At 40.3% G+C, this 105966-nt stretch overlaps 3 protein-coding genes and 1 non-coding gene across 5 annotated transcripts; 2 read left to right on the forward strand and 2 right to left on the reverse strand.

Moving 5' to 3' along the window:
* The first annotated feature begins 12814 nt into the window (after window positions 1–12814).
* ABCE1 (ATP binding cassette subfamily E member 1) lies at window positions 12815–31875 on the forward strand. Its single transcript, XM_029910677.1, has 17 exons — window positions 12815–12969; window positions 13359–13444; window positions 15897–15994; window positions 16886–17003; window positions 18040–18177; window positions 18349–18418; window positions 20100–20196; window positions 21672–21761; window positions 22296–22417; window positions 24914–25135; window positions 26198–26257; window positions 26343–26401; window positions 26613–26723; window positions 26816–26958; window positions 27057–27179; window positions 30924–31035; window positions 31323–31875. Exons 1-17 carry the CDS (start codon window positions 12867–12869, stop codon window positions 31368–31370), a joined length of 1800 nt encoding a protein of 599 aa, XP_029766537.1. The 5' UTR covers window positions 12815–12866; the 3' UTR covers window positions 31371–31875.
* Window positions 14154–14235, forward strand: TRNAA-AGC. Its single transcript has one exon. It is a non-coding gene; the product is annotated as a tRNA-Ala (tRNA).
* A 7143-nt stretch (window positions 31876–39018) lies between the features above and the next one.
* Window positions 39019–49642, reverse strand: LOC115271142 (OTU domain-containing protein 4-like; the record flags this gene model as incomplete). The annotated part of the gene is made up of 6 exons (XM_029910676.1): window positions 39019–41721; window positions 46043–46083; window positions 47009–47272; window positions 47857–47992; window positions 48893–48976; window positions 49550–49642. Coding segments are annotated over 6 exons (1872 nt in total), but the record flags the coding sequence as incomplete, so codon positions are not given.
* OTUD4 (OTU deubiquitinase 4) lies at window positions 49569–79046 on the reverse strand. 2 transcript variants are annotated; one of them, XM_029910675.1, is made up of 16 exons: window positions 78963–79039; window positions 76592–77102; window positions 75593–75676; window positions 73475–73525; window positions 68335–68381; window positions 65093–65165; window positions 64377–64458; window positions 63250–63385; window positions 61633–61690; window positions 61148–61262; window positions 60802–60866; window positions 58627–58727; window positions 55241–55365; window positions 54982–55150; window positions 52735–52897; window positions 49569–51099 (listed from the first exon to the last, which is right to left on the reverse strand). In XM_029910675.1, the coding sequence occupies exons 2-16, from the start codon at window positions 76754–76756 to the stop codon at window positions 50941–50943; spliced, it is 1593 nt and encodes a 530-aa protein (XP_029766535.1). In that variant the 5' UTR covers window positions 76757–77102; window positions 78963–79039; the 3' UTR covers window positions 49569–50940. The 2 variants fall into 2 exon arrangements, with proteins under 2 accessions (XP_029766535.1, XP_024063343.1); XM_024207575.3 differs by lacking the exons at window positions 49569–51099; window positions 52735–52897; window positions 54982–55150; ... (3 more) ...; window positions 61148–61262; window positions 61633–61690 and having other exon boundaries at window positions 63246–63385; window positions 78963–79046.
* Between the last annotated feature and the right edge of the window lie 26920 nt (window positions 79047–105966).

Here is a 105966-nt window from a genome sequence, read left to right on the forward strand (position 1 = left end):
CGGCGAGAGGCGCCGCGTCTACGACAGAGCAGGAACAACCCCCGAGCGGGGTCCGGCAGCCGCCTGGCTCTCCCCGGGGTGGGGGGAGGGCTCGTGTTTACGCGATACCTCCCTCGCCGGGTGCTGTTAGTAGAGCTCCTCCCTTAGCCCGGGAGGGGTGCGAGGTCCCGGCCCCCTCCTAGGGTGACCAGATGTCCCGATTTTATAGGGACAGTCCCGATTTTGGGGTCTTTTTCTTATATGGGCTCCTATTGCCCCCCACCCCCTGTCCCGATTTTTCACACTTGCTGTCTGGTCACCCTCCCTCTGCTGTTTAGAGCCCCCACCCAGTTGCTGCGGTATTGGGGCCTAGATCCCCCCCCTTCGGTACTGAATGTGTATGGGGGCACCAAACACGCAGCTCCATTGGCTTGTCAGACCATAGCCTCCCCAGTGGCAACAGTGGGGATCCCCCACACACACTCTTGTTGGGTGATAGACCCCCCCCACCTACTCTGCCACGGGGAGAGGCCCCGATGCCCCAGTTTGCATCTGATGGTGCCTTTGGCAAGGTGAGTCAATCTCTGTGTGCTCTAGTTTCCCCATCTGTAGAATGGACACTAATAGTCACATCAGGCTTTTGTGGTGAGAATAAGTTGATGTTTGTAAAGTTTACTTGGATGGTAAGTGGACTGCAGTGAAGTGCAAAGGATTATTTTTACTGTTGCCTGGCTATCATAAGGGCAATATTCACATAGGAAACTGGTTTGTCTTTTTCCACATGCTGTATCATTTGTGCCAGACCTCTCTATTAGGGGAGGTTGTCCCTATATTTTACAAGTAAATTTTTAGAGCCCTAGCTAAATGTCTAGTAGGAAGCTTTCCTTGCTGGGATGGTGTTTACCTGCAGAGCTATCAATTTTTGCAGAATGTGCATTTTTATTTTATTTTAAATTCTAGAACTTGTGGTTGTGAAGATAACTTTTTGATGTGACAGGTTTCAGAGTAGCAGCCATGTTAGTTTGTATCCGCAAAAAGAACAGGAGTACTTGTGGCGACTTAGAGACTGTTCTTTTTTTGATGTGAACTGATATTGTGCTGTCTGCCCACAGCCCTGGCTCATCATAGCTTTGCCATGCACCAGCAGCAGAATGAAATTGACAGCTATGTCAATTTCATTCTGCTGCTGTTGAAATGAGCAATAAAGGTAGATTCTGCAGGAACTCCATCTTAAAGGAGAGACTATCATATGTTCTTTTTCCTGTAAAAGCCACGAATCTCTAAAATGAGGAAAAGGGAGAGAAATCCTCTTTATGGGTGCATACACTCAAGGAGGAAAGATGTATTAACTAACAGAAGGTAAGACCATAGCATAAAATCCAAGCGAACAAAAGGCATTTGTAGTTTTCAGTGTTAATATTAGTGGGGAGATTAGTGTTTACCTCTACATGCTAACGTGTTAATACTACAACTCCCTTTTTTCCCCGCTATAATTTTATGTTGTGGTGTCTAACACAAGGTAAGAACACACCCTTTTCCCCAGTGAAGACAAGGCCTGGCAGTAGTAAAGGGTGGGGGCTTCAAATTTATACAGTACCTTATAGCCAGAGATTGTTATGAAAGATGGAGATCTGGCAAGCATGGTCCAGCACCCTAAGTAAGAAAGAGAGCAGTGAGATTCTTACCAACAATAGGGAAAGGCTTTGCTTCAGGACCTTTTAAAAGTGCTGTCTTATGCATCTTTAGCATATTTAGTCCTCTGATGTGTAGTTGTCTGGTAAGTCTTTTGATTCTGACATTACATTCATCACTCTTTTAATTCAAACTCTTAGTCCAAAGGAGTTAAAATGTGTCTCTCTTTTCTCCCCAAATGTATCTCTTTATAGCTTTCCTGTGCTAGCAGATATCACAATATATATATTCATCTCCTTTCCCATTCTAAGGAAATATTTGAGGATGAGGCTTCTTACATTGTATATTTTGTTGGTATATGAATGAGTCACAATTCCTATTGTTCAACACTGTCAAATAACATTGAAATAGAAATATGGATGGACATGTTTAATAATGTGATGCTACTGTCCAGTAAACAGAAAGTTGTTAACCCTTAGCCTTGAGTTCTTTGCTTCCATATGCAGAACGTGCTTCATGAGCAGTCTGTTAAGATTAAACTTAGGGCATGTCTACACTGGCAGTTTTATCGCACCGGGAGTTACAGCGCTGCTCAGAAAGCACTGAAGGGAAACAGCTGTTCTGTGTTGATACTGTCAGCTGCCTGCGCAACAGCGTGTTCACACTTGTGGCATTTGCAGCAGTATTCGGAGTGGTGCACTCTGGGCAGCTATCCCCCAAACCACCTTTTTCTCTTCTGCTGCTAAGACTTGTGGGAAAGCGAAGGGGGTTGCGGGGCATCCCAGCAATCCCTGTGCTTCCGTCTGCCTTTGACGCCGTATTTCAACTGTTTGTGTACTGTGCGCCCTGCCTCTTCGGGCTGCAGGAATGGATCCCAAACTGTTGACCAGTATGCTGCTTGCTCTGACCAACACGTCACTAGTGGCAGTGGAGTTATTCCTTAAACTACAAAAGCAAGAGGAGTGTGACATAGATCTCGCCATGCGTAGTAGCTACGGCATGAGATTGCTTGTGGCATTCACAGAGGTGCTGACCACAGTGGAACGCTGCTTTTGGGCTCGGGAAACAAGCACTGAGTGGTGGGATCACATTGTGATGTACGTCTGGGATGACGAGCAGTGGCTGCAGAATTTTCAGATGAGGAAAGCCACATTCATGAGACTGTGTAATGAGCTCTCCCCTCCCTGCAGCGCAAGGACACGGGAACAAGAGGTGCCCTGCCATTGGAGAAGTGCATGGTGATTGCACTGTGGAAGCTAGCTACTCCAGACAACTACCGATTGGTCGCTAATCAGTTCGGAGTGGGAAAGTTTACCGTTGGACTCGTGTTGACAGAAGTGTGCAGGGCCATTAATCCCATCCAGCTCCGAAAGACCGTGACGCTGGGCAACGTGCGTGACATTGTAGATGCCATTGTACAAATGGGTTTCCCTAACTGCGGAGGGGTGATGGATGTCACACACATTCCTTTTCTGGCACCAGACTACCTAGCCACAGAGTACATTAATCGCAAGGGGTATTTCTCAATGGTTCTCCAGGCACTTGTGGATAACTGTGGGCGATTCACAGACATTAACACAGGCTAGTCCAGAAAGGTGCATGACACACGCATCTTTTGGAACACTGGCCTCTTCAGGAAGCTGCAAGCAGGGACTTTCTTTCCGGACTAGATCACCATAGGGGTTCTCAAAATGGGGGTCAGGACCCCTCAGGGGGTCTCGAGGTTATTACGTGGGGGGTCGCGAGCTGTCAGCTTCCACCACAAACCCCGCTTTGCCTCCAGCATTTATAATGGCGTTAAATATATAAAAAGGTGTTTTTAATTTATTAAGGGGGTCGTACTCAGAGGCTTGCTATGTGAAAGGGGTCACCAGTACAAAAGTTTGAGAACCACTGCCAAAGGGAAGTTGAAATGCCCATTGTGATCCTGGGAGACCCCGCCTACCCCTTAATGCTGTGGCTTATGAAGCCATACACGGGGCAACTTGACAGCAGCAAGGAGCGGTTCAACAACAGGCTGACCAAGTGCAGAATGACTGTTGAGTGTGCTTTTGGCCATTTAAAAGCCTGCTGGTGCTGCCTCTGTGGGAAGCTGGACCTGGCTGATGACAATATTCCTATGCTTATAGCCGCGTGCTGTACGCCGTATAATATTTGTGAAGGGAAGGGTGAGAGCTTCACTCAGGGATGGATCGCAGAGGCTCAGCGCCTGGAGGCTGAGTTTGAACGGCCAGAGACCAGGGCTATTAGAGGGGCATAGTGCGGGGTCATAAGGATCAGGGATGCCTTGAGGCAGCAATCTGAAGCTGAAAGACACTAATATTTGTTGCTATGCTCGGGAGTGCAGTGCTTGTAATGCCAGGAGATGATTGGTGCACGTGATGCAATATGTGGGTTTAACATAATTGTATGTTGCTTTGCAGTGCTCTTTTTGCTTTCAATTAATAGAATAAAGATTGCTTTCAAACCTACTCAATTCTTGTATTAAAAGACAACTGTCAAACAAAAAAAACCGGCAGCAGTGAGGGGGATGGGGGAAGGTCCGAGGAGGAGGAGGGGTCTCGGGATAGCTTGCAATGCAGTGGGTACTGTACTTCAGCAGGACCAAACTGCAGAGGGATGGGTGTTGAGTGTAGTGATTAGTGGGAGTCTGCAGTGCTGGACTGTGAGGGGGGAACAGTGGAATGCCATGCGTACAGACTGGAGCCAGGAGGTTGATAAGTGTCTTGGTGGTGTCTGGGGGGCGCATGGGAAAGAGTTTTGCGACCGCGGCTGCAGGGGAGGGTGGGCACGGAGCTGCTCGGTTTGAAGAGCTAGTGTCGCCTGCAGCGTGTCCCCTTTGCACTCCATAACCTTTAAGAGCCGCTCCGTGGCTTCATTCTGGCGTGCCGCGTTCTCCTTTCGGTCGCTCTTCTTGCTGTCCCGCCACTCCTTCTATTCCTGTTTCTCGGCAGTGGAGTGCATCATAACATCACGCAGAAAGTCCTTCTTAGTTCTTCTTGGCCGCTTTCTAATTCTGCACAGCCGTTCAGCCGGCAATAATAAAGAGGGAGGCTGGGCTCCCAAGGTTCTCTGTGAAGTTTAAACGCAACATTTTACGGAAGCAGTATTGTTTGCAACACAGGGAATGCTGATTCAGTGATTTAAAACACAGCCAGTACTCACATACCTGTCACTAACTGGCTCACCCCAGGCAAGCAACAAGAGCCACAAGACCCCCAAAATAGTGAGTAGCCGCAGGGGCAAGATAAATTGCTCTTCTTGGACCCTGCTGTACACTGGCCATGTGGCTCTTGGGGAGAGCCAGCACTGTAGGGGTGGGGTGGGGGGCTGATAATCATTCCTGTCCCACACTTTCCACAGGATGCGATCATTATGGAAGATATCTTGCTGCTGAGGGTGAGCAGGGAATCAAGGGAGGGTCTTCTCCAAGAATTCGGCTTCTGCCCTGTCCCCTATGCGGCTCACCTGTGTGCAGCAATGGTTCTTCCCCCATCCATCCCCCCCCTCCCCCTCCAATGGCACAGTGGTGCGGGAAATTTACTGTTAATGGGGCAAGAAACAAAGCAGTTCTGCCAAAGAATCTGTGGCAGTGGATTGCCCAGTCCATGAAAGTTTCGTGGAGATCTCTGTGAGATTCCCATAAAGTGAGGGAGTCAATCAACAGCCTGTTCCGCCTCTCAGACTAGGCATGCGGTGGGAGACAAGTCTGCTTTCTGCAACCCTCCTGCCCCAAACAACTTTCTTCAGTGATTCCCAAAATCAGATCTAGGTACCAGGGGCCTCCTCTCCTGTTTGCACTTTGCCAATCTCTGACAGCTATGACTGGCTAGCCTCCTCCAGGGTAGAAAAGAGCTCCTGGCTGCATGCATCTCTGATCTCCGAGTCATCCTCTGTCTCTGGGAATCCCTCTCAGACACATCCTCGTCCAAGATTTCCTTCTCCTGGCTCTGTCCACTTTCGACTGGCACACGAGCCACCAAAGTATCCACAGTGGTCTTCGCAGTGGAGGTGGGGTCGCCGCCGAGTATCATGTCCAGCTCTTTGTAGAACCGGCAGCTTGTGGGCGCAGCACCGGAGCGGCAGTTTGCCTCCCGCGCTTTGTGGTAGGCGTTCTGCAGTTCCTTCACTTTGACCCTGCACTGCAATGTGTCCCGGTTATGGCCCCTTTCTGTCATGCATCGTGAAATCTGTCCATAGGTATAATTCCTATGTCTGGAGCGCAGCTGGGACTGGACAGCCTCCTCTCCCCAAATGCTGATGAGGTCCAACAGCTCGGCATTTATGGGGTGTGGATGACAGTTGGTCACCTGAGGGCAGGGTAGTAGAGTTTAAACCAATGACCAGAGAGGTGAGAACAGGCATTGTGGGACACCTCCCGGCGGCTAATCACAGCGCTGTAATCGACCACAATGTCTACACTGGCACCGCAACACTGTAGCCCCAGCACAGAAAGCTGTACGTCTCTCGTTGGGGTGTGTTGTGTTTTTCTTGTTTTTTGTTTTTTGTTTTGTTTGTTTGTTTGTTTGTTTTTTTTGAAGCGTTACAACTGCGCAGTTTCTGCCACTAAGTGGCTTGGCAGTGTGTACACGTCAGGAGTCCCAGCGCAGAAAGCTGCTTTACTGCGCAGAAACTTGCCAGTGTAGATAGGGCCTAAGAAACAGAACTTTGGGCTTGTCTAAACACAGTTTTTTGTATTGCTTTAACTATAATAATGGTTTAGAAACCAATATAGTTAAAGCAGTACAAAAACTGTGTGTAGACCAGCCCTTAATATACATTCCTTTCATACACTTTTGGATTTTTAGTACATACCGATACTTCTGGCTTTTGTAAATATAATGTTCATTCACATATTGACAACTGGTTCTATATGTATTTTACTATTTTATAAATTATTTTTGTCAGGTATTCTAATTTTAAAATTGTCTTGATGGTCTTATCAATATATGTGGGGTTATCAGGTTTGGTTCATTAGTTTTATTATTGAAACATGTTTCTTGAACATTATTTGTTTTCTAAAAGTAAATACTACTTAGTCTTTTTACTAGTTAGTGCTTTTAAAATATGATTTGTTGAACACGTCATCTGCTTTTTGCAAAGTAAATGTTTTTAATACGTGGTGAGTTCTGAATACAGATGTTTACTTTTTAATATAATTGTATTGTCCTGTCTTCATTCCATTTTCTGTCTTAACTAACAGTTGCATATTCCTCTACATATTTATAGTAAATTGCACTTTACATAGTAATTCAGCATGCTGTTGCACCTTTTTTCCTCTTTGCAGTTGATTGTATTAAGTCTTTTATGGTAATTTGCTCATATCTAGATCCAGCACATGTAAAAATTATGGATGATCCAAATTCTAGTAAACTAAGGGTTTTTTGTTTGGTTATTTTTGCTTTTTAAGTATTACAGTATAATGGAGTTATTGTTTTTTTTTTTTCATAAATTCTTGCAGGATAGTGTTTTGCTTATATTTTGAGAAGAAAATGGTTTTTTGTTTGGTCAAAGATTCCAAAAGGAGTTGGAGCTAAGAGCCTTATGAGAGTTGCTCAAATATGCCTAGATATGCACTTTGTTACTGCTAGCATTTTGTGTGCTTTACAATTTTTAGACACACACTTTAGAAATCATGTTAGACAATTTTGACTTGAAATGAATATGGTTTGCCAAGATCTTAAATGCTTTGTCAGCCATAGTCATGTTCTCTTTAGCAGTATAGTTTGATTCACCTCTCATCATCGTAATCTTCTGGTAAACATTCTTGAGGTTGTCTTTCAAATGGAATTTACTAATCCAAATAATTTTAATTATTCTGTGGTTAGTAAAACTTGAATTGGTAGAGTACTTTTCTGTTTTCTGAGCCACCTAAACAAATTGAAAGAAGCAATATTGACTATAAATTAGATGCTTCTAAATGCTGGTTGTTTCCACAGTATTTATTAATTATACTTAACATTTTCATGTAACAAATTATGCTGTTGAGTAGGCTTGAGAGCTCCAAAATTTCAGCCTTGAGCCCAAATGACCTTTCTCAAGATGTATAGGACTTTCCAGTTAAATCCAACCAAAATAAGTGTAACTGTACATAAAAATTCTTGGCTCAGTTTGTTGTATGAAGATGTTACTTAGGGTGTCCAGAGCTGTGACTCACAAGTAAAAGTTGAATGTGTCGCTGCTCAGTCCTCATGGCTGATGTCATTATGGCTGGGAGGAGTGGGGGATGCTACTGTGAGTCAACAAAGGGAGCACACAATGTCGTTGTGTTTTCTCTACTGGGATTGATTGATTAAGTCTATAGGGGGGCTGAATAAACACTGGCATATCCATTATGATGCACAGTGGAAACACTTCTCTCTGGGGTCCCTACAGAGAGTATGTGAATTGGTAAATAAGTTTGTTCGGTAGTGTTATAGTAAAGATTAAATTTGATGTTGACACTTAACCTTCTCCCAAAAATCATTTACTGGGGGAAAAAATGGAGAGGAGGAAAGTATAAAGTTAATCAAATCTTTAGATTTTTTTTCTTTATTTGTACCATAACATTATAAAACAAGCTTATTTACCAATTCAATGCAAAGGCATGAGTAACGCCAGTGAACTCTGCAGACTTGTCAATAAAGTAGTGCCTACTTTACTAAGGGACTAATTCAAAACTCATCAAGGGGAATCTTACTTATTTCAATGGGTTTTGAATCGGGTCCTGCAATGAGTACCAAGCCAACGAACTCCTGCAGCAACACAGTTCTCATTGCAAAATAGTATACACTAGTAAGTAAAAATGCCAGCTAGTGATTTGTGAGTTTTGTATTGCTTATCTGGTGGGAAAAGCCCTTTAGCTACTAAGCATCAAATTTAAAAAAAAAAAAAAAAGGCAGTCATTGACCCCACTGTTTACGAAGGACTTTATTGGGGGAAGGTAATATTAAGGATATATTCGTGAATCCAGAACACACATACTTTCAGAAAAACCTTTTCGCATGTCGTAGGAGGAAAGTCATTTTAAAAAATGGCAAGGTCTGGAAACTCCACACACACATTAATTTTGTCTCCAGTGAGGACTAATACTTTTTAGTATATTTTAGATGATTTAATGATTTTTTTTTTTTTTTTTTTAGTTATTCATTATAAAAAGGCCAGAGGGTCCTTGACTGAGACTTCAAATCTACAGGTGTGAGATGAGAGCTTCTACACAGCTGAGTGTTTAAGTTCCATAGATACTAAGCTTCTGAGGAGTCTCTCTTATGTTCTCTAGGCCAGGCATTCATTATTGTGTATTGGGCTCCCCAGCCTGGACACTTTCTACCCTTGTCCTGTAACTGGACTCATGTGGAGGTGGACCCCTGCCTCCAGGCAGAAAACCGCTAACATCAGTGGGCTCTACGCTGTCACAGGGGGTTTGCCTGGATAGATCCAATTGCCGGCTTGGGGCCTTAGTCTATACATTCACTGATTATTTTTAAATTATTTTAACACCTGTATTATATGTAAATACACAAGATTTTCATTCAAAAATTTCTAACAACTTATTCAAGAAAATTATTTTAAAATTATATTACGAAGAGAAATAAAACTTCAGAATTGTCTGGGGTTTTTTTTTTTTTTTTTTTAAGTAGAAAATTCCCTCAGACTTCCCTTATATAGGTAGCTGCTGTAAATACCTATTAAATGTGAATTTTTTTAAAAAAATGCTATGGTTAAATACATTTGGAAATTGAGAAATAGTATATTTTATTTAAAAGAAATATCAGGAAGTCTAGAAATACTCAGGTTTCAGAGTGGTAGCTGTGTTAGTCTGTATCAGCAAAAAGAACGAGGAGTACTTGTGGCACCTTAGACTAACAAATTTATTTGGGCATAAGCTTTCATGGGCTAAAACCCACTTCATCAGATGCATGCAGTGGAAAATACAGTAGGAAAATATATATACACAGAGAACATGGAAAAAATGGGGGTTGCCATACCAACTCTAACTAGACTAATCAATTAAGGTGGGCTATTATCAGCAGGAGTTAAAAAAAACTTTTGTAGTGATAATCAGGATGGCCCATTTCAAACAGTTGACAAGAAGGTGTGAGTAACAGTAGGGGAAAAATTAGCATACGGAAATAGTCTTTAGTTTGTGTAATGACCCATCCACTCCCAGTCTTTATTCAAGCCTAATTTAATGGTGTCCAGTTTGCAAATTAATTCCAGTTCTGCAGTTTCTCGTTGGAATCTGTTTTTGAAGTTTTTTTTGTTGAAGATTGCGATTTTTTTAGGTTTGTAATTGAGTGTCCAGGGAGGCTGAAGTGTTCTCCAACTGGTTTTTGAATGTTATAATTCTTGATGTCTGATTTGTGTCCATTATTCTTTTGCGTAGAGACTGTCCAGTTTGGCCAACGTACGTGGCAGAGGGGCATTGCTGGCACATGATGGCATATATCACATTGGTAGATGTGCACGTGAACGAGCCCCTGATGGTGTGGCTGATGTGGTTAGGTTCTATGATGGTATCCCTTGAATAGATATGTGGACAGAGTTGGCAACGGGCTTTGTCGCAAGGATAGGTTCCTGGGTTAGTGTTTTTGTTGTGTGGTGTATGGTTGCTGGTGAATGGTTGCTGGTGAGTATTTGCTTCTGGTTGGGGGGCTGTCTGTAAGCGAGGACTGGCCTGTCTCCCAAGATCTATGAGAGTGAGGGATCGTCCATCAAGGATCATCCAGAAGATGTGCTGGAGAGGTTTTAGTTGGGGGCTGAAATACTCAGTTTACGCTTCCAGCACTAAGCTTATTTTTGCTCTTTACTACCAGTTAACGGCTGAAAGTTAGTCCCTTCCCGACCTTCAGTGTATGGGGCACAAACTTAAAATATTGCATATAATATCCTTCATGTATGATGCGCACACAAGACCCTGTCCCTTCCCTATCTGCTTATGAATTCGATATGCATCACACACCTATTATTCTTCCATGTTTCAGTAGATCAGATTTTTTCCTTTTCTTTTCTGCATATAATTGTCATAGGCAGTAAGCAATCTGTAAACTCCCAAAAGATGTTGTTTGAGAACTCCCTATACTTATCATAGGTTAGACGAGAAAGTGTAGCATATCTTCAAATAACATTTCATATGTGCAATAGGAAAGACTTTATTTCTTTAATGTGAAGTAGTGGAATTCTTCCATCAGTGAGGGGACTGTTTAGATTGTTGGAACTTTGAGTATTTCAAGACCTCCTGATATTAGTACATTACAACTTCTCTGTTCATAACGTCAAATTTATGTCAGAGTTTTATCTTGGAATATAAATATTGGCATGCTGGATACTACACTACGCTTGGTTTGAATTGTAACTTCTCTGCATGGCCACAACCCATAGTACCTAGCAATGTTAAACTGTAACTGAAAATGCTTTGTACTTCAGTTGCCAGAGAGGCTACCCACAATGTAGGCCCAATATTATACTTACCTTAAATCATTTAAGGTGATGAGTCTTTCATCAGTAACCAAGGTTAAACCCTTTCTCAAGCACTGATCACCACCTAGAAGAGTTGTATTCATGCCATTGAACCCCAACAAGCAGTCGTGACCAGAGGCTTCAAGAGGTGGTACACCGCAGCGAGGATTCCTAAGCCTTGTCATTAGACTATTCGGTCTCTCTCCAAACCGTAACATCTTGTGAAATGCTGGTGACTTCATAACTCAACCTTACTCTATTTTAGATTGAAGTGAATAAGGGAGGTCCATAAAGGTGGAATGAAGTGCTTTTTATAAAGAGAAGATCAATGGCTATTTTAAATATCACATTATCAGAATATTTTGGACAAAAAATTACAAACACTCTTTAAAATAAAATGTTTAAAATCCATTAACTGTCAGGACCTAAATTTAGCATTCTGTTTCCTCTGCCATAGTTGATGACCTCGTAAACACCTAATACAATATAACATTTGCACCTCTTGCCCTACTTTAGCTATTTGTGAGGCTAACAACTACTGTAGGGAAAAACAGAACTCTACACTTAGGCTTTCAGTCTTTTATTTCATCTCTTAACATACATTTATTTGTAACTTCAAGGACATTTAATAATTAATCCAAGATCCTAGAAATTTTTAAAATATTTTTTACAATTATTCAGTTAACCTCCAGTTGTTTTCCTTTTATTTGGTTTCTTGAAATCTTTAAGCCCTTGTCAGAGGGGCACCAATTGCTTGGAGAATACAATATGTCAGTGTAGTTGCTATAACTTAAACTCTCAAAATCAAATAATCAGTTTGGCCTCTGTGTGTGTGTGTGTGTGTGTCTATAATAGACACACACACACAATTTCATATTTTCATAGCAATGGTCACAGCTGTTTATGGTTTTTACTTTAATAGCAAGGATGCCGCTCTAACAAGTTCACCTCGTAGCAGGTGGCATAAATCTGTGAATGAATCACCATGTAGAACTGAAATTTACTCTGTCAGCAATAAATATGCCCACCCTCTGCCTTAATACTTTCTAATATGACGTATTTTTCTTGTAAGTAGAGTTGCATTAAAAGAGTATGCATTGACTTATGAGGAGAGGCTGGGGGCACTGGGCTTATTTAGTCTGCAGAAGGGAAGAGTGAGGAGGGATTTGATAGCAGCCTTCAACTATCTGAAGGTGGGTTCCGAAGAGGTGTAGCTAGGCTGTTCTCAGTGGTGGCAGATGACAGAACAAGGAGCAATGGTCTCAAGTTGCAGTGGGGGAGGTCTAGGTTGGATATTAGGAAAATCTATTTCACTAGGAGGGTGGTGAAGGACTGGAATGAGTTACCCAGGGAAGTGGTGGAATCTCCATCCTTAGAGGTTTTTAAGGCCCAGCTTGACAAAGCCCTGGCTGGGATGATTTAGTTGGGGTTGGTCCTGCTTTGAGCAGGGAGTTGGACTAGATGACTTCCTGAGGTCTCTTCCAATACTAATCTTCTATGATTTGCAGTTGTCATGTTGGCTTCATTTTAGAGTTGGAAAATAGTAATGAAATTGAAAGTTTGTGCTAAAGTCATTCTGCAATTACCATATTAAAACTGCCAACATTTAATTGTCTTTCTGAATTTGTTCAATGGACTGTAAGAACAATACACATTTTATTTGGGTACATGAACTTCTATTAGTAATTTCAACTAGATATAGCTTTGCCGTGTTATTGGTGATGATTATGATCCAGTTCTTTTTGTTTGTTTGTTTTTAGACCCTGAAGTCTTGGAATCTCTAATTGGTGTGTATATATAAACCTAAATTGCACAATATGGCCGACAAGTTAACAAGAATTGCTATTGTCAACCATGACAAATGTAAGCCAAAGAAATGCCGTCAGGAGTGCAAAAAGAGCTGTCCGGTGGTTCGAATGGGTGAGAAATGCAGTGAAACATATTTAAACAATGCAAGAGACTTTAAATAACGTGCCTAGTTTGTTTGCTGTCCGCCTCAGTAGAATTTACTAGTAGAAACTCAGTGAGAGCTTTCTGAATCATACTATGAATACATTTGTGTAATATATAAGGAGCTTGGGTGAGGTCAAATATGATTAAAAACTGTCTGCAAATTGTGCACAGCAATAATGCTAAGAAATATTAACCAACCATTAACTACTCAGTTTCAGGGCTTCTTTTGAATCCTTTTTCGCTGGAGAAATTTAAGGCAACTACAGGATTTCTATGTGGCGTTTACAGATCATGCTGATAACAAACCTGATTCATCAGCATTGTGTCTTGTGTTAACATGCATTCTTTTTCACCAGGAAAACTATGCATAGAAGTCACACCACAGAGCAAAATAGCATGGATTTCTGAAACACTCTGTATTGGTTGCGGTATTTGCATTAAGGTAAAAGATATTTTTATATATATAAACTTTTAAAAAATACAATTTCAATTTCTTTAAAAGTATATACTTCTCATAAGAAACAGTGTATCTTCAGAATTGGATAGAAAAACTGTAATATAACTTCAAATACTTTATCTCCTATGCACCTTTTTATATTTAGGCTTGACAGAATTTTATTTTTTTATTTAGTTTTGACAGCTATTGATTTATTTTTAAGTATTTTTTATTTGAATTTTGACAATTGTGAGAAATTATGGAAGGGTCGGACAATAAGGGGTGGGGTCAGACAATTATTTAATGACAGTAGACATTGAGATTCAAAAAGTTGTTCTATAACCTTTAAAACAGAAATTGCCACCATCATGTCAAAATGTACCTAGTAATCTTATATCAAATTAAGTTCTCAAGCAGCATTTTTCTTACTTTGTCTATTTGTATATTTTGATTATTATCAATGGAAATATTTTTTCATTGGTTTGTACGTGTGCAGTGAAATTGATGTTTACAGACATTTACCAGTAAAAGTCTAATCCTTCCAATTCTATTTATATTATAGAGTCATTATTTAAATTGCCATATTTAGCTTTGAAAAAGTGAGCATAGGATTCATCTTGAAAATGTTGTCTGTTTCTCTGTTAAGCACAGAAAGTGATGTAATTTGACCCATCAATGTTATCTATAGGAGAGCTTAGTCTAGCAACAACCAGTTGCGGTTGTGGCCAAGTGGTTAAGGTGATGGACTAGCAATCCATTAGGGTCTACCTGCGCAGGTTTGAATCCTGCCAATTACGGAAGTGTTAGTGATCTCATTGTTGCAGTTTTAGCGGGGAGGGATAGCTCAATGGTTTGAGCATTGGCCTGCTAAACCTAGGGTTGTGAGTTCAATCTTTGAGGGGTGCCACTTAGGGATCTGGGGCAAAATCAGTATTTGATCCTACTAGTGAAGGCAGGGGGCTGGACTCGACGACCTTTCAGGGTCCCTTCCAGCTCTATGAGATAGGTATAGAACATTGATCGCATCTCTCGTTAGTTTCTGTGGTCAAAAATCTAAATCCGTTAGCATTTGGAGGGATTTTTTTTTAAACATATTAGCAACTTAATACATTTAAGAATACAGTAACTCCTCACTTAAAGTCATCCTGGTTAATGTTGTTTCGTTGTTACATTGCTGATCAATTTGGGAACATGCTCATTTAAAGTTGTGCAATGCTCCCTTCTAATGTCGTTTGGCAGCCGCCTGCTTTGTCCACTGCTTGCAGGAAGAGCAGCCCCTTGCAGCTAGCTGGTGGGGGCTTGGAACCAGGGTGGATGGGCAGCTCCCCTTATCAGCTCCCCTAAGTTCCCTGTGCAGCAGCTGTGCAGCAGCTGCCCAGCAGGTTAGCAGTTGCAGCTGTCCCTCCCCCCACTGCCCTGTGCTGCTCCTGCCCTCTGCCTTGGAGCTGCTCCCCAAGACTCCCGCTTGCTGTGCGGGGGGGGGGGGGGAGGGGAGGAAGAAGGGAGCTGTCAGGGTGTCCCCCTCCCCCTGCACCCCACTTACCCCATCTTCCATAGAGCAGGGGGGACACACGACAGGCCTCAGGACAGAGGGAGTTTGCTGGCAGCAGCAGCAGCTGTGGTCTCAGCAAGCTGATCTAATTAACAAGGCAGTGTACTTAAAGGGGAAATGCGCATATCTCTCTCTCTCACACTGTGTGTGTCTCTGTCTGCAATGCTCTCTCCCCTCCCTCCATTCCTGCTGCCTTGTAGACTGTGAGAGTTAACCCTTGAGGGCTCAGCCAATTGCTAGTTCATCATTTAACAGTAAGGCATGCCCTGGAAAATATCCCTCCCGCTGACTCTTCCACCTCAACCAAGCTTCACAATTATCATCACTGTGTACCAGTATTAAATTGTTTGTTTAAAACTTATACTCTGTGTGTGTGTGTGTGTGTGTGTGTATATAATATAATATACACACACACCTCTACCTCGATATAACGCTGTCCTCGGGAGCCAAAAAATCTTACCGCGTTATAGGTGAAACCGCGTTAAATTGAACTTGCTTTGATCCGCCGGCGCGCACAGCCCTGCCCCCCCCGGAGCGCTGCTTTACCGCGTTGTATCCGAATTCGTGTTATATCGGGTTGCGTTATATCGGGGTAGAGGTGTATATAATATAGTCTTTTGTCTGGTGAAAAAAAATTCCCTGGAACCTACCCCCCTCAATTACATTAATTCTTATGGGGAAATTGGATTCACTTAACATCGTTTCGCTTAAAGTCGCATTTTTCAGGAACATAACTACAACATTAATTGAGGAGTTACTTTATGTATAAATATTTAGTACTGACCTGCTTAAAGGTAAGAAGTGTGGCACTCACGATTGTAAACAACATGCTCGGGGTGACTTGTTCTGCATTGAATTGTTACAGTGTGCATTAGTAAGTAGTAAATTTGTTTGTTTAAATTATAGAAATGTCCTTTTGGAGCCTTGTCAATTGTTAACTTACCTAGCAACCTGGAGAAAGAAACAACACACAGATATTGTGCCAATGCCTTCAAACTTCACAGGTATCTTTTATTTTTCCTCAAGCCAACTTTATTTTACCCTATCCAATTTTAAATTAATGTAAAATGTATATAATATTCTGGACTCCTAATTTCCAATGTTATTGGAGATGTGACACAGGATGAATCTATCTGGGTTTTTATATACATAATTTTTTTGGCTTAGTTTAACAATCTCCTTGAACTTCTGTTATAATAAACTGAATCAAAAATCTGTAACTTTAAAATTCTTGAGACAAATGACTACTGGTCTATCATCTCAAAGGGCAGGACGAATGACAAAAACATAATAAATAAAACAGGTCTGGTGCTCATAAAGCAGCCTTTCTAGAATTGGAGCATTTTATTTGTTTATGCAGTTCTATGGTATTCCTCACTTTAGTGTGTCAGCTTCTTGCAGACCTCGATTTATCTTCACAGCACCTGAATTTTATAGATAGTGAAACGTAGGTAGAATGTTGGGTTACTAGCTCAGTCACACAAGAAGTCTGTGGCAGACCCTAGATCCGTGTTCCAAGTCCTGTGCCTTTACCTCAAGAACTTTCTCTCCCAAAATGTTTTCTTACTCTCTCTGTTAACAAGCATTATAAAGAAGTTGGAGTACAAGTGTGTCACTTCAAAGTGATTCTCTTTGAAAGAAAATGGAGATAGATAAACTTGGAATTAGTAGTGTCTGGTTATGGTCTAACAATAGTTTTAAATGTTTTTCCCTTCATTTTTGCTTTTTTATATATATAATTTCAGGTAATATTGAGGTAGAGACACTGAAATGGGTTGAATCACTCAGCAAGTGTTGTTTTTTTTTTTTTTTTTTTTTTTAAAAGTGCCCTAGTATTTTGCATTTAATTGTGGTGGAAATTTTGGATTATACTGAATATATGACTTTATATACAGGTTGCCTATTCCTCGTCCAGGTGAAGTACTGGGATTGGTTGGAACCAACGGTATTGGAAAATCAACTGCCTTGAAAATTCTAGCTGGAAAGCAGAAGCCAAACCTTGGAAAATATGATGTATGTATAAAATAGAGCTTGTGAAATAGGTGATGATGGTTTGATGATGATGATGTGCTCAGTCTGTCCTTGTAACTTTTTCCTGCAACTGTCACATTGATATCAGTGCTTCACATGGCTCGAACTTTGGGGAAGTGTTGGTGAGCTAGATACTGGTGTAGGTGCAGTAAAGTGGTGCTAAAGGTCTCTGCACTGTTCTGCTAATCCATTTTAACTATGATTTGTTTGCCTTTTCCAGCTCTGCTTCTCCTGGAGAATGCTTAGCATTATTCCCAAAATGAAACCAATCTCTTGACCTCCATCTCCACTCCAGTGTACCATGAGAGCCCAGTCAGACTTCCCAAGATAACCAGGAGTTGCAGTTCCCTTTTAACAAGTTTTTTGCCCACGTTAAATTTGCTCTGTGTCATGTTCTCTTACTTTCATCTCTTGGGAATGTCTGCTGGGAAGTAGGAGATACATTTTTCTTGAATCTTTTTCTGTAAAGTGAAACTTTATCAGGCTAACCTTTGTCATTTAGCCCAGGCAACCATAAGACTAATGTACACATTTCAGATTGTGAAAGAATTGAGTAATAGAGTGACCCATACTCATCGTTCCATATGAAGTGGTTTGACTTCTGACACTGGCTTATTAAAACAAATTCATAGTACACTACTTACACTCCTTTAAATTTGTTTCTTGAAGATACTGTGTGTTTCTGCTGCCAAGACCTATTTAGGGTGCTTTCTCTTGCAAGAGTAAGTGACATCACACACCTGAAAGAGTACAAGGACCTGCACTCCTTATACAGCTTAAGGTGTTTCATGTCATTAACTATTTAAGTGGAAGCATAGAAAGTAAGTGAAGTAGTGACTGACCTTCTTTTTTTGGGCTGTTCTGTTTTTATTGCATGTATCTTTGATGTCTACTCGCATATTGTGTTTTGGAATCTTTAAAATTAAAACATTTCAGTTTATGTTTAGATCTACAAATAGCTTAAATTAATTTGCATATTTAAAATGCTCATAAGTCCTAATACCTAATTTCTCTGTAGGATCCACCTGATTGGCAAGAAATCTTGACTTACTTTCGAGGATCTGAGTTGCAAAACTACTTCACCAAGATCCTGGAAGATGACCTCAAGGCTATCATCAAACCTCAGTATGTGGACCAGATCCCTAAAGCTGCAAAGGTAAGAAATTTTACCAGTTAGAAAGAACATGAGATTTCTTTCCATTAACACATGAAAAGCATAACATTTTTACATAGTGTTTTTTGTCTTTAAAGGTTCATATTGGGTTATTTGCAATATCTGAATGCTTAAATATTAGAAAAGGTTTGATTCTTACTTTTATCATGGCAGGGGACAGTGGGGTCTATTTTGGACAGAAAGGATGAAACTGACACACAGACTATTGTATGTAAGCAGCTTGGTAAGCAATGTTCCCTCCTATTTATTTATTTATTTATTTATTTATCTTTTTAACTGACCAGGCTACAAACTCCATTGAGCGCTGCATTTTTGTCCTTGTTTTATACCATGGAAATGTGGGCAAGATTTCATGTTTTTTAAGTGAGGAGTGTTTACAGGAAGGATTGTGTGTGCATATGGGGGCTGCCCTAGGGTGGCTCCTGCCCAGTATCACACATTAGTCCCCTCCCCGCCATTCATGGGGTCCCAAAGGGAAGCTATTAACTCCGCAGCAGCAGCCTGAGGAGCCCAGCCAGGAGTCTGTACAGGGCTGTGTGTGTCAGGTTGCACCTCTCCCCCAGGCTGGAGGTTTCGGGACCCCACCCTGCCAGGTGCTCCCAAGAAGGGGCCTAGGTCCATACTTCCCTCCACCGCCACCTTTTGGCAGCAGCAACCACCTTGTCCATAGAAACCGACCCCTGGGTGGGTAGGGGTGCTTTGGCCCAGTCAGGCTGCAGCTCTGGAGCCTCCGCTGACCTGGGCTGGTGCCCCCGAACCCAGCTGGGCACCTCACCTGATCTCGTGCGCAAGATGTATCACAGCCAACCAGGCCTGAGCATGTTCCTAAAATGGTGAGATGCTTCCACTTCCCCTGCAGGGTGGAGGTGAGATCATATACACCTTGGGGGGCACACCATGTCCCTGTTGGAACTGCACAGAGGAGATATGAGAGGCATGGTTTTTGACCTATGCCATACATACAAGATTGCTGCGCTTCCACACAGTTTACAGAGAACATTGTTGGCAAGTTACTTTGCTCTATAAATAAATTGGTAAGACCATGGTTCATAAAGTCACTTTAAAGAGTTTTTTGAGTAATTCACATTCAATTAAAATTATCACTATCTAACATAATGGAAAACTTAAATTATGTCTAGTTCAAGGATTGAAATTTACATTGGTCTGAACTTGGCCAGGACTGGATATATTCATTTCTGGACCAATGCCAAAAAATAACTGCTAGTGACACTCTTGATATCTAGTATCTTGCAAATCTGGATTAGAAACTAATAAATCACATCATTGTGGAACGGAGGTCCTTAGCATTCCCTGGTATAAAACATTTACTTTTAAAGTCTGGAAAATTTTGGATTAATTTTAACTTGCATGTGTTACCCTCACTCAATCAATTCTGACAAGATTTTAGCACCTTGTCTCTTGAGAACCATTGAAGCTAGAAAATGCTATCCCAAAGATGAATCCTCAGCTTTCAAATGAGACTTAATGCTTTATACAGTCTTAGCGGTTTTTGAAATATTGGTTGGTAATTGGAATAATACGATTTTTAAGGTCTACTGTCTTGGATTTGCCTGCATTAGGAACTTTTTAAAACCAGTACTGTTGATTTTTTTTTTTAAGGCCAATAAACTTCTTCAAGCACAAGTCCAAGAACAGCAACCAAAAGTGGAAATTTGATCCCTATGCATGAAGAAAAGCAGCAGTACAAATTTGCCACTTGATGTTGCTGACAGTTTTATGTCTTGCTATGGCTTTTGCAACCATTATTGTGATCCCTATATACTAAATACATTATCTATGAGCAGGCTCTAGCATAAACTTTGTCTAATTTGTTTCAAAGTATGATATTTATCATCTTATTTAATTTACATATGCTGGACATAACAAATAATCTTTGTCACCAGATTTAACTCATCTGAAAGAACGAAACATTGAAGACCTTTCAGGAGGAGAACTTCAGAGATTTGCTTGTGCTGTCGTTTGCATTCAGAGGGCCGATATGTATGCTCCATTTACTTCTATTGTACCTTCAATCCCAAAAGGCTGTTTCAGGATTTGTTCTTAAATTTAGTGCTTAATATTAGAGTGCAGTAATTTTTATTTGTAGGGAGTGGATGGCAGCACATAGAGGTGATCTTCTTTGGATTAAATGAAAAAAGTTCCTGCATTTAACAACCATATATTTTACCAGTTCCCCACAACTGGTGTCTGGGATTCTTTTATAGGAATTCTCATCGTTCCTTGCTCTTTCATCCACTCACACGTAGCAGAGACCTCTGGGGTTTAGGGTCTATCCAGGCCAAGGTTTAGTATTGCTACTTGATAATATTCCTTCCTTGCAACCAGGAAATTACTGTTATGTCCAATAGCAGCCAAACAAGCTACTGCTGCCTCTGCTAATCTATCACAACTAAGATTCCCTTCCCTTCACTTAGTCCCTTCTGAGTGGTTCCTGACTTCTTGCTTTCCTGCTCTCAAGACCAGCTGATCAGAAGACTGGTGGTTTTCTGATTTGGAAGAAGTCCTTATTCCACTCTCCCAAAATGGGTATTTTTGCACTTTGCAGTGCATGTCACAAGGCTGCTTAAATTTAAACTGAATTAGAAGTCATGGGATTGCTAAAATAGTTGATTTTCTATCTGTATAGTTTGGTCAGAATTTTTGGCATGGGAATAGCTAATTTGGACTGTTTAACAACCTTATATGGTAGTTGGCAGAAGAATCAGGGAAGGTGTTGAAGCACACTAGAAAAATGATTTTTTTTTTTATTACTAGGAGGGTAAATTTAGATGGTTTACAGCAGGGGTCTAAAACTCAGTTTATCTTAGGGCCAGGGCCAGTCCTCAGATCCTCCCAGCGGGCCAATAATGTCACTGAAGATGGTGTTCAGAAAAGAAAACGTTTATATTGTATTTTTTATTTAGAATTTCTTAGAAATAATAAAACTGTCATACAACTTTATACAATTCTTGGCCTGCCAGAGAGTTTTTAGTGTTTGCCAGACAGCTGGCAACGCTTCAGTTCTGTCAGTTTGTTGTTGTTTGTCCTCAGTGACTGAGCAGTTGAAACCTTCAGGTTTGCAGCAAGGTTTGAGTCCGATAGTTGTGTTCGGTATTTTGACTTGTTTATATTCATTGTGGGGGGGGGGAAGTGATGTTGCCTCCATGGCTGACTCTCCCCAGCAACTAATTATGCTGCCTCTATGGCTGACTCTGCCCGGCAACTAATGATGGTATCTCTGTCCCTCTCCCACAGCCAATGGGAGATGTGGGGGGCAGCACCTGCAGCAGACATTGCCAGCAGCGTGTCTGCATGCGTCTCTCGTCCGCGGGCCGCAGTGGGGAGGTTCTCGGGCTGCAGATGGCCCGCGGACCGGGACTTTGAGACCCCTGGTTTACAGGTTAGATTTTAAGATGTTATAGAAATGAAGATTCAAAATATATCTTCATTGATATTTTCCCCTCTCTTTGGGATAGCTTCATGTTTGATGAACCTTCTAGCTACCTAGATGTTAAGCAGCGTCTGAAGGCTGCCATCACTATTCGATCTCTAATAAACCCAGACAGGTAAGTATAAATTTAACATTTTCTTAGATTTTAATGACATTAGATTGTAGTTTATAGACTGACTGAGTGACTCTTCAATCTCCTTGCTAATGCAGATTTTCTTATAGTATATTTTCTAATATGTTATGTCTCTACTTTTGAAGACCGTACAACAGATCGCATTGTCAGGATTCCTTAGTCATCCTAAATTTTCCTTTTCTTAATTTCCCCCCCAACACTATTTATAATTACACACCCTCTCTCTCTCTCCCTCCCTCCTCCCCCCCCCCCCCCCCCCCCCCGGATTTACATCCTTCAAATATTTGTGGTTTTAGCTTAAAACTAAGAATCCACACCAAAAGCAGCATTGTATTGTTAATTTAACAAAATATTGATGATGTCTTGGTATGTGAGACTAGAAGCAAAATCTCAAGTGTACTTATTTCATTTTATATCAGACTATTTTTTCCATTGACAGAAACAAAAACAAACATACACAAATCTCATTCTTTCTTTTGTAGAAGTTTAACAAATAATTTTGGTTTTATTTTTCAGATATATCATTGTTGTAGAGCATGATCTGAGTGTGTTAGATTATCTCTCTGACTTTATCTGCTGCCTGTATGGTGTGCCAAGTGCTTATGGTGTCGTCACTATGCCTTTCAGTGTAAGAGAAGGTAACTCCTGACCCCTGGGTCTCTCCACCCCCCATTCCTCTTGCCCTCCCAAAAAACCAAATGAGCAAGCACACACAGTGTGATAGACATTGTCATTTTAAGTAAATATATCTTTTAAAATGCAGAATTTTAAAGCCTCTTTTTTCTAAATATAATGTGCTATGCATGTCAACATTAACTATTTAATTGCTGATCACTTTTATGGCTGGAATAAATAAAGGGGTGGGAGTGAAGCCTATGGGGTGGGTAGAGGTTGGAACTGGGAGCTGCTGCAGGGCAGGGAAGAAGACTTGGGGTATGTTTACACTGAAATTAAACACCCGCGGCTGGCCGATGTCAGTTGACTTGGGCTCACAGGGTTCAGGCTATGCTTAGGGCACTACCAAATTTACGGTCCATTTTGGTCAATTTCACAGCCATAGGATTTTTAAAATGGTAAATTTCATGATTTCAGCTATTTACATTTAAATTTTCACGGTGTTGTAATTGTAGGGGCCCTGACCCAAAAAGGAGTTGTGGGAGGGCAACAAGGTTATTGTGGGGGGGGTTCCAGTACTGCTGCCCTTACTTCTGGGCTGCTGCTGGCGGCAGCACTGCCTTTAGAGCTGGGCAGCTGGACAGCGACATCTGCTCGGGAACCCAGCTCTGAAGGCAGAGCCACCACCAGCAACAGCACAGATGTAAGGATGGCATGGTATGGTATTGCCACCCTTACTTCGGTGCTGCTGCTGGTGGGGCACTGCCTTCAGAGCTGGGTTACTGGCCAACAGCCGCTGCTCTCCAAAGTCAGCGCAATACCATGATACCATTCCCCACCCCCAAAATAACCTTGTAACACCCCACCCCTGCAACTCCCTTTTGGGTCAGGACCCCCAATTTGATAAACGCTGGTCTCCCCCATGAAATCTGTATGGTATAGGGTTAAAACACACAAAAGACCAGATTTCACGGGGGAAGACCAGAGTTCACGTCCATGATGTGTTTTTCATGGCTGTGAATTTGGTAGGGCCCTAGCTATGGGGCTCTAAAATTGCAGTGTAGATGTCGGAGCCCAAGCATCTACACCACAGTTTTACAGCCCGTGAGCCTGAGTCAGCTGATGTGGGCCAGCCACAGATGTTTCATTGCAGTGTAGACATACCCTCAAAGGCCCCTGTGAGGGGAGAAACAAGGAGCAGAAATATTGGTGGTCCTAAGGTGAGCATATCTTCCTATTGAGGTATGCTGAATGTAATAAGGTAATTATTAACTGAAAGTTGAATTATGACAAAGGTCATATTCTAACATTGCTTTTGGTGCATCGCTTTCATTGACATCAGTTGGGGAGTTCTAGTATGTACCAACAGTTGTATATAGTCCTAAACTTGTACTCCAACCCACAAGCCATAATTAAAAATGCAGTTTGGCTTTCTCTCCATAGAATGAGTTTGATACCATGGATTGTTTGTAAGCTAGGGATTTAGACAAAGGGGGGGCACCCTCCCTGCCTCCAAAAAACAATAGACAGGACACAAGTCAAGATATGAGTTCAGTTGAGCTGGCTATGCTCTGGAAACATTCAGTCTTGCATCTAGAGTCAAAGAAAAGTGACACATTTTATGACTATAACAGATGTAACTCCATTGACTACTACAATCAGAAAGCTGTGGAACATTTGTCAGACTATACTGACTTAGCCACTGTTGACCTGGGCTGAATTCAAGGCAGTGAAGAATTGGAAACAACTAAAGGAAGATCTTTAGAGATTCAGGGCAGCAAAGATGAAAATTACCTAACTCCACTGAATAGGGGAAGAGGGGCCATCTGGGGGAGCAAGGAGCAAACTTGCTTAGGAGCATAGCATCATTCCTGCAGTGCTTAGGAGGAGCAGTACAATAGGGGAAGGCACAAACTCCTTTCTTGTCATTTCACTACTACTATGGGGGTGAGGGGAGCAGTGAAACTGACAAGAATTGTCAGTTTCAGTCAGCAGCTGCTAGGGTTGTGGAGAGCCTATTTTGTTTTAGAAACACCATGGGATGGAGTTTTCAGGCCAGTTTTTTTATTTTTTTAATTTCTGGTTCATGTGAAACGTCAAAAAATAAAGTTTGTTTTTTTGTTTGTTTGTTTGTTTTTCTGAGACAGAACACAACCAGTTTCCAAAATGTTGAAATTCCCTGCGAACTGGGTTTTCTGAGTGGTTTGGTTTGTTTTGTTTTTCCCCCTAGCTCTTGAGTCTTACTGCTGTGTAAATAAAATGCATTGTTTATGTATTTGAGATTTTACAGTTATTCTAATAGAGGTTGTAGAAAGTTTCATTTAACTTTGCTACATAATTTCCAATTTCTTGCTAATAAATTATTCAACAAGGTCTTAAGTCTAACATGCCACACAGGACTTTAGTCATTATCAATCCCTGGTCCATCTGATATTTACAACCATGGACATTTAGTCCTTGAAGTTTTAGGGGGTTTTTAACACATGATTTTACTAATGTAGCTCACTTTTCTCTTATAGGCATAAACATTTTCTTGGATGGTTACGTTCCAACAGAAAATTTAAGATTTCGAGATGCATCTCTGGTTTTTAAAGTGGCTGAGACCGCTAATGAAGAAGAAGTTAAGAAGATGTGTATGTATAAATATCCGGGAATGAAAAAAAAGATGGGAGAATTCGAACTAGCCATAGTAGCTGGAGAATTTACTGACTCTGAAATCATGGTGATGCTAGGGGAAAATGGTGAGTATTCTCCTATGTAGAAATTAGTGTATCTAATGTGGTGTGCTAAACACTATTAAAAAATAAGTCTGTGTGGTATTGAGGTCTGGATCCAGGAAAATAAAAACAGTATCTTTGAACAGTTCTGACATTGTGCACGCAACGTAAGAGCAGATCTTCCTTACTAAATTTAATGAAGTTTCTAGTTGTAAAAGTACCCTATTTAAACACATTAATGGGAGTACTCCTGTCAGTAATAGTACCTCACTCTTATGTAGCACTTTTCATAAGTAGATCACAAAGTGCTTTACAAAGGAGGTAAGCCTCATTATACCCATTTTACATATAAGGAAACTGAGGCACCGAGCAGTGAATTGAGTAGCCCAAGGTTGCCGAGCAGGGAATAGAACTGAGGTCTCCTGAGTCCCAGTCCAGTGCTATCCACTAGATCACTGCCTGTATTACAGGTAGTGAGTGTATACCCTGCTTCTCAACTCCAACACAAGCTAATACACTGTCTCTAATACAGACCTGTTAGCCAGTCCTACAAGGAAAGTTGAACTTTTAAAAGAATTCAATAAAAAATTGAATTATTACCACCGCATAAAACTGTGTACAGGAAAAATAGCAGTTTTTGGGTGAAGGGTTATCGCCCTGAGTTCCTTCTAAAATGTTTATTATTAGATTCTTTCCATGTGGTGGTCTATATGTAATACAGAGATTGTCCTATGGACCAACATTACTGTTTATGATCCTGTGCTGTTCCTACGTCCGTAGGAACTACATCAGTGACTTGCATGGGAAAGTTTTAAGAAGTTTTTGTGATGCAGTTTAACAACTGGAAATAAGAATGAGCCCCAGCATCGTGTGACTGGCCAGCTCTTTAAGAGCTGCAGCAGGTATTCACTGAACAGAATACAGAGTGCTTTGAGAATTCCCATTTTTATAAACATGTGTCTATATAAAGTTGCTCTTATTTAAACATGATGCTATTAAAGAAAGCTCCAGAGATTAGGTAATAGACTGCTGCAATGACTGCCTAAAGTAACTTCCTATATATAACATGAAACTTTTGTTTGTTAGGAACTGGCAAAACTACATTTATCAGAATGCTCGCAGGAAGACTTGCACCTGATGAAGGAGGTATTGTTTAATGTATCAATTTGAAGCATATTTTGACAATTTTATTTTGGTGGCCATTGTTTTGACTACATAATTATATTTGTAGGTGAGGTACCAGTTCTAAATGTCAGTTACAAGCCACAGAAGATCAGTCCTAAGTCCACAGTAAGTTTAGGTTCTTTGCGTCACTTACACTTACGTTGGGGGGGGGGGGGGGGAGTTTACACATTTCCAACATAAAACACATTATAGAGATGGAGAGAGAATCCTGTCTGCTTTGAATTTAAAAAACACTATTTAAATATTTTAATCTTTCTCTTTTTACCTTTCCATGGTGCAGTGAAGCAAACTAAGTAGTCACTTTGTCTTTTAATAGGGAAGTGTCCGTCAGCTGCTCCATGAGAAGATCCGAGATGCCTATACACATCCACAGTTTGTGACTGATGTAATGAAGCCTCTTCAGATAGAAAACATCATTGATCAAGAGGTATTAACCCACTGAGACATTTTAACATCTTATTTTTTATGATTCTTTAATGTCCACAACTAAATATTGTTAAATGTTATTACTCCTAACAGGTGCAAACATTGTCTGGTGGTGAGTTGCAGCGTGTTGCACTAGCTCTTTGTCTTGGTAAGCCTGCTGATGTCTACCTAATTGATGAACCTTCAGCATATTTGGACTCTGAACAGCGTCTAATGGCTGCTAGAGTTGTCAAACGGTAAAGTGTGCGCATAGAAGGACAGGGAAAGCTTTCATTAACTTTTGTTGTTAAAGGTTTATTTCCAAATATCTCACAAATATTTTGTTCTATTTCAGTTTCATTCTCCATGCTAAAAAAACAGCCTTTGTGGTAGAGCATGACTTTATCATGGCGACCTATCTAGCAGATCGTGTCATTGTCTTTGATGGTATTCCATCCAAGAACACACTTGCAAACAGGTAACAGGATAATGTTAACTTTGACCTTCTCTGAGATAACCAAGGACAATGTACAGAACTAAACTAATGGTAAAAATATTGACAACAATTTGTATAGTACCCCACAAGCAACTAGGTTCACTGCACAGCAATCAAAATAAATTGCTATCTAGAAAACAGGAATATACAAAAATCTGAACACATAAATAGCATCAGTGTAAAAAAAAAAAATGTAAGAAGGTACTATAGAGGAGCTAACATACCTCTGGAAGAATTATTTTCAGATTTTTTTTACAGGTAGGAAGGAATGAGCTGAGGGATCTTTTTCTAGGCAGGTGAGCAATAAGGTGTGTGAAATACAAGCCAAATGATAAAATACTGCATACCTAGGCAAGCTTCTGAAGTGTAACACCGTAATTGGAAAGCTCTTAAAATGTGGCATGCTGATAAAGTTGTTACTTAGTTCCTATAAATAACTTCTGGTGCATTTTGATATCATCAATATGCTTTGAATTAAGACTGTCGATTAATGGCAGTTAACTCACTTGATTAACTCAAAAAATAATCACATTTTTAATAGCACTCTTAAACAATAGAATACCAATTGACATTTATTAACTATTTTGGATGTCTTTCTAATTTTCGAATATATTTATTTTAATTACAACGCAATAGAAAGTGTACAGTACTCACTTTATATTTGTGATTACAAATACTTGCACTGTAAAAATGATAAAGAAATAGTATTTTTCAATTTACCTCATACAAGTACTGTAGTGCAATCTCTTTATCGTGAAAGTGCAACTTACAAAGGTAGATTGTTTTAAGCACGGTTATGTAACAAAACAATGTATAACTTTATTGCCTATGAGTCCACTCAGTCCTACTTCTTCTTCAGCCAATCGCTAAAATAAACAAGTTTACTTACATTTTGCGGGAGATAATGCTGACTGCTTCTTATTTACAATGTCGCCTGAAAGTGAGAACAGGCGTTCGCATGGCACTTTTGTAGCCGGCGTTGCAAGGTATTTATATGCCAGATATGCTAAACATGCGTATGCCCCTTCATGCTTTGGCCACCATTCCAGAGGACATGCTTCCATGCTGATGACACTTGTTTTTAAGAAAAAATGCATTGATTAAATTTGTGACTGAACTCTTTGGGGAAGAATTTTATGTACCCTGCTCTGTTTTACCTGCATTCTGCCATATATTTCATGTTATAGCAGTCCCAGATGATGACCCAGCACATGTTCATTTTTAAGAACACTTTCACTGCAGATTTGACAAAATGCAAAGAAGGCACCAATGTGAGATTTCTAAAAATAGCTACAGCACTCAACCCAAGGTTTAAGACTCTGAAGTGCCTTCCAGAATCTGAGAGGGACAAGGTGTGGAGCATGCTTTCAGAAGTCTTAAAAGAGCAACACTCCGATGCGGAACCCGAACCACCAAAAAAGAAAATCAACCTTCTGCCGGTGGCATCAGACTCAGATGCATGTCCTCAGGAATGGTGGTTGAAGCATGAAGGGACATATGAATCTTTAGCACATCTGGCATAAAAATATCTTGCGACGCCAGCTATAACTGTGCTCTGCGAACATCTGGTCTCATTTTCAGGTGACATTGTAAACAAGAAGCAGGCAGCCTTATCTCCTGCACATGTAAACAAACTTGTTTGTCTGAGTGATTGGTTGAACGAGAAGTAGGACTGAGTGTACTTGTAGGCTAAATTTTTTATTTTTGAATGCAATTTTTTTTGTACATAATTCTACATTAAAAGTTCAACTTTCATGATAAAGAAATTGCACTACAGCAGTGGTCACCAACCCGTAGATCACGATCGACTGGTCAATCCTGGAGACTCTCCCAGTCAATCGTGATCTCCAGTTGCTAAAAGTCCAGTGGGGCAGCAGGGCTGCTGCTAAGGCAGGCTCCCTGCCTGCCTTGGCCCCATACTGTTCCCAAAAGTGGCCAGCATGCCCCTGCAGCCTGGGGGGGGCCTCTGCGCTGCCCCTCTTTGCAGGCACTGACTCCACAACTCCCATTGGCTGCAGTTCCACATTCCCAGCCAATGGGAGCTGCAGGGGCAGTGTGTGGAGCCACATACACCCCTCCTCCCCCCCACATCCTGGGGGCTGTGCTGGCTGCTTCCTCTGGGAGCAGCGCGGGTCCGGGTCAGGCAGGGAGCCTGCCTTAGCCCCACTATGCCGCCGACTGGGAGCTGCCTGGGGTAAGTGCTGCCTGGCAGGAGCCTGCACTCCAACTCCTAGCCCTGAACCCCCTCCCAGAGCCAGCACCCTGTACTTCCTCCTGCACCCCAACCCAGAGCCCCCTCCTGCACCCAAACCCCCTCCCAGAGCCAGCACCCTCACCCCCTCCTGCACCCCAACCCCCTGCCCCAGTCTCAGCCCAGAGCTTCCTTCCCTCAGCCCCAGCCTCAGAGCCTGCACCCCCTCCCGAACCCCAACCCCCTACCCCACCCCAGTGAAAGTGAGTAAGGGTGGATGGAGTGACCAGGGTGAGGCTTTGGGGAATGGGTGGGGCCTCGGGGAAGGGACAGGGTAGATCCTGGGTTGCACTTAAATTCAAAAAGTGATCTTGTGCATAAAAAGGTTGGAGACCACTACAATACTTGTGTGAGGTGAATTGAAAAATACTATTTCTTTTGTTTTTTACCGTGCATACTTGTAATCAAAAATATATATGAAGTGAGCACTGTAGACTTTGTATTCTGTTTTTATAATTTAAATCAATATATTTGAAAATGTAGGAAACATCCAAAAATAGTTAAATGGTATTCTATTATTAACAGTATGATTAATCACAATTACATTTATTTGCTATTAATTTTTTAATTGCTTGACAGTCCTACTTTGAATGACAGTGAATTTATTCAGAGAAGGTATTAGGAGCAGCCATACTGAAAATCTACCTTTTTTAAACTTGCACAATTATGTATAGTATTTAAAATGTATAATATTGAGCCAAAACAATCAGTGGTGCCACTGTACAATGAAGATCTTAATAGAGCACTCATGGATGATGATATGCTGGGGCATCCAGCATATAATTCTAAATTGACTGGACTTTGTTTTCATTATTTTTTTCTGGTTATATTTAAACATAGCTTTTGATGGGTGGGCAATAAATATACTCTCACACTTTACCCTTGTGTTGTCTCACTCAAATTTTTTTTTTTAGTTAACTTGATACAAAAGATGAGTGAGTGGTATGTTCCTGTGTTCAAGTGTTTATAACAGAGCCAGAATCCCACTGAAATTCCATCTATTGTTATGACTGTCTTACTTACAAAACAAGATAATTTGTCCATCCCTATGCTCCACAGTTACTTTTTACATTGTCAATGTGGACTGCACTAGCAAGAATAATAGGAGGGGTGGACTGTTGACAATAATTGAAGTCTTTATCCTTGTATTAATTTCCTTAAGACTAAGAGGACAAATACTACAATTTTCAGATTTAAGAACCTTAAGGGTGGGCCTGTAAAACCAGAGTTAGGAATCCAAGTGGCCTGACTTTCGGAGATGCTGAACACTTGTAGTTCTTCTTAAATTTCTAATAAGAATTGAAGGTGCTTGGACCCTCTGTAAACCAGGCAATTTATTTAGCTGCCTAACCTCTAAAAAGCTTGGTTGAAGCTTTAACTTGAAACCTGAGTAGACTTAATCATGTGAGGTGTATGAACCCATATTTGTGCACCTCTTAATCCCACTCTCCCTTTTTTCTTTTTTTATTAAATAGTCCTCAGACTCTTTTGGCTGGTATGAATAAATTTTTGTCTCAGCTTGAAATTACTTTCAGAAGAGACCCCAACAATTTCAGACCAAGAATAAACAAACTCAATTCAATCAAGGTAAGAAACTGCCTTAGAGCAGGTTAAACACAATTTTTATCTAATGAAAGTAAGAGCCTGAAATAAAAGTAATGAAGTGAAAAATAACTGGGTACCTTCTTTGTACTTTGCTGCATAGCAAGCAAAATGGAATTGAGAGGCAAAGTCACGGTTGCTGGTCTTAATTATTTTTACCCTCCAAATTGTAGTACTTGAATTTATACTTTATTTCAGCACATCAAATTTAGTTTGTCTGTGAGTCTTCTAAATGGGGAAAGTATGCTGACTTGTGGTTTTGTTTTTTAAAGGATGTGGAACAAAAGAAGAGTGGAAACTACTTTTTCTTGGATGACTAACAGGAATCTGACAATCTCCATAATCAGTTTATAAAAATGCAAATAAGAATCTGAACACTTGTTTATATAAAAACACTTAATCAGGTTTTAAAACACCCCTCATTCTGGAGCTTAAAATGTTATTGCTATGTGTAACATCAGAAGCCAGTAGAAGTGTAAATTTTAGTCTGAGCAACAGAAACTGCCACTCTTTCTGTATTTTGGTGATACGATCATATTTTCCATGTAACTTTCCAAACCAGATACCTCTCAAATTGTTATATGAATAAACCTCCAGATGTTTCAAAATTTAGGGTAGGTTTTCAATCTAAATGTAACTTATTCACATACCAAATGCTGACCAGTGTTTTTCAATTTTAAAAATCTTTGAAAGCTGTTTTCTGTACAAGATGAAGGTTTCAAAGAATGTCAAGATATAGAAATTGCTCTGATTGATTTTAAAAGCAAGTTTGACACTCTCTCTGGCTGAGGGTTTCATAAATAAATATCCATCTAAAATATGGTTCTTGTCTTTGATCACCCTAGGGTACTGCTTGATCATTTTTGGATCATTATTTTCTAAGTAATATACACATCCTTTGCTGTTTTATAGAAAAAATTACTTGTTAAGTACCTACACAGTGAGTTTTCAGATACTTTCAGTTCTGTTATATCTTTCAAGAGATCATCTTAACTGAAATGTTTATTGATCAGTCTTAATGGAGTCATTAAGTCTTACTCCCTTCTAAACATCATCTGTAACTGACACACTACATGTTAAATACAGATAGAGGATATGGCATTAGGCTGATAGTCACTGCTTTGATTTCTGGTTCCAGCTGCTTGTGGTACAAGCAGGTGTTAAAGTACAGGAGGTAGGGTTATGTTGCTCAATAAGACTCCCTCTACTTCACAAAAGGAATGAGAACTGGTCTTCCTCACTGGCATCTTATCTAAAGATAAGAGTATAAACTTGTAAAGGATGAGGTGTGTTTTTTGCTGTCAGAGCAGATGTAAGAAAAACAGAAGTACCAAACTGCATATAATGTATTGTCGGAGGAAGCTTAAATCTCCCATGTTGAAGGACTCTGTAATTTTTCAAACCTTCTAGCTGCTTGTATGGCTCTTTAGCGGCATAACTTTTCTTTATGTAGCTTTTCTGAAGTAGATTGTAGTTAAGTATATTTATTATAGAAAATGGTGGGATCTGTCCAGGAGGCACAGCCGGTTGAACTGTTGGCTTCTACTTTTTGCAAGCTTTACTGAGTGGTGGTGGTGGTGTCTTTTTGTTTTTGTTTTTTTATAGAATGCAGTATTGAAGAGGTGTGTCTTTTCTCGTTCTGAAGCATCAAGGGCAAGATTCTTTTGATTTGTGGAGGGCATTCCAGTTTCAGAGCTTACTCTTATGCTGTTCCAAATTTGTGTCTTGACTCTGTCATAGGCCTGGTCTGCACTTAAAATTTAGGTTAACAATGGCATTCCAGGCTGTGAAAAATCCACATCCTTGCCCACTATAGCTATGCTGCCTAAAGAGCCCTGCCCCCTTCACAGTATAGATGCTGGTAGGTTGACAGAATGCTTCTACGAACCTAGCTGCCTTTGCTCAGGTACATAGTGTTCCTACGGTGATCAAAAAAATCCTTCTAGCACTGTAGGCTTTGCCTACACTAGGGGCTTGTGCTGGCATAGCTATACCACTATGGTCCCCATAGTATCCAGCAGGCAAGCATAACTGCCTTGAGAGGTTGTAGGGGAGAGAAAGTACTAGAGAACGTAGCCCTTTCCCCATTAAGGCCATTGTTAATCAGAACCAAACCCTTGAAAGGGATTCAGGGGGAAGGAAAGCCAGTGCAAACTAACCTGTCCTTCAGTTTTGTGCAGCTTACAGCGCCTGCTGTGTACTACCTTAGACAATGCAAGGAGCCTGGGCAACAATCAAAGAAGCAGACCTACTGCTGCAAGAAGTAAAACCAGATGATATAGGCATAAGGGAAACATGGTGAAATAGTAGTCATGACTGGAGTATTGAAGGGTAGGTGCTGTTCAGTAAAGACAAGTGAAGGTGATAGAGTAAGATTAACAGTAAGGTAGACTATATAACATACAGAAATTTAGAAGTGACTGAATATAGAAAGTGGAACTGTTTGGGTCAAAATCTCTTTGGGGAAGAATGGTAACAAAGGTACCACTGGGCTAGCGCTTGATTTCTTCTATAGCCCCCAGGGTCTGATATGGATAAAGATGTCTAATATTTTTAATTAATAGTACTGGGACTTGTGATGAGGGGAGACTTTAATTTCCCTTATATTAATAAGATGGCTAAGGCTGATAGGGCCCAGATATTCCTGGATATACAAAAGCTGACATTTCTTCACCAAACCAACATAAAGGTGATTAGTATTAGTGAACAGCAAGAATTTCACAGAAGGGGTTGTAAGAGACAACCTTGGTTTAAGTGATCATGAGATAATTCAGTTTAAATTAAATGGAAGGATAAACAAATATAGGGCTGCAGTCAGGGTCCTTGATTTCAAAAGGGCAAATGTAATTTGTTTAAGAGAATTGGTTAGATAAGTGGACTGGACTGAAGAACTCAAGGATCTGAGTGTGGAGGAGTCTTGGAATTACTTTTTAAGTCAAAGTTGTAGAAACTAGCTGGAGCCTGCATCCCAAACGGGGGGGAAATCATTGGAAAGTGTTGCAGACCAAAACTGGATGAACAAGCAGCTCAAACAGTTTAAGAAAGCAGAAAGCCTACAGTGAATGGAAGACGGGATGGATCACCAAGGAAAGCTACCTCTTTGAGGTGACAAAGTATAGGTGAGAACTGCCCAAAGCAAAGCTGGACCTTGTAAAGGAAATTAAAACCTGTAATAAAAGATTTAACCATATAAATAAGAAAACATGGAATGAAGAAGTGGGACTGCTAAGCAGTGAGGACAGGGTGCATATAAAAGATTAATATAGGTATGACCTAACACCTAAGCCTATTTTTGCCTCCATTTTTAGTAATTAGCCACCACGCCACCGTCTCCTGCTTTTGTGAATGAGGATTGGGAAGTAGATATTACCCACATCTGAGGTGGAAGCCTAACTTAAACAGCTTAATGGGACCAAATGGGGGTTCTAGATAATCTTCAAGGATATTAAAAGGAACTAGCACATAAAATTGTAAGCTTGAGAGCAAGGATTTTTAATGACACTGTACAGTCATACCTTCTGACTGGAGAATTGCAAATATATTACCTCTATTTAAGGGGGATCCAGGAAACTACTGACCTGTTAGTTTGATCTCAGGTACATGTAAGGTCTTAAAACAAAATTTTGAAAGAGTAATTAAAGACAGAGGGTAAACAGTAATAACATGGTTTTACAAAAGGTAGATCATGCCAGACCCCAACAGCTTTAGGTAAACAAAGGTTTCTAACCAACAGCCTTCCAAGGGATTGGGAAGGGGGACCTAACCCGTGTCAAGACTGATCTTGAAAAATTCATGGATGGGAGGGTATGATGATATTGCATATGGCCCAGCTGCAACTGCTGTTAGGAAGGAATTTTTCCCCAGTCAGATTGGCAGAGAGCCTAAGGGGTTTCATAGTCCTTTACAACTGGACCCTGAGTCTCTTGTTGGTTTGAACTAGAGCAAATGGTGGATTCTCTATAACTTGAAATCTTTAAATCAAGACAAAAGACTTCAGAAACTCAGCCAGAGGTTACAGGCCTATTACAGGAGTGGGTGAATGGGGTTCTGGAGCCTGTGATGTAGCCAATCTACTGGTCCCTTCTGGCCTGAAAATGACACTGCTTAAAACTAAACAAACCAATCTGCCTAGACCTATGAAAAGTGTACAACACTGAGAATCTGTAGAGAAAGGACTAGATCTAAATGGGGAAGAGGGGGAATGCTACCCTTACTGGCAAAGCAGGTTGCAGTCAGTCAACTCCTCCTCAGTCTCAGGGAGACACATGACATAAGTAAAAGGGAAGGCCTTCAGCACTTCAGTTGGAATATTCAGCCTCACAGTGGAGCAGAGATTCTAGTTCCTGAGTCACCAATCTCTTGGAACAGGATTAGTGGTGTAAACTTCAGTACAGGGATGGACTGGACCCACATAGAACCTGATGCCTTACCATTTCCAGCATCTTATTGATTAGAAATGTTTAATTTGTATGGCACTGCCAGATAGGGTGACCAGACAGCAAATGTGAAAAATCAGGACAGGGGTCCGGGGGTAATAGGAGCCTATATAAGAAAAAGACCCAAAAATCAGGACTGTCCCTATAAAATCAGGATATCTGGTCACCCTACTGCCAGAGGCACAGCTGTCTGCATTGCTGCAGGTGAACCAATATTAGCAACAGTAGAAATTCTTTATTTTAAAAAAAATTCTGTGTAGATAAAGTTATCAAGACAGTTGTGTAACATTAATGCATGCCTAGCAGCAGTTTCAGTGACTGGTACCATTAAAAATCACATTGGCCACCACTGGTTCAGAGATTATTTTAGCAATAATTGTAGGCATTGTTAGCAACAATAATTAGGGACAACGAGACTAATCAGGCATGGCAGAAACAGCAGCATATTGGCAGGAAAGTATTCAGGGATTTAGCAATATCCATTGTACCACAGCTGTTAAAGTTTAGTAAACAAAGACAAGCCCTGACAGTAACAGTTTATGCTGCAGTTTTTAAAGGAATCTGCATGCAGAGTTTATAGATAATGAAACAGTGATAAGAGAAGGAAAGGGAAGATGATGATCAAAGCAAGAAAGCAAATTGCAAACGACACCTAACAAAAATTAAGATCTTTGCATAGACATGGACTCCTATTGCTTGGTCAACATAAATGCAATAATTTAATACTTGTACTTAAGGTTTCTATAAGTTCCTGTTTCAGTTCCCTGTTACACTTACAAATGTTTCTCTTCTCTTGTCCATATGTCAAGATTCCAATGACAGTGAAACCTTCCTTCAGGGAAAAAAAAATACTTATGTAGTACTTTCATCCACAGATCTCAAAGTGATTTACAAAGGAGAGTCCCATTTCCATTTTATAGAATAAGAAATTGAGACTAAATTACTCACTTACCCAACATTGTTAATAGCAGAGCACAGAATCACACTAGTCTAGCTCCTAGAGCGAATGCAGATGTGTGGCTCTAACTCCCACTTCCATGCCCTAATCATTAAATCAGACTGCCTCCCCATTCCAAAGAGTAAAATCTATAAAAGGAAAGAGCATTCAGGTTTCAGTGTATTACAAGAAAGATTTTGGACCATTAAGTATTGATAAACAATTAAAAAATGAGCTGGGGGGCACCTTTACATACACACTCCACAGTATAAACTGGCTTTTTAAACCAAGGTCCTTGACTGAAAAGGTACCAATACATTTCTAAAGTGAAAATTCAACTTGAAAATGTAAGTTAAAAATTAAACCAACTTCGAGTTCTCCCCTAGCTGCACTGCCTTCAAAGCCCAGCTTCCTGCAGCCAGGGGAGGCTCCTGGAGATGGGTCTGATCCAGCCCCAGGAGTGACCCCTGCAGGGAAAGAGGAAGTCCCATCCTGACTGGCAGCTGGAACCTGTTGCACAGTTGGAGCCCACGGCTGGGGCACCCCCAGCCAGGGCACCCCAGCCCTGTCCCTCCTCTGCTCCAGGCCCAGTGCTCAGGAGGTTAAAGGGCCTTGGGCTGACTGGGGGGACAGAAGGGAGAGAACCATGGCACCCCCTGACCATGAGGCCCTGGGTGGATACTCACCCATAAGGCCAGCCCTGTCCCCGTCCCCCCTCCCACCACCACCCTGCGACAGTCACTTCTGTGCTGCTGCTGGTGGCAGCACTGGCTCCAGCAGCAGCGCAGAAGGGTGGCAATCCCACAATCCCCCTACACTAGCTTTGCAACCTCCCTGACCCTCTTTTGGGTCAGGCTCTCCATGGTTACAACACTGTAAACATCTGAAATCCTGAAACTATTTTTAAAATCCCATGACCATGAAATTGACCAAAATGGGCAGTGAATTTGGTAGGGCCCTAGACACAGCTGTGTCACCAAAACTTTCAAGTGCAGAACAAGCTTCAGAAGATTAGAGAACTACTGAAAAATTATAACATCACTGTTGAAAGTGAAAGTTGAGCAACTGAGAGAGGAGGAGTTTTTACTCAGAGTCTTTGGGTCTTGTTTTTGTCAATTCCTATTTATTTCAATGACTAATAATTTGATGAGATATTATTAAAGACTCAGCCTCCTTGCTGCTTGTAGGTAGCAGACCTCCATTGGGGTCTGCTCAGGACTACTTTTTAAGCCAGACCTGGACCAAACCAGACCCAAGCCCACTCAAGCTGATCTGACCCTTCTCCCAAAATGAATCAGTGGTATCGTTGCCTCCTGCCCTTGGGGATGGTGCACCAGCAGCAGCCTGCCCTGTTGCATACTGTGAAAGCTGCAAAGTGAGAGGTGCTGCGACTCATTAGCACACTCACTTCGCAGTACACACAGAGGGCAGCAAGGTGGCAGGCAAGAGCAGGACATGCAGCTGACCCTATGGGTAGGAGGAGTTCTTCAGAGGCAACCCCACCTGAGCAGGCTGGATGATTTTCCAACCTAACCTGAACCTGGCACCTATAATTGGGTCCCCTCAGGTTCTGGCTGGGACAGAGCTCTAGGCCTCCATTCAGCAGAGGTACTTAAGCATGTGCATCACTTTATGTGCAGTCCTCTAGACTTCAATAGAATTCAAGTGCTTAAGAACACCTTGCTGAATCGCAGCCTTAGAGTTGACAAACAATCTTTGAGACCTCCCTTCTCCCAACAAGTCTAACAGGAAAACCAAAGACAGTCAGACTTGACATTCATTATTTCTAAAGCTGAAACACAAGCCAAAAAAAAAAAAAAATCTTAACCTGTCAGCCTCTTTTATACGTGATAACGCAGAAAGACAGGGCACAAGCTTAATGTTTGAGTCCTGCAGGTCACTTTTCAAAGGAAAAGTCCACTCCTACCAATGCTATCACACTCCGTTTAACATCAGCCCTTGAGAAAATCTCTCTAGAAAGTGCACTTTTCCACATATTGAGAGAAATTTAAATCACATGTTACTCAAACCTCATAATACATACAAAGGCATATATGACTACGCATCTGTTCCAATGCCCCTAGAATTCAGTGAGCATTGGATTGAGTTCAAAGAGCAACATTGTAAGGAGCCAGGGGGAGAAAGGTACACAATGTGAAGAGTAGCTTCCTTAACCTTATTAGCTAACCATCACCCTATTATTTTATGTAATCACTGAATATGAATAGGGAAGCAAAAGCTTAATTAATACATCCCTCCAGTGTTCGTTTTTAATAGCACCCTTGCAGACTAAACCTAATTTCTAAATATATTTCCACTCAAATTGATTTAAATATTTTTCTTGCTCAGGTAAAAACAGTACAGCTTTTATAATTTCCATTTATAAATGCACTCTAATGTATATTTTGCTAAGCGCCTAAATGTTAGTTGCTATTCAGTGCTGATTAAGAGTTCAGCGCAGTAGCCACAAATATAGTAGCAATTCACCAAGTTCTACTGATATGCCATTTGTAGATATCAACAGAACCAGAAGATTGACCATGTTATTACATGAGTAGTTTTATATAGTTTAAAAAGAAAGTGAACGGACAAACATTTATTTTTAATTAGGTGTTTTATACATGGCATGCATCTTAAAAGAATTGCTTCGTCACGTGTATAACAGTATCACTCACGTTTCCTGATCAAAGGTATACAATCTCATAGACATGAATAAAAGGGCACCATCACCTTTTACACTGGTATATACAGAGATATAAAAATATACACAACAGTTAATTTTACAAAGCAACAGAGCTGAGTGAACAATGTGCACACTGCACTCTCTCTGAGTTTGGATAGCTGAATATCCCAACTGCAAAGGCAATAATCAGGAACACTGCAGAGATCATCTAAGAGTCAGAAGAAACAGCAATCAGAACTCTGACTGTGTAAAAATATAAGGCAGAAGCCGCTTTCTTCTGAATTCTGGAGAATATATTTTGAAAACCACATCTATCTTGTTTTTAAAAAGTAGTTCCAGCAATGAGTTGTACATGCAAAGCATAACCAATTTGCATCAACAGTGCAACAACAAAAAAGCTCAACAGTAGCTCATCATACAAACTTAAAAAAAAAAAACGTAACATGTATTTTATGCATCTCTGCTCACAAAATATTTAGGATTTGTCAGTGCATTAGTGTTAAAGTGGCATTAAAAAATTTCTGCTATTATAACAGATGCAGAATATTTTGGAAATGCATAGCATCTACATTTTTTATTGTCTTTGTAAATATTTAATTGGCATAGGCACCATTATAGTCACACCAGTGTTAAGAATTCTTGGTGGAAACAGCCATTCCACTGAATTTCCTATCAATTCACACACAGCTATTCTTGACTGCTTGTCTCAATTTTGATTTCAACAAATGCTTTTTAAAATTCAAAAATATACCCTATGAATATTAAAAGAATTATATACAGCATATCTAAGACACAGTTAGCTAACTGCCATAGATGTAACACACTAAAGAGAAACATTCAAGTTTGACAGATTTTGAGATGAAAGGCCTTTGGGTTGGAAGCATATCAAAAACAACAGTGCGGTAGGCTGAGAATTCCTTTAGCTCAGTTTAGAACTAAGGCATTGTATGATAAAATATACATTTATATTTGGTGCAACACTACATCAATTTTAGAACCTAGATCATGTCAAACACTATATTTGTGTCATTCCAGTAAACATGTTAATATTTATCATTTTATTGTATCACAAACTGAAACCTCTAAGGAAAAAGTTCAACATTAAACTGTATTGTTTTTATACTTTAAAACAAACAATAATTTTATTTTCTACTTCCAGAATTTGAAAAAATTCCTAAACCGAAACTTCATATTTAATTGCCAAGAAACTTAATGCTAGGACTAGGAGTTTGTTTCCCCCTAGGCCTTACTTTGAGGTTACAAGTGTACCCTATCTTAAAACAAAACAAAAAACTGGGAAGATTTTAGAAGTTTCTCCTTGAAATTTGTATTGGCATTTGAAACTTTCTAGTAAGACATGCTTATGCTAGATGCCCCCTCTGATTATCTCCCATGATTGCCCTCCTTCTATCATTTCTATATGGCCTCCCTCTAAAATTTCGGTGATATTGGTAACCTTCATCTCTGCTTCTGTTGGGTGGTCCTTTCCAGGCATCTTCATTTCTTGAGTACTGGTATCCTCCCCTACTAGACGGGTAGCCCCATTCATTTCTTGGCCTTCTGCCGCCGCCATAAGTCTGATTATAAAATTGCTTGGATCTACCACTTCTCAGCATATCAGACACCTCATTTTCATCTTCAGAGCTCTCTTCCCTTGTTCTTTGTGCCCTGCTTTCTACCAAGTTGGCCTGTAAATTATCAGTAGCCTTGGAATCTCTGGCTTTCTCTGGCTTTTCCTTATGAGCGGGAATATTACTTTTCATTTCATTTTTTGGTGGCTCTGTTACTGATGGTGAAGCATGTGACACCACTGTCTGCCTCTCGATCCCCTGCATCTGTGTTGAACGATTTTGTAGTGCAGCCTTCGCTTGTTTAGCAGGAGAAACAGCAATACATATTTGCTCCGTCTTAGGCATCCTGGTTGAGGTTTCATTCAGTACATCACATTCGCTGCTCAAACTAGCCATAGGGGGAGGTATGGCACTGGAGTTACTTTCACTCTCTACCTTCTGAAGATGCTCCACACAGCTTGCTACTGGAACTGGAGAACTGCATTCTTTAGCCAGATATATATTTGCTGAGGGGCTAACAGCTGCCCCTTTGTCCTCAGGTGACATAACATTAGGTCTCACTACTGAATTTTCCATAAAACCCTGAAATGGGTACCCATACCAAAAGTGAGGGAAAAATGGAGGTGCTATTGGAACAGCTCCTAAAAATTGATTGTGTCCAAATGGTGGATGCAGGAACATGTTTTTTCCTCTCACTGACTCATCTTGATCGGACTGAAGAGCTTGCACTGGGTTCTCAGATTCTACACAGACCTGTCCTTGACTTTCTGACACCTGAGCTGTAGATATAATCAGAGGCAATGATGGAGACCTAGTGTCAACTTGCAGACTCTGATCATCAGATCTGGCCTCATTCTGCATAGAAAAGTGTCTGTTTGTTTGTGCAGTTTCATTTTCATTCTGAGTTGGTGGTGCCTCTTGGAACCAAGGGTTGTGAGGATATACAGGAACAGAAACTTTTGGGTACATTCTACAAGAAGCTAGATAGGCCTGATGCAGAGGGTACAAATAAGAGTGTGGTGCCCACATGGGACAGCTGTATGCCTGTAAAACAAAGATGTTTCAGTCTACTAAGGAATTAAAACAGATATAAAATATCACACTGTAAAGTCATTTGTCAACTTGAAACCCGGTTAATTTATTTTAAAAGAGATAAAAGTAATTTTATATACAATATCTGCCCTCAAGTCCCTTGACCTATTTTTATGGTTTTACAATCATTTAAAAAAAATAATCCCTATTGCTATGTGAAAGGGGAAACAGTTTAACTATACAGAAAGAACACTGTCAAAATGCTTAAACACAGACCAACAGAAAGCATAATAGAGCAAATTAAGTTGTAGCTATGCTTTTTAAGTGTGTTCAGGTTTTCTAGATACTCTTGAATCATAGGTGTTAAAAGGACACTTAACCCACATATCCATTCTCTCAAAATCCTGAGGAAAAAAACAGTGTTACCTCATCTTGAAACATGCACATACAGATCTGCAGACATCTGAAATGAGGCTCATTCCCACAAAATTCAAAATTTTCTGCCATATTTAAGTGAGGTCACATTTTGCAGCCCATTAACTGAATTTATGTCACCACCTAATTAATATGCACTAACAGAAAATAGACAGTTTGCACTTACTGCAAGTACGTATTCTCCTTTGGTCTGGGAGCTGCTGGATTATCATGTCCACTAAAGGTGCTAATGTTTCCCAGGCCTACATGAAAGGAGCCTATAGGACACCAAGAATTTTACCAGTGGCTACTTCTGTGGCATTAGTGAGCATGGTAACCCAACAGCCAGTTTCCAGACCAGGAGATTCTCTATATGAGAGAAAGACGTATCTGCCCTCAAAGGTTGTCAGCAATTCTACTCTTTGGTTAGTGATCTATGGTACTTCAGCCAGTAGATAGTTCTAACGCAGAAGATGACAGACTACATCCTAAATAATGCACGCTGCCAGCAATGGAAATCATATCATGATCCACAAAGTGAGTTTCAAACTTGGGTCTATGAAATGAAAGCATATTTTGAACATACATAGCAACAACATTGACTAATGGCCAGCTAATTTTCTGTTAGCCAAACCAGAGACTTTGACTAGTTATACAAAGTTATCAAAACCACTAACTTCTCTCTTTTCATTCTTTAAATTATGATAGCCAAAGAGATCTTTTTTCCAGATTTGGTCATTAAAAAACCCCACAAACCATCTGTGGAGTAAAATGAAGTCAGGTGTACCAAGTCTGAGACCAGAGCTAATTTTTTACAATAAAGTTTGAAAAATTACCTTCCCTAAAATTTTAAGTGCAGAATGGAAATGCTTATACAGCACTTACTACAATGGTATACATGGTGCTTCTCTAGTTAAACAAAAATCTTTATTTAAACTGGATTTAAAATTGAGAGAATATGTCATTAACTTAAACTGGGTAGAATAGGCAGGCGTGGGGGTGATTTAGGGTTTGAATATATGGGAAAATTTACTGAGATAGATAGATTAGATAGCGCTGTATAATTTCCCATGTGGGAACTTATTCCAGAATAACACTGCCTTTTTCTGGTTTAATGTATACCACTTCCAAAATAAAAAAAAAATAAAAATAATAATTTTATGGAGATATCCTATCTCCTAGGACTGGAAGGGACCTTGAAAGGCCATCGAGTCCAGCCCCCTGCCTTCACTAGCAGGACCAAGTACTGATTTTGCCCCAGATCCCCAAGTGACCCCCTCAAGGATTGAACTCTCAACCCTGGGTTTAGCAGGCCAATGCTCAAACCACTGAGCTATCCCTCCCCCCAGTGAAAGGCTAAACCGGAAAAAGGCATTCGTATTCCAGAACAAGTGTGTTCACATGGGCAGTTATACTGGTATACAATTATGCTAATAAATTTCCCCATTTAGACTAGCCCTTACAAGAATGCTCCAGTTAAACAACCACAGTCAGAAACCCAAGAATATTTTAGAGTATGGAAAGAATCAGTTATGGTCACACAGCATTGTTAAATCTGTCCCAATAGCAACACCAGTCTCCTATCTTCCCTTCTTTGTTTCTTTCAAACCTAAGTTTCATTATTTTTGAACCATGAATTTTTCTAAAGGATTTGGAAGTCCACAGCCATAGGCTGCAGATGTTGGGAAAGTCCACTGTACTGGTACAGTGACGGTAGAGTCATAAACATCCTCCCATTTCCCCACAGACATCCTTTTTCATAATAGCTTAAAGTACTTTGCAGACAACAACTAGAGACATCTTAAATTTGTAGATGCACTACACTTAAAATGCTTGCAGATGAACTATGGAATGTACCTCAACAGAGAGCACTGGTTTTATACATACATATATCTGATATATCATGCTTCGCCACCACCCTCACTTTTGGTCTTTTATGCAAGTATTATGATTTCCTGATCTGGGCCTATGATGTTTGCATATATTGACACACTAACATGTAATGACACTGATATAACTGGTAGCATGTGCAATCTTAATCAAGAGTGGGGGATGACTGCCTTTTCAGTAGGATACTAGTGTAACTGTCAATTTGTAAAGAATGTCTTCTGTGGGCGGTTTATGGCCATGATAAAAACTAGAGCAAGTTCAACCAATGCAGTATTCAAATCAAAGCTTTCAAGTGTTTGTGGACACCAACAAGATCAATCTGTTTTTTGATGGATACAGTCCAGAATTTTTGGTTGTTCCTCAATACAGGAACTGAATTTTGTTTGGGTGTCTTACCTGCGCATGTCTAAATTTTCAAAACATTTTAAATTCTTTTAATTTAAGATTAAAGTTTAAATTCCCCGTGTTTCTAACAATTGCTTTTTGATAAATGGGACCCCAATTCAGATTCATGCCACTGCAATACAAAGCGTCAACAACGTTCTTATAAGGTGTTTTACTTGTAAGTTACTGGGACATACTTGCAGTCTTAACTCCAGCTAAAAGATAGACTTTGAAAAGAAAGAGAAAGAGAGCTCATGTCTTCAGTCTTTTGGTTCCCTTTTCATGTTCAGTACCAAATGGATTATTCTGACACATTTAATTGACCAGGAATTAATTTCCCAAATATAACTTCTCCGGTCTCAAAAGTGGAACTGTGCATGAGATCTCAACAAAATCTTTCAAACTATTTGATATAAAATTTGAGATAAGAGAAAAGTTTTCAAAACATGGTAAAAGGAGAGAGGGTAGTTATTTTTATTTGAGGCTTACTTTCAATTATATGCCTGATTTTGGAGTCACCACTAAAAACCTCAGTGAACACCCCTTTCACTTCCAAATTTTGCACATGTAGCCTGCTGCCAGCAGAGAACATCTTGCTCAAATTTGAATGATTTCAGCTAGCCATTTGTGAGATAATAGAATTCAAACAAACAACTCGCAGAGGCAGAAACCTGAACATTAGTCTTGTGTGCTACATCTCATTCACCAAAATCTTTTGAATAAACCTTAGCTGAAGTTTCTAAGAAGTTATATTTGAGATAAGACATCCAAAATCAAACACCTATTTCCCCCACTCCCCAGTCCGGTATTTAAGAACAGCTTGTCCAGGTCATTTCTAATTCAGGGAAAAATAGAGTCTGTTGCCCACAGACAACTTGAAGAGGAAAGGACAGACTTTTAGAAGTGGGGGCATGTGCAAAAGAAAAAGCACATAATGGAGAGCAAAATCTTAGCCTTACCTATGGATAGTATATAGCACTTTCATAGCAGAGGCCCCCCCCTCCAAATTAACAGCTTGAACAAGTTGTAGCGTTCCATATGGATTTTATATCTCTGTAAGAATTTTGTTTGCTTATGAAGGATATCCAGTTGACAGTCCTAAAGACTGAAATCCTCTAACCACACAAATGGTACAGCATAAACAGAAGCAGCACAGCTTTCCCCCATGCTGCCCTATCAATATGTCTCGCCATTGACATAGATGGACCAGTTCTAGGAGTCACAGAGCTCCATCCCCATGATCTATTCAATCTTTGGTCTCTCAGCTGCCAGCCAAAAAAGTCACAATTATTGTGAATTGTGATGGTGGTGACTTGTGACATGAACATCTGTCCTCTGAGAACTGTCCACCAAGCTCCTTTCCACACAGGTCACCAAACAGCCATACAATGGTAATGCTATTCAGTCACTTTTGATTAGGGCTGGTTTTAAACCAGCAACTCAGGGGTAAGCAGATCTATGTTTTTCATTACCAGTACCCTGAGCCACTCAATCCCCATATAAAGTAGTATCATTACTATTAATTAAAAAAAAAAAAAAACCAATCCGTTTTTGATTTTCCCCTACTAAAGTTACCATTTTGGGATGTGGGAGATGGAGATTAAGTAAAAAAAAAAATCTCATTGATGAGAGTTTGGATAATTACCTTCACACCAAGATTAAAGAAAAATCGAAGAATACTTTTATCTAGAGAGAAAAAAAAAAGTCAATTAAAACTTTAAGAAAAATGCACATGCACACACACACACAGAAGGATGACCAGACAGCAAGTGTGAAAAATCGGGACAGGTGATGGGTGGTAATAGGAGCCTATATAAGAAAAAGACTCAAAATTCGGGACTGTTCCTATAACATTCGGGACATCTGGTCACCCTAACACACACTTTTTCCTCCCATCCAGAAATCAATCTCATCCTGTGCAAATTTTCAGCTACAGTTCTAGGAGAGCAAAGTTCAACACTTTATACTGCTACTTCAGCTGGTTCGACTCTCCTTGGACTGATATAAGATGATCTGAAACTCAACTGCAGTTTTAAATTCCAGTTTTAATAGCTCAAGGAACCAAACTCAGTTTATAAATGTAAGAGAAAATGTTACCAAAATGAACACACCATTCAGTCAGGTGTGGTACGTTCTACATGAACTCCTTGTATTTTTCTTTTTTAAATGCTAAAATATGCTTTTTCCCAGACCAGTAAGAAAATTGCTGATTAAAATAACATGAGATTCCATCTGCTATTTTTCACTACCATAACAGGGAACAAATGTCTATAATATGGTCAAGGAAATCTTATTTTTTTTAAATATATGCTACATAAAACGAGACTCTCTCTGATGCAAGAAAGTGAATTGGTGAATCAGATTATGAGCCATTAAAAGTTCACAATAGAGTTATGAATATCACCACTTAAAATAATTACCATTAGCAGCACAAGCTAAAAATGAACAGTACAATTTACTTATTTTTTATACAAAGAATGGTAGCACAGCAACTGTTAAATCTTTCCACACTTATAGAAATAAATTAAAGGAATACATTTCACTCTCCTTCATCCAGATTTTAAACAAAGACATTCCATTAGAAAGAATGTAAAATATAAAGGTTTCCTACCTTTAGGCAGATCATCCCCAGTATTACACAGGGAATAAGGTGGTGCAATGGCTCTCTCCCCCTTTTCATTAAAAGGGAATCCAGGGAACAATGGGTCCTGATAAGGATTCAGTGTCTGAGGCAAAGGCATCAAAGGCTGGTTAACTGCTTGTATTGACACAGGAACTCCGGCAACTGGAGCAGATGTTGCCTGGGATACAACAGAATCAGGTCCAGTTGTCAGGGCCGGCATCAATGAAGAAACAGGTATTTGGGTTGGAATACCTAAGAAAGAGGGAAGAGTGAAAGAAATGAACACACAGAATTTGGCTAAAGTACATTATAGAGAGAAGATAGCAAGTAATTGAAGGATTAAATCATCAGGAAGATGAATTATTTAGGGTGATACAGAAGGGTAGGAGTCCTGAAACGAAGCTGAAGGAAAATGAAGGCTCAATTCAAAGAACAATTTTCAGAAAGGGACTGAATCTATCCAAAAGTGGTAACAAAAATCTTATCACTTGCATTAGTTAAAAATACCCTTACAGAAGACAAAAGGGAATTGAATCTTACAGCTGAATCTAAGTGACCCAGGCTGGAATGGAATAGTAATACTCCCCCAAACCCCTACCCCTTAAGAGGCAAAGGGTCATTCGAACTATTTTAATTAGCAATGACACATTTATATGGATGACTGAAGCTAACTGGGAGTTTCAAAAGCAACTAGGAGAGATGAGTATCTAATTATCTTTCAATGTCTGCTTTTCAAAATCCCACCCACAGACAATTTGAAGTCATTTTTATACACAGACTGTTCTGAACATGGTACGATAAGTCTCTGAAGTAGACCAAAAAAGATTTCTTCAAACCTGTTGGTCGATAAGTTGGCTCATTTTGCCAAGCTGGCACAATGGCTGGAATAGAAGGCACTGTAGGAGGCAAATGCACCTCAGAGAAGGGAGGAGGGGGAGTTGGATTTACACATGGTAAGTGTTCTGTCAGTTTCTATAAAGCAAAGAGACAAGTGAAGTTAGTACGGCTCACAGATAATGCTTACTTAGAATAAGAGCCTAAATTCCATTCCATTCACAAAGGTTTGACAATCTAGACTTAACCAGGCTGCCACTGTCACAGTAGCAAAACACCATCTAGTAACATTAGCTAACAAGCTACAGGCAAAATAGGAATCCTAATTGCATAGCCACCTTTGGTCTTATTCATTGAATGTGCATAGAGACTGAACTACCCTCTCATCCTAGGGGTGACCTCTCCAGAAAAGGTTGTACTGATACCATGAATAAATATCAGGCTTCCGTCTCCAAGCAGTAAATTCAGCAACTCTCAGAACTATAAATGGATTTACAGTTTTTCACCTCCAAAAAGAAAAGCCACTGACTAAATGAAGCAAGCGGGCCTGCTCAGATACTCATCTTGTATGATACTGTGCTACAATAGCACAGATCAGAGGATGGTAACAACCACAAAGCCTGTTGGTGCTATCAAAACATAACCAAAGTTGTTTAAACAATTTTCTAGACCAGCAGGAGCTGGGAATATTGTAGAAGGAATGATATTGGTCTCTGGGAAAGTCCCAGAAGGTGAAATAGCTGGAGGGGAAAAAAAGGAAGTGTTTAACCCAAGTAGCATTCACTTAAAAGGTGGATGTGGATTAACCCCTTACTCAAACTCCTGGAATGACCCTTATAATTAAATTGCAAGATCTTTCGGATAGGGACGAGGTCTTCATATAGCACATAGCATAATGGGTTTCCAATCCTAACTGGGGGGCTTTGGGCATTACCACAATACAAAGTAATTATCTTAAATAGCTATATGGCTGTGATGGCAAGAATGCACTGAGGCCTCATGACTGAAAAACCCAAAGGTTAAACAAACATTCCTTACTTGTTCAGCAGGAGATTGAGATTGTGTCTTTCCTTGTTTCAAAGGAGATGAAGCTTTTGGATACTTGTCATCTCCACCATTCACCTATTACAAAGTTAAAATGGAGAGTCAGTGCTATTCTGTTTTTTTTCCCCTTTTTTTTAATGCCATTAAAGATATTAAGCACACAACACTTTGTTAAAAGGTGGGCTGGCCATCAGATGAGTGTTTGTCAGATTGCTACTATGGCAAGCCTACTGTGATGCCTGTTGATGACCTGTTGGCAGCAGGGATCACAGTGAGAACCTCTAGATCCTAAACCATGCAGACTCAAACCTGTGAAGTACAACCACTAGAGGGGAACAGAGACCCACACTGCGAACATATGGGGTACACCAGCAAATAGAGACCCAGGTTCAGAAGCACTCTTAATAGCCCAAGTTGTGGAATTTACATTGCAGGGAGAGACTACATACACAGACGTTTAAAGGTTCTGAGGAAGGTTGAAAATAAGACAAGTCTCCCTCCTACAATAATCTACAAAAAGTACTAAAGCAGCAGCAGCCTTGGCTCTGAAGACAGCTACCTCTCTGCTAGCCACCTTACTGCATATACGGAAGGGAGGGAGACAGGGCAGGAGAGGGAGAAAGAACTGGTTTGGTCTTTTCTTTAAATTACCTCAGATGAATTTGACTCAAACTTCTGACTGAAGTGGACCTGCCTGGAATTTGAATCTGTAATACCAAAAGATATAACATTGTAAATGAAGCATCAAATCATTTATAATAGTCACAACTTCAGTCAATATAACAAGTTGTCTTTCCAAAGTTAAATCTTCAGATTTATCATGACCTTTCTACTTCAGCTCAATTATACGTTACTTCAAAATAGCATAAACGTGGAAAGCAGAATAAGCCAAAATAAGTAGGGCTGGCCGGAAAACAAAATTTCTGTTTCACAAACATTTTCAAGGTTTCAATCTGTTTTCATTCTGCATTGGGATGAAAGTGAGACCTTATGAAAATTTTCACAAAAAAGAGAGACCAACTCAGCTTAGAAAAGCCAACAGTCCAGTGGTTAGGTCACTCACCTTGGATGTGGGAGACCTAAGTTCAGGTCCCTGCTCTGCCTGATGCAGGGACTTTCAAAAAATGTGAATCAGATGTAGGCGCTTCAATGCCTATTTGTCTTTATCAGAGCAGAGGAGAAAAGGGGACAGAGGTGAAAAGAGGCAAAAATAGGTACATGGGGAAGGATAGATCCTTGAAGGCAAGACCAAGGATCTTCAACATGATGCAGTAAAGAAGAGGTAAGCAGGGAAAAGACTGACAGGCAGAAAGCAGATTGGCAGATGCATTTTGTGTTGACGCAACAATTGCCTGCTCTCCCACTAGACAACTGCAACCTTCTTCCCCATCGCCACCACAAAATGAATCCCACCAGAAGTAGGAGAGCTTAGTTACCCTATCTTTCCTCCAGGAGTTACCTTACAAATATGCAAAGAATTGTGAGGAATATGGGAGAAGGAAATCTCACACCTCTCACCCTTCTCCAGCACTACTGAATTGCAAACATACTTTTAAATTAAATCTCTCACTCACACACTTTTCTTCCGATTTCTTTCCCTGCCCTTACAATTTTATTAGATAAAGTCACTTTAGGCACCAACCCCTTTTACTTGCTTTTTCTTAGATGAACCCTCTTTCCACTTGAGCAAGTATCTCTGGCATTTCTCAATCAGCAGTTTCTGCAATGCTAATCTGGCACTAATTTCAGTATGAGCCGGCACCTAATTACTTTGATGTGGATCAGAAGACCTAGCTTTTCAGCATTTAGCTCCTGTTGTGTGCCCTCCCACATAATTTGAAAATTCCTATAAAGTTGTTTGACCCAAAGACCACACCCATAAATCAAGAAAACAAGCACCTTCTCCCCAAAGCATACAACTACATTGCACTTGACCACTGTCACAAAAAACTTACCCTCATGTACCCAGTCAGATGCATAAATCCACATATAGGCACATCCCCAGCTTTGAAAATCCCAGACTTGGTTACTTAATATAAAAGCTAATAATGCTTAGTCCAGAAAACATTTTCTTTTACACTACCTTTATCCTTTCGCTCTTCCATATTTCCCTTCCACCTGCTGTTTCTTTTCTCAGTAACAGCTTGGAGCTTTACGCAAGTATCAGCAGTCTGCGTAGCAGCCTGACAAACTAAATGGTTCTAAAGAAATTGAGAGAAACAAAATTCAGCATTTCACATAAAAAGGCTTGGCTATAGGAATGTATAAAACAATGTGCCATCATCTAAAATTACCACACTTGGCCTCCATGAATGCAAGCTTATTTTCAGCAGGAGGCAGAGGAAAAAATTCTAATCTCAAATTTTCTACCCACCCAATTCACTGTTGCATTCTGAGAGGGTGGGGCTCACCTTTGAGTCAAGAGCTCAGGTTATTAGGCTACATGGACAAACTTTGGAGTTTTATTCCACTTCTAGAATCTATAAATTCTTCCATTTTAAATTCCTAATATTCCTCCATATTTGCGCAGGAGCATCACAGCATTTGCCACACTGCAACAAAGAAATGGTGGTCTCCTCCAGTCTAGTTCTGCTCTTTACTCACCAGGAGGTTCCAGAAAGCTCTCCTGGGCCTGATTCTCTTCTCATGAATAACGATGGAAGTCAGGAATAACACCATTGAAAAGTTTAAGATAAGCAGAATCAGGCCCTCTGCCTGGAAATTGTCGTCCCCAAAGAGCAAGACACACAAGGTCTCTCTCAAATCCCATTACCCTCACAATCTAACACCTATTACTATTTCAGCCTGTCTCCCTACTTCTGTTTTCTGCAGGACTGAAATACAAAAAAAAAAAAAAAAAAAACCACAAAATCCAAAGACTGATTATGTGAAGACAACAGCTTCTTATCCAGCAGATCTGTTCCCTGTATGTATTAAGAGTTATATCTGCTTACTTTAGAAAGCAAAGCATGTTTTTTATACTCCTGTTAGTTCAGCAGAGGCAACAAGCTACTGGAGATGAAGCTGAATTCCATCCTGACTCATACATCAACAGAAGGGACAACCAAATTTCAAATGAAGGACTAAAATCCACACTCAGTTAAACCTATTCAACTCCTCTGAAGATAATTGAGTTTCTCGTAATTAAGAGCAGAATTCAACCTAAGGAATCTTCATTACTCATGACGATACATGAACAAGTTAGAGCCCTGCTTGATTTTCAGATCCCAGCTTCAGTTTGCAGAACTGGCAGTTAGGAAAGCCATTGTTTTACTTCTAAGTAAACAGATTTCACTTGGACAAATTGAGACAGTCTTATAACTCACACTGATATTTTTATAGTCAGAGTAGAACTGTACTTCAGAACAAATCCTGCTCCCACCTCTGTCTGTACAGAGGGCCCATAACAGCAGAACTAGAGTAGTTCTACACAAAGGAAAGGCAGGATTTGGGTAATTGTACAGGGGATGTACAAATTCCTTGCATGAAACCGAGCTGAGCCTCAAGGGTCTGCTGGGACACGGTTAATTTCTACATGGATGGAGCAAGGAGCTCTCTGGCTTCACTGACCACTCTAGTCATTACATCCCAATGCTTATATCTGTAATTCTCTAAGGAAAACTGCTAAGTGTCTTGATCTATGATCTACAGTTCTATATATTGTACTTATTTAACTTTATACAGAAGAGATGCAAGACAAGACATTTAACTTTTCAACAGTAATAAGAAAAGTTCACAAGTGCAGAGAACTAAATTTCAAATTTATAATTCACTGGCAGGTTGTAAATACTACACTAAAAATACCTTATTACCTACAATTACTGAAGCATACATACAGAAAGAGTAGGAAAAGCTTGTTCATCCCTTTGCTGAATCTCATAAAGTGAGCGAGATTCTTCTATGGCCTGCTTCTCTCTGCGTTCCTCTGGAGACAGGCCAAAGTAGTTACAATCTCTGCTAATGTAGTCCAGATCTTCAGCTCTCTCCCAGTCTGGTTTTCTGTAGGGGAAGATGACCAAAAAATTGTCAAAGAAATAGTCAAATGGATACCAAGTGTGAGAGTTCAGCTACCCCAGAATTACAATTGGGGAAAGCTGAGAGAATACAGCATACTGTACTAGCTATTCAGGTCCCATGAAGCCTATAGTAAAATAGTAACTGCAAATATCAGGATTAAGAGAAAAAAGTGTGTTCCATCTACAACATATTCCATTTTAGTTTCTTCCTAGGTGGTACTATAACAGAAGTTTGGATCATGTGCATTTTCTCCTATAATTTATAAGGTGTTCTCCCTTTGTTATTTCACATGGTATTATACATCCTAACATAGGGCAAATATATACATTCAAGTGCTAATAAATGCATTTCAATAAAAGAATACACAACATGTTTTTCTTCTTCATGCTATTAAATTTATTTTGCATTATTCTGAACTTCTGATGAAGCCACATAAACAAAATATACTCCATCTCTCTGTGAAATGCCAGATAGTAAAAGACTAAGTACTCTTAAAAGACATAAAACCCTCATAACTTTTCTTTCTTGACTAAGTCTTCCAAATTTTCCATAGTCACTGCGACACCACAGCAAACATAATGGCCAAGAACATGTGATTTGTTGGTGCCTCAAGACAATGGCAAATCCACAGGAGAATGCAGAATGTTTGTCTGAGAGACAATTTCAGAGACACTGTAGAGCCGGGGTTCTCAACCTTTTTCTTTCTGAGGTCCCCCAAACATGCTATAAAAACTCCATGGCCCACCTGTGCCACAATAACTGGTTTTCTGCATATAAAATGCAGGTCCGCGTTAGGAGGTAGCAAGCAGGGCAATTGCCCAGGGCCCCATGGTACAGGGCGCACTGTGAAGCTAAGTTGTTCAGGGTTCCAGGCTTCAGCCCCAAGTGGCAGGGCTCGGGGGCCCCGGCTTCAGCCCCATGCAGTGGGACGTCGGCTTTCTGCCCTGGGCCCCAGCAATTCTAACACTGGTCCTGCTTGGCAGACCCCTTGAAACCTGCCCCGGACCCCTGGTTGAGAACCACTGCTGTAGAGGATGCTTTGGTTCTTTCTTGTAGTGGTTCTGCACTTATACTGGGATAGATATTACTCAATTATTATGGTGCAACACGTGGAAGTTAAGTGACTTGTGAACAGCTCTGTAAACCTGTTCTTGGCTAAAAACTTGAATACTCGATAAAATATAAAGGTTGTGATGATATATGACCATTGACACCATACATGACATATGTTGTACAAGACTTGTAGCTATTGTATAACAATTGGTAAAATCAATGATATAAATGGTCATATATACCAACTCTGAGAGGCCAATTAAGTAAGAGAAAAAAAAAACAAACAAACAAACAAACAAAAAAACATTACAAACATTGAATCTATCTCCCCTTGTAAGTATTCTCACACTTGCTTCTTATCAAACTGTCTGTACTGGGCTATCTTGATTATCACTTCAAAAGTTTTTTTTCTCTTACTTAATTGGCCTCTCAGAGTTGGTAAGACAACTCCCACCTGTTCATGCTCTCTGTATGTGTGTATATATATCTCCTCAATATATTTCACTCTATATGCATCCGAAGAAGTGGGTTGTAGCCCACGAAAGCTTATGCTCTAATAAATTTGTTAGTCTCTAAGGTGCCACAAGTACTCCTGTTATTTTTAGGTAATCAGCAGATAATCACCCTCTCCTCAGGAAGTAACTTCAAAAGGCTACGTTTTTGCATAACCAGAGTTGGGGAATTTGCATTAACCTCTTTAGAGATTCCCGGGAAAATCCACTTAACACTTATTGTCCCAAAAGTCCATACTTGCCTGGCACAATTTCAGTATAGTCTGTTGAACTCCCAAGTCTCACATCTGTCACATCTCCCCTCTAAAGAGGTTACATACAATTCCAGCCCACACTAATAAATAATTTTTTTTGTTAAACTTAATACAGTAAGGTCTTTCAAGGATATTGCCATATCTGTCACATTTGATATTGAACATCAGCTGGGATGCACAAGAAACAAGCCTTTGAGCTGTAAATGGCCAAGGCCCAAGATAATGAAGATCTTATTTCTCATTTTACCTTACAGACTGGGAGGGATTCCTGCCCGGAGTTTTGTGCTCAGTAGATGTCTGCTGAGACTGTGAGAACTGATGTAGTCTGGTTCCCACAGCATACTGTTGTCGAGGAGGTAGCACTGACTGGGTTTTTATTGGCTTGCTTTGATTCTTTGGCCCTCTGCAGTCTGCCTCTGTGTCACAGAAGCAGAAACATTTCATAAGATTTTTCTCACAATTACTAGAGACAATGTTTCTGCAATTAGAAGAGGGAAGAATCCTACCAGGCTGAATATTTTGCCCACATGCTGTAGAGAACTTTTTTATCTTCTTCCCTGACACAGTATTCCAGCCCTCCATAGGAGATGCCTGTGGAAGTGGTTTAAGGCTTTTCAGTGAGACAGCATGCCTGCATAACAGAAAGAGAAAAAAAATATAAAGAGGTCTATAGATTGAACTGGGGTTTGTATAAACAAACACCAAATGTTTACTATGACAGAAGGCTCTTTTCTGTTTCTGGGAAAAAAAAAATCAAAATTTCTTTAATCAAAAGTGTAAAAAATGTTACAAGAACTTAAAAAAAAAAAAAAAAAAAAAAAAAAAAAAGTTAAAGGTCTTATGGTTTTGAGTTCTCAGAAACAGAAATAAGGTTCTAAACTGAAACAGTTTTCAACAATTTGTACAGAACACGCACAATTTTAACTCATAACGATGCTATTTTGTAATGAAAATAACCCAAAAACAAGTTTTGTTAAAAATATATATATATTTATATTTTTTGAGGGGAGGGAGAATAGCGTATCGATTTTTACGTATAAAATAGATATTTTAACATCCTGACACAAAGACAAGGCAGAGGGATAGTAAGTACATTCTATTAATGAGACCAGTGACTATGTCTACTTTCCTCCCTTGACGAAGTATGAAAACAGACAACTTATCAGCACTTTCTAAAGCTTTGTGGACAAACATGTACGTATGTCCTTGATTTGGAAACTACAGGGCTTTTCCATCTTAATCTTTACAGAATGTCACAAAGAGCAGCACACTGGGCAGATTTCAGAGTAGCAGCCGTGTTAGTCAGGAACATGACGACAGATTTAGGGATATAGCCAGGGATATAAACTAACTTTAAATTACTGAGCATTGATTGCTTTTATCTAGGCAGGCAGCATGAACTGAAAGTGGCATTTGAATTATCGGATATGAAGATATTCAGTTTGGTGGGGGGGTGGATGAGTTACTGGTTTAAACTTGAACTGTAACTGACTGTTACTCCATGCACCTATTAAAGGCAGTTCTAATATAACTATAGCAAATTTGCAAAATAAAATACAATTTTGCAAGATGACATCACAGTTGCCAAGTGTCTTACTCCTTCCTTCCCAATGCTATGACTGGAGAAAGTGTTCCCTGTCTGGATTCCTCTCTTCAAACCTTAGCATTGGAGAGATTTCCCTCAACAACTCTCCTCAACCCTTATCATATGATCAGGAGTTATTCTGTGAGAGAGTGAGGAAGAAGTTACAGCACCTACAATACAACTTAAAGGGAGATGGCTCAGATAACTGAGCCATTTTGTTGCCATGATATCTGGGGATAAAGACATGAGTATTAATTCAATCAACACACAGCTCTTTCTGTATGAAATCAGACTAAAGAGTTAATTAGTGATTACATAAGTCTGCTATTCCCTTTCACAACACTTTGAACATAAAAGTTAGCCACAGTTCTAGCATCCAATTACAGAAGCATTACCAGTAATTCCCTAGTGGGAAAATATCATGCTGTCTAGGTTTGGAGTTTGTACAGAAAATGCTCTAATTTGAGTTTATTAAAGAATAAATATACTAGGGCTGTCAATTAATCACAGTTAACTCATGCGATTAACTCAAAAAAATTAATTGTGATTAATCGCACTGTTCAATAATAGAATACCAATTGAAATTTATTAAATATTTTTGGATGTTTTTCTACATTTAAAAATATATTGATTTCTATTACAACACAGAATACAAAGTGTATAGTGCTCACTTTATATTATTTTTTATTACAAATATTTGCACTGTAAAAATGATAAACAAAAGAAAAACTATTTTTCAGTTCACCTCATACAAGTAGTGCAATCTCTTTATCGTGAAAGTGTGACTTACAAATGTAGATTTTTTTTGTTACGTAACTGCACTCAAAAACAAAACAATGTAAAACTTTAGAGCCTACAAGTCCACTCAGTCCTACTTCTTGTTCAGCCAATTGCTAAGACAAAACAAGTTTGGTTACATTTACAGGAGATAATGCTTTTATTTACTTCTTATTTACAATGTCACCTAAAAGTGAGAACAGGCATGGCACTTTTGTAGCCGACGTTGCAAGGTATTTATGTGCCAGATATGCTAAACATTCGTATGCCCCTTCATGCTTCGGCCAGAGGACATGCTTCCATGCGGAAGTATATAAATAAAAATAATGCGTTAATTAAATTTGTGACTGAACTCCTTGAGGGAGAATTGTAGGTCTCCTGTTCTGTTTTACCCATATTCTGCCATATATTTCATGTTACAGCAGTCCCAGATGATGACCCAGCACATGTTCGTTTTTAAGAACACTTTCACTGCAGATTTGACAAAATGCAAAGAAGGCACCAATGTGAGATTTCTAAGTATAGCTACAGCACTTCGACCCAAGGTTTAAGAATCTGAAGTGCCTTTCAAAATCTGAGAAGGACGAGGTGTGGAGCATGCTTTCAGAAGTCTTAAAAGAGCAACACTGATGCGGAAACTACGGAACCCAAGCCACCATCTGACTCAGATAATGAAAATGAACATGCATCAGTCCGCTCTGCTTTGTATCGTTATCAAGCAGAACCCATCATCAGCATAGACACAAGTCTTTTGGAATGGTGGTTGAAGCATGAAGGGACATATGAATCTTTAGCACCTTTGGCACGTAAATATCTTGCAATGCCGGCTACAACAGTGCCATGCGAAAGCTTGTTCTCACTTTCAGGTGACATTGTAAACAAGACGTGGGCAGCATTATCTCCTGCAAATGGTAACCAAACATGTTTGTCTGAGCGATTGGCTGAAGTAGGACTGAGTGGACTTGTAGGTTCTAAAGTTTTACATGGTTTTATTTTTGAATGCAGTTATTTTTTGTACATAATTCTATATTTGTAAGTTCAACTTTATTATAGAGAGTGCATTACAGTACTTGTATTACGTTGTAATGAAAAATAAATATAAAAAGAGCACTGTACACTTTGTATTCTGTATTCTAATTGAAATCAATATATTTGAAAATGTAGAAAACATCCAAAAATATTTAAATAAATGGTATTCTATTGTTTAATCGCAATTAATTTTTTTAATCACACAATTCGTTTTTTTAATTGCTTGACAGTCCTAAAATATACCATAATTTACAGAGGTACACAGCTACAAGATGTTTTTATACTGTGTGTAGATAGGGTTGGGGAGTAAGTTCACACTTTTAGAATAGCAACGTAACTGTTGTTCAGACAGTTTCAGTTACTGTTGAAATGCAACCAGCCCTTTATCTGAAGTACTGCTATGGTAAAATGATCAAGCAGATGATGTCAAACACTAAAAAGGGGGGAACCTGCATTAATAAAGTTCTATATGATAAACTTATATATGAAAAGTTTACTTACTTTTCTCCAAGCTCTTCTACAAAAACAATAACTGGCCCATTCTCAGAGCGAACCTCTTGGATATGGGCATTATAAAATTTCCCATTGTGGTCTAAGCGCACCTGTGGAAAAATTATAAGGAAAAAGACGTTGTGAGTAGTACATAAAGAACACTCAAAGAAAAGGGACGACAGATTTTTTTACCTCAGTTCCCTAAATGGCCCCCTCAAGGACTCAACTCACAACCCTGGGTTTAGCAGGCCAATGTTCAAACTACTGAGCTATCCCTCCCCCTAAGTAGTGCTATGGCAAAATGGGGGGGACAGATAGCTCAGTGGTTTGAGCATTGGCCTGCTAACCCCAGGGTTGTGAGTTCAATCCTTGAGGGGGCCACTTCAAGATCTGGGGCAAAATCAGTACTTGGTCCTGCTAGTGAAGGCAGGAGGCTAGATTCAATGACCTTTCGGGGTCCCTTCCAGCTCTATGAGATAGGTATATCTCCATATATTTTTCCTTTATTATTATTTTTTTTAAAAAAGGGAAGATTTAACCCTTGAACACCCAGCAATGTCAGCAACTGCCCCCTTGGCAATAACAAGTCCTGGGGGACATCAAGAAATGTTGCTTCTATGATAGTGTTAAAAATAATCAAAGGTAAACTTTAATCCCTACTACTTATTTGAATGACCCTATACAAAAAAGATTCCCCGACAGCATTACTCTATACAGTGTTGGAGAAATCACAGCCTTCAAACCAACGTGGAATAACACTTAAAAGCAAGTAATGCATTAGAGAAAAGGATAGCAACATACGGTTTTGAAAAGTATGCTTAGCTTGGTTAAAATTCTAGCATAGAACATTTTTTGACACAGATGGGACTTTATTAATGTAGTCTCACTAGGGATATTAATACCAGTCCTTTCAAAAGTTTACCTCCTGAAACAATTATTTTGTCAGTGTTTTTATTTTTTAAATAAAAACATACATATTTCATTCTTTTGTAAAAAAAATAGTCATGATACTGATTAACTGTGGTTTCTGCAGACATAACGTTTACATTCCTAAGATTAAGGAACAATAAAACGTGTATAGGCATTTTATGTGCTGAGGCTACTCACCACACTAATCACGTTTCACTGTTTATCCTTATACTGTTGTCCCCATCCCACTTGTTTGTTGGGTTTTTTTGGTTTGGTTTTTAAATGCAGCTATCATTATCCTACCATATACAGAGATTGTAAAATCCCAGGAGCATGGAGAGTCTGTGTGTGTGTCCATGTGAAGTGCCTATCACAATGGGGCCCTGAATCCCAAATGGTCCCGTAGGCACTACAATAATAATACAATAGAATACCGGATGCGTAATGAAAATACGGTTAAATATTATGATTTTTCCCCACTTTGTTTTATGTCAAGATTTATTGTTTTTAAGCATCCAATCACTATTTTTTCTCATCAAGAAATTCAGAAGTACGGCTGTCACTTTTCCCCTTTGCAATAACGTGATGCCTGGATATTAAAACATTTAATTAAGTTAGTACAGAATATAATAAAAAACATAAGATGAACAAACTTTCCATTACTTGCAACAGAATCCACAGGGCATGGTTAGGAACACTGCTACAGCAAAATCTCCATCTTTTTAACTCTGCTTCAGTGTCTTCTTCCTATTTCACTTAGATATCCCCAGCGTTCTTGCCCAAAACAGCACTACTTTATTCCTAGTTAGAAACTGATTTTTTTTTTTTAAATAAACCACCTTATTCTACAATAAATGGCCTAAAATAAATCATAAAATTAAGACTGGGTGCAAAAGTTTGTGAGACAGGCACCAGTGTTAGTTTTTGGATGCAGACTCAGGCCCTGCAAACACTTATGCATGTGATTCAATTTAAGCACATCAACTGTCCTACTGAATGTAACTTGGGACATTAAGCACGAGTGTCTGCAGGACTGAGGCCTTTTTGCATAATAAATTTTATCACACTTTATGCTCCCCAAGCATATCCTACTGCATCTTTATTGGCAGAGTTTCCAACTAAGGGTATTCACATAATAAATGAGCATACTCATTTAAATGTAAGCAAAAAAATTTAAATAGAAAATATTAACAATGCAGTTAAACCAAAAGCCAAGGAAAAAATTGGTCTCCAGGACACAAGGCAAAGAAGTTACTATTTCAACCAACTACTTACTTTACATTTATCTCCAACTGAATATTGCATGCCAGCAGCAATGGAAAAATCCCGTTTTTGCTGATCTGTAAACAACATCAGTATATACCAGTCAGATTACAATAATTTTCCACCTATTATAAAAATAGTTTAGGCACTGCAACAAAGAACAATCTAATTTAATTTAATTTTTGTCCCATTAGTATCTTGGGACTGAAATAACTATTTAGGCCCTGAATCTGCAAGCTGACACATGTGGGCAGATCCCTGCACCTGCTCATAGCATTTTTGGGACTTCACAGAGCCCACCCTTATAGATCAGCTTGACAGAGAGGGGCTCTGGATGGGGCCTTAAATACTAACTTACCCTGTTTTGACTTTAGCCAAACTTCATATTCAACATTTCTGTAAACTGACGGATTGAGTGACTGAAGTACTTTTCTAGGCAAAAATAAGGTGGGATTTCCATTGTTCTTAAGGTGCTGTACAAAACAGAACAAAGTAGCAAGTGACCAAATACATACAGATTTACAGCCGCTCATTTAGTATCAGATCACTCACAAGTGTCAAACTGGAATGTAAAGCAGTTAGATGCTTATAAAACCATTAACAGCTATGAAAGGGAATTTCCTTTCAACATACAGCAACAAAGCTAGACACTAAGAAACAGTAAGGATGGCCCCTAACCCCTGAGATTTCTAATGCAAATTTGAATATAACTTTAAGAACTATATAGTTCTCCTAATGTACCATATTTAAAATGAAGAAACTCAAGTTACTCGAGAAACATTAACCTTTGTAAAATACAGCCAAATACAACTAAATAGGAAAGAAGTGTTAACGTAAAAATACCTTGTTGCCAGAAAGAGACTTTAATCCATTCATATCATTAACTGCAGCAGTTTTACTTCTGTAAAGAATAAGATGCTTTAAATGACGTAGTTGAAATTAGGATTCATAAACTGATCAGAAATACCTTCCATATTGTACACAAGAATTACCCCTAACCTTCATAATGAAGCTAAAAAATTTCACACTATATGCAATGGTGAATATATATTGCTCTTAGAAGCATAATTATGAAGTTCCCCAAATTGAAAGTTACTCTCTTGTTATATTCACAAATAAAATTCAGTACAGACAGTACAGTTCCAAATTAGATTTAGCAACTCACCCAGTAAAAATTTGAAACAGGAAATGTAAGTCCTTTAGCTGAGACTTTAGCAATCAGGCCTGAGAGAAAACAACCTGACTCAACTGAAGAAACAAATGAGGCCATCTAATCAACTCATATTACCTAGCCTGAGTCTGGTCATTCTCATTTTCCCTCATCTTCTACACCTGCTACTATTGGAAAGTTTGCTTCCCATGAACAGAGGGGAAAAAACATCATTTGTTTCTAAGAGCAGCTGAAGGAGATCTTCTGCATTTGAACAGATTACTGCTTTCTTCATTACATAATAGCAGCTATGGCAAAATTTTAATTTCTATAAAATTAAATTCACTCTTCCTCAAAAAAAAAATATAAAACTCCCTCCAGATAAATAATTAAGAAAACACACATACTAATCTCAACTTTTCCCTAAAAACAAGAAAAATCATTTTAAAATACTGCTTAACGGAAGCAGCAAAATGTATGTAATTTGTGTTGAGACAGGAGTAAGGTTACATGTACTAGCTTTCTCACATTGGTAATGAGTTTGGTGGTCTCAATCTAGTCTCAAATGACTATATGCCCTCTCAGTTACAAAAATGCCTTATTATTTAGCATCATATGCTCATAAGGATCCAAAAACTGATACATTGCAAAAGCCATACTGCCAGGGGCTCCCCCAATTGACCTCCCAGTGGGCAATCCACAGAGAAGAAAGCAGCACAAGTTGAAGCAGATTCTTGTCTAAATTCTGCTCTCAGTTACACCAGTGTAAATCAGGAGTAATTCCTCTGTAGTCTATGGAGATACTCACTATTTACACACATTTAAACAAGATCAGAATTTGACCTTCTTTCTGTAGTAGCTTCCACCAGCTTCCTCCAATGATTTTCAGCATGAGGAGAATCCAACAGAGCCAGCCCCCATACCTCATTACATTCCCTCCCTCACGTATGAAGCTGGAACACTGTCAAATTCCCCATAGAGCGGCTTCTGTGGTTTGACAGGAAGAGGGGGCATGCAGCAGTGATAGACCTTCCTCTACTACAGGTGATCCAAACCTGGAATGCAGGCAAAACCACGCCTCTGATTGCAGAAGGCACCACAAAATCCTATGTAAGATCTAGTGAACAGTACAAATTTCATACTTTCATGAGCATTACAATTCACCCTCGACCTTTTTCCTCCCTCTTGTAAGTAAACTATTTTTAAAATGACACACAGTATTTTGCTCCCTGCCAGGAGCTCTACTGACTATCTAATCACTGTGAATTGCTCAACCATAATTTAATAATTAATTTTAAAATATCCCTTACTTGCAGTTGTCGTCTTCTGAATCTGAATCAGACACTTCACTGCTACCATTATTTTCCTCTGTCACACCTAGTTCCACTAGGATTTTATTCACATCAGTACAAAACACTTTTTCATACAGCAATTCATAAAGAAGAGCTGGGGGGAAAATCAGTTAGGATTTAATGACTGCAAATGAGATTTTACTCAACATCTGAGAGGTTATTTTAAATAGTGTCAAGAAAACTTTTTGAAATGTTAGGTGAAGAAGAAATGGAGTTACAATTTACAGATTATAAACACCGGATTTTTACAAGTGCAGAGTCCCTGAAGTTCCCACTGATTTCAACTGTGGGGACTCAGCACTACTAAAACCTAAGCCCTCAACTCTTTGGGATAGTGACTTTGACCCCAATCGTGCAATTGGATGGGCATGCACACTGTGCTCGATTGAAGAATCAAGGCCTATGTCTGTAGAGTGCCTGGCACAATGGGCCCTCATACCTGACAGAGGACTTTGGGCACTACTGCAACAATAAAAAATAAACATCCAGTAAAAAAAAGACAAAAAAGTTTATTTTACTTAGGGCCTAACCCTTCAATTCTCATTCATGCTCATTAACACACCTGACTTCAGTGGAAATTCAGACATGCAAGAACTCCAAGATTAACACTGACAAACTTTCTCTTATTGTTTAGAGTACAGATATAAAACTGGCATTGTGGCCAAGTGATAATGCAATTACTGTGAATTAGGAGGTTGAAGTCTCAATGATAGAATATCCAGGCCCAATAAAGAGGAACTAAGCTATCCTTTTCTATTTCTTTTGCATTTAGCTTTACAAATCATAAATACTGGTCTCTCTCTTTTCTTTACTATACGCAATCAATTTCATCATGCCTCAAAAGATGACAAGATCATAATCCAAATCCCTGGTCTGGATGATGTAGCCTTTGTTGACTAGTTCGACATGAGTTGAAAACCACATCACTACAATGGTAGGTTTAGGTACAACTATACTTTAAGCAAAGGAAAAGAGCTCTAGATGAAGATTTGTTAATAGTGCAAAACAAATAGCAATCACTCTTTTGGGCCTTTGGTGAAACCATATACTTTACTGCAAAACTTAGCAACCAAAATAGTACTTACATTGGCACAAAGCAGCTCTTTCTGTATACTCTATAGGATAAACGATATCATAGTGATTTCCATTTGAAAAACACAGTAGTACCTAGAGAAGAGGAGAGAAAGGATATTTAAACAAGTGATTTGTCATGTGATCATTTTATAAAGTTAACAGCATCTTTTTTAATGCAATTCTATGTGCCCACATACTGTGCTGCAAAATTTTCAGGGCTTCATAATCACTAGTGAGAAAAAAGATACTACAATTTTCTGTGGATATATACTGGATCTAGTCAACTAGAAAAATTCTGCTAATACAGAAAAATGCATGTAAGAGGTTTGATTTGTAGCAGATAATTTGATGTTATAAACATGTACAATAATAAGGAATTTAAGACCCCTTTTTAAATAAACCAACTACATATTAGTACCTAACAATAGCTACCAAATATGAGTTATTTCTGGAGACATAAGTTATTATTTCACTCTATTGTTCCATTAAATGTCCAAAACTAGGGGCCACACAGTTTTATAAATTTTATTGTTGTTTCATTTTTCATTACAAAGAGAAGACTGTTGTGACATTCTCAAACTGTAACAAGTCCTAGGCTATTAAAAAGATATATTACTTATGTATTGAGTAATGAGAACTGTGATTAACTATATGCTTTAAGAACATTTTAATTGATAATTGCATCTTATATTAGTCATAAAAATATTTTTGTTTGGTTTTGTTTTACCTTGTCAGGAAAGTCATTTTCAGTTACACGTGAAGGAGAAGCATTTGGTTCCTGATATATTATAAAATCCTTCCTAGAAAAAACAAGAATTCAAGTGAAAATATATTCAGAGTGAGAATTCAAGTGAAAATTCAAGGACTATCTACGCATAAAAAAAAGACTCCTTAAAAAAATAAAAAAGAATAGTGATTAACATCAGTATAAGCAGAGATAGTAAAAAAAAAAAAAAAAAATGGGCTTATTTGCCACAGAAAATTTTGATTTTCTCAGCAGAAATTCAAATACCAAAATATTTTGGAACTCCTGGTGCAGTACCTCATGGGAGCTGTAGTTTGGTTGTCTCGTGTTCTTATTTTCCTCTATAGGCCAAGCTCTCTGGTTGAACTACATCTCTTATGGTGCGCTATGGTCCTTCACCCCCCTGGAGAGGGAAAGCAGTGCATCATGGGGATCCTAGGCCATGGTACGTCTTGGGGAAACCCAGGCCATAGAGGACAATGGGGTCATGAGGCAACTGAACTATAACTTCCATGCAGTACCACAGCAGTATTTCTAAGTCAAAATGTGTCAGTTTTCAGGTTAAAAAAAAAAAAAACCACATACACCATGGAAACTAGGCACTAAAGAAAAACAAACAAAACAAAAACAAAAAACCTCAATTTTCTGCCCAAAAACAAACACATTCAGAGAATTTCGACCAGCCCAAAGTACAAGTGAACCTTGCAGATTGATACAATACTATTCCTCTAAAGAATTAACATGATATATAAATTCATTACACACAGTTAACTTAGGGCTGGTCTACACCCAGCCGCTAGTTCGGCGGCTGGGGATCGAAGTTCTGTTCGACTTATCGCGTCTGGTCTGGACGTGATAAGTCGAACCAGGAAGTGCTCGCCGTCGACTGCGGTACTCCAGCTCGGCGAGAGGAGTACCGCGGAGTCGACGGGGAGCCTACCTGCCGCGTGTGGACCGCGTCTGAACCGCGGTAAGTTCGAACTAAGGTATGTCGACTTCAGCTACGTTATTCACGTAGCTGAAGTTGCGTACCTTAGTTCAACTTGGGGGGTTAGTGTAGACCAGGCCTTAGAATCTCTCTGTATGAAACCAGTAAAAGTTAAACTTGGAAACATCAGACCATAAAATTCAGTATCATAAATATCAAAGCATTAACAATCTCGACAAATGCAGAAGGTAGTTTAAGTCAGGATGTTTCTCCCTTTCTCTCCCAAGTAACTATTCAAAATTCTCATAGAACTTCTCACTCCACTAGTTTACAATGGTTAAAGTACTATAGTCAAGAAGTAAAAAATAACAGTGTAATTTTGTTTCATTTCTTGTCAAATGGCTAATGAAATATGGTAACCAGTTGCAACTCATTTGTTGCTTTGCATACAAATAATAATATATTAACGGGCATGGAGACTGGGCTGCTTCCTTATTCCTATAACAGAGTTGAAGCACATTGGTGAGGCAACATGAGGAAGCTTTGACTATCCGTGCCACACTGAACTGTTGTGCAGTTCGAGGATTTCCATCTCCAAAGCTGTCAACCCAGCATGCTGCACGAGCACTGAGATTCATCTTTTACAAAGGCATGTGTTGCCAAGTAGATGTTGCACAAATGCAGGGATGGCTTTTCAAGCGGAAATAATACTGCCATATCACACTTAGAAGGATTCAACACAAACAGCCTATTCCATATTATAACTTAGCATATTCCAAATTTGCATTTTAAAAAAAAAATTCTTTTATTACCTTAAAAAGTAGCACATAAAATGTCAAATGTGATACAAACTAACAAGAACTGGAAAATTCACAGTTAAAACCCACATGATATCTTATTTGCCTTTTCTATTCCACAAGAGCATGAGTGAAAGAGAATATCAATCTTCACTTTTCATTTCCAAGTTGTTATCAATCTCTGTCATCATAATCTTAACTTTATTTTAATCATTATCTTTGTATTTATCCTTTGGATAAAATTCCCACCTATTTTAATTCTTTGTTCAGTAATCACTATTGTTTTTCAATTTCTTCGTCTCCTAGGCTAATCAGAAACACTAAAACTCTGCAAGATTAAGTCATGTGTTCATAGGTAAATTTTTAGAGATAGAAAAATATTCTAAAAACAAATCTAGAAGAAATAGTTTGGAAAGGAAAAATGTATTCTAAATCTCCTTGATTGTTAAGTTCTTCTGTCTTTCAGGGGAGCCATCTCTTTTCTGGAGATCTAGAAAAAATTACCAGACACCAGCCAACAAAAGGTCAGTAACAAAGGCTGCAGTGGAGCACAAACTGGTCTGGTCTTCCATTTTTTTCTTGACTAGTGCCTGGCAAGAGTAGCCTGTCATCCCTCCCTATGCCTGGAAATTTATACCTCCTCTTGTTTCCATTTCTTCTCTCAGAAAGGGGGAAGGGAAACACGATTTTTCCTTCCACCTCTTCCAGAAAGAGGAGGTGGTGGTTTCCCCTCTAAATATGCCATTGCCTCTGCTACTGCCCCTTTCCCAGTAGGGGTGCAAAACTGAAAAAATTCTTGCATTTTTCACTCTGCAGGGAAATACAAGCACCACACTCCTCCCACCACTTGCTAATGAGAAGAGGAGGTTCCCTTATATGTGTCTGTCTTGGTGTTTAATTACCACTTGGGGTCCTGGATGCAAATATATCCTGCCTTCAAAGCAATTTATCTATTTTTATTTCACCACCAGACTTCCCCCTCCAGCTATGAGGGCTGGTAAGTGGTTCTGCCTAGAGATGCAAGTCCAGATTTAGACCTGGTGCAAGCAAATGAAATGACTGACTTCAATGGAGTTGCGCCTGTCTACACTACCGCTAAATTTGGCCCATAACTAGCCAGCAAAAAGTAATGAAGCAACAAGACCACCAGCAGCCTGTCCTTAGACATTAAATATGACCACTTCAATCATCTTTCCTCTGTCCAGAGCTCATGGCTTTAAAACTGAGTCTCACTGACAGCCTAAAATGTAAACTGCATAGAACCTCACACAAAGTAACATGCAACTTCATGCACCTAAAGCTCACCTAAGTACTTTGAAAGTAATATTTCATTGACAGTTTGGTTTTTCAACATGAATGTTCCATTATTTTAAGAGCGAATATTTCAATTAATGTTTAAATTAGCCAAATAAATACTTTATATAAGCACCTGATTAATTGAAATAGGTTACATTTTTCCCATTATATGACTCATTAAATAGTATTCAAATTTTGCTTACTTGTACATAAGAGAAAGGGCACTTATTTCCACTTGTCCAACCCACTCCTGTATTGAAAAAGTAAAACAAAGAAATTCTTTCAAATAAAGTAAAGTTTTATTGCACATTTGGATAAACAAAAACAAAAAAAATCACTACCATGAGATAATACGTAACATTCTAAGCCTGGATTTCAGCCAAAGGTTTTACTTTGTGTAGTCACACTCATTTTGGAATATGGAACAGCAAAATCATAGATTTTGTAACTTGGAATAGTGTATAGAAGCGGTTTTTCATAGTTGTTCTCTACTCAAATTTAGAGAATGAAAGTTCATCATGCATAAGAGAATGTAATCTGGCATCAAAATGTAATAAAAATAAAGTTGTAAAGGTATGTCAACCTAGGCAAGCAGTGGGTAAAATTTTGAAAACTGACTTTGAAGCCTACCTCCCACTAAACGAAGTCTATTAGGTGCTTTTGAAAATTTTACCCAATACCTTTAAACTGTCCTTGCAGGTCTTAAATTAAAGTAAGAGAAACAGGCCTAAATAAGCACCCATTCTGAGAGGTGTCGTACTGTTATTTCTAAATACAATGGGGCACGAAGATATTATGGCCTAGACAGTGCGAAAATCTTTGCCTTTTACCCTGAAAGATCTTTTGTTTCCTAACCAATTATTACTGCCACTGAGAGGTGGGAAAGAGGACAGACAACTTATTGTATATATCATAGCCAATTATTGCCCACTTGCTATTGCTGCATACATTCACCGACAAGTATCACAGTGAGATAAGAATCTGCTGTCTTCCATCCCTGCCCCTTAAAGTAATCAGCAAGAAGAAAGAGTACATGATTTAACAGGACTTTGGAGTGGAGCCCAGAGCTGGAGCAGCTCCGGAGCAGTGGAGCTGCAGGTTTTTGCCTGGAGCTGGAGTGGAGCCAGAGCACAGCTCCAAAGCCCTGCATGATTATTACCCTAAAGATAAGAAAATCGTGTCCATCAGTGTTTAACTAGTAGTTTCATTTCATTTTTCCCTGCTATGCCTTTTTTCTTTTTTTATAAATGTTCTAAATTCAGTATCATATGAATATGCTTTAAAAAGCATAACGTAATAGGAATTCACATAACGTCCATTTGTAAAATTTGTTCCCATCTAGTGTAACTGCAGATGTGGGCGATCTTACCACAGCCACACGGGATGTAAAGAGGATTAAATCGTACTCTCCACCTACAAACCATTTGTCCATCCAGTCTGGTATCTTGTTTGCAAGCATCAAGATGCTTCAGAAGAAAGTATAAATCACCCATACTGGACAATTAGGCTACGTCTTCACTACCAGCCTGAATCGGCGGGTAGAAATCGATCTCTCGGGGATCGAATTATCGCGTCTCGTCAGGATGCGACAATCGATCCCCGAATCGACACTTGTACTCCACCAGCGCAGGTAGGAGTAAGCGCCGTCGACGGGGGAGCTGCGGAGGTCGATTTGCCGCCGTCCTCACAGCGGGGTAAGTCGGCTCGGATACGTCGAATTCAGCTACGCTATTCGCGTAGCTGAATTTGCGTATCTTAAATCGACACCCCCCCCCCCCAAGTGAGGACATAGCCTTACACAATATTGCTGCCTATGTAGGCAGGGAAGAGTCTTCCTAACTCCAGGCAGTTAGGATATGATCCATGTCCATTAAAATCAATGAAAAGACTAACATGGACTTCAGTGAGTGTTGGATCAGGCATTTAGGGGCCTACTCTCCTGCAGTGCAATTGACATCCCTAGTAAAATGTGTTCCTATCTACTGTAACTGCAGCTTGAGGGTGATCTTACCAGAGCCAGACAGGATGTAAAGAGGATTAAATCGTACTCTCCACCTTCAAGCCCCTGTACAGCATCCCTGGACCTTAGGTCCATGTGAAAGAGGGACAGTAGACTCTGTGCAGCCATTACTTCCCTGCCACAAATAACTGGAGAGGGGGCACATTTGGACTTCAGTAAGTTACCAACTTCCACAATTCCCTACCCAATGCAAGAGGAAAGCAGAGAAGCAATTCTGACACTCCAATATTTTCCAGTGAGAAACTTTATCAAAGACTTTTTGAAAGTCCAAATTAATTCTAATGGCTCTCTTTAATCCACCCTTGATTATTCCTTCAACAAATCTGAACAGGTTACCAAGATTCTCCTTTAGAGAAGTAATATCAGAGCAACCTGGCACTCAAAACCCACATTTTAAATTCTGTTCTTTAATGTAGTTATTAGGAAAGGTAGTGGAATGAGTGTCCTGGAATTCAAGTCTTCTGTTTAATCAAATTCCAAGTAAGACACAGAAAACAAACACAAGCTTCTTCACAATGACTGGTGGAGTGCCTTAATGCTTAACTGGAGGGACCATTTCAGAGATAACCATGTAGTTAAGGTTTCCCTGATGAGTCACTCCCTTGGCTTATCTGCAGAGATTGCCAACAAAAACAACAATCATTGTTCCGTGGTGTTATTTTTAGGTATATATCTATCCAAGCCCTAAGAAGTGAAAGTTGCTGTATTCATTACCACTCTAATGCAGTGTCCAATAACTCTCTCACATGACATGTGACTGGACCTTTAGTTTTTCTTCTAAAGTTTAATTTCATACTAAACCAAATCAACTGAAATTGATTTAGGACAGAGCTGAAAAGGTATGCGGACAGAGTTGGCACCAGGGTTTGTTGCAGGACAACAGAATGCCACTAGCCGTCACCTACAGCCCCCAACTAAAACCTCTCCAGCGCATCATCAAGGATCTACAACCTATCCTGAAGGACGATGCCTAAGGGTACGTCTTCACTACCCACCGGATTGGCGGGTAGTAATCAATCTATTGGGGACTGATTTATCGCGTCTTGTCTAGACGCGATAAATCGATCCCCAAACGCGCTCCCTGTCGACTCTGGAACTCCACCAATGCAAGAGGCGGAAGCGGAGTCGACAGGGGAGCCGTGGCCGTCGATCCCGCGCCGTGAGGACGCGAGGTAAATCGATCTAAGATATGTCGACTTCAGCTACACTATTCTCGTAGCTGAAGTTGCGTATCTTAGATCGATCCCCCCCCCGTAGTGTAGACCAGCCCTTACTCTCACAGACCTTGGGAGACAGGCCAGTCCTCGCTTACAGACAGTCCCCCAACCTGAAGCAAATACTCACCAGCAACCACACACCACACAACAAAAACACTAACCCAAGAACCAAACCCTGTAACAAACCCCAGTGCCAACTCTGTCCGCATATCTATTCAAGGGACACCACCATAAGACCTAACCACATCAGCCACACCATCAAGGGCTTGTTCACCTGCACATCTACCAATGTGATATATGCCATCAAGTGCCAGCAATGTCCCTCTGCCATGTACACTGGCCAAACTGGACAGTCTCTACACAAAAGACTTAATAGACACAAATCTGACATCAGGAATTATAACATTCAAAAACCAGTAGGAGAACACCTCCCTTGTCACTCAATAACTGACTTAAAAGTGGCAATTTTTCAACAAAAAAACTTCAAAAACAGACTCCAACGTGAAACTGCAGAACTGGAATTAATTTGCAAACTAGACACCATCAAATTAGGCCTGAAAAAAGACTGGGAGTGGATGGGTCATTACAAAAACTAATTTCCCCCATACTAATTTCCCCCTACTGTTACTCACACCTTCTTGTCAACTGTTTGAAATGGGCCACCCTCATTACCACTATAAAAGTGATTTTTCCTCCCTTGGTATTCTACTGTTAATCGTTAGACTGACCCCCCACTTGATAAGGCAATTCCCATCTTTTCATGTACTATGTATATATACACCTGCTACTGTATTTTCCACTCCATGCATCTGATGAAGTTGGTTCTAGCCCAAGAAAACTTATGCCCAAATAAATTTGTTAGTCTCTCAGGTGCCACAAGGACTCCTCGTTTTTGTTGATACAGATTAACAGCTATCACTCTGAAATCTAGTAATGTAGTTACTGCACACTTTCTTTTTATTTTGTTTTCCTATACTCTGGAGAGTTCAACATCAGATTTTCAAAAAACAAATCTCCTCACCTCTGTTAGCACCTTAGATAACAAAAAGAGAATTTCCATTTAGGTTTTTAATTTACCACTTGTACTTCCTTAAGCTTGTATTAAGAAAACTGGTCAGTTTCATTTTCTGATGCTCGTCCACTAGCACAAGGCAGCAAGGTTTGGGTTTTAAAAGAATATTTAAAATCAAAACAAAAAACAACACAACTGTTTTGGTTCATTTTTAAAATATATGTTTACCTTTCAAGGTAACATAGCAATTGGACTGTAGGTAAGTTAATACTCCCTGGAACAGCAGTCTCTCTCACTCCATAGGTGTCACACACCATCAAGAGAGATACATCATGTGGGAAGCAGAGGCCTAGCACCTGTGCCAACTGTGGTACCACTGCTGGTGGTGGTGACAGAGACTATGACAGAAGAAAAAAAGGAAATGCAGCCAGAGACTGAAACAAAAACTGCTTAAGAAACCATGGTCCTCTTCTTCCATACACTGTTGTCATACCACACAAAAAGAAAACAAATACAGAAGTGAGCATCTAGCCCAGGGGTCGGCAACGTTTGGCACACGGCTCGCCAGGGTAGGCACCCTGGCGGGCCGGGCCAGTTTATTTACCTGTTGATGCGGCAGGTTCGGCCGATCGCAGCCCCCACTGGCCACGGTTCGCCGTCCCAGGCCAATGGGGGCGGCGGGAAGCCGCAGCCAGCGCATCCCTCGCCCGCGCCGCTTCCCACCGCCCCCATTGGCCCGGGATGGCGAACCGCGGCCAGTGGGGGCCGCGATCGGCCGAACCTGCCGCGTCAGCAGGTAAATAAACTGGCCCGGCCCGCCAGGGTGCCTACCCTGGCGAGCCGTGTGCCAAACGTTGCCAACCCCTGATCTAGCCACATGTAATTTTATGATCTTTCAAAACTGTCATTTCTGAAAGAGAATTTTTTTCAAATAAATTCAAACTCCAAAACAGTGTATGTATATATCAAATGTGTCTGTACACACATTCTATATATCCGCATATAATGCACTGAGATATCTTAAACTAATTTCAGTCAACCAAAATAAATAGATATTATATTCTATAATGCAAGTTTAATTAAGTAATACATACCTGTGGGTTTTCCAAACATTTTAAATACTCTTCAAATGGCCCCTCTATAAACTGTAAAAATATGACAGCAAGTGGTTTATTAGATTATTAATTACAATAATACCTAAGAGCCCTAGTCATGGACCAGGACCCCACAATCCTAGAACAAAAAGATGGTCCCTACCCCAAAGACCTTACAGACTAAGCACAAGACAAGAAGCCACAGATGGATACTGAGAGACAGATGTAGGAGTACAAAGAAACAATGAGACAATATTGGTCAGCAGGATAGGTAGAGGTCTCAGCATACCAAAGTCTAACTGTTGTCAAGTTTTTTGTAAGCATCTTGGCAAAGGAGAGTTTAAGAAGAACAATGAGGAAGATCCGTGAATGTCTGCAAGGAGCAACTCCCAAGCACATGGGGCAGGATGGGAGAAAGCATAAAGGTATTTGTTTGAAAATTGAACAAATGGCAATGGAACCTTTGTTTTTAAGTGTTACCACTGGGGACCTTTACACATCAATAACAGCATGAACAGAGTGTACTCTTTCCTGCACTGACCTATCATAATAAGTTATCAAATATTTCTCAAATGTAAATGAACTCTAAATGCCACTGACACCACCTTTAATTACAATAATCAAATGCTACTATGCTCCATGATTTTTTTCATGCTCCATGATATTTTTCAGGGATTTGCAATTACAGAATTTACATCCACAGACATGTCATTCCTTATAAAACTATAAACTGCTTGTAAGAATTAGACTGTAGGCCCCTTACTGGGGATCTTTGTTTCTTACATGTTTGAAAAACTCCATGTAACATGATCATACCACATAATAAAATTAAAAAGTCACTTAAAAATCCATTAATATCAATGACATCTTATTAATCAAATCTCAGTCGTAGTCATGGTAAAAATCTAATACTCATCAAAATGTGAGAATTTACTTACATAATTATACCATGACTGCTATAAAGTAAGTGGCAATACTCTTCAGCAATCTATTAATAGTCTGGAGCAATACCACAGAAAACCTACGGCTCAATAGCTTTTTATTTCAGTATGGTAAATACACATTTTTTAAAAGAGTCGGGGGGGGGGGGCACTTCCAAGAAATGTAGATCTTCCAATAAGCTCACGGAGTCTAGTTATTAGTTGTAAAGAAATGTATAATGAATGGTGTTAGAAAAGTAGATATTATATGTTTAACAATGTTACAAGAAAACGTAAAGCAAATTTTTCTGCTTTCTGTATATGTTTTGTCGGCACAGCTCTCAAATCTGCTAAAAAAAAAAAAAAACAAAGATGGTTTGTGCCTTATCTTCCATAGATTCTTGGTCTGTGTAGATAATGAGGCAAAGCATGATTGTGATTTACTAGCCGGGTGTGGAACTCCCTAGTAAGACCGACTAGGGAGGATGGATACTGACTGGAGAAAAATAGCCAAATAGCAACTCCAAGGCCACAAGAAACAGATACGTAAGAATAAGACAACTATTTTAAGAAATAATGGAACACATTAAAGCATGGAAAAGATGGTTGGATTGAGTAAGGAGGAGGGTAGCACAGGTTAAAAAAAAAAAAAATTGGCATCTTCTTATCTATTAGAGTTCTAGCAGAATAAGTAATAATGTATTAGAAGGATTTGGGGTGAGTTATGATATATGTATGACAATATACTTAGAATAGAATATTCAAAGATACAGTAGCTTTAATAACTTGTGCCTGAATGATGTTACAAGATGTAAAGAATGTGTATATAACAAAGGGGGTGGGGGGAGGGTAAATGCAGAACATTCACCAGATCCAACCTGATGACAGAAAGCCTGCTGGCACCCCAAGACTGGATAACTGATCAGTACTCTATCCTGCTCTGTTTTATTTATGCCTCATTAAGGTGGTGGGATACTGACCTAAAATTTTCTTACTAGTTAAGCTTGGTAATTGGTGGGTGGAAAGCACAGTCCACCCAACATAGTTAACAAGCAGCAATTCCTTTTTAGGGTCACTTGCTTTATACACCTACCTAGGTAGAATCTAGTTATTAGAAGCCCTGCTACAAAACAGCAGGGCAGAGCTAGGAAAATAGAGAGAAAGAAAATACTTAGGAAGAAAAACGGCATTTACTCACCGCTTCAAATTTTTCTCTGTTTTTCCGAATGTAATTTATACAAGCGTTCCTAACATCAATATGCCGAGATTGTGAGTGTAACACCTACAGAGAGAGGGGGGGAAGGAAGAGAGAAGCTGCGGTTTCTTAAGACTCTTGATGGAAGTTAATGATTGGATGATGTAATGAATATAGGCTAAATGTGAGCTTGGAAAGAATCAATTTGGATGAATATTTATTTCAGAACTGACAACTGAACAAAATTTAATTGGCTACTTATTGAAAATTAAATGACAAGTAAAAATTTACAGTAAATTTAGAAAATATTTAATATGAAATGAATATTTATTGACAAAATTGACAGCGTAGTAGCTGTCCATCAGACTTTGTGTCCCCCTTTTTCTGTATCATCACCTTAAAAGAAAACTCCCACTATAAGAATAACTTTAAACAAATAATTAGAGTTCAAATTTTAGTTTAGTGGAAGAAAAATTATGTGAGTAATGTACCAACACTCAAAATGAGCAGGAAACCTGGGTCAGAATCTGCAGCACTAGTCCTCCCACTGCTATTTGTATGTAATACACTTTTTTCAAAATGCTGTTTCACTGAAGTGAGGGGGGAAGTGTGACATGAAAATCCGATCATCTTACTCCAAAACTTCAGCAAACTCATTCACACAATCTAAAGCAGGGAAGGGCTTTAAAGCACTTTCCTGGATGGTTTTCATACCAGGTGGCTAATCCCAGTTTTCACTAATTTTACACTAAAAATGTACTGCTGGGGGGGGGGGGGGGGAGGTTTCAAAACTTCAACCTAAATTCCCTAGTTGGAACAGGAAGATTGTGCACACATACCAATATGAGATGTGGTGCTTTCCCGTGGCAAAATTAGTGTTCCTTTAATCCCTACTCGCCCGTTTTTCACCCTCATCATTAACACCCACTAATGGGATCCATTTCCTCCAGGTATCGCCATCGTTACAGTGCTTCTGGTTACTTAAATTAAATAACTACTTACCTGCTCGGCCACAGCCCTGAAAAGACAGGATCCATCCTTGGCAACCCGCTTTCTATATAAACCCTGAGATCGCAAGTAACTGTCCATAGAAGCGTCCCCAGGAGCCTCCACACCGCTGCTGGGATGACTCTGCTCCCCGCCATCTGGCTTGCAAGCAGCCTCCATATTTACTGCTTAATACTGCAGAGAATCCTAGCCCCACATGGCAAGACTGCCCCACGGGTAGGTAAAGGAAACCGCCGCAGCCGGTGGGGGTGAAGAGCGCTTCCCTCCGCAGCAATCGGGGCAGCAGCAGCAGGAACAGCAGCTGGCCTTACGTTGTCAAATTGCATGTGGGACTCATGGGCGGATTTTTACTGCATAATCTGGCTTGTTAGCTCCTTAAAGAGAGTCGCTTTCTGGCCTCCCTAGAGGGCCCGACAACTGCTCCCGGAAAGTAACTCGAGGGGTCCAGATCCGACCCCTTCTTCAGGGCGATGATTACTGCTGGCTCCTCTTGAACACACCCAAGCTGCAAGGCGGAAAACAAAAGAGAAAGGGCATGTGCTGCTACTACTACTGCCAAGAAATGGTAACCTACAGTTTGTTTTCACTTTCAAACCGCTGCCAGAGATGTTACTGGGAGTTGTAGTTCTACAGAAGCAGGAAGTAGAAGCACACTGGTTGAGGAGGGGAATCCCTCCGAGCCAGAAAGGCTCCTGTAGGAAGGGGGAGAGAAGGGACGTACTTGGTATGAGCAGGTCAGCAAGCAGCCCTGGCATGACGTGCGGAGACAGCATACAATCCCCCTTTCCGAAGCAAAACGCTTACACCAGTAAGCGAACTAGATTTTCGTATCAAACTCCTACCGCCCTCTTTCTAAATACTTAACTAGGACTCTAGTTTCAGTATCAGGTCTAGCAAGCTGCCTAGTGCACTTGAGGTTTCGATTCTTTTTGTTACTCCTCCCACATTAGTGCTGGGAGCTGTTTGTGTCGTTTCACAGGCATGTATCTTGTAGCACAGAGACTTTTTTCCTTGCCTAGTTTCTGCCTTGCTTTTTACAGCAAAACGCTGCTGGGACTTCCAGGGACATGATTATCAGATCAATCAGAAATGCAATATGCGTCTCGGGCGTTGTCATACAAGCTGGGTACAGTTCCTCAGCTAAACTCCATTACAATTAAATGGTTTAAATTTCATATGGCACTTCACAAGTCTTTTATTTAAAAAAAATAGAACAGAAGCAAGACAATTGGAAAGGTCAATTTTCTTTTCAGTTCTATAACTAGTAGAGGGTAGCATAGTTGGAGAGTAAGTATTATATCAATTAACCTGCAATGTCAACAATTAGTGATATTCCAAGTAGGGTGCTCTCGAAAAGCAGTGCAAAACAGTCAGTCCTCTACCAAAAGGGTACGTTGCATTTTTGCTATATTGTACTCTTACATTTCAACTGGCTTGAGGCCTAGCAAATTACAATAACAACGCATAAAGTTCCTTGGGCGCTCCTCCCATTTTATTTGGCATTCTTCAGGACCAGTATCCTACCTTTCTTCCTTTTTTCATTCCCCTGAAGTGTTTTCACTCACATTCGAGCTTTGCCTTAAGGAAAGGCAAATCCTAGCCAGCACATCATCATCTTAGTGGTATAGAGACCAATAAAAATATTTGAGAACGCGGGGGGGGGGGGGGGGGGGGGTCACAAGAAACAGAAGCAGCTCTGGAGTCACAAAGGTGGCAAGGTATACTACATTCAATAGGAATAAGTAGATGCACTGACCCAGAACAGCCAGACCATCCAAGTTTCAGTTTCACTAAGGCTTATAATCCATCGAACTAGGCACCAAGGCCAATAAACCCTGTCTGCTGCGGGACCATGCAAGCAGCAGCCCGGTCTCCCTACAACGGGAGGCCTCTGAACTGAATTAACTTAACGCTGGAGTACCCAGCAGACACAGCGGCGCGGGGGACACAACACCGGCTGAAACACTGTGACACCCCAAAAAAGACACACGACTACACTCTGCTTTATTGGTCAGAGAGGCCACCCGCTCCTCGACGGGCCTGGGCCGCTCTAGAGCCGCGCCCGGCTCTGCCTGCAGCGATCGCTGAGGTTGAAAGCGCGGCTGCACGCTGTGGCGAGGGGCAGGGGTGTTAGGCCTGGGACACAGACGGAGCGCGGGAGACGCGGCGGCCGGGCTAGCGGGGGTGTCCCCGCAGCGGGCCGGGCGGCTGGTGCCGTGTGTGTCACTGCGGGGCCCTGGCCGCACTCAGCAGCAGCAGGACCCGCATGCGGGCGGAGGGGGGGCGGCCCCAGCTGCGGGGAGCCGCTGGGCGAGGCGCTGGCTCCAGCCCCCTGAATTGCCCCTGCGCAGTGACTGGCACTTACCGAGGGAGAGGCGGGCGCAGCAGGCTCGGACTCTCCCTTCCTCCTCCCCTCGCGAGGGCCCCTGGCTAGCGGCGGCGGCGGCGCAACCACTTCAATCTCCCGCGTCGCCTTCCTATGATGCTGCCGGCACCCCTGTCGCCTGCTGTTGGTTTGTTCCACCGGTCACACCTGTGCTGGTGGCTGTAGCTTGCACCATGGGTCTGCGGGGCGCGGTGGCAAGTCGAGTTGTTCCCCTGTAAGCGTCGGGAAGTGGGTGTTTCACACGCACCCCCACGGAAGCAGCTAATGGTACAATCCGCAGACTGCTTCGCTCCCCCTGGGTATCGCTGAGCGCTCCAGTTAATGCGGAGTGCCGGGTGAGGGGCTTCAGATGGAGCGGGGAGTAGCCGGAGCTATCCCTGGAGGATTAGCCTGGCCTGGGATATTACTGCGGGGGGGCTGTTTACACGGCACATGTTACAAGTTAAATTGATATAGTTAGACCAGTATAATCCCCTGGGTGCGCGCTTTTCTTCTGCACTTAAAGTAGCTTTTGTTTTTGTTTTGTTTAAATCCCTTCCGAAACAACATAAACTGAATGGGAAAAAGTGTCTTCCACCAGAGACTGGGTGTCCGCCTGGGGCTTTATTCTGCTGTTGCTGTATTTAGGCTTGGCAGAATTTGATTTTTATTTTTTATAACTTTAACGGCTAATAATGATGTTTATTTTAAGCATTTTTAAAAAAAAATATTTATTTAAATTGTCGGACTTCCCTTCCCTGGGACATTATGGGTAGTCAAACAATAATTACTTAATGACAGTAGATGTTGAGATTCAAGAAGTAAAAGCTTTGTAACTATTAAAACACAAATTGTCAACATCACATGTCAAAACATACTAAGTAAATAGCCTTAAATCAAACTAATAAGAGAACTGCTGCTTGAGAACTTACTTTGCCTATTTGTACATTTAAATGATTATTTATAGAAATATATTTTTTGTTTATATGGATACAGTGGAATTCATGTTTACCAACAAGAATCTAATCCTTCCAAGCCTAACTCTATTGATTTCAATTCACACTTTAGCATGGTATGACTTTCCTATGTAGACAAGCCATTAGTGAAAAGCAGCAAGAAAACCTTTAGGTTAATCAAGGCTAGAGAAGAGTGTGAATCTTTCCAGAGGGATGGAACAAAGCTATTTATTATTACTTATTTGTGTTACAGCAGTACCTAAGGACTTCAGCTGAAATCAAGGCCCCTTTGTCTAGGCTTGGTACAAACATACAGAGAGAGAGAGTCCCTGCTGAAGACAAAGGGTTGTGGGGAAGGGATATGACCTACAAGCAGAGTGAACAATTTGATGATCTACAAATGTCATTAGGTACCAAATTTTTGTTTTTGTTTCTTTTGGTGACGAGGCAACTGCAGATGAAATTCAATGTAGATGTGGAAGTAATGTGTATTGGAAAGAACAATTTGAACCATTTATACATATTGATATATGCTAAAAAATATTCACACAGGAAAAGGACCTGGGTATCACTATGGACATCACAGTGAGGAGAGGAAGACTGTGACTGGCTGGGCAAGGAGTCTAGGACTGAGATTGTAGGAGGAGTGGGAGATATGGGAAGATTGAGACAGACTGGGGCAAGGATGCTTGTGGGAGACTGAGATTGTATGAGGAGGTAGGGGATAGTATGCAATTATGTAATTAATGTAATAATGAGGGAGCAAATTAAGGTTGCAAGGATAGCCTTAAATCTGGCATTTCTTACTTTTGAGAACCTGACTTTGCAACCTTAACTTTCTTTTCTCATTTTAAGTGTAATTACACAAATAGTACCTTCTTATCCTGAGCACTCTGTCTAATTTTGGTTGCCCTTTCTCAGTAAGAATGTGAGAATATAGGTACAGTTTCTTTAAATCTGTAGTAGGAAGACAGGGAGAAATGGAACTAGGGGAAGTTCCGGACAGGAGATCAAGAGAATATCTTTAGTGTGATAATAGTTTTTTTTCTTGAGGTGATTCTTTGTGAATCTTTATCTTTGTTGTATGACAAAAAATAATAGGAAAGATCCAGAGAAAGGCAATGAATATGATTAGAGATGTGAAAAGGCTTCCTTATAAAGAGAATCTAAAAGACCCAGTCTGTTTAGCTGAGAGGAGACAAATAAGTAGTAGAATATATAAAATAATGAATGGTGTTGAGAAGGTCAATTGGACACACTTATTATCTCATAGCACAAGAACAAAGAGCCATTTGATTAATTTAAAACAAACAAATTAAAACCGATAAAAGGTTGGTTGTTTTTTTAAAAGTGTCTTTAACCTGTGAATTCACTACCACAAAATATTAATGAGCCAAAGAGTTTAGTAGGAATCAGGAAAGCAGTGGAAACCAATATAAGCATTTAAACTACCTAGGAAAATGTTAATAGCGTTATCAACCCTCATACTTTAGAATAAGGTATTTCTCAATGTGAGTAAGGCTATCATGATCTAGTCATATGTTTCTAGCAGGTTGAGAATGCAACAAATAGCAAACAAGGGTTTTCCTAGAATCTTTCTCCCAAATCTGAAGAGTTCGTTTTAAATTTTGGGTGTAATTCTTCCTTTTGAATACTGACCCTCAACAGAAGACTACATGCTGATGAATCAGGGATCTGTTCATTGGTTTTAATGTCTAGAACAGATTCCAAAAAATTGTTGCTCTGGGTGAACTCAGGATGACATAGAGATCCTCTACTGAAAAAAAGCAGTATTTTTCTCCCCATACAATACTTTGAACTGGTGTACACACACACTGTGATAAATGAAGGGGAAGTGGGGTAACTCCCTTTAATGGACACCCAGCCAGCTAGCTATAAAGTCCCTCTTGGTGGCTGTTCTCTGCTTGCTTGACCTGTAAAGGGTTAACAAAGTCCCCCAGGTAAAGGAAAGGGAGTGGGCACCTGACCAAAAGAGCCAATGGGAAGGCTAGAACTTTTTAAAATGGGGGGAAAAACTTCCCCTTTCTGTCTGTTGTTTTTTCTCCAAGAAAGAGGGGAACAGGGAGCAGTTATGCTAAAAGAAGCTTTAAGCCAGGTATGATCATAAATCATAAGATCATACCTAGAACTACTTATTTGGAACTCCCAAATGTGTAAGTAGATCAGAAATGGTTAGAAAGACTCAATTAGGGTTATTTCTGTTTATTTGTTATGGCTAATGGACTCCTCTGTGCTAACTCCAGATGCTTTTGTTTGCTTGTAATCTTTAAGCTGAACTCCCAAGAAAGCTATTTTGGGTACTTAATTTTTGGAATTGCTCTTTTAAAATCTAGCAAAAGCCTAAGTTCCAAATGTATTTTCTTTCTTTTTTGGTTTTAATAAAAAATACCTTTTTTAAGAACAGGATTGGATTTTTGGTGTCCTAAAAGGTTTGTGCATATGTTGTTTAATTAGCTGGTGGCAACAGCTAATTTCCTTTGTTTTCTTTCTCAGCTTTTCCCGGGGTGGGGTGGGAAGGGCTTGAGGGTACCCCATAAGAAGGAATTCCGAAGTGTGTCTTCCTGGGTGGTGGCAATGTCAGAGAAAAGCTGTAACCTTGGGAGTTTAATACAAACCTGGAGTGGCAAGTATTAATTTTTAAAATCCTTGCGGGCCCCCACCTTCTGCACTCAAAGTGCCAGAATGGGGAATCAGCCTTGACACACACTCAAACCTTTCTGAACTGACTATTAACTGTAAACAAAATGGATGGAAAAGATTAAATCCTTTCCATAACTCTCTAAAGTAGAACAAATTGTTCACTGTGATACCCATTGAATGCAATGGGAAGATTCCCATTGCCTTCAGAGGGTGTTGGATCAGGCTTAAAACATGAAAGATGAGCAAAGCAATCAGTGTAGAGAATTTATTCTATTATTATTTATTCTTTGTGTTCACTGACATCTTCTGTAATTCTGTCAGAGAGGAAGGCAGGCCCTTGATAAAGGGCCTGGATTTCTTGCTTACATTGATGAAAACCGCATATTACTGGATAATAATAATACGGAGGATCTAAGAATAATTCTACCGTCTGCGGATTCAGTATCCCATCCAGGTTAAAAATAACCTATGTACTCTCAGTTTTGCATACCTTAGTTACTTCCAGATGGGCAACAGCAGTGCTTTCTACCTGGATATGAAACCATCAGCCTTCAGAAAACTACTAATTGTATAACCTGCAAGAGTTTACCTCCTCAACAACGTGGGCTACTGCAGGCACTGCTGACCTATTCTCATCTCACTACATTGGCTCCCTATAGAATATCAAAATCAAATTCAGGTCTCAGTTCTTATTTTTAAGGAGCTTAATGATCTGGGCAATATTTAAAGGATTACTTAAAGCTCTGGGACAAACACTGCAGTCAACAACTCTATTCCTCGGGCACAATGAAACTGTACTACAAGGGCCAAGACGTACAGTGAACTCCTGTTAGAGCTAAGAACCACGACAAACATCATCACCTTCTGTTCCAAGTAGACAGGAAAAGAGAGAAGAAAAGAACTACATGAGACATGCTAGTCACAGCATTTCATTCGTTTTGATACCACAGTGAGGATGCAGTGTAAGAATCTGAGTAGAACAGCAAGGTCTGATCCAATTTCATGATCAGTCCCTAATTTGGGGAAAGTAATTTTCTTGTATTTGAATTGTCAAAGGCACACTTACTTTTCTCATCTTATCAAAATCAGAAGCATCTGGTAATCAATAAAGTGTCCATGTTCAGAATATTAATAAAGGGACGGATCAGAAACCATGTCTTGAGTTTTAGTATTTGAACTTTAGAAAAGTGATATATTCAGCTCCCTGAAAACTAAAAAGAAAATAGATAATTCCTTAAAGATACTCTAACTTCATTTTTTTCTCATGGAAAATTTTTTACTTTAGAGTTTGAGGAATACGTGTACACCATTGGCCAGGAAAAACCCTGCCTTTTACTTTAGAGCATCAGAGCAGTCCAAACTTAGCGTAGATCCGAACTTTTGTGCATGTCCTAAATCTAAAGTGACAAAGTTTTGTTTGGCAGTTCTGCTGTTTGTGGTTATCTCACTTCCTCTGTTTTTTTTTTTTTTCCTTTGCTGATGTTATATTGGCTAATAAAGAGGGAAAGAGCATGTAGTATAAGCCTGAAGTAAAATCAGTAACTATTTACTACTAGTTTTAAGCCATTATTTCTCACAGAAGAATAGGAAATAATTTCAAATATGCACATTTGTGGCTATTTAACTTTTCAAAATCCCCAAATAAATTAAAACACAGACAGCATTTGGTTAGACTTAACTATTTTGGTTTTGATTGGGGCATATAATGAGTGGTACTTTCTTATAGGTGGAGTAAGTACTATTTATGTTTTAATATACATTAATCATTAAGAAACTACGCACCATGTATTTCTAAAAAAATTACAGATTAACTGTAATACATATGTCCAGAAGCTCAGTGACCTTTTTAATATAACTTTAAAATAGCAATAATCCTGTGTAAAGTTGTCCTACTGCCATTATGAAATGGAATGTATTAATTTAAAAAAAACCTAACTAGGCGTTTACTGGACATGACAACTTCATGCTCATTTCTGTAAACTTTATTTATGACCAGATTCTAGAGCCATTTCAAGAGAGAAATGCTTATATTTATATAGTGCTAGAGGTATTAATGGCACTTTAAACATAAAAGAAGACAAGTTTTCTGCCAAGAGATGTTTATAATCTATACAAATACAATGAGTAAACATGTAGTGGGAGGAGGGATGTTTATAAAGGCAATGGTGAAAGCCCAAGAGTTTGGAATGCTCCACAGTGTGTAGGCTATATTGAGGCCAAGGAAAATGAGAGGAGAAAAGGGAGGTAATCTTCAGCAAAATATTTGATCTTAATTATGTGGATTAAAAACTATTTCTGTTCCTGTTCAGAAAAAAATCCAGCTCGAATCAGTCTAGGATATTATTATGTGTAAGATCATAAGACAGAAGAAGGTTAGTTTTTCAAGTACTGTGCTAAGAAACAGAAGGTGAGAAATCTGGTAGTAGTTAGTGTTGAGATCAAGGGGAGAGTGTTTCTTTCCCCACAAACCCAAAGATTGTGGACAGGGACCTATTTTATAGAGCAGGAAAGTTACCCGAGAATTAACAAATTTTGACAATTGTGGTCGTGTATGTAGAGAGCTAAGAGAGAGAAGTTGCTTTTCTCCACAGATTGGATATGATCAGGAAGGCTGTAGATGACTAGAGGAGACTTTCTACTTGGAAAGGCACAAAAATGGATTCAAATATATCTGATCATATTTGTGTCTAATGCCACTGCAGAATATTTATTGTTTGCCTGGTAATGTAATTGAACAAGATTCAAAGAAAATTTAAAAAGTGTATACGCATGTATCGTATTAGTGAGACATACAGAAAATGATTTAGGCACTTCTTAAGAGCCTTTCTTCTGAGGATTTCAAAGCAATCTGCAAACTATAATTAAGGATCACAGCACCTTTAAGAGGCAGCTAAGAATTGTTATCCTTATTTTACAGGTAGGGAAACTGAGGGAAAGATTTTCATCAATTTGCCAGTGCTCATGCAGGAAGGCTGTGACAGAACCATACATAGTACCCAGATCTTCTGATTCCCATGTCTGTGTTCTGACTACTGTGTTCCCATATCTGTCCTCTCACATCTAGAGCATATATGCTTTTTTAAAATAATGTATATGGTCTGTGTAGATGTTATTTCCTTTTAGTATTTAAATGGGCAGCAGTTAGTGCTAACACCGACTTGGTTGAATTAAGTGGGAACGCAGTAAAATTCACTAATACCTTTAAAATGAGGGTGGAGAAATTTCAGGCTGCTGATAAAGCTCTAGGGTTGCCAGGTGTCCGAGTGAGATAACACTCCAGTGAGGCAATCTCATTAGCTAATAAGAACTGTACTTGTCATCCCGTTGACACCCAGAGTCAAGTCTTTTGGCACCCATCCTGTTCTCCGCCACAGTAACAGTCTCTAGTTCCAGGTAGGCAGGTTGCAGATATATATTCTTCCTTAGGGTCATGTGTTTCTGACAGTCTTTAATAGCACTGTATTTTTGCAGTTCAATACTTTATCCTTTAGATGGCATTAGATCCTTTAACATATTTGAAAAATAACAACACTCACCATATTAAAGTATGAGATGAGGGTAAATGAGCACAGCAGTAACTTTAGACACTTTGCTGGAAGGAATGCAGCCAATACTTGTTGACAGGAAACCATAAGTATTAAATAAAGGCCTAGATCCTTGGCTACAGGCAAGAAGGAGGCAGCACGATTCAGGAGTGTAGGGTTCAGAGGAGGCAGTCCTGGACTAGGTCAGTCCTCAGGCATTGCACCAATTGTTAACTATCCCAAGGAGCAAATAGAGCAGCTGGGGATTGCCAGAGTACAGGGAGGACCCACCTATACCCTGTTCTCCCCCCCCCCCCCGCCATTCTCCCTGTGTCTGCTGCGGGGAGGCATAAGATTGAGCTGTTATGCTGGATCTATGCCATCAGAGTTTCCTTGTATGCTAGAGTGATGCTTCAATGGCTGGTTATGCCATAGTAGGTCCAGATCTGCTGTTGGTGTGTAAAGTGGGTGCACAAGGTAGGATCCAAGATTAAGATGGTAAAAAGAAGTGTAACACACAAGACACTTTTGTTGAAAATACAGTTGTGCATCTGCACATGATCTTGTACGAACCACTTCTAGAAAATTGAGTTTTAAACTATTTCCCCAGTATATGACCTTTCTATTTAATTTTGGACTCATGCGTGTTTTCTAAGCATAGGGCTCAAGTGTTCATTTTATGTAAATTGCATCATACATGCAGTTGATGGAGCACTTAAGGGATTGTAATACTGTACACCTTTCTACTCCCTTGAACACAGAATCTGTTTTAACGCTATGCTATTGTACATGCCTTAAATGTTGGGGAATAGGACTCCGACTATGATAGTTGGGAATGTGCCCTTCTTATTCAAAGATCTTTAAAACTGAAGCACATTGTTGAAGTGTTATCCCCACTTCACAGATGTGGAAACTGAAGCACCAAGAGATGGAGTGGCAGGTCCAATGTCACACACAAAGTCTGTGTCAGATTTGAATATAGAGCCCAGGTGGTTTCCCAATTCCTAGTCCTGTGCTTTAACTGCCAGGCTAATTCTCCATTTAACATGGTTCTTCACGTACTACTGTAGTTGTTCTGTTCAGTGGAGGAGTCCTATGCAGTGTTAAGAAATTCTCTCTCCTATTTCTAGGTCCAGATTTGGAAGAAAGACCTTTAAAATATTTTAAAGGTCTGAAATGACCTAACAGTGTTGAAACACACACACACAAAGAATCTATGCAACATTGTCAACATTCATTTCTTCTTTTATCTTTGTGTCACTTTGGGAAAATTCAGACTCCATGTAATCAGATGCTACTCTATTGATTTCATTGGGATTCATGAAGTCAGTGAGTTTGCATCTGCTTACACCAGTCTGAATTTGGCCCTTTATTTCTAAAATGAGTCTTTCATAATAAAGTACAAATGAGAAGTGTGTATCTCTGGCTGGCTTTTGGCTCTCTGATATAAAACACTGCAGTTGTGTTGGCTTTCTTTGCAGTTACATCTGAGTTTGACTTAGTAAGGCTGTTAAAGGAATGTCTTGTTCCAATGCCATGTTTAACTCTCACTTTTTTTTTTTTTTTTTTTAATTTATTTACTCTGGAAAATTGAACCAGACTTCAGCATCTGTTTCTCAATGACATTTTGTGTGAATGTATGTTTTGACCCAGTATTACATCTGGTTTCACTAAGGAACATAGCAGTTAAGTAATTAGCCCAAAGTCACTTAGTCAATGGCTCACCCTGCCTGAAAATTCTCTACTCTTCTGGCTCCTTGTCTTTTTGTCTAGATCACATTGGCTCCCAAATGTAACTAAACCTTTATTGAGACTTTCACAGAACTTTTCATTCCATATAATAAATCACTTTTATTTGGGAAGATGTCTCTTCACAAGTCCTGCATGAAATTTCTACAAAAAATATTTCTATAGTGCTATACAAAATGATAAGAAAAGCCCCAGCATCAGTTTACAGTCTGTTGGTTTGGAGCCGTCTGCCACCGGAACCGAGACAAGCATTGCAGGAAGTGCGGCTACTCCAACGAGACCCTGCCCCACGTCCTGTGCAGCTGCAAGCCCCACTCCAGAGCCTGGCAGCTGTGCCACAACGCCATCCAGAACCGCCTGGTGAAAGCCATCACACCGTGCCTGGGCGAGGTTGCCGTGAACTGCACCATCCCCAGTACTGACAGCCAGCTGCGACCTGACGTCGTCATCACCGATGAGGCCCAGAAAAAGATCATCCTTGTCGATGTCACGGTCTCCTTTGAGAACAGGACCCCGGCCTTTCCGAGCTCGTAAGCTGGAAAAGTACGCTCCCCTGGCCGACACCCTGAGAGCGAAGGGCTACGAGGTGCAGATGGACGCCCTGATCGTTGGAGCCCTGGGCACCTTGCATAACTTGCAACGAGCATGTGTTGCGGACCTGCTGGATCGGTCGACGCTACGCACGGCTGATGTAGCGCCTCATGGTCTCAGACACCATCCGATGGTCCAGGGACATCTACAGCTAACAAATCACTGGCCACTGACAGTACCAGGAGGCGTGAGCCGGAGCGACATCGTGCATCGACTACGAGAAAGGGACCGAGAGACTTTGTCCAGTGGACCATATGAACTAGAACCATAAACTCACTGAATGTTAAATTTCACCAAATGAGGGTCAATCCATCCTCATCATTGTATCCACTCATTATATTCCACACCTGAACATAGCCTTTATATGAACAACATACCCTCATATCTCAATGTCTGTACTTTGGCCCATTAACCCTTTACCCCCAATCGAGGATATTGCAGATTATGTATTCCTTACGCCATCTGATTTTAAACTGAACTTCGCACCCCTTGATAATCTGTACGTTATTCCCTGATAACCAGAAACTTCTACGCTTAAACTCTGTATTGGATCAGGGCCAAAGTGCTCAGTACCTCACAGAATCAAATCCTATGTAAGCCATAACAGCATGTCTGATAGAACAAATAACGGGAGGCTAGGTGTTACCGCTAAGAGCGGGTTACAACTACAGATGGTAGAGAAATTGAGGAAAAAATCCCCCCTCCCCTAAAAAAAAAATTCTTGACATCTTTTTTGTTCACAGATTTCAAAAGGGAATAACTTTCATTTTTGAAAATTTGGGGGTTTTCTTTTTTCTTTTTTCCTCTTTTTTTTCTCCTTATTTCCTTTTATACCATTTCCCTCTACTTCCTTTTTTGTCACTGAAAAAAAGCAGGGGGGTGGTGGAAAAATGGAGAAAGGAGGAAAGTAAAAAGATACACATTTTTCTTTTCCAGTTGAGTAAAAAAAAATCACAAAAAATGCTGACTCTTAGAGAGGCCAGTTTATGTCCAAAAAAGTCACTTAAAATATTTCTACCAGTTCTAGTTACAAAAAATAAAAATCCCAGACTAAATTCATCCTTTCTATAACTCCACTAAAATCAATCAGAAATAAATCAGTTAACTGAGGTTATACAAGGCATAAATTTGGACCCATAGAATTATTTTGTAAAGTTCAATGTGCATCTTTCTGATTTTTAAAATATGATTTTTACTATTTGAAAATCTTTCCTGTGCTTATGAAAACAAAATATTGTCCTTTAGTTACATAGTATATGCTGTAATATTTCTCTCTGATATAATGCTACTTTATCTGCATTAAATTCCCATTCCATCCCTCCAGTTAACATTTTTTTAGTACTTACAAAATATCTTGTGTAAACATAAATACTAATATTTTGTTGGTTTGTGAATGTTGTAGACAGTTAACCAGCATATTTGAAATATACAGAAATATATGTATTGTAGAGAGCAGCTTGAATGAAATCAGTATCCTTTAACTATTCCGAAATAACTGTCCCTTGTGGACACTTGATTCAGGAATAAAAGTGATTTTATTCTGGAATAATTATTGTGCTCACAAAACAGGGGTAATTATTCCAGAATAAAATCTCTACTATTCTAGAATAAGTGTCCACATGAGGGAGTTATTTCAGAATAGCTAAATTATTCTGGAATAGCTATGCTGGTCAGTTTCCTCTGTGTAGACAAGGCCAAACTCAGATTTTGAGATGTACAGTTTTCAGCAAGCCTGGAGTAGCTGGGATTCCGACACATCCTTCGTTCATTGTACATTGGTTAACATGTCCATACAGACAGTACAACCTTTAGGTAAATAGGGCTCAGGATATTCAGTTTAAAAATAAAAAAACACACACTCATTTTTAATATTATTTTAGCTTGATTTTTAAGTGCCTTTTCTATCTAATTCTCTTTACCACTTTAACACCTTATCCTTATTCTTCTGGCAGCAACCACACCTAGAATCTTTGCACTCAGCTCACGTCATTGGAATTCTAAGCATTTCCAGAGGGGCATCCTCTCTTAGACTGTTGCAGTGACAGCTTTCTGCTGACATGATAGGGACAATTAGCTCATCCCAGTGGCTAGTCTGAGGCAGCAGAGTGGTGACTAAGTGAGACAGCCAGCATCTTCTCACTGCTAGATTAATCACTTAATTGTCTATCAAATTACTCAATTTCCCTCCACCAGCTCTGGGATTAAGTGTATGTCTATGCTACAGTGGTACAGCTGCGGCGCTGCAGCTGTGCTGCTATTGCATCATAGTGTAGATGTCTCTTATATTAACAGAAGGGGTTTTTCCGTCATCCTAGTTAATCCACCTCTTGGAGAGGCAGTAGCTAGGTCAATGGAAGAATCCTTCTGTCAACCTAGCCATATCTAAACCAAAGGTCAGGCCAACCTAACTACAGTGCTCAGGGCCCAAAATTCTTCAGGGTCCTGAGCAATGTATCTACAGTGATATAATTTGTAAGGAGTCTGCCAGACAACTCTCCAACACCACATTCTACAGGCCACTATCCTCCGATCCCACTGAGGGGTACCAAAAGAAACTACACCATCTGCTCAAGAAACTCCCTGCTACAGTACGGGAACAAATCTATGCAGACACACCCCTAGAGCCCGAGCAGGGGTATTCTATCTGCTACCCAAGATCCATAAACCTGGAAATCCTGGATGTCCCATCATCTCAGGCATTGGCACTCTTACAGCGGGATTATCTGGCTATTTGGACTCTCTCCTCAGACCGTATGCTACCAGCACTCCTAGCTATCTTCGAGACACCACTGACTTCCTGAGGAAACTACAGTGCATTGGTGATCTTCCTGAAAACACCATCCTGGTCACCGTGGATGTAGAAGCTCTTTACACCAATATTTCACAAGAAGATGGACTACAAGCTGTCAGGAGCAGTATCCCTGATAAGGCCATGGCACACCTGGTGGCTGAGCTTTGTGACTTTGTCCTCACCCACAACCATTTCAGATTTGGGGACAATTTATACCTTCAAGTCAGCGGCACTGCTATGGTACCCGCATGGCCCCACAGTATGCCAACATTTTCATGGCTGACATAGAACAATGCTTCCTCAGTGCTCTTCCCCTAGCGCCCCTCCTCTACTTATGCTACATTGATGACATCTTCATCATATGGACCCACGGGAAGGAGGCCCTTGAAGAATTCCACCTGGATTTCAACAATTTCCACCCCACCATCAACCTCAGCCTGGACCAGTCCACACAAGAGAACCACTTCCTGGACACTACAGTGCAAATAAGCAATGGTCACAAAAACACCACCCCATACCGGAAACCCTACTGATTGGTATACTTACCTACATGCCTCCAGCTTCCATCCAGAACACATCATACGAGACGTTGTCTACAGCCAAGCCCTAAAACACAACCGCATTTGCTCCAATCTCTCAGACAGAGACAAACACCTACAAGATCTTTATCAAGCATTCTTAAAACTACAATATCCACCTGGGGAAGTGAGGAAACAGATTGACAGAGCGAGATGGGTACCCAGAAGTCACCTACTACAGGACAGGCCCAACAAGGAAAATAACAGAACACCACTGGCCATCACGTACAGTCCTCAGCTAAAACCTCTCCAGTGCATCATCAACGATCTACAATCTATTCTGGAAACCTATCACAGGCCTCAAAGGCTTTGGGAGGTGGGCCAGTCATCGCTTACAGACAGCCCCCCAGCCTGAAGCAAATACTCATCAGCAACTACATACCACACCACAGAAACACTAACCCAGGAACCAATCCCTGTAACAAACCGCGTTGCCTTCTCTGTCCCCATATCTACTCTAGCGACGCCATCATAGGACCCAACCACTCCAGCCACACCTTCAGAGGCTCATTCACCTACTAATGTGATATATGCCATCATGTGCCAGCAATGCCCCTCTGCCATGTACATTGGCCAAACTGGACTGTCTCTACGTAAAAGGATAAATGGACACAAATCAGACATTAGGAATGGTAACATACAAAAGCCAGTAGAACACTTCAATCTTCCTGGACACTCAATAACAGATTTAAAAGTAGCCATCCTTCAACAACAAAACTTCAAATAGAAGCTGCTGAGCTACAGTTCATTTGCAAACTTAACACCATCAATTTGGGCTTGAATAGGGACTGGGAGTGGCTGGCTCACTATGAAAGCAATTTTCCCTCTCTTGGTATTGACACCTCCTCATCAATTATTGGGAGTGGACAACATACACCCTGACTAGATTGGCCTTCAAGATTGATTCTCCACTTGTAAGGTAACTCCCTTCTCTTCATGTGCCAATATATATTTATGCCTGAATCTGTAATTTTCACTCCATGCATCTGAAGAAGTGGGTTGTTTACCCACGAAAGCTTATTCCCAAATAAATCTGTTAGTCTTTAAGGTGCCATCGGACTCCTCATAATTTGTAAGTGTAGACCAGGCCTAAGACTGACTCTGTTCTTGGAGTATTCCCCATTCTGTGAATATATTTTTAAGGTCACTTGAGAAAAAATTGGCTCAAGCCTTGTGCAGTCTGTCTTTGTCTATTATTATTTTTCTGGCTATCATGCTGTCTGGAGTGCTTCATGACTCTGAGTGCCAACCTCAGGGCAGACTGTCAAAAACCAGGGCAGAGACCCCACAGTGATTGATTGTATGTTCTTTAATTAGATTTCACCAGTGCAGTAACAAGTGTGAACTCCTAAAGCACTGTAACAGCCTTACCACAGAGTCACAGACAGACTGGAATGCATTAAGGGACTATCTTGCCACATAGGCAATCTGGACTTAGGGCTAGTCTACACTGGCAACGCTAAAGCGCTGCCGCAGCAGCGCTTTAACATGCCTTGTGTGGTCACGGGAGAGCTGTTAAAAAAACCACCTCCACAAAAGGCGTAGCTCCCAGCGCTGGTGCACTGTCTACACTGGCGCTTTACAGCGCTGAAACTTGCTGCGCTCAGGGGGATGTTTTTTCACACCCCTGAGTGAGAAAGTTGCAGCGCTGTAAATTGCCAGTGTAGACAAGCCCTTAGTGATAGTTGGTTACTATACAACAAAGATCACAAAATATTCAGGTTACTATCACTCCCAAAAGACCAGTCATTTACCCCAGGTCAATTTGTACCTTAGATCTTTCACCAAAGATGCTTGTAGCCAATCCCTTAATAAACTAACTAAAGATTTATTTACTAGAACAGTGGTTCTCAACCTGTTTATCACTGTGGGATGCTATGCAGCCCACAATGTATTACCTGGGTTGCATGTTGAGAACCACAGCGCCCCTCCCTCAAACCCTCCACAGACCCCTATGCCCAGTGCCCCGTCCACAGACCCTCCACAGAGTGGGGCCAGGAGCGGACCCCAGCTGCGCCAAGCGGTGGGATAGCCCACACTCCCGACCCCGTGGGCCCAGCAGCCTTTAGCACACAGCTGAGCTGCAGTTGTGTGCTAATTGGGCCGTGGGTTGAGAACCACTGAATTAGAAAAAAGAAATGAGAGCTATTACAAGGTTACAGCTAGCAAACATATATACACAAATGAGTCACAGTCTATGGTTTAAAAAGTGACCGAGTTGTACTGTCAACTCGGAATGTCTTTTAGGGCTAACTTGTGTTGACCCTGGGGATCTCTGCTTCTGTTTCATAGCTCTGGTCCTGTTGGTGTCCTTTATAGCAAACAGAAGAAAAAATTTCGTGTCAACTATCTTTATTTCCTTCTTCTAGAATTCAAGCTTATGGGACAAGCCCTTTTGCACATAGCCTCTTCATAGGTGTGCAGGGGCGAGTAGCAAAGTCTTAGTATTGTGGTGTTCCACAATGGCCATTTAGTTTTGGTAGTCCTTCCCGATGGGCAAGAGTTGTGTAACTTAGGTCGACATAGCCCCATAGTGTAGACCTGTCCATAGGGATTTAGCATTTTGTATAGGTAATGTTTTTTTTTCCTTGGTTGGTGAGTTACATAGTTCATTTTACAACTATATAGCAAACACTTAAGTATTACCTTATAGCGTGGGCTACAGATATTATAAGTAGGATTAATACATGTAGCAACTTTCAACCATTTCATAAAGTCTAAACATAGTTATAAGTTCAATACCCATCTTAACCATACTAACACACAGGTGAGCTGGACTGGGTTCCAGCAATTAATTTGTCAGTGTTTGGCTGAGGCCTAAAGCCTTGGCAGGAGCTGGCACCTGGTCTGCCAGTGTCACACTGACATCATAAATTACACTTCCAGTAATCCAGTAACACACAAATAATTCGTTTTTATGTCTATAGCTTTTGCCCCAGATTCAAGTAAATTGTTGCACTTCAGGTCTGATCCAGTGCCTGTTGAAGTCAATTGGAGTCTTTTCAATGACTTCCGTGGGTTTTGGATCAGGCTCTAAAGAGAGAAACCCTGCAGAATAATTTTTTTTTTTTTTATCATTCTTAACCTGCTGCAGTAATGAGAAATGGCAAACCAGGTGAAAAATGATGTTTATAAATATTCCAACAAATAAGCTTTGTTAGATAGTTATTCATTAAAAAGGTATTATTTAACAATAAAGAACTTGATTAAATGTCAGTGTTAAAGATTTAAAAGGACACTTGTTTTATTATTTCTTATTGTTTTTAATAGGAAATAAAGTGCAGTGTTTACATCCGATTAACATAAGTAAAGCTCTTTGAAGAGGGAAAAAGCTACATAAATATTAAGTATTAGTTTTATCTGCAAAAGGCCCATATGTTCATGGCAACAGTTCCAGTTGAAGGAAGAGTGGTGTAAATAAAAACCTTCATGGCATATATGTCACTTAGCATTATAAACGCAGATAGACGATAGGAAAAGAGAAAATCAAAGGGAAAAGTTTAAAAAAAAAAAAAAAAGAAGGGAAATAAGAGGGTATTTATTCATTCTTCCATGGAATCCATAGAGCATATCCTCCTTCTTATTACTTGTGTACACAAGGAAAAAGAGACTTTTTCTCCTAATAGTGCTAAACATTGCATAAGGTATTAAACATCTCTTGGAGGAACTGGAGTTGAAGTGTTAAAACAACACATGCGGTGGGTCCCCTGAGGTTCAACAAACCATGAAGGCAAACAAGTTTTAGTTTTCTGCTGTGGGTGCAGGTGGCTAATTAATGCTGATCACTGCCTTTTGTCTCAGAGGAATGGAAGAAACATTTTAAGTCTCTGGCAAAAAGAAGGTGGGCAAATTGGAAAGGAAGTCAAGAGACAGGTAGGCTGTATGGAAGCAATGTGCACACCCAAATCAATTTCTAATCCAAGTATTTGTAATGTACAGTTGCAACTGAAAATCTTTGTGCTGGGGCTTAAATCAATATTTGGTTTCCTAGTAATTTTATTGTTATATCTATTTTGTTAGTTCAATAATAATATTAACTAGTCAGAATGGTCTGTGTGTGTGTGTGTGTGTGTGTGTACAGCTCACTAAATGAATGAGGGAGGAAGGATGGTCCAGTGGCTAAGGCGCCTCAGAGACCCTGGGTTCCAGGCTAGAATCTTGAACAAGTCACTAAGTCTCTCCGTGCCTCAGTTTCCTGTCTATAAAATGGAGATAATAATACTTCCCTACCTGACAAGCGTGTCACAAGAAGAAATGCATTGAAGATTAGGAGGTTCTCTGCTGCTACAATAAAGGAAGCCCTATAAGTGCCTTACTACACATTATTAAACACTAAACAGACAAAAGGGGACTGATTGAGTACAGTCTTTTTTATTTAAATAATAGGTCCAATCCTGAAGTCCATAGAATTCAGTGGCATTACTCACGAGTGAAGATTTATATGATTGAATCCTATGTTTGTAACCAATGTATTTCAACCCAGATATCAAGATGACCAACAATTTATTTTTTTAAATATTTTTGTGAGTAGTTTCCCTGTTGTCACCTCTTGTGATTTTTATCGTGAGTCTCGAAATTTTTGATGTTTTTCTTAAAACCAGGATCCTGGTATCAGGTGATTACAAGAGAATCTCAGCTTACTTTTATTTTTTAAATGAAAGATTCTGGCTCTCATGGCTGTGGAGAAAAGCTTGAAAATGTGAACCCTGAGGGATAAAAACAAAAGATGAATGAAAAGAATGACAAATATTTTTTCAATCATTATTTTTACACCAATTTTATGTTTATTTTGGGACCTGATTCATGATTTTTGGACATATGGGGTTAGCAGTAATCTAGTTTATTTTTATTTCTGTGACAAAAAGTAGCATTCATCTGCTTAGATTCTTCTTACCATGAAAGACCTATGAAAGACCCAACAGATGCCATGATTAACTTTATATCTTCTTCCTCAATCTGCATTACCTCTGCTCCCCCCTCCCCCAACCCTTTGGTTTTTCATGGTTTCAGTCCCAAATGAGACATAACATGTGTATCTAAGTTTTGCCTTAAATATTTTTTATACCACAATGATGCACATGTTACAAACACTTAGCTAGATAGAATCCAAAAAGTATAATATGGGGCTCTCTGGCATGCAAACCCATGCAGATGGAAATAAGCAAAATAAATGGATGCTTAAATCCACTGAAAATCAGAAGTGTCAAATTTTACACAGATCTATTATTATAGATTAGAGATTTTAAGACCAGAAGGAGTCATTGGATCATCTAGTTTAATTTCCTATATATCACAGACCATTAAATTTCCCCCAGTTACTCCTATATTGAGTTCAATAGTTTTTGATATCTTCCAGCAAGGCACCCAGTCTTATTATTTATTTGTATTACTATAGAATATGTAAAAACCTTGATTTGAAGACAACAAGAGGTGGTGAATCCATCATTTCCTTTAGTACACCTCTACCCCGATATAATGTGGTCTGATATAACACGAATTCAAATGTAACGCGGTAAAGCAGCACTCCGGGGGACGGGGCTGTTTTACCTTGTTATATCCAAATTCGTGTTACCGCAAGCGGTTCCTCTGCGTTCCCCCTCCCCCCGTTACTTGCTGCGGCCCTCCCCGGGCCCCCTCCCCGCCCCAGCTCACCTCCACTCCGCCTCCTCCCACGAGCGTGCCGTAGCGCCGCTTCTCCCCCCTCCCTCCCAGGCTTGCCGCGCAAAACAGCTGACTGGCGCAGCAAGCCTGGGAGGGAGGAGAAGCGGAGCTGAGTGGCGTGCTCGTGGGGGGAGGAGGAGGCAGAGTGGAGGTGAGCTGGGGCGGGGAGCGGTTCCTCTGCGCCCCCCACTTACTTGCTGCAGCCCCCCCGCCTCAGCTCACCTCTTCCTCCGCCTCCTCCCATGAGCGTGCCGCTCAGCTCTGCTTCTCCTCCCTCCCAGGCTTGCCGTGCAAAACAGCTGATTGGCACGGCAAGTCTGGGAGGGAGGGAGGAAGCAGAGCTGCGGCGCGCTCGTGGGAGGAGATGGAGCGGAGGTGAGCTGGGGCGGGGGGGGCAGGAAGGGCTGCAGCAAGTAATGGGGGGGCGCAGAGGAACCACTCCCAGCTCCAGCTCATCTCCGCTTCCTCCCCTGAGCGCGCTGCCGCCACTTCTCTCCCCCCGCCCCCCCTTCAGGCTTGCTGGGCCAAACAGCTGATTGGCATGGCAAGCCTGGGGGGAAGGGGGAGAGAAGCTGGGGCAGGGAGCGGTAAAAGCGGTTCCTCTCCCTACCTTGATGTAACGCGGTCTCACCTATAACATGGTGAGATTTTTTGGCTCCTGAGGACCGCGTTATATCAGGGTAGACGTGTAGTTGGATCACCCACTGGTTAACCACCCTTGCAAGCTATTATTTTATTTACAATATTTTCAGTTTTAAATTCTCTCTGCACTGTAGATGTAACTAGGCTCCCAACCTAGTTTTAAATGGTAGCCCACCGTAGTGGTTAATGTGTGGATCAATCCAGTATATCTAGGTGCTTTAAAAGGCCCAAATTCCTGAAGCTGAAAACTTAAACTAAATTGATATGACACTCTTAAATTGAAATAAGTGTGCCAAACAACAGAGTTGCGCCTATTTAAAACAGTTTCTTAACCAATTTAGACAAATTGGTACAATTTTCTCATACACAATGTCTTTCCTCAGGTTTTCCTATCTGTCACAGTAATCATTGGAGTGAGTGGATACTAATCTTTGCCATTTGACCAGGAGTGTAGCCTTTTGTAATCCTGACCCATATGACTGTGAGTTGCTTTCCCCTGCCCTGAAGCGCAGGAATACCAAGATGAGAGCTGACAGTTGAGAAGCGAGTGGCAATAGCCCTGTGGAAGTTTGCAACGCCTGACTGCTACCGTTCAGTCGGGAATCAGTTTGGAGTGGACAAATCTACTGGGGGGACTGCTGTGATCCAAGTAGCCAAGGCAATCACTAATCTTCTGCTAGCAAGGGTAGCGACTCTGGGAAATGTGCAGGTCATAGTGGATGGCTTTGCTGCAATGGGGTTCCCTAACTGTGGTGAGGCGATAGACGGAACGCATATCCCTATCTTGGCACCGGACCACCTTGCCAACCAGTACGTAAACCGCAAGAGGTACTTCTTAATGGTGCTGCAAGCGATGGTGGATCACAAGGGACGTTTCACCGACATCAACGTGGGATGGCTGGGAAAAGTGCATGACGTTCGCCTCTTTAGGAACTCTGGGCTGTTTGAACAACTGCAAGAAGGGACTTACTTCCCAGACCAGAAAATTACTGTTGGGGATGTTGAACTGCCAATAGTTATCCTTGGAGACAGCCTACCCCTTGCTCCCATGGCTCATGAAGCCATACACAGGCAGCCTGGACAGTAGTAAGGAGCAGTTCAACTATAGGCTGAGCAACTGCAGAATGGTGGTAGAATGTGTCTTTGGACGTTTAAAAGCTCGCTGGCGCTGTTTGCTGACTAGGTTAGACCTCAGCACAACCAATATTCCCATTGTTATTGCTGCTTGCTGTGTACTCCATAATATCTGTGAGAGTAAGGGGGAAAAGTTTGTGGCGGGGTGGGAGGTTGAGGCAAATTGCCTGGCGTCCGATTTTGAGCAGCCAGACACCAGGGCGATTAGAAGAGCACAGGTAGATGCGCTGCGCATCAGAGAGGCTTTGAAAACCAGTTTCATGACTGGCCAGGCTACGGTGTGACAGTTGTGTGTGTTTCTCCCTGATGCAAACCCGCCCCCTTTGTTGATTTTAATTCCCTGTAAGCCAGCCACCCTCCCCCCTTCGATCACAGTTGGCAAAGGAAATAAAGTCACTATTGTTTTGAAACCATGCATTCTTTATTAATTAAAAAAAAAGTGAGATAACTGACAAGGTAGCCCAGGTGGGGTGGGGGATGAGGGAAGGACAAGGCCACATTGCTTATTGTAGCCACACTACAAATCAAAACTGTTTGAATGACAGCATTCTGTTGCTTGGGCCATCCTCTGGAGTGGAGTGGCTGGGTGCCTGGAGCCCCCCCCCCCGCGTTTTGGGCATCTGGGTGAGGAGGATATGGAACTTGGGGAGGAGGGCAGGCAATTATACAGTGGATGCAGTGGCGGTCTGTGCTCTTGTTGGCTTTCCTGCAGCTCCACCAGACGCCTGAGCATGTCCATTTGCTCCCCCATTAGCTTCAGCATCACCTCCTGCCTCTTCTCATCGTGCTCACTGTATGCTTTCCTGGCCTCTGTCACTGTATGCCTCCATGCATTCAGCTGTGCCCTATCAGTGCGAGAGGACTGCATGAGCTCGGAAAACATGTCATCGCGAGTGCGTTTTTTTTGGCCTTCTAATCTGCGATAACCTCTGGGACGGAGATGATAGGGGGAGCGTAGAAATATTTGCACCTGCGGGCAGGGGGGGGAATAAAAAGGGAGAATAGAATTTAAGAAGATACATTTCTGAGAACAAAAGTGAGACTTTCACAGTGAATCAAGCAATTCACAGGAGACAGCACATGTGCTTTAGGTACAAGGTCGCATTTTGCCTTTTATATTGAGTGCCTACCGGTATGGTGACACTTCACACATGGCCGGGCAACAGAATTCGGTTTCCAGACAGCCATGGTAAGCCAAAGGGTACGCGGGGTTGGCTTCTTCCGCCTTCATAACATGTGGGAATGGTTTCAAACTGCAGTGCCCTCCTTTCCAATAGCAAGCAATGCCGGTTGGGTTTGCCATTTAAAAGGAGGGGCTGCGGTTTTCGGATGGATGTGCAGCACACACCTCCCCCAACCCCTCCGCGTGGCTATTTGGGATGATCCCTTCACCACTCCCCCCACCGCGTGGCTATTCTTAGGGATGATCCCTTTTAGCCAAGCGCAAACAGCCCAGCATGAACGGGGTCCTTTTACTGTTCCCTTACAAAAATTCCCGTATTTCAACCAGGTGACCATGAATATCACATCACTCTCCTGAGGCTAACACAGAAAGATATAGACTGATTTTTGCTTGAATGCGATCAAAACCCAGGACCATTTCGCTGCATGATTCCAGACCACTTGCTACTGGCTTGGTGTGGAAAAGTGTCCTGCCGTGGAGGACGAAATAAGGCAGCCCTCCTCAGAAACCTTCTGCAAAGGCTTTCAGAGTACCTCCAGGAGAGCTTCATGGAGATGTCCCTGGAGGATTCCCGCTCCATCCCCAGACATGTTAACACACTTTTCCAGTAACTGTACTGGCCGCAAATGCATCCCAAGTCTTCAGGGCAAATCAAACATTAAACACTATTGCTTTTAATCCCTGTACTGTAGTTACAAATGTGCACTCACCAGACGTGCCTTCTCTGGCTTCAGGGTCCGGGAACCCACCTTGAGAGGGTATTGGCTTCAGGGTGATGAAAAGATCCTGGATGCCAGGGAGAACGGATTCTCCGCTTGCCTGCTGCACATTCTCCTCCTCCTCCTCTTCCTCATCCACAAAATCCTCCTCCCTGTTGCATGAGACTCCCCTCTTGCAGGTGTCCACGGACAGTGGTGGGGTAGTGGTAGGGTCCCCCCTGAATGCCATGCAGCTGATCATAGAAGCGGCACGTATGGGGCTCTGACCCGGAGCGACCGTTTGCCTCCTTTGTCTTTTGGTAGGCTTGCCTGAGCACCTTAATTTTCACGCGGCACTGCTGTGTGTCACTGTTGTAGCCTCTCTCCACCATGCCTTGTGCGATTTTGGCATATATATTATCATTTCTTCTTTTTGATCGGAGCTTGGCCTGCACAGATTCTTCTCCCCATACTGCAATCAGATCCAGTGTCTCCTGTTCAGTCCATGCTGGAGCTCCTTTGCGATTCTGGGACTGCATGGTCACCTGTGCTGCTGAGCTCACCACAGTGACCAAACAGGAAATGAAATTCAAAATTTCCCGGGGCTTTTCCTGGGTACCTGGCTAGTGCATCGGAGTTGAAAGTGATGTCCACAGCGGTCATATTGGAGCACTCTGGGATAGCTCCCGGAGGCCAATACCGTCGAATTGCATCTGCATTACCCCAAATTCGACCCAGCAAGATCGATTTTTAGCGCTACTCCCCTCGCCGGGGAGGAGTACAGCAATCGATTTTAAGAGCCCTTTAGGTCGACAGAACGGGGTTGGTTGTGTAGACGCATTGCTTATAAAATCGACCTAATGTGTGTAAATTCGACCTAACCACGTAGTGTAGACCAGGGCTGAGAGTTCAGATAACCGATGGCCCTAACGCTGCCAGACCAAGCCTAACTGAAGCTTCCCTACAAATTCCCCACACCAATAAAACCCCCAAAGACATATGGCAATGTGGCTTTGTGATTCCAAAAAACAGCCTTGGGGGACTGATCTGTAAATAACCAATAATTTTTAAGGAAAAATTCCAATGACAAACTTTCAATTCTAGTGATAGCCTTCAAAGTATAAATCAAACTTTCTTGTGAAAAGGGAAATGCTGATCAGCACTGACACTGCAGAGGGTCGTCTCCCCCATAATTCAGGGTGAGCCACAAAGGTGGGCCCTGCCAGCTCACCTGGTATTTCTAGGTGTTGCAATCTTATCTTAAATTAGGTTCTGCATATTTTGTACCACAGCCTTTCTGCCATCCCTGTAATTGTATTGGTGCACTTTGAAAACTAATATTTTATTTGTTTATATGCTACCGCAGATTTAAATTCCTCTAAATTAAACTGTCAGAGTTTAAAATGGGATGATAAATCTACTTTGTATGTTTTGTTTGTTCTCACTTGGTGTCTATTGATTTTACACATTAGTCAATCTATTGTATGTCCTACTAATAAAAAAGAAATTGAAAATTGCATTTTATATTTGTATTAAAGATGGATTTATCTAATTTATTGTGGACTGACTGTATGTTCCTTCAGAGACTTCTAGAAGCCATTTAATCACAATTTGATTAATTCTGGGGTGTCAAAATATAGCCAGCAAGCAGGACTGCAAAACAACTTTTAAAAACATAAGGAGGTGAAGAAATGTGTTGTATTTTGTTCTCATGCTGGATAGTGGGGATATGTAGCATATAGGATTGATATTTTGGTGCAAGTTTTTTTTATTTCCTTATATACGTTGATAATGTCAGAGTATGTATAAAATTACTGCTCATAAAAGTATGAGGAATGAGCAATTTTTTAATGGCATGGGCCAAATTCTCTCTTTGGATGCTTTGAAGGATAGAATTTGGCCCTGTATTTTTAACTGTTGGTCTATTATATAAATACAAATGTCTAGAAATTTTTTGGAATATACATGATCTGGATGATATGTTTTAGTCTAGGCTCTAATTTGACAAAATGGATCCCAATTGTTTGATTTTGGGGGGGGGGCAGGGGAGCACTCCATCTATCTCAGTAGTTGGAAAATCTCTTTGTAGGGAGGAGAGAAGTTCATGAATCACCTATACTCACAACATTCCCCACCATATTTTCTATTTTTGTCCCTACCACTGGTACTTTGTAGGTTTACATGATAGGCCAGTGGTTCTCATTTAGAGAGTATCAACTCTTTAGTCATAAACCTCGTACACTGTAATAATACCTTCAGTTAATGAGTATCTTACATCCATTTAATATACAGCTTGAAAGACAACTGACAATAGTCATCAAGGGTGATTGTATAGTAGTGCCTACTTTGTCTGCATTAAAAAAAACCCTGCCTATTCCATGCAACTGGGAATTGTGGTTAGTGATATGATAATAAATAGATAGACCTTGACATCCACATACAATTTGGATCACCGCTTAGTCCTGTTTGGTGGATTGCCTACTGATGCTGTGGCAGTTAGATAGCACAGTGAGTTGATACTGCACTGGCTGATAGCAGTTCACATGGTAGTAACAGCATGGTACTAGAACCAAAAGGCCCCATCTACTAGAACATCTTGGTTCACAAAAGTTTTGGAGGTGATGGAAAAGATAATACACCCGGTACGTAAGTACACAGCCAGGGAGACAAAAAGAAGACAAATATTTAGTGATGGTTTCCCTTAATTGAATATTTGGATTAATTTCACTTTCCAATGATAAGCCAAAAAGTGAGTAATTTAAAAAAAAATATTAATGATGATAAATGGTCATTCAAAGAAGTACTAAATAGACATACAGGTTCAAGCAGCAGAATTAAATCCTGAGTTATCTGAAAAAGAAAATAACAGGATAAAAATATATGAGGTTGAGCAATAGAGGGTTATCAGTTATATTAAACATGTTAATATAAAGGCTTTTCTTTTTTAGCTGTCTACATCAAACATGCTTAATGTTTGTGCTTATGAAGCTCCTGGATTTGTTATTTCTTTTCCAAATATTGAATAAATGAAAAGTTTAAGTGGGAGCTGAGAGTCCAACTTCTGAAAATCTGGCACTAGACATTTCTAGTTGGGCACCCCAAAATAAACACAGCACTTAGAATTAGTGAAAGCTTCTGACAGTTAAGCTGTTTTCATGAATATACATCTATGTATACACACCCCTCCTCCCATAGGCAACAAGTGTTTAAAATAGGTTGTTAATGATTCCAGCTCTGATGGGAGTTTTAAGAGGTGCTTAGTACACTGGGCACTAGGGGTCTGAATAGAAGAAACAGTAGCAAAATCAAAAATTGAAGCGCCAGGCAATCTGAAAACCAGGGGGATATCCATTACCTGACATTATTTACCTCTTTATATGGTGGTTTCAGGTCTGCCACACCCTTTATCATGATCAACCTCTTGTGCTCCTAATGGATGCTTTACTTCCTATCCCTGAGTATAGGGATGTAAATTTCCATTTCTAAAAGCAGGGAGAAAGGAAAGATGAGCTACCACCTATTCTCCTTCATTGGCTCCATTCTCATAGACACCTTTTAAAATAATAAAACCTACACTTGATGTAATCCAAACAGATTTTCCTAGAAATGGAAAATGGTATTATTTCCCCTTTTATATCTTACTGTGAAGATCTATTTCACTTTAATCTGAAAGGCGTGATCCCTTCACAGTGCTTTTTAAAATATATAGCTCTTTAACCACTAGTCTTCATTATACAGAACTCAAATGTTTTCTTCAAAGTGGTCATCTGAGAATAAAAATGACAGTTGTTAAGAAAAGGGTGCTAAAGGAAAACCAAGTCTGCTGTAGTACTGTGACGAAATTATCTAAGAAAACAGATAAAGGCAGTCCAACATTGTAGCGTTAGCTTTTCATTGTCTAAAAGTTATCAAATGAAACTTTAAAAAAATTATGTGGTTTCAAAGCAGTCTGTATCTAGACTCATTATTCTACAAAATTTGAAAATGATGTAACTTAAAACTGGGAGATGTTTTCCCTGTCAGCTGAATTGAGAATAATGTACAGGAAAAGGTGATGTAATGATCATATCACTTACATTATTCTCTCCCTAATGAATAATCTTCTACACTGTGGATGAGCTCACTTACTATTATAGGAATCACATCTGTAAGCCACAGTACACTGCTGACTATACAAATGGTTTGGTGCTCTATTGTCAACCTATATCTAACAGTTTTCATTAGATTTGCTAAATTATTATATGTACTACATAAGAAGTAATTTTGTCTGGGTGATGAATGCAATAGAATGAAAGAAACCATAGCTTTTATTTGCAGGAATTATACACAGGACTCTCACCCTTTCTAAGCACAGCTATATCTCTCTCTGAAAACCAGTGCTAGACTATTATTAGTTTGGAGCATCTGAAACATGTGATAAATGTTTCTAACCTCACTTCAGCTAGAGCTCACATGCTCTATCTCTGTTCCTAGTCATAGCTTCCAGGCAGGCATTCCATATAGACAATTGTGAAACTGGCCTTATAACTTATCTAATTTATTTTCTGTAAATGTTGAATCATAAGCTTATTTAAACCTGCTAATGAATAAAACTGGGAGTCAATTTGGGGTTAAAGAAATAACATGGGTCATTGGCTAAATTTGCTAATACAGTAGTATGGATGTCTTGAATATACAAGCTTGTTTTAATATTATTTAAGCATGAATAACCAGAAAAAATGTGTTTGTGTCTCTCCCTCAACAGAGAGTCATTCAGTTAGAAGGGGAATGTCATCTTGTTGATACCAATATGGCATGCCCTTCCTGCTCATCATTTGCATTACTAGTAATTAGGGC

The sequence above is a fragment of the Terrapene carolina genome, unplaced genomic scaffold (genome assembly GCF_002925995.2).
Source record: "Terrapene carolina triunguis isolate 2854851 unplaced genomic scaffold, T_m_triunguis-2.0 Scaffold66, whole genome shotgun sequence".
NCBI classification, from domain to species: Eukaryota; Metazoa; Chordata; order Testudines; family Emydidae; genus Terrapene; species Terrapene triunguis.

What these genes read in the sequence shown, in the direction of transcription:
- ABCE1 (XM_029910677.1), top strand. Translation starts at nt 12,867, where the DNA reads ATGGCCGACAAGTTAACAAGAATTGCTATTGTCAACCATGACAAATGT. An exon ending in CAAACCTTGGAAAATATGAT is followed by an intron (nt 17,004 to 18,039) that starts GTATGTATAAAA and finishes ATTTCTCTGTAG; the next exon opens with GATCCACCTGATTGGCAAGA. An exon ending in AGATCAGTCCTAAGTCCACA is followed by an intron (nt 26,402 to 26,612) that starts GTAAGTTTAGGT and finishes GTCTTTTAATAG; the next exon opens with GGAAGTGTCCGTCAGCTGCT.
- OTUD4 (XM_029910675.1), bottom strand. Translation starts at nt 76,756, where the DNA reads ATGGAGGCTGCTTGCAAGCCAGATGGCGGGGAGCAGAGTCATCCCAGC. An exon ending in TCAGGGCTGTGGCCGAGCAG is followed by an intron (nt 75,677 to 76,591) that starts GTAAGTAGTTAT and finishes CTCTCTCTGTAG; the next exon opens with GTGTTACACTCACAATCTCG. An exon ending in AAGCTTTTCCTACTCTTTCT is followed by an intron (nt 51,100 to 52,734) that starts GTATGTATGCTT and finishes CAATTTCTTTAG; the next exon opens with AACCATTTAGTTTGTCAGGC.